This window comes from Eretmochelys imbricata, chromosome 2 (assembly GCF_965152235.1).
Source record: "Eretmochelys imbricata isolate rEreImb1 chromosome 2, rEreImb1.hap1, whole genome shotgun sequence".
Classification (NCBI taxonomy): domain Eukaryota; kingdom Metazoa; phylum Chordata; order Testudines; family Cheloniidae; genus Eretmochelys; species Eretmochelys imbricata.
In genome coordinates, this window is record NC_135573.1 from 192,158,321 (window position 1) to 192,281,931 (window position 123,611).

The 123,611-nt window shown below is 43.3% G+C and overlaps 2 protein-coding genes across 6 annotated transcripts; one reads left to right on the plus strand and one right to left on the minus strand.

Moving 5' to 3' along the window:
* Positions 1 to 10,218: 10,218 nt before the first annotated feature.
* Positions 10,219 to 59,136, plus strand: CAPN7 (calpain 7). Of its 5 annotated transcripts, none has more exons than XM_077811198.1 (21): positions 10,219 to 10,347; positions 14,854 to 14,962; positions 15,790 to 15,947; positions 17,964 to 18,031; positions 19,069 to 19,269; positions 21,550 to 21,636; positions 27,232 to 27,358; positions 30,307 to 30,392; positions 31,559 to 31,652; positions 33,798 to 33,944; positions 38,562 to 38,668; positions 40,100 to 40,220; positions 40,653 to 40,797; positions 42,804 to 42,903; positions 45,874 to 46,009; positions 46,630 to 46,705; positions 49,341 to 49,486; positions 51,452 to 51,514; positions 52,152 to 52,282; positions 53,942 to 54,034; positions 54,119 to 59,136. In XM_077811198.1, the coding sequence occupies exons 1-21, from the start codon at positions 10,246 to 10,248 to the stop codon at positions 54,261 to 54,263; spliced, it is 2,442 nt and encodes an 813-aa protein (XP_077667324.1). In that variant the 5' UTR covers positions 10,219 to 10,245; the 3' UTR covers positions 54,264 to 59,136. The 5 variants fall into 5 exon arrangements, with proteins under 5 accessions (XP_077667324.1, XP_077667325.1, XP_077667330.1 ...); XM_077811200.1 differs by having other exon boundaries at positions 10,233 to 10,347; positions 14,858 to 14,962; XM_077811199.1 differs by lacking the exon at positions 21,550 to 21,636.
* Positions 59,137 to 60,484: 1,348 nt separating this feature from the next.
* Positions 60,485 to 120,490, minus strand: SH3BP5 (SH3 domain binding protein 5). The gene is made up of 9 exons (XM_077811205.1): positions 120,283 to 120,490; positions 117,328 to 117,390; positions 107,276 to 107,404; positions 85,729 to 85,893; positions 76,925 to 77,055; positions 73,075 to 73,117; positions 69,940 to 70,159; positions 63,116 to 63,376; positions 60,485 to 61,922 (listed from the first exon to the last, which is right to left on the minus strand). The coding sequence occupies exons 1-9, from the start codon at positions 120,361 to 120,363 to the stop codon at positions 61,744 to 61,746; spliced, it is 1,272 nt and encodes a 423-aa protein (XP_077667331.1). The 5' UTR covers positions 120,364 to 120,490; the 3' UTR covers positions 60,485 to 61,743.
* Positions 120,491 to 123,611: the final 3,121 nt, after the last annotated feature.

The following is a 123,611-nucleotide window of genomic DNA, read 5'->3' on the forward strand; positions in this document are numbered from 1 at the left end:
TACTATTAATTTAGGCTTAAATAGAGACTGGGAGTGGCTAAGTCATTATGCAAGGTAGCCTATTTCCTCTTGTTTTTTCCTACCCCTCCCCCCCCCCCAGATGTTCTGGTTTAACTTGGATTTAAACTTGGAGAGTGGTCAGTTTGGATGAGCTATTACCAGTGTTAAGGAAAAGTTAGCACATGTGACTCCATTTTGGTTTGGGGCCCACCATTGTTTAAATGCCAGCACATCATACACCAGGAGGAGTAATCCTTAGATATTGAATCCCTGTGAAAATCCTCCTCCTTGTCTCCAGCCTGCCTTGACTCCCAGTATCTGGTTTTTGTCAGTCTCTAACTCCCTGTCTCTTGGCCTTGATGTGAGGCCTCCCATCCTGATAATAAAAGTTACTGATGCATGGCTTTAGGACCATGCTGTGAAATTAACATACTGGTATAGCACGAGGAATGCACCAAGCAGGGATAGGTGGTAGATAAGACAAGGGTTTGTTTATTGGCTAAGGTTTCCGATGCACGAGGGCAACATGCTTTGCTAAAAGGTATATAACCTTTGTATAATCTGCATTCAGGGTCCCCTCCTGGCTAGCAGGGGGGCACCACGCTCGAGCGTAATAAACTTAGTGTCTTTTGGGAACTCTGCAGTTGTGGACTTTGTTTCTGTGCCTCAGCCTAGATTCGAACTGTGCGTGACCTATCAGGTATAATTCGCAGCACTGGTGTGCGTGTCCTATCAGGTATAATTCGCAGCAATTGTGTGCGTGTCCTACAAGGTGTAATTCGTAGCACTTGTGTGCGTGTCCTACCAGGTGTAATTCGTAGCACTTGTGTGCGTGTCCTACAAGGTGTAATTCGTAGCACTTGTGTGCGTGTCCTACCAGGTGTAATTCGTAGCACTTGTGTGCGTGTCCTACAAGGTGTAATTCGTAGCACTTGTGTGCGTGTCCTACCAGGTGTAATTCGTAGCACTTGTGTGTGTGTCCTACCAGGTGTAATTCGTAGCACTTGTGTGCGTGTCCTACCAGGTGTAATTCGTAGCACTTGTGTGCGTGTCCTACAAGGTGTAATTCGTAACAGTTTTGGCGACCACGAAGGGACTCTAGGCTCGCCCCAATAAGCGAGACTACACTCCTCCTCTCGGACAGCTCCAGCCGGCACAGGGTGAGTTCACCTTTGAGAACTCCGAGGAGGGGGGGTGTGAGCCGTCGCTTAGGCGATAAGGTGGCACATTTTGTGTTCTTTTGGTAGCCCGTTATAGGTTCTGGGCAGAGTGTAAGTAAGGGGACCCCTTTGGCTGAAATTCTCAAGAATTGGGGGAATATTTCTGGCACCCATGGGTTAGGCAGAAAAAAAGCTGTTATTTTATGTAAGGTTGAGTGGCCAGCACTAACAACTCAAACATCTGTTGAATGGCCACCGGATGGGTCCTTTGCTGGGGATACATTAACAGTGCTTAAAAGGAGGCTGGAGGACAAAGCTGCAGCCCAGATGGATTATTGGTATGTATGGGACAACTGGGCTTATGCGCATGCAAAAGGACATCCTCTTTTCTCCTCCTTTTCTTATTCATCTCAGGGGTCTCCAGCCCCGCTCTGTGCTATGCCTGCTTCTGCCCCTCCTCCAGCTTACCCTCGGCTTTCTGACTTATGCCCGTCACCTCCTTGCTTGCCAATTAGCTGTGCTTTCTGTCCAGGTGACAAGCCTCATGTGGGGAGGACTCGGGTAGCCCTTGTAAGTAAAAATATTTTAAAAAAGAGACCAGGAGGGCTGGGGGCTAGTTAAGAAGCCCACCCTCCTTGTTAATTTGGTAGTGAAACAAAGCTGGTGCTCATGGAAGGGACAGTTCAGAGAAAAAAAAAAGGATCGGGCCCAAGCGGGCAGGCAACAGATAGAGAGATTGGAAAACAGGTTGAAAACTTAAAGGTCATAGTGAAAAAGAAAAGTAAATAATTACAGGAATGAAAAACGTAAATCCCGGAATAATACTTAAAATGGTAAAATCTAAGTAATTGGGTGTCGTTTTGAAAAATAAGCAAGTAATTTAAAAAAAAAAAAAAGTAAAAAGTTAACTCTTTAGTTGCTGGAAAGAATTAAACAGTTAAACTTTGTAAAATACTGAAAAGAAAAAAAAAATGCTTGGTTTCTTTGCAGCCATTTTGGAAAAAAAATGGGCCCTTTTCCAAAGAAATGCAATTATACAGTGCTACTTAATTAATATCGTATTAGGTTCCAAGAGACAGGGAGTTAGAGACTGACAAAAACCAGATACTGGGAGTCAAGGCAGGCTGGAGACAAGGAGGAGGATTTTCACAGGGATTCAATATCTAAGGATTACTCCTCCTGGTGTATGATGTGCTGGCATTTAAACAATGGTGGGCCCCAAACCAAAATGGAGTCACATGTGCTAACTTTTCCTTAACACCAGCAGGAGAGTGAGTCTGTGTGTGTATGGGGGTGGGTTTTTGGAGGGGGGTGAGGGAGTGAGAGAACCTGGATTTGTGCAGGAAATGGCCTAACTTCATTATCATGCACATTGTGTAAAGAGTTGTCACTTTGGATGGGCTATCACCAGCAGGAGAGTGAATTTGTGTGTGGGGGGGTGGAGGGTGAGAAAACCTGGATTTGTGCTGGAAATGGCCTAACCTGATGATTACTTTAGATAAGCTATTACCAGCAGGACAGTGGGGTGGGAGGAGGTATTGTTTCATATTCTCTGTGTATATATAAAGTCTGCTGCAGTTTCCACAGTATGCATCTGATGAAGTGAGCTGTAGCTCACGAAAGCTCATGCTCAAATAAATCGGTTAGTCTCTAAGGTGCCACAAGTACTCCTTTTCTTTTTGCGAATACAGACTAACACGGCTGTTACTCTGAAACCTGCTTTTAATAGGGAGATTCTACAGAAGCACCACACCCTTTGCTACAAACCTTGTGTTTTCTCCTCCAATAATCACTGTTTTGGTACAAAACGAGGAAAGGAAATTGGAACAAAATGATTTTTGCCCAGTTTCTGAAGATGGGGGATTTGCTCTGCTTGTTTATGTAAAACGTAATCTTTCCATTTGATTACCTTATAAAAATGAGACCAAAGCAAGAGCTTTGTGCGTATTTTAAAATCTCAGAATCCGTGTACGCCATTACTCGGCTTTTACCAATTGGTTTCCTTTTCATTTTTTATATCCCTTGCCACTTTCCACATCATACCAGCTCTTGTTCTCTTTTTCCATGCCATCGAGCGCCAAGGCTCCCAGTGATGTTTAAGGGCTTGCCTACACTTAAAATGCTGCAGCAGCACAGCTACACCCCTGTAGGGTGTCAGCGAAGACACTACCTACACCAATGAGAGTGGTTCTCCCATCAGTGTAAGTACTCCACCTCCCTGAGAGAGAGATAGCAGCTAGGTCAGTGGGAGAATTCTCCCAGCGACCTAGTGCTGTCTACACCAGGGGTTAGGTCAGTTTAACTGTGTCGCTTAGGGATGTGGATTTTTCACACCCCTGAGCAACATAGTTATGAATGAGATGACTCGTTTATTCAAAAGAATGTATCAAGCAAATGACCGTTCTCACAGCAAAAGCAGCAGATAAATTAAATTATTTTTATATCAAAAGAGCATTTGTTTTTTGTGATGGAGTTCAACGGCTTAGTGTGCCTGAGCTATTTTTCCATTTGCTCTAATTTCATGACTTTTTTCACCTAATGAAAATGAGAAATAGGGAACCAGGAATTAAAATGTAAATACGCTCAAGTCTATTCATTAAAATTAAGATCAGTGAATATTTTAAAGAATGAGGTACAGGTGCTAGCCCCATACATAGGGTCACAATTTCAAAGGGTCTTCAACTTGCTTCCTAACCTGTTGCTCCCTTCAGCGTTATCTGAAATAAATGTGTGCCTTCAATTCTTTATGCACAATCATTAGCATGCACACCTAGTAAAATTGCAGTGGCATGAATCTTGTAGTTCGATTGCAATATTTTGATAGTTGCACCCACAAACAAGAGCACATGCACAATCACAGGTGCACATTGGGAGGTCATTTTTAAAATTAAGCCCTTAACCAGCTTACTTGATAATATGCAATGCCCATGTCTAGCACTCATTCTTTATTGGGGTGATACACATCTTTTCCCTGTTTCAGATAAAGCAGAATGCAAGCCTTTTCTATTGTGAAGGAGACAATAAAGCTGTGGGTAATATTTTCAAAAGCAACTAAATCACTTAGGAGCTTAGATCCCATTTTCAAAAGAAACTGGGGCCTGGTCTACACTAGAAAATTAAGTTAGCTTAACTACGTCACGCAGGGATGTGAAAAATTCACACTGCTGAGTGGCATAGTTAAGCCGACCTAACCCCCAGTGTAACCAGCACTAGGTCAATGAAAGAATTCTTCCATTGACCTAGCTACTTTCCGTCGGGGAGGTGAATTACCTACACTGACAGGAGCACTCTTCCCATCGGTGTAGGTAGCGTCTACACTGAAGAACTACAATGGTGCAGCTCTGCCACTGTAGCATTTCAAGTGCAGGAGTATTTAGGCCCCTAACTCCCATTGATTTTAACGGAAATTAGGGGCTTAAATACCTTTGAGGATCTGGGCCTTAAGCACTTTTGAAAACGTGACTTAGGCACTTTTTAAAATTTAATCTACAGTAGCACTGCGATGCCCACTCTCAGCACTGGCATTACAGTCCTGCCATGCTTGCCTGAAACAGATAGCTTTGGAGAGTTGCAAAACTAAAATGAGTTTCAGAGTAGCAGCTGTGTTAGTCTGTATTCACAAAAAGAAAAGGAGTACTTGTGGCACCTTAGAGACCAACCAATTTATTTGAGCATAAGCTTTTGTGAGCTACAGCGTCTCTCTCCTGTGTGGAATGCCTGATGTTTAACAAGGTCTGACCTCCATATGAAACTTTTTCCACAGACTAAACACTTATGGGGTCTCTCTCCTGTGTGGAATGCATGATGTTTCAAAAGAGCTGACCTCCGACTGAAACTTTTCCCACAGTCCAAGCACTTGTGAGGTCTCTCTCCTGTGTGGATTCTCTGATGTTGAATAAGGTCTGACCTCTCTATGAAACTTTTCCCACAGTCGAAGCACTTATGGGGTCTCTCTCCTGTGTGGATTGCCTGATGATTAAAAAGATCTGACCTCTGTTTGAAACTTTTCCCACAGTCCAAGCACTTATGGGGTCTCTCTCCTGTGTGGCTTAGCTGATGTCTAATTAGTATGCATCCGATGAAGTTAGCTGTAGCTCACGAAAGCTTATGCTCAAATAAATTGGTTAGACTCTAAGGTGCCACAAGTACTCCTTTTCTTAAAACTAAAACGATTCCTAAGCCCCGCCCCTTTGACAGTTCTACACCCTTTTGTGACCACACCAGTAATAATCACACATTTAAGCTGTTTTCAATAGGTTATTCACAGCAACACTAGACCAAATGCTGCTTTCATTTATACCTGTGAAACCCTAATGAAATCAGCATGGCTGCATGGATATAATTGAGCACAATTTGGCTCACTGTCCATTAGTGATGAACAAGTGATGAATCTCAATTAAACTTGTACACAAGTATGACAGAAACTGTGTTTCCTCAATGGATACCGATTGAACTTATCTACAAATTTTCCCAATATGCTTATTATCACATGGAGTAATAGTAAAAGTTAGTATGTCTGAAACTACTGTAAGGTCATGGTGACAGGCATATACCAATATGTGTCCTTAAATTTGAGGCATCTTATTCTACACACACATACAAACTCTTTCAATACTAGCCCCAAATAAATTAGCTTACAATAGTTCTACAGTAGTTTTTTGAAGAATTGCTATCGGATTCTGAAGGGCTCTGTGGATATGTGTGACCCTGAAGCAACTGCAGGATCATATTATATGTAGCTGTTTGGCTGTAGGTTTTTGTTTTCTTCACCAGCTATCCATTGGCAATTCAGGTTTATCAGATAGGCTTTCTAGTAGTAATAATATTAAGGCGCCCTGAAACATTGGGGAATTATGTAAACGCTACAGGTAAATTTTACAAAGGACCAAGCAATTTGAATAGCGTACACCTTATCTTCACGAATTCATTGTCCATTTTGTTGTAGAAAACTACTGTCTGAACAATTATCTGAAATAACTGAGATACCAGAATTTATGTCCATGATATGTTGAGCTGTGCACTGTGAGGAAGGCAGAACGTTTCAGGAATATTTTTATTAATCATATGTCTGAATCAAGGTACCTACTTTTTACTGCTACCCATTATGAGGAAAGGGTTATTCTTCTCCCCAGGACAAGGGAGGTAAGAGCTAGGGGTTTGAGTCACTAAACTGTCTCACTTGGAACCAGACAGTTTAAAAAGAACTGGCTGAAATCTATGTACATGAATGAAAGACCCTGTGTTGACAATGGAAGAGCCAAGTTCCAGGCCATTCATACTTAACCACTAGGACAGCCAAGAGAAGAGCAGGCTACTTCCTCCAACGCTCTATAGGGAAGCAGAGTGAAAAGATCACAGCTAGAAATACTTCCTACGGCCTGGTCTACACTACACGGTTAGGTTGATGCAAGGCAGCTTTCATCGACCTAGTTGTGGATGTGTCTACACTTAAATTTCGTTCCCACAGACGAATCTCCCCCGCTACGTCCACTTAATACCACCTCCCCAAGTAGCATAGAGTCAAAAGGTTAATATAGGTAGGTTGACACTGTGTCAGTGTAGACACGGCACTACATACATCAACTGTTATTGGCCTCCAGGAACTGTCCCACAATGCCCCACCATGACCGATCTGGTCACTATTGTGAACTCTGCTGCCCAGAGGCCAGGTGGACAAGAAGCTGCCCCTTCCCCTTAAAATCCCACAAATTTTTGAAATTCCTTTTCCTTGGTTATCCGGGTCGGCAAGAACACCTCGCAGCTCTCCATTGTTGTGTGCACTGCCCAGCTGACCAGGACAGCTAAACACTGCAGACACACTCCTGCCTGGAGTACACAGGAGGTGTTGGATCTCCTGTGTCTGTGGGGAGAAGAGGCTGTGCAGGCATAGCTCCGATCCAGCTGTAGAAATGTCAACATCTACAAGCAGATGCGTGGGGTGTGCAGGAGAAGAGGTACAACAGGGACCAGTAGCAGTGCCGTGTGAAAGCCAAGGAGCTGCAGCAGGCATACCAGAAGGCAAGGGAGGCCAACAATAGATCTGGTGTGGAATCACAGACCTGCCACTGTTACAAAAACCTGCATGCCATCCTCGGTGGAGACCCCACAACCACTGTTCCCTCTAAGCTACGTGCACAAAAATTTGCACAGAAGAAATTTTTTGCGCACACAGCCTGTCAAAAATTAGAGGGAACATTGCCCATAATGCCTCCCCCCCGAGAGCCCTGTGGATACTTTGGAAGAGGCCAGTCTTAGGCCCCCACTGTGAACAGCGAAGAGGAGAAAGAGGTGGATGAGGAAAAGGAGGATTATGGGGACAGGTGACCAGGGGATCCAGGGGGAGAGTGAGCCAGAACATGTTTTTTACTCCAGTGCAGTCCAGCCAGTCACTGACAGTTGAGCACAGGTAAGCTTGATGCAGGGGAAGCATGGGCGGCAGCTATCATAGGCTGGGGGAGGCTGTACTTCCCCAAACAGCCAGGTATCGCCCCACCCACACTCCACCCCCAGGCTCTCCCCCCCCCCCCCGCCCCACCGTTTTCCACTCTGCAGCTTCCTCTGTGCTGTGGCCCCAGCTTGGGCCCTTCTAGTGCTCTGGGGCGGGGAAGGCTGGAGCCACACTGCCTGCCCTCCTGGTGCTCTGAAGCTGAGGGAACTGGGGCCGCACAGCCCACCCTCTTGGTGCTCCAGGGCTGGGGAGCCTGGGGCTGCACTATCCACCCTCATGGCACTCTGGGACTGGGGTGGGCTGGGGCCAGGCTGCCCACCCTCCCAGCATTCTGGGGCCGCACTGCCTGGCCTTCTGGCACTCTGGTGCTGGGGCCACACCGCCCACCCTCCCAGTGCTCTGGGGTTGGGGGGACTGGGGCTGCATCACCCGCCTTCCTGGTGCTCCAGGGCTAGGGGGGCTGGGGCTGCACTGCCGGCCCTCATGGCACTCTGGAGTGAGGCAGGCTGGGGCCATGCCACCTCCCTTTCCAGCACTCCAGGGCTGGGAACTTGTTAAAGAATTATGAAAACCTCACACCCCTTAACACTAGGTTAGCTTCCCCAGATGAATTATTAGGTTTTGAAAAGGGTCCATGAAGTTCACGGTCTTGGATTAGTTTAAATACAGTGACCATTTTAAGAAGGAATTGGGGGAGGGGAGCAAGTGTATCCTGATCAAAATCAGGACCAATGCTGTCCTTTCCAGATGAAGATGATTCAAAATGTTACGGAACATAGTTCAGAGAGGAACCAGATACTTGTAAAATCTCATACAGATGACCTTCTCCATTTTAAGGCATAAGCTTTCTCTGTTGGGACCTTATGAGACTGTAAAAGGAATGCTGAACATTCAGGGTAAAATGCTGGCACTGTTGAAGTCATTTGGATTTTTTATCACTGACTTTAGTAGGGCCAAGATTTCATCCTTAGTGTTGAGACCTAGGAGGTGTCACAATATAAGCAGCCAAGCAGAGGGACTCCAGGTCTGGGTAGAGGATCTGACCAACATTCTGAGGTTTAGAATCATTAAGTTCTCCACAGAACGAGTATATGAGCCCTGATGCAAAATTGCAGAAGGATATTTCAACTCTTAACTGTGTATCACGCCTAGATACCGATGATGGCGGCCACATCAAAATATGTAGATGTATGTAATTCCTAAAATAGTGCCTTCCACTTAGTACTTGTCTTGTCCAGTAACCAAATGCGTTAGCCAGATGACCACCTGAGGAGTAATCTACAGTTTGCAAAGCACACAGTTGTCAGCATTGTCTGATTAATACAAAGTTTATAATTTTAGACATTTTATTGTTACAGACCTTTCCTTTGACTTTTTCTTCTTTGATCATACTCTGTGTGGGCTTTCCCTTATTATTATGAGAACGTAAGACTGGCCCTACTGGGTCAGACCAAAAGTCCATTTAGCCCAGTATCCCGTCTTCTAACAGTGGCCAGTACCAGGTGCCCCAGAGGGAATGAACAGAACAGGTAATCATCAAGTGATCCATCCCCTGTCACTCATTCCCAGCTTCTGGCAAACAGAGGCTAAGAACACCATTCCTGCCCATCCTGGCTAATAGCCATTGACAGACCTATCCTCCATGAATTTATCTAGTTCTTTTTTGAACCCTGTTTTGTTATGCACAGACCTTCCAAACATCACCCATCATACATATTCAAATCATTTTTTACAGCAAATGTTGTATGAAAGATTAATTAAATGAACAGGGCAACACATAAAATTGCAATCCTAATGTTGATTAAAGTGGCTGTTTTATATGATTAACAACATGACAACAGCAATAAAATTCATATAGCAACCAAAAATGTCAGCACTAAATTTAGCTTTTTCAGCTGGAGCCTCTTGTAAAAACAGTGCTCTGCTTAGTGCATGATCACCCAACACAGTAGCATTTAACCTCCGAAATGGAAACTACACAAAAATAAGGAAGATAGTTAAACAGAAGTTAAAAGGGCCAGTCACAAGAGGGAAACGCCTGCAAGCTGCATGGAAACTTTTTAAGAACACCAAAAGAGAGATTATTAAATGTATTCCCCAAATTAAAAAACACAAGAGGACCCAAAAAGTGTGATGGTGGCTAAACAAGGAAGCAAAAGAAGTGATTAAAAGCAAAAAGGCATCCTCTTAACATTGGAAGCTGCATTCTACAGAGCAAAACAGAAAAGGGCATAAACTCGGGGGTCTCGCTAACGGCCGGGGCACCAAGGACGCCGCTTCGCGAGGACCGCTCCAGTCCAGCCGGTAACCTGCAGCCAGGGCTTTGCCGCCCTAGCCCCGCCGGCAGCTGACGGAGCGGCCCCAGCAGCAGGGCAACACCCGAGCCGCGCACGTGAACGGCAACCCGCCCACGAGACCGGCTCTGGCGGGGTGTGGGGGGAGGCGCGCGCGCCCGGCCTCCCTCCTCCCGGCACGCGCAGCCGTTACCCTCCTTCCGGAGAAACCGAAACCGCCTGTGGGCGCATGCGCAGGTTGCGCGCGAGCGAGGGCGGGGGCGTAGCAGCTGGGCCGAGGCGGGAGCTGGCGCAGGGAGGAAGCGGAAGAAGGGAGCGAACGTGGGTCGGGTCTGGCCTGGCCATGGACGCGGCGGCGCTAGAGCTGGACGCGGTGAAGTTCGCCCAGCTGGCGGTGCAGAGAGACCAGGGCGGGCGCTACCAGGAGGCGGCCTTTTACTACAAGGTGCCGGGACCCCTCCTCCCGCCGCTGCAGCCGGGTTCGCCCTCCCCCCCCCGGGACCCCCCCTCCCCGCCGCTGCAGCCGGGTTCGCCCCCCCCCCCCGGGACCCCCCCTCCCCGCCGCTGCAGCCGGGTTCGCCCTCCCCCCCCCCCCCGGGACCCCCCCTCCCCGCCGCTGCAGCCGGGTTCGCCCTCCCCCCCCCGGGACCCCCCTACCTCCCCGATTTCATATCTCTGCCCCGGGTGATCTCGTCTCCTAAATGGATGCCCCCCGCCTGCACACATTGTCCGCATCTGTGTCCCACACGCCGTGAGGGTCCTCGCCCACCCAGGGGGTTTGTCCTAGAACTGGACTGTGCGGGGACTGGAAGATCGCCTGGGCGTTTGACACTGACCAGTCACAGCTGCCAAGCGGGCATGGAAGGGGAGATGGGGGGCGCGGGAGGTTTGATAAGCGGAGTTCTCCTCCTTGAGTGAAGATATATTATCCCAGATCCCATGGTTGTTTGTCTCCTCTCCCTTCAGTCAGACAGTCTTCCTCAGAGCAGTGAGTATTAAATGCCTGCAGCCCATCTTCGAAGAAAAGGGACCTGAGTGGCTATGCGTGCAGTGGGTTTCCTTTTTGATCTCATCACTGCCCATTTTTCGTCCCTGTGTATTGGGGGGCTTTACCATTACTTTGAGACATTTGCCCCATCAGAGGTGATTTAGAAAAACACATTTGGCGTGAGAGAATGATGTTGCATCTGGCTAACCTGTGTCCTTAAATACAAGTTCAGAAATTCCCTAGGTTATTTTTAGACTGCGGAAACTAAAACTACCTGTGTGTTTTAAAACTGGTTGGACTTCCCATCAGGAAGCTACTTACAAATGGGAAAGGAGTACTTGTGGCACCTTAGAGATTAACAAATTTATTTGAGCACAAATGGGAGTGGATGGAGTTCCAGCACACAGAAACCTTAATGTGATCTCATTGCAAAAGAAAGAGAAATACAATGTTCTTCTTCCATTTTTGTGATGCGTTTCACTGCTAGTCCCTGGAGACATTTTTGCATTTGATCAATAGTGAAGTGGGAAAATTTATCTCTTTAACATCCGAGATCTAAGAACAAAGTATGCTAGAAAACTGCAAGTGAACAAATTTGGGCTCTTAAGTACTGTACACAGCAGCAATCAGCCTTAACTGTATCATTTATGCATACATAAATGCGAAGTCCCAATGCAAAAGGTTATTAATGGGATGATTTCAAACTACACACTACTTGTGTATTCCCATATAATGATTCTTGGCTTATACTTATGCAGCCGGGTTCGCCGCGCCCCTGTCCCGGGACCACCGCCCTCCCCTCATCGCTCAGCTGGGTTCGCCCCCTCCCTCCCCCCCCCCCCCCCCCCCCGTCCCGTCCCCGGGAGCTCCGTACCTCCCCGATTTCATGTATTTGCCCTGGGTGTTCCCATCTACTGCATGGATGCCCCCCCCGCCCGCACACATTGTCCACATCTGTGTCCCACATGCAGTGAGGATTCTCGCCCACCCAAGGGGTTAGTTAATCTAACAGCATTTTACATACCTAACTGCACTCTGAGGTCTCTGTTTTAATACCAGCTGTATAGCTGTGTGAGGTTAGCATGGAGAGGTTACATGACCTCACATTCTCACCTCACATTCGTGGCACTCAGAATAAAATCCTGACTTCCAGTCTCTGGCCACAGCTGCTGCACAACACTTCCTCTAAATTATTTTGATTATGTTGAGTTGGAAGTTCTAGTCCAGTTCAGATGTAATACATCAACTTTATGGTATCTGCAGAGTATCCACACTATTTTTTTTGTTTTGTTTGGTGCACTCTTGTCCTATCAGTAGGAAATAAACTTTTAAAGACTGACTGTGCAATACTGATTGTTTTCTGTCTAGATTTCTTATTGACTAGCAGTAGTAACTCTGACAGCATGACCCTTCTACAGTTATAGTAAAGTAGCTTTGGATGTTCATCTTTTGAACAGCTACCTTTGTGCTGTAATGGTGCTTATCAGTCTTATCTTTTGAAGACTTTTGCCTAATCAGAAGTGATGGTTTGATTATTATTAGCTAATTTTCTTGTACATTTATTTTGACCTTTGTTCCAAGTGGTGTTTTGTTTTTGTTTTTCGCTGTCCGGGACTACTGTCTTGTGGGAGAATTAGGTCCATGTACTTCAATCAGATCCACTGAGGCAGACTACAGTAACTCTTCGCTTAATGTTGTAATTATGTTTGTGAAAAGTGCGACTTTAAGTGAAACGATGTTAAGTGAATCCAATTTCCCCATAAGAATTAATGTAAATGTGGGGTTAGGTTCCAGAGAAATATTTTTCACCAGACAAAAGACTATATTTACACACACACAGTATAAGTTTTAAACAATTTAATACTGTACACAGCAATGATGATTATGAAGCTTGGTTGAGGTGTTGAAGTCAGAGGGTGGGATATTTCCCAGGGAATGCCTTACTGCTAAATGATGAACTAGCACTCGGCTGAGCCCTCAAGGGTTAACACATTGTTGTTAATGTAGCCTCATACTACAAGGCAGCACAAATTGAGGAGGGGAGACAGCATGGCAGAGAGAGACACCCTGTGTGTGTGTGAGAGAGAGAGAGAGCCGCATTGCCCCTTTAAGTACACTGAACCACTCTGAGTACATTACCTTTTTAAGTAGATCAGCAAGTTGAGACAGCAGCTGCTGCCAGCAAGCTCCCTCATCTGTGTCGCCCTCTCACCGCCTGCTCTGTGGAGATGGGGGGAGGGGGACACCCTGACATTAGCCCCCTTCTTTCCCCCTCCCTCTTCTCCCCCTCCCACCACACAGCAGGCAGGAGGCTCCGGGGAGGAACTCCAAGGCAGTGGGTAGAGGGACAGCTGAACTGCCAGCAATTGATAGTCTGCTGGGTGGCTGCCGCACAGGAAACTTCGGGGAGCTGATAGGGGGGCTGCCGGTCCGCCCTGGTTCCAAGCCCCCACCAGCTAGCTCCAACAGGCCACTCTTCCTGCAAGCAGTGGAGAAAGCAGGCAGCTGCCAAACGACGTTATAAGGGAGCATTGTGCAATTTTAAACGAGCATGTTCTCTAATTGATCAGCAATGAAACAACGTTAACCGGGACGACTTTAAGTGAGGAGTTACTGTACACTGTTTGGAGCCCTACTGTAATCATTCCATGTTAGTAGATCTTAATTTAAGCTCTATAGGCCTTAAGTTAGATATCGAGATTCTCTACAATTGGTGACAGTATAAGTATAATGAGGTTTGCACAAGGAGAACTTGCAAGATCAGGCCCCAAGACAGCTGTGCCTATGTGGAGCCCGGTTCATATCTGGTACAACTGCATGGAGCAGCTTGCAGAATTGAGGCCTGTGTTTGCTATGCTGCTAAATGAAAAGCATGGCTAACTTAAAGTGCGAATCTGTACTATATGCTTTGCAAATTCTTTACAAACTCTGCTAAATTCTGTGGTTTTTTTTCACAAAAACACGGTGAATGGATGTACAGCTTTCTTTAGCTGATAGCATTGTAAGTACACTTGAAATGAGACTGGTGTTGTAGGATATGAAAATCCTTAAGTACTGTGCATCCAGATTTAAGCTGTACAGTCCTTTCTTGTTCAAAACATCCATTGACACAAGTTCATGTTATGTGCATACAAAAACTGGAGGATGAGGCTCCAGGAGCATTCTAGAGTGGTGGACTGTTAATTTTATTGTACATGAAGATTTGGTAGTGTTATGCCAGCAAAATTAGTAGAGTCATGATTGAGATGTTTTGTTTTTATAATGTATGTCTTACTTTAAGATTCTTGTATATTTGATTTGCTTCTCTTTCAGACTGAAGTTCTTTGTTTTCCAGTCAGAAGTAAATTGATAAATATAGGAAAAAAACAACTTCAGTTATGCACCTGTCTTTTTTTTTTCCATTTTCTGAGTCTACAATTATATAAAGATATCTGAGTCATTAAATAATGAGTGCAGATAATTGAATATTGAATGGGCAACAAGCTCTTTTTAAAAATGCAGGGAGACTGACTTCAGTGGAAGTGAGGCACCTACATAACTTTTGAGGATCTGGGCTTTAGTGACTTGGGCTAAAGGTTTAACTGATTTAAGTGTGGCTACATTTGAGGTTTGCGCTGGTACAGTTAGGTTGATGATTTTTTTAAAATCTATTTAGTTAAGCCAGGGCACTGATCTAATATAGACAAGTTCTAAGAGATGGTTTTATACACTCTCAGGAAGCTCATTTTAATTTTGCAGGTCACTCCATGTGCTAAAATATTAAGTGGAAGGAAAAACAACAGAGGCCTCAGTTGTGACTTGAAACAAGTTCTGTGCAGGCAGATCCTCCTTGAAGTCATTGAGGCGCTTTGCAGGCCCAAGGGCTCACCTGCATGGCGCTCATAGCAAGTTCATAACCCAATATTGCAGGAAGGACTTCTTCCTACAGCAAGCAGATTTATTGCATGTTAACTTTTCCCTCAGGAAGCTGCCCAAGCCTTGATTTATGCTGGAATGGCAGGCTCAAACTTGGAAAATATTCAAGAGAAGATAAATGAGTACTTGGAGAGAGTTCAAGCTCTGTATTCAGCAGGTTGGTGAAGAGCTTTCTAATTATATGTGTTAGATTAAATTCACAGAGTGGGAAGAGGTATGGTCCTGTCAACCATAAAACTGAATTACCATATTTCATCCGATATCCAGAACCCCGCAACACATGAGTAAGCTGAGTGCTAAGATGCATCGCAAGTGAAGCTTATGTGGGGGCAATTATTTCATATTAACACGAATCGACTTTTCTTCTAAATATTCTTACATAAGGAAGTGGAGCACTTCTGTCATGGTAAATTTGAGAAAATCGTTTAGCCATAGCACGTGTGCATGCAAAAAAAAAAAAAAGTGCCAAGGACAAATAACACATGCATTTAGGCCCCATTTCTGTACTGAAATCTATGCAGGTGGATTCCTTGTCCTACGTGGAACGCTGCGTGGTCACGGATACACTTGTGATTTCATTGCAGTATTGGTGCTTGGGCCTACAACACACATAACCCCCACTGAGTCGTACCAAGTTCATTTATCTCAACAGGAGTTTTTTCCACCAGAAGTACAGGATCTCACCATATTTTATAGAAAACAATTATAGCATATATAGTATTAAAGTTAACTATATTCATATTTTTATTTCAAAATCACAGTACCCTGATGCACCATGTCTCTAGTTCCTGTGTTGTTCCTTTATTGTATTGTGTCTTTTTAGCTTAGAATCCGACAGGATGTTTAAAAGTGGTGTTGGTTTCTGGCCCGTGAGCAGACATAAGCTGTGTGACTGTTGTGTTCTTGGTTACCTATTGTAATAAAGATTTTTCCACCTAAACAACCATCACAGCTAGCTAAGTGCTGTATTTTTTAAAAATGTAGTTCAATCACAGAACACCGACCCTTTGAAGTCAAAACAGCAATTGGACCTGGAGCGTGCCCATTTCCTGGTTACACAGGCTTTCGATGAAGATGACAAAGGCAATGCAGAAGAAGCTGTAGAATTGTACTCCGAAGCAGTGGAACTCTGTTTGAAAACAGTATGTTATGCTACAAGTTAACTTGGTGGAATTATGTGTTGGTAAGAAATTCTTCCATTTACACAGGTGACTGATCTTTAGAGGCTGGCTTAAAAATGTAGTACCTGTGTTTTGATTTTTGTTTTGTTTTTTGGTGTTTTATTTGCCTTCTATTCTCTACATCCCATTGAAAAATACTTTGCATACATTGGCTACAATCACTTGATCCTGCACTGTTCTTCAACAGTGTAAAATTGATATGTGGGGTTTTTCTTCCTAAATTCTCTTTAAAATGTATATAAACCCTATAAATTTGCTGGAATATTCTTTTGGAATCTATAGTCTGTAGCCAGTAGAAAGCTAAAACAGTTTAAAGTGTAATTCTTCTCCCAAGAAGAAGGTCCTTTAATGTGTCATTGGAGACATTTTTTTTTAAATATATTAAAGGCAAATGCTTTTTTTTTTTTAAGTAACACTTAACATAATTTAAGTGTTCCTACAGATTTTCACTAATCTTCTTTTAAGACATTAACACTGCACGAATTAATCCCAGTTAAAATAGAAATAAATAATTGCCTAATTACTTTTAGTATTTAAGTGTAACTAAATAATATTACAGGTACTGCTTTTTTCATACTAAGTCCAGTAGCCAAAACTAATTCATTAGAGGAAGAGCTCACCATCATGATGTAACTCCACCAAGCCTGATTATCTTCTTCTGTCCATTTTTTGTGACGTGATATATTGGGAGGGTAACATTACTATTTCTCAAGGTAATATTTACATAAAACGTTTAAACGTTTTGGTCTGAATCCTGCAAATACTTATGCATATGCCTGACTTCACTTAGGTAAATAGTACCGCAGAAGTGAAAGGGACTGTACAAGCTATGAAGTTAAGCACTTGCGTTTGGTTTTGCAGCATCGGGGTCTAATCAAAGACTAAATGTTTTTTCCCTTTGATTTGTTGGCCCTGAGCTCTTTCTGCCTATGTGGGCATTCATCATATATCATTTTGTTGTCTCCTACTCTCTGTTGTTACCATGTGTTGCCACATATCTTTAGATTAAATATTGTGCATACAATTAATATCACTTTTTAACCATTCTTCTCACTTGGGTCCCTCATTAGATGCAGCTGGTGTCTGAGTTTCCCTTCATCTTGGGTAATCTGTTGCTTTAGCAAGGTGATAGTTTTATGCTTTTGGCACTGCAGGCAGTGCAAGAAGGTTCCTCTCCCCCTCCAAGGTAAAAGAAAGTCCAAACAAACCGTCCGTTCACACTCTTGGCTACAATGGTTCTATTTAGTTCCTTAGCTGTAGGGCTTTCTGCCTACCATATCCAGGTGGAGAGACCAGTCTGTTCTTCTACCCAGGTGGTATGCAGAGAGCAGTTATCTGTTCCAGCCTGAATATTCCATTTCTTACTTCTCCCATGGTCACTTCCCACCCTCAACCTCCACTGGCTCTGTTCCCAAGCCCCTTCCAGCCACAAAAAACTGGAAATGAGACTTTAACTTGTAAGCTGAAGAGTTTTTAAAAAATGGAAGAAAGTCTTCTGATTTCTTTAATCATAAGTTTCTCTGATTTGGGGGGGGGGGGGGGGGCGGGAAGTCAGTTGGAAACTTGAAGGGACATACTCAAGTTCAATGGTGTTTTAACGTAACATCTTTAATAGTTGCGTTTTTTCCCCTGTAGATTTTAACTTGATTTATTTTCCCCCAGCATTCTATGTGAATTTAGTGCTTCCCATGCTGAAAAATTTAAAACAGTACCTTGCATTCTAACAAATGGTGCACTCTGAGACAATAAGAGAAGCAGGTTTATTTATCTTAGTATGTGGAGTTTGCTTTTTTCTTTTTCTTTAATCTGTGTAGGAAGTATTTACTGATTTCCAAAAAGACAAATTTGGAGGATTTCTGAGGTTAAAATCTACAGGGGAAAAATAACTAGTGGGTATTTGGCAGTATGACTTGCACATCTGGAATTAAATTGACAGGTGTGGTTTACAATGCCTGCTATTTTATTTTTTCTCTTAAGGCTAATGAAACTTCAGATGCAATTCTTCAATCAAAACTCAAACAGCTGGCTAGACAAGCACTGGATAGGTGAGTACTTACAAAATACTCATGCAAACCATTGGTATTGGGTTACAGTGCATACTTTGAGCTGGATTCTCTGGTCCACTCTGTCCATTTTGTGTTGCTCAGGTAGCACAAAGGGGATGGATTCTAGCTTGAAACGGCCCATGGAGAGCTCTTCTTTTGGAGGAGAGCGCCCCACTGGCATAAAGCTGACAGAATCAGCTCCTGTGTCTACTAGGGTATGGTGATATGCTGGGGTAGGGAGAGGACAGGCTAAGAATGGAATGGAATTTCATAATGTCAGTTCTCGGCTGACACTAGGTCCCTTAGATCTCCCGCAGCGTAAATTAGAGCAGCCCCTTGGCTACTCTAACTAATGCTGGGGTCGAGCCAACACTGAGCCAACCCCTCCCCTGCACTGAGTGGAGCTTTAATGCAGGGGAAAATTGAACACTTTAGTTTAATCTGTACATATATTTGTGTGTGTGTATATATAGTAGATTTAGTGGGCTGGATTCCAGTCTCAGTAACACAGGTATAAATGCAGAGTAACTCCGCATAAATCAACAATTGAAATTAAAATATGGTCTGTAGTGTGTTGAGTTCTGGCAGATGTTATTTCAACACCCTTGTCCATCTCAACATGATAAATTAAATCTCTTCATATCCACATGAATAGTGAACATCCAAATGGATTTTTATTTTTGTGTTTAAATTCCAAAACATACGTACATTTTCACATAAATCCTCCAACTAGCATAATTTTAAAAGCGACAGAAACTTGAAAATGAATTATACCTAAATTGTTTTATATGCTAATTACTTTTGGTGTATTTTTGCCATTCTTACTACAGGAGAAAGTAGAGAGAGATGCTGGCATCAGGAACTTCCTGAGTATGCATTTCACATCTACATGAAGTGACTTCCTTAGCAAGAGCAAAATAGGTGGTTTTGTTTGTCTCTCTATCTGATGTTAATTATATGGAGGCATGAACGAGCAAATTAATAATTAAACCATACATTTTTCGTTGCTGTAAACAAACATAGAATATTTGTTTTAGAGCGGAGGCACTGAAAGAATCTACGTCAAAGTCGTCTCAGAAAGACAAACAAACGGCAGCTAAGCCGAATCAGCCAGTCAGAATGTTCTTTCCTTTGGGACCAGATTTTTCCTTGAATGATAAGCCACAGACAATCAGAACGGTGCAAGCTAGTGAACCTCAAGGTCAGAGATACACTGCAGAGGAGATTGAAGTGCTCAGGTAAGATAGTGTCCAATTTTCTCAAATTTTATTATTCATGTAAATCTAGTGCAAAGTGCTAGATAGAGACATGATTGGGTTTTGTGCGGGGAAGGAGGGCTGTGTGTTTCTGGTTTGGTTTTGTTGGTTGCTTTTTAAGGAGGTGGGAGAAATATTTCTGTAGCACTCATTACCACAGTACAGTAGAACTTCAAGAGTTATGAACGCCTCGGGAATGGAGATTGTTCGTAACTCTAAACAAAATGTTATAGTTCTTTCAAAAGTTTACAACTGAACATTGACTTAGTAAAGTTTCAAAGCTGTATTATGCAGAAGAAAAATGCTGCTTTCCCTTTATATTTTTAGTAATTGACGTTTTACACAGTACTGTACTGCTTGCGTTTTTTTTTCTTTTTTTTTTTGGTCTCTGCTGCTGCCTAATTGCATACTTCCAGTTTGAAATGAGGGGTGTGGTTGACTGGTCAGTTCATAACACTGAGATTCGACTGTATTGAAAGCTAACACGTTCCAAAAAATAATCTCTTTGTGAGTGAACGCAGATGGCTCCTTGTCAGGCAGCATTCTTTGTAAGATGTATTTGATAGAGAATTAAATTCTTCTAATTGGTGAAGTATTTTTTCTGTTCTCTGTGTATTCGTTATTTCTTTAGTGCAGTATGGAACATAGACGCCACACATTTCCTACCTGAATGAGTGTATAATCTAGGGGCCTGACCCTGTGAGCTGCAGAGATCCCTGTAATATTTACAGAGCTCTCTCGAGTAAAATTGACTTCAGCGGGAATTAAGGGTGCTTATTCTCTTGCAGGATTGGGCCTTTACTTAGGCCCACTCCTTCTTGCGTTAACTTTGATGGGAGTAAGATCAGACACATAAATTGTACATGCTTTGGTGTTCAACAATTAATATAGAATATCCTGAGTTGAAATTACAAGTATTGAAAACTCCATCAAATGCATCTTAGGTTACGTCTACAGTGACCCACAGTTTGGCCTGCAGGGGTGTGACTACAGTGCTGCACTGTAACTCGCTTGTGTGGGTGCTGCACGTGTAAACTAAAAGGTTCTTAATTTGTGTTTAATGTAGTCCTCTTCAAAGAGGACAACATTAATGTGAACCAGGAACTTTTTAGTTCACACCCGCAGCATCCTCGCAGGGGAATTACGGTGCAGCACTTTGGTGCATACTGCTATTCACATCCCCATAGTACAAACTGTGGGGCAGTGCAGTGTAGAAAAATCCTTCCAAAGGGCGCTGTCTGGACAGATGCACTCTGCTTTTATTTTCAAACAGATACCGGAATGTAAGATTTCAGTGGAGGTTAGTAGTGCCCAGCTCTGTGCCTAAAAACTTAACTCCTGATCCAAAGCCCACTGAAGTCAATGAGAGTCTTTCGATTGGCTTCGTTGGGCTTTGATCAGGCCCTAACAATATAAATATGTTTGCGCAGGAAAAGTTTGACAGTTGTATGAACCAGTTTCGTTTTAAAAACAGTTTGCTTTTTTTATCTTAACTGATATTTGTGAAATGTAAACCTTTCTAAAGCTTCAAAGAGAACTTTTTCATTGCTTTAAATCCTGTATTTCTTTTGTTTTTGAAAACGTTGTTGTTTTGACTACCTGTTGTTCAACAGTGGTTACAGAAACTTGTTACAGTCACATCTGACTTGTACATATTTCTTTATTCTTCCTGATCTAAAATAGCCCCTATCTATAGCCCTGTGTGCACTTGACTGTCTCTTTACAAATACACTAATAAATACATCCAGTGTTATCATTCGTACCTTTACTATTTGACTATTTTTTTCATATTCATCCACTTTTGATCAGTTAATCTCTTTAAAAAGTGCCATATCAGTTGTTAGTATATATTTCGATATAGTTATAACTTTGTGAAAAAAGAAATTTAAAGACATCGTTGAAAGTATATTTAAACAAATGTATTTTAAGGCCTTGGATCTCAATGGTACAGATTGATGTGCAGGCAGCAGACTGTTGTGCGTCTACAGAGGACCATTGGTCTGCTTTTGTGCATATCTTTGCAGGATTGATGCCCAGCCCAGCAGGTACTCCAGCTTTAGAAATGTGGAACTTGTAGTTATTGCCTATTTGAGGCAGAATGCCACAGTCCTCAAGTGCACCATTTCTTGGCTTCTGTTTTTCGTTCCTTCATTGTTATTTCCTGGGTGTTGTGCTCTGGAAGTTGGTAAAAACCAAATAGCTTTGAACATTATGGTTCCCACTTTGACACTTACAATCATGTTCTCCTTTTATGATGTGCAGAAAGACATCAAAGATAAATGGTGTTGAGTATGTCCCGTTCATGAGTGTTGACCTGAGGGAGCGTTTTGCCTTTCCAGTGCCATTTTCGTAAGTGAGCATCATTTACTCCAGTTATTTTTATTCTTGTTTTCTCTCAAATTTTTCCTGTCTTCATTGCATTTCCTTTCTCAAAAATCCAAATTGTTCAAGTACAGCTGTAGCTCAGCCTCAAACTGTTGCCAGCCCGTGGAATGTGCCATTCGCACCAAGTTAGTCTGACAGTAGAAGAGAGTGGTAACAGCGAAAACTGAGGCGTTGCATGCAAGTCCTGCTTAAAACTCAGCCATGATTTTCATAAGTGACTATGGATGTTGGGTGCCTCAAACTCTGGATGCCCCACTTGACACCTTAATGAAGCCTGACTTCAAGAAAGTGCTGAACTCCCAGCTTCTGAAAATCAGGCCCCATTAAACAAATTGTCTCAAAGTGAAAACCCAAAACCACCCGCTAATGGAAAATCCCGGCCCTCCTTTGTACTCTCTGAACCCGGTGTTGCTCAATGCATGCTGATCCTACTGTGCTGTGTTTTTTCGCCTTGTCTTATTCAGTTGCACTTCCAATTTGTTAGAAATCTTTGGACTTCGGGGGTGTGGGTGGGGGGGGGAGTATAAGCCTGACACCTTCACCACATAATTTCAGAGGGCAGCTTTAGTTTCTCTTCAGAGTGGAAATGGAAGTGTGGTTTAGTGGAGTGGTTCTCAACCAGGGCCCCCGGGGCCCCCAAGGGGCCGTAAGTAGGTTTCAGGGGTTCCACCAAGCAGTTCCAGCATTAGACTCATTTGGGCCCAAGGCAGAAAGCCGAAGCCCCATTGCATGGGGCTGTGGCATGGGGCCACAGGCAATTGCCCTGCTTGCTTTGCCCCAGTGCCAGCCCTGGCTTTTATATGCACAGCTTATTGTGGCACAGGTAGGCCGTGGAGATTTTATAGCATGTTGGGGTGGAGGGGGGCCTCAGAAAGAAAAAGGTTGAGAACCCCTGGATTAGTGGATAGAGCACTGAACTGGGACGTGGGAGGCCTGGCTTCTGTTCTTGGTTCTGCAGCTAGCATTCTGGATGACGCTGGGCAAGTCACTTCACCTCTCTATGTCTCTGTTTCTCCACCTGTAAAATGGGGATAGTGATACTGACCTATTTGTAAAGCACTTTGGGATCTACTGATGAAGTTGGTTGTATAAGAGCTAGGTGATATTAGGAGAGCAGCAACCTGGGACTCAGGTGACTTCCTTGGAAGAGGGGACTGCACTGGGGACAGACACTACTTTTAGTTCAGTTATGTGAAACTATTGGGAAGATTTATAAATGTAAAGTTCAATGACAATATGGGGGAGATGGGAAATTGAGTTACAGTCCAGTGTCTTGAGACCTGCCAGGCCCTGAGTGGAATAGCTCAGCACTTTCCAGCATTGAGTAAACTTCTCCAAGTGCTGATCCAACACCTATGATTTAAAAAAAAAATTGATCTTTGTTGTTAAAGATGGCTACTGGAATTCCCCTCTCCTATTTAGTTGCATATGGGAGGGAAATGTCAACATTTAGTATTTTATGTTTTACTTATGATATGTCCCAAATAATTATTAGCTTTGCAAAGCTATTAACTTAAACTACTTTATAGTTGTATTTACGTATGTCATAGAATTATAGAAGTGTAGGACTGGAAGGAACCTCAGTAGATCATCTAGTCCAGACTCCTACACTCAAGTCAGGACTACATAATAACTAGACCATTCCTGACAGGAGTAACCTTTTCTTAAAAATCTCCAACGATGGAGTCTCCAGAACCTCCCTAGGCAATTTGTTCCAGTGCTTAACTACCCTTACAGGTAGGAAGTTTTTCCTAACTTCCAACCTAAACCTTCCTTTCTGCAGTTTAAGCCCATTGATGCTGCTTCTGTCCTCAGGTGAAGGAGAACAATTTTTCACCCTCCGCCTTTTAACAACTTTTTATGTACTTGAAAACTGTTATCATGTCCCACCTCAGTCTTCTCTTCTCCAGGCTAAACAAACCCAGTTATTTCAGTATTTCCTAACAGGTGATGTTTTCTAGAATTTTAATGATTTTTTTGTTGCTTTCCTCTGGATTTTCTCCAATTTATCCACATCTTTCCTGAAATGTGATGCCCAGAACAGAACACACTATTCCAGGTGGGGCCTTATCAGCTTGGAGTAGAATGGAAGAATTACTTCTCCTGTCTTGCTCACAGGTTTCAGAGTAGCAGCCGTGTTAGTCTGTATTTGCAAAAAGAAAAGGAGTACTTGTGGCACCTTAGAGACTAACCAGTTTATTTGAGCATAAGCTTTCGTGAGCTACAGCTCACTTCATTGGATGCATTCAGTGGAAAATACAGTGAGGAGATTTATATACACACAGACAATGCAAAAATGGATGTTAGCATACACATTGTAAGGAGAAAAGGAGTACTTGTGGCACCTTAGAGACTAACCAATTTATTTGAGCATAAGGAGAGTGATCACTTAAGATGAGCTATTACCAGCAAGAGAGTGGGGTGGGGGGAGAGAAAACCTTTTGAAGTGATAATCAAGGTGGGCCATTTCCAGCACATTTCCAGGAGTTAACAAGAATGTCTGAGGAACAGTGGGGGGAGGGGGAGGAATAAACAAGGGGAAATAGTTTTACTTTGTATAATGACTCAACCACTCCCAGTCTCTATTCAAGCCTAAATTAACTGTATCCAATTTGCAAATTAATTCCAATTCAGCAGTCTCTCCTTGGAGTCTGTTTTCGAAGTTTTTTTGTTGAAGAATAGTCACTTTTAGATCAGAAATAGTGTGACCGGAGAGATTGAAGTGTTCTCCGACTGGTTTATGAATGTTATAATTCTTGACATCTGATTTGTGTCCATTTATTCTTTTACGTAGAGACTGTCCAGTGTGACCAATGTACATGGCAGAGGGGCATTGCTGGCACATGATGGCATATATCCCATTGGTAGATGTGCAGGTGAACGAGCCTCTGATAGTGTGGCTGATGTGATTAGGCCCTATGATGGTGTCCCCTGAATAGATATGTGGACACAGTTGGCAATGGGCTTTGTTGCAAGGATAGGTTCCTGGGTTAGTGGTTCTGTTGTGTGGTATGTGGTTGCTGGTGAGTATTTGCTTCAGGCTGGGGGGCTGTCTGTAAGCAAGGACTGGCCAGTCTCCCAAGATCTGTGAGAGTGATGGGTCATCCTTTAGGATAGGTTGTAGATCCTTGATGATGCATTGGAGAGGTTTTAGTTGGGGGCTGAAGGTGATGGCTAGTGGCGTTCTGTTGTTTTCTTTGTTGGGCCTGTCCTTAGTAAGTGACTTCTGGGTACTCTTCTGGCTCTGTCAGTCTGTTTCTTCACTTCGGCAGGTGGGTATTGTACTTGTAAGAATGCTTGGTAGAGATCTTGTAGGTGTTTGTCTCTGTCTGAGGGGTTGGAGGAAATGCGGTTGTATCGCAGAGCTTGGCTGTAGACAATGGATCTTGTGGTGTGGTCAGGGTGAAAGCTGGAGGCATGTAGGTAGGAATAGCGGTCAGTAGGTTTCCGGTATAGGGTGGTGTTTATGTGACCATCACTTATTAGTACTGTAGTGTCCAGGAAGTGGATCTCTTGTGTGGACTGGTCCAGGCTGAGGTTGATGGTGGTATGGAAATTGTTGAAATCATGGTGGAATTCCTCAAGGGCTTCTTTTCCATGGGTCCAGATGATGAAGATGTCATCCGTATAGCGCAAGTAGAGTAGGGGCATTAGGGGACGAGAGCTTAGGAAGCGTTGTTCTAAGTCCACCATAAAAATGTTGGCATACTGTGGGGCCATGCGGGTACCCATAGCAGTGCCGCTGATTTGAAGGTATACATTGTCCCCAGATGTGAAATAGTTATGGGTGAGGACAAAGTCACAAAGTTCAGCCACCAGGTTAGCCGTGACATTATCGGGGATACTGTTCCTGACGGCTTGTAGTCCATCTTTGTGTGGAATGTTGGTGTAGAGGGCTTCTACATCCATAGTGGCCAGGATGGTGTTTTCAGGAAGATCACCGATGGATTGTAGTTTCCACAGCAAGTCAGTGGTGTCTCGAAGATAGCTGGGAGTGCTGGTAGTGTAGGGCCTGAGGAGGGAGTCTACATAGCCAGACAATCCTGCTGTCAGGGTGCCAATGCCTGAGATGATGGGGCACCCAGGCTTATGGATCTTGGGTAGCAGATAGAATACCCAGGTCGGGATTCTAGGGGTGTGTCTGTGCGGATTTGATCTTGTGCTTTTTCAGGGAATTTCTTGAGCAAATGCTGTAGTTTCTTTTGGTAACCCTCAGTGGGATCAGAGGGTAATGACTTGTAGAAACTGGTGCTGGAGAGCTGCCGAGCAGCCTCTTGTTCATATTCCGACCTATTCATGATGACAACAGCACCTCCTTTGTCAGCCCTTTTGATTATGATGTCAGAGTTGTTTCTGAGGCTGTGGATGGCATTGTGTTCTGCACGGCGGAGGTTATGGGGCAAGTGATGCTGCTTTTCCACAATTTCAGCCTGTGCACGTCGGCGGAAGCACTCTATGTAGAAGTCCAGTCTGTTGTTTCGACCTTCAGGAGGGGTCCACCTAGAATCCTCCTTTTTGTAGCGCTGGTAGGAAGGTCTGTATGGATTAGTATGTTGTTCAGAGGTGTGTTGGAAATATGCACGGGCTGAAATTGTGGAAAAGCTCCCTGGCTCTCATCAGCACAGCAGTCTCTCCCACCCCTCGGCAGCAGCAGCCTGCTCTGCCTGCCTTCCTATGGTTCTGTGATTCCCTCAGAGTTCTCCCACAGCCACCTCAGCTGCAGGGAACAGCATCCTAAGCAGCTCTCTGAGCTCTCCGTGCTGAGGAATGTCAAAGCAGCACAACAGTAGTCCCCCTCACTCCCATCTGCCTTCCCCTGTGTTCTTTGTGCAGGGGCATTCCACATTAACTCTTTGTTGCTGGAGCATAGTAGCATGCTCAGCTGTCAGATACTTCTGGGAGCTTTGAAAGGGGAGGGGCGCTTACCTGCAGGGCAGCAGAGATCAAAACACTGAGCAGAGCAGTCATGGCGGGCATTGCAGGATGCTGATGGAAACCAGTTATGTCGACAAAACAAACAGCAATGTCTATGCTGACACTTTGATGCTTTAACTTTGCCACAAAAGCTTTATGCCTCTCTTTGAGGTGGTTTTATTTTGCAGGCAAAACAGAAGAGTTTTGCTGCCAAAAGTAACTTTGCAGTGTGTACACCTCCCCTGTTTTGTTCGGCAAAAGGCAGCTTTTGCCGGAAAAACTTTGTAGTGTAGACAAGGCCTTAGAGATATGTCATTAGGCCCTGCTGACTTGAAAACTTTTAACTTGTCTAAGTAATTTTGAACTTGTTCTTTCCCTATTTTAGCCTCAGATCCTACTTTCAATGGCATTCACTATGTTAGATGTCCAATCACTACTCATCTTTTTGGTGAAAACTGAAACAAAAAAGGCATTTAGCATTTCCACATTTTCTGTCTCTCTTCTTCCCCCCGCCCCCACAATTGAGTAATGGACCTCGTTGAGTAATGTCTGTGACTGCTGTAAAATGGGATAAACCATGGAAAGTTGTTTCTGATTCTGTCTTTGGTTGATTTTAATTATTTTTTTTATTATTTTTAAATCCAGAGATAAATGTGGCAAGTTACCATTGTCACCCAAACAAAAGGCAATGTTTTCCAAGTGGGTGCGGCCAGATGACCTAACAAATAACCCTACAATGATCTATACTGTGTCAAGTTTCAGCATAAAGCAGGTAAGTTGTTTCTAAAATGAAATTTACACCAGCTATTCTGATAATTGCAGAATGAGTTCGGGGTCTTTTAAAGTAATAGGGTGCTCATTAAAACCTAGCAAGTAGGAGAACTTTGCTTTGCCCTCTTCTAAGACCTACATTTGTTTTCACTGTGGATCATTTGACTTTGTTACGGCTGTCAATTAATTACAATTAATGCATGCGCTTAATGGAAAACAAATTAACTAGATAAAAAAAATTAGTCATTAATTGCACTGTTAAACAATAATAGAATATCAATTTAAAATTATAAGTATTTTTGGATGTTTTTTCTACATTCTCAAAAATGTTGATTTCAGTTGCAACACAATACAAAGTGTACAGTACTCACTTTGTTATTTTGATTACAAATATTTGCACTGTAAAAAAGATAAAAGAAATAGTATTTTTCATTCACCTCATACAAGTCCACTCAGTCCTATTTCTCATTCAACCAATCGCTAAGACAAATAAGTTTTACATTTGCAGGAGATAGTGCTGCCCACTTCCTATTTACAATGTCACCTGAAAGTGAGAACAGATGTTCACATGGCACTATTGTAGCCGGCGTTGCAAGGCATTCGTATGCCCCTTCATGCTTCGATTTGTAGGCTCTAAAGTTTTACATTGTTTTGTTTTTGAGAGCTGTTATAGAAAAAAAATCTACATTTGTTATTGCACTTTCACGGTAGAGATGGCACTATAGTACTCATATGAGGTGAACTGAACAATGCTGATTGACTGAAATGATGATTGATTAAGACTGTTTTTGTATCTCATGATTAATTGTAATTTTTTAAAATTGTTTGACAGCCTTACTTTATTTACTTATGAGTGTAAGAATAAACAGAGGGAAAATATAGGTAGGAATGGACTACCTATTGTACACCTCAGATCTCCATATCCAAAGGAATCTAGTTTAAACTACATTGGGCAGCCATGTATTATGAGCAGCCCATTATAGACACACATGGTATCTGCCTTCTTCAGACCTCTAAGAATCAGGAGTCACTGATCTGTTAGCTGTGGGATGCACGAGGTAAAACTGGACAAGGGGCAGAGCACTCTAGCTTCTGACATGTTAACAGTGAAAATAAAAATCTGTGTTTGGCACCATCCACGAGGGGGGGCACATACAATGGGTTTTTTGAGCAGCAGTAAGATGAATTTCAGAGCTTGCACTGTCTAGCCTGACCTAAACTGTTCTATCCTGCAACCAGCCACAAGATGGCAGGGCCCACCATTCAGCTAGCTTTAATCTCTTTCCATCTCCACTTGCTTCCATGGGTTTAAGACTAGTAGGAGTAAGGTTTGCCCTTTTGTTTCCTAACAGTAGCATATTACACACTTGCTTATTAAAACATATGTAATATTAAACCGTGTGTTTAATTTGATGTCTGTTTGGTTTTTTTTAACCCTTGCTAGGAAAATTAGTGGCAATTTAAGTTATTTTTCTTGTCTACCAAAGATATAACTTTACACTGAGGTTGGTGGAGTTTCGTAATTCGCAATTTTTGCTCTACCAATCCAAATAGCTGTGTCATTGCTCCATTTGCAATCTGAAGTCAGACAAAACTAATTGGTCCTGACAAATGATTAACCAGATTCTGTGCACGTAAATTTAAATTTAGGCCACTTAAATGGAAACAGAAGTCAGACCACCGAGAATGGTGGAGGGTTTCTGTGGCAAAACTATATAAAATCTGTCCCAATATTAAGCCACATAGGGCCTGATCCAGAGTCCTCTGAAATCAGTGAGAGATTTTCGCATTGTTCACACTGGACATTTAGGAATCATCTGTCTCTGGTCCTCATTCAGTTAATTCCTTACTTCTGTCTCAGTTTATCAGGTTTTAGTTTTGAGGAAACTTAGGTTTCCCAACCCTTTGGGAGTACCTTTGTTATACCAATAAAATAAAAACCAGCAGGATCTTATTAAAGAGGAAAAGGCAAAATACCACATTTATTGTGAATACAGAAAGAATCATAGTAAGCAGTTAGGTATAGCTATAACATTCCATTCAATCTCATATTTATTCACACATTCATTCCTACAAACACACACACACACAGGTTCTGCAAGGTTGTTATCATAGTTACCAGCCTTAGAGTTGCTCATGCCAACCCACTGGCCAGGTGGCCTGGACATGAGGAGGGAGCAGGGCCTTGTCAGATGCTCATCTGATGCTCCTGGAAGTTGGTTTGCAGAATCAGACCCCAAAGTTCTCACTTTTTAGAGTCCATTTTTATAGGAATTTCTTCCTATGCCAGTCTATGGGAATTGTTTCATCATGCTGTTGCTGAATCAATCAGCAGATGGCACATTCCTGAGGGCTCCGTGCTGCTAGATGTTATCTTGTTCTTTGGTTCTCCCATTCTTGAGGCTGTTGGATGGATTCCAGTCTGCCCTCCGGGGGTCCTCTGGTTATTTCCACTTGACGCCTTCTTCAGCTAATGGACACTGGATTCTTAGGCTGGCACCTCCCTGATCATTCATTTATTATCCACACCAAGCATCCATCCACATATCCTCTATCTCTATTTTAATCACAACTGTTAATACAACAAAAGGGCGGGGAGTCTCTGGGTGCTGTTTCTGTTGTTACAGAGTATTGCTTTGAGTCTCTCTCTGTGCGAATTGCTTTGAGAACAGACTCTGTCTTAGAATGTACTAAGGCAATTAGCAGCTTGCAAGTTTCACGCACAGAGGGAGAGAAACAGTACCAAAAACCAAGAGACCTCTTAATTAGTAATACCCTGGAATTTAAACTATGGGGAATCAAACTCATTTGTGATTTTAATACAGAACTTCTTTAATATGATCCAACGCCTCTGCCTCTCTTGGTTCAGAAATCCTTTTATTTGTTGGAAGCGCTTCTAATTGAACTTTTAACTGTTTAACCTTCACTAGTGTCTTTTTTTGCTCCTAGACAATAGTATCGGATTGTTCTTTTGTGGCATCACTAGCTATCAGCGCAGCATACGAGAGACGGTACAACAAGAAGTTGATTACAAGGTAAATGGCTATTCCTGTCTAAAATCTTGTCAGTTATGCAACATGTTTAAAGCCTGTCTCTTTTTAACATTGGCTATAACAGATAGAAGGCTATATTATGGATGTGATGATTTAACATAGGTTTATGTTAAGCTTGCTTATAAACATACATAAACCTGAGATATTACATTTTGTAGAAAGTCAAAATGTAGACATTTGGTTCAAAATGTTCAAGCTTACCTGCCTAAGTTAGGGACATTTTTGTTCGGGTGCCCAAATATGAATTTAGGAGCCTATTTTCAAAGGTGCAGAGCACCTGCTGTTCCTGTTGATGTCACTGGAATTTTTGCTGCTCAGCACTTCTGAAAATAAACCACCTTTTTGTACATGCTGAATATGGTTTTTGGATCTTAACTTTAGACACCCACGCTTGGAAAATTTGGCCATTTGGGAGGATTTTTTATTTCACTTTTATCTTCCTTAATCATACTTCGTTCGCTTGTTTTCACTCTTTACTATGCCAACTGCTGTACAATACATGCCACAGTTTTACCTCTTGCTTCAGCATTGATGTTAAGTAGAATTGAGATGTTATCAACTAAAGTCCCGATCCCATGATGAACTCCACATGGGCTTAGCAGTCTGTCACATGGAGCCCATTGTGGGATCAGGACCCAAGAGGTTTTTTTGAAATTTTGATTTAATCAAAATTAGTTTTTTAGCAGTTTTTTTCCCAAACTACTGTCATTTGTCTTTTTATTGCCTTATCCTTTGGGCAATGGTTTCTTAAAACCTTAACTTCTTCACTCATGGTCTTTGATTTGCAATGCATACAAATATTGTATGTATTCAGAAAGATGTATAACATTGCTTGAATGGTAAAGTATACAGTTGCATGCATTTATTTTATTCGATTATCAATGAATGACTAGCTGACTGAGTGAGTGACTGCAGAAAGAATGAGGTATACAGATCTTGTTCAAAATATAAATTAAACCAAGAAAATTTAGTTAAATTTCTCATGCTGTGATTTACACAGAAATTCTAGTAACTTGAGATGGTGGCATGCATTTTTAAATTCCAAAAATAGATCAAATTGATGTAATGCTTTTTTAAACATCATACAGTATGTATACATACAACACATTGTTCACAGATACTTCATAATTTTTTTCTTTTTCTAATAGCATAATTTACCCTCAGAATAAAAAAGGAGAACCAGAGTATAATCCATGTGGAAAGTACATGGTGAAACTTCATATCAATGGTGTCCCTAGAAAGGTAATTAGCGTTAAAGAGTGTAGTATGATTATTGGATAAGCTAACTACCTTGAAAGTTCATTCTGTTTCATTGTGAAGGTGTGTTTTATTTCTTAGTAAGAATTCTAGATATACATTTGTCAGAAAGCATATGCAATTATAACACCTTGCTATATTTCATTCTGGTTACATAATAATGTGTAATGTCGTATAGGTGCTTGACCCTCTAAAGATGCTGTGACACTCTGGGGTTCAACGCAGAGCAGTAAGGGGTTTTGCCACCGCCTGCCTTTTAACCCTGGGTGCTGCTGGTGTGTGCTTTGTAGCACAGTAGCCTTACCCTGAGTTTCACCAGCCTGGTTATTCCTTGGAGGGTGACATCAACACCCTTGCAAATCCAGGTTCTCCCCAAAAACATCTTTCTCTGTAGTGCTCAGCCCCTCTTACTGTGGCACCACAAGACATTATCACATTTGCTGCTCCTTTAAAGAGACAGTACTCAGCAGCTTATTCACTGGGGTTGACAAACTCTCCACTTCACTTCAGTCAAAGCACTGAGTTGGTCTGTGGTACAAGTAAAACAAGTTTATTCCTATCTCCATTTGTTTTAAATTATGCCAAGTATAAGCAATAAGGATAGAAATAGTTTCAAACAAACAAGTAAAAATACACCTCAGACTGAAACTCAACAAACTAGAATCTTTGGTTCAAAGAAGTTTTGTCTCACCACTGTTCTTCCAGCATGCCTGGCCTGTCCTTTAGCCAGGATCCAGCATATGGAGCTCAGATTACTTGGTTTCTTTGCCTCCTTAGATGAAGGATAAATTATGGGTTCAGTAAACCTTTGAAATGTATTCTTAAGTGTATCCCCAGGTAAAGTTGCTTTCCCTTGCTGAGTGTAGACGCCATGCTTTCTGGCATAGACACCGTGCTGACTTCACCCTCTGCTTGTGATTTTTACAGTGCAAATGATCTTTCTGCAATCTCCAATACAAATGAATAGCCCATTGTCCTTGGCCACACCTGGCTTGAGGTGGCATCTCCTTTCCTTTGTCGGAAAAAACTGCTTATCATCTTTCCATGGCGTGCCTGGTTTAAACACATTTTAGTTACGCATTTCCAGCACTTCGGTATATGTGTTTGTAGGTTAACCATCCATCACGCAAGAATATTAAGGGTCAGTGAGTTATTAGTTTTCCAGTGATATATTACATGATACTTCTTAAATAAATATCATGCCAACTATAGTGTGTCAGCTGTGTTGAGCAAGCTAAGCCAGCTGAGTTTTACATAGCAGGGAGCCTCTTGCCAGTTAGCATTGGGTGCTCCTAGGGTAACACATGCATGTAAGTATCCTTATTCACATGAATGAGTCCCATTGAAGTCACTAGGGCCACTCAGGAGAGTAAGGTTATGCACGTGCAAGTTTGTGGGGTTGGGCCATAAGTATGTGCTTCATTAATGGTCTATACCAATGACAGATTAGTGTCATGGTGAAGCTGAGATATTTTCTTTGTGAAGCAATTACAGACCCTTTTTGGAGTAAAAACTCACACACCGTTCTGCCTAATTTAAAACAAGAGATTTTAATCATTTCAAAACCACCACCATGTGGCTTCTTCTTTCAAGAAAAGGCAAAACTACAGACAATCGGGAATGAAGGAACTGGAGATAACAGATGTGATGAAGTCTGAGGACCTCTTCCCTTTGGACAAATAACTATTCATATTTCTGATTGACTGGGTGAGGGGGTTTTGTTAGACTTTTCTATACATTTAATAATAATACCTAGCTCATGTATAGACCTTTTCATCAGTAGATCTCAAAGTGCTTTTCAAAGTTGGTCAATACTAGTATCCGCATTTTACAGATAGAGAAATTGAGGCACAGAGTGAAGTGCCTTGTCCACGGTCACCCAGCCTGCTAGTGGCAGAGCTCAGACTAGGATCCAGGTCTCGCGAGTCCCAGTTCAGTGCTTTATCCACTAGGCTACACTGCTGTTATGAATTAATTGTTGTGTTTTTAAGTCAGGGAATGATGTTTAGTTTCCTCAGTCTGAAAGCAGCTATATGAAATAGAATGAGCTTCTGAGGATTTTCGTCTGTTAAGAAAAGTTTGTTTGAATTATCACCTTTATGATAATTTCTGTTCGCTTCTTTTGCTCAGGTGATAATAGATGACCAGTTACCTGTAGATCACAGTGGAGAACTCCTCTGCTCTTATTCCAACAATAGAAGTGAATTGTGGGTGTCCCTGATAGAAAAAGCTTACATGAAAGTTATGGGTGGATATGATTTTCCTGGATCCAATTCTGTGAGTACCAGATTATTCTTTGCAAGAGGCAAAAATGTGCATGAGGATCATCCCATAGCACATAGCTTTCCTTTGAATGAATAGTGAAGAGATCTAAATGAATTGTTTGAGGAAAGGAATGACTTTTCTTTTTGTATGCTGCTGTCTGGGTTTATTTTTATATATCGATTTTAAAAGTTATTTTGATGATTTTAGTAAATATAAATTAAGTTGTTTTTAGCATCTCCCAGATCGCATACATTAGAGACCATGGGCCCGATGTTGCAAATGCTTACACACGTACTTAACTGTACTCAGGAGGAATAGTCCCATCAAAAAGGGGGAACTGGATTTCAGTGAGACTGCTTGTGGGTACAGTTACACAGGGATAAGTCTTTTCAAAAATAGGCCCCACACCTGCAAAGTACATGTGTTTATTTTGAGAAGTTTCATTAGGGCTCTTGTATGTTTCATAAAACTATAGTTTTATGCCTTACACTAATAACCCTTTTGGTCTCTAATGCCATTTGTATAATAAGTAAAGGAGACATTCTCCCTTATTAAGTTGAGAGATTGGCTAGGGGAGGAGCACATCAATCCTTTTATGGCTCTTATGCACATGGTGGGAATGGGCACATGTATAAGTTAGTATTATTCTATCAAATAATACTAACATACATAGTTATGTAACTTGATATTCATATAGTAGTTTCTTTAGCAACCGCAACATTTATATAATGCTCAAGTTTAATCTGAGAAGCAAAACACTTGCAATGAGAACTGGACCTATTTTGCTGAGCCAACCAGACTGGTCTCTAATCACATGAAGAAATGCTTCACAACATTTGAACTCTCACAGCATATTTCTCAAGGTTCACAGCTTGATGATGTCGTGAAAACCAGACTTCATTGCTTTTTATTTTGGTTGCTCATCTTCTTTTGATCTTTTGGGTTGGTTATCGGGGAATTTCTCGTTGAGTTTGGTCTTGTGTAGAGAGTAACAATAGTGTAGATTTTTCTAAGTTTGTTCAAGTCACTACCATGACACACAATTTCAGAGAATAGGGAAGTTGTCCATGACCAGGAACAACTTGACTTCTAGCATTTGTTTCAATTAAACATAGAAACTCCAGCTCTTGACAATATGTCTCCTCCTTTGCATAATCAGAGAAGCATTTCCCAATGCCTGCACCGGATGTGTTGCTCTCCAAGGCCTATCTGTCAGTACTGTCCTTAGACAAGTTGGGAGGCATTTCTTTGCGCTTTCATAGTCCTACTTATTTGGGAGGGAATAGGAAAAAATACCTTTTTGTTTTAAGTATTTTTTTGGGGAGTGAAGCCCTGTATTATGCTTGTAAAGTGCACTACTGCTAGTTAAATTGAAATTGCTTTTATTGTGCAGGCCTTTTCACCATGTAAAGCTAGTTGTGTCTTGGAGACTGTGACGGGTTGGGTCATAGAAACCCCTTTGGGACTGCCACCTGATGTGCTGAGACTACCTCTGAGCCCATCTTACCTGGCAGCCTGGGACATCAGAACCCTGCCTTGTTGAGCCAGACACACCAGTCTGCTCCACCACAGACTCAGAGTCTGAACCACGCTCCCCAAAGCTGCAGACTTAACTGAAAACAGCTTAAGTGCTCCTGACTCTAGCACCCAGACACCTAGCTCCCAGTGGGATCCAAACTCCAAATAAATCAGTTTTACTCTGTATAAAGCTTATACAGTGTAAACTCATAAATTGTCCGTTCTCTATAATACTGAGAGATATGCACAGCTGTTTGCTCCCCCAGGAATTAAGTGCTTACTCTGGGTTAATTAATAAACAGAAGTGATTTTATTAAGTATAACAAGTAGGATTTAAGTGCTTTCAAGTAATAACAAACAAAAAGTAAGTTACCAAGCAAAATAAAACAAAAACATGCAAGTCTAAGCCTAATATATTTAAGAAACTGAATACAGGTAAATCTCATCCTCAGAGATGTTCCAATAAGCTTGTTTGACAGACTAGACTCCTTTCCAGTCTGGGCCTAATCCTTTCCCCGGTACAGTCCTTGTTCCAGCTCAGGTGGCAGGTAGGGGATTTCTCATGACTGCAGCACCCTTTATCTGTTCCACCCACTTTTATAGCTTTGGCACAGGGGGGAATCTTGTCTCTCTGGGTCCCCACCCCTCCTTCTGAATGTAAAAGCACCAGGTTTAAGATGAAAAGGAGTACTTGTGGCACCTTAGAGACTAACCAATTTATTTGAGCATGAGCTTTCGTGAGCTACAGCTCACTTCATCGGATGCATACCGTGGAAACTGCAGCAGACTTTATATATACACAGAGAATATGAAACAATACCTCCTCCCACCCCACTGTCCTGCTGGTAATACCTTATCTAAAGTGATCATCAGGTTAGGCCATTTCCAGCACAAATCCAGGTTTTCTCACCCTCCACCCCCCCACACAAATTCACTCTCCTGCTGGTGATAGCCCATCCAAAGTGACAACTCTTTACACAATGTGCATGATAATCAAGTTGGGCCATTTCCTGCACAAATCCAGGTTCTCTCACTCCCTCACCCCCCTCCAAAAACCCACCCCCATACACACACAGACTCACTCTCCTGCTGGTAATAGCTCATCCAAACTGACCACTCTCCAAGTTTAAATCCAAGTTTAACCAGAACATCTGGGGGGGGGTAGGAAAAAACAAGAGGAAATAGGCTGCCTTGCATAATGACTTAGCCACTCCCAGTCTCTATTTAAGCCTAAATTAATAGTATCCAATTTGCAAATGAATTCCAATTCAGCAGTTTATCGCTGGAGTCTGGATTTGAAGTTTTTTTGTTGTAAGATAGCGACCTTCATGTCTGTGATTGCGTGACCAGAGAGATTGAAGTGTTCTCCGACTGGTTTATGAATGTTCTTGACATCTGATTTGTGTCCATTTATTCTTTTACGTAGAGACTGTCCAGTTTGACCAATGTACATGGCAGAGGGGCAAGGCCAGCAATGCCCCTCTGCCATGTACATCTGTCCAGTTTGACCAATGTACATGGCAGAGGGGCATTGCTGGCCTTGCCCCTCTGCCATGTACATTGGTCAAACTGGACAGTCTCTACGTAAAAGAATAAATGGACACAAATCAGATGTCAAGAACATTCATAAACCAGTCGGAGAACACTTCAATCTCTCTGGTCACGCAATCACAGACATGAAGGTCGCTATCTTACAACAAAAAAACTTCAAATCCAGACTCCAGCGAGAAACTGCTGAATTGGAATTCATTTGCAAATTGGATACTATTAATTTAGGCTTAAATAGAGACTGGGAGTGGCTAAGTCATTATGCAAGGCAGCCTATTTCCTCTTGTTTTTTCCTACCCCCCCCCAGATGTTCTGGTTAAACTTGGAGAGTGGTCAGTTTGGATGAGCTATTACCAGCAGGAGAGTGAGTCTGTGTGTGTATGGGGGTGGGTTTTTGGAGGGGGTGAGGGAGTGAGAGAACCTGGATTTGTGCAGGAAACGGCCCAACTTGATTATCATGCACATTGTGTAAAGAGTTGTCACTTTGGATGGGCTATCACCAGCAGGAGAGTGAATTTGTGTGGGGGGGTGGAGGGTGAGAGAACCTGGATTTGTGCTGGAAATGGCCTAACCTGATGATCACTTTAGATAAGGTATTACCAGCAGGACAGTGGGGTGGGAGGAGGTATTGTTTCATATTCTTTGTGTATATATAAAGTCTGCTGCAGTTTCCACGGTATGCATCCGATGAAGTGAGCTGTAGCTCACGAAAGCTCATGCTCAAATAAATTGGTTAATCTCTAAGGTGCCACAAGTACTCCTTTTCTTTTTGCGAATACAGACTAACACGGCTGTTACTCTGAAACAGGTTTAAGATGGATTCCAGTATCAACTGAGGTGGTCACATGTCCAGTGAGACCCCAAGCCTTCATTCTTCCCGGCCTTACTCATAGGAAGGCTTGCAAGTAAACAGAGCCATCTATAGTCAATTGTCCTGGTTAATGGGAGCCATCAAGATTCAAAACCACCATTAGTGGCCCACACTTTGCATAATTACAATAGGACCTTAGAGTTATATTTTATATTTGTAGTTTCAGATACAAGAATGATACCTTTATACAAATAGGATGACCCAGTAGATTGTAAGCTTTGTAATGATACCTTACAAGAGACCTTTTGCATGAGTATATTCCAGTTACATTATATTCACAATCATTAGCATATTTTCATAAAAGCATATAGAGTGCAATGTCATAGAGACAAGCTAGAGTAAAAGCTAAACTATTGAGTCTTACCACAAAGTGCACCTTTGACAGAGGCTTGTTTTGGGAGCTCACTCTGAGAGTGCTGGGCATTTGAAACCATGAGCTTGAAACACTAATAATTGTACTTTTAAAAGATACCAGTGAACAATTCTGGATTATCAAGCCACTTGTTCGAGAGAATCATTTTTTATGCTTAAGCACAGCCTAGTCTAATGAAAAATTGCTCTCATAAGTGTTATGAGGCTGGTGCAAAATAACTCTGTGTGTACAATGTACACTAATTTTATATAAGGCATTTTAAAATACACTTAAAGGTAGCTTAATGTGTCTCTTATGACCAAATATGCTTGCATTTCAGAACATTGATCTCCATGCACTGACTGGCTGGATACCAGAGAGGATTGCTATGCACTCAGACAATCAGGCTTTCAATAAGGACAGTTCTTTCAGAATGCTCTATCAGAGGTAGACGTTTATTCTTCCTTGGTGACAGAAGATGCTTTCAGTGAAACAGATGTGTTAATGATATGAAAGTGACTAAAAATGTGATGGTCTTTGTCACTGGCTCTCAACACAAGCATTATAGTCCTACCACATATGATCCTCGTAGCCCCTGTCTGTGCTCTCCTTTGAAATCTGCTAGAGGAATAGAGTTATTAATGGCTTTGACATCAGAGGCTAATGGAGAAACAAGGGGGCTCTGTTAATAGATGGAGAACGGGATCCCCATCTCTAGCAGAACTATAACTTTAAAAAAAGAATAGTCCCTCTTCCCTGCCAATGGTGCGGTGGGAGGGAGGAGGCAGATCTGGAGAAATGGGGAGTGGAAGTTAGAATCTTCCCATAGGCTAGATTCAGGAGGAAGCAGGAGCCAGAGAAAGGAGGATGGATTTCCCAGCTATGCAGCATGAAGCTGACTTCAAAGTGGAAACAGGTGTGGTGAGGTTGCTCTAACGGTGCCACCAGAGTCCTTACTAACTGTGCCCAAGCAATAGATCTCCTGTGGAGGAGCACAGAGGTGCTCTGTACCTGTCAGGACCATGATACTAACCCGGGACTTAGTGTATCAATCCTACTGTTGTGATAAGTGTGGCCTAGTTATGTTTTCCAGCTGCAGGCGTTGTTCCTTTTTCCCCCTCCCCAAATTGAGAAAATTTAGCCAACCACTTTCTCCTCATTGTCAAGAAAGGCAGAGCACCAACATGATGGGAAAGGATCTCAGCTTGGCCAAAGCATTAAAACAAGCAAACACTGTACACCTGACACAAAACCTCACATTTTCTTCAGTAGATTTGTGACCTCCCAGTACATTGACAGTCACTCTTACGATCTGTTTCTCTGTATTTAGGCATTGGGGGCTAAATTCTCAGACACTACAGACCTACACTGACATTAAACCAGCATTTGTGCACACAAACTGATGTAGGAATATGGAAGCATGTACTTTTCACCCTCTGGTTCTTAGAAAATTTGCCCCCAAGATCATAAGTGCAGAGACGTACGAATTTCAGTTTGAAGTATATAGCAATTGACTAGCATCAAAGGATCGTACAATGTGTTAAGTAGAAGATTTATTTCACTGAGTATCTTTAATAAGTGACATTGTCAGTGTAAGACTGAATCTGACATGTTGTTTTTATGACAACAGTAATTTTCCTACTAGAGCCTGATCTTAAATATTGAAAAGTAACGATTATACCTTCTTTTATTGAGCTTGTACAAATAATTTGTCTCCTTCAGAAAAGATTACTTACACTCCAGGTTTGCAAAGTTGGGTCTTAACAATACAGCAATTTGGAAGAAGAGAGTTTAGTGTTCAATAAATATAATATTGTTACACTGGTCATTTTACATGTGCTAATAACCTAAACTAAGCTTCCTTAATTTCCCCCTCAGATTTCACAAAGGCGATGTCCTTATCACAACAGCAACCGGAGTGATGTCTGAAGAAGAAGGAGAGAAATGGGGTTTAGTTCCAACCCATGCATATGCTGTTTTGGATATTAGAGAATATAAGGTATCCAGTAAAACAAGAAGCTTTGTACTGGGTGCTTTTTACTTACCTGTCATCAATTGTAATAGATGGTGGATTTAAACATGACTGTCCAGTGACAGTGGAGTTTTGCTCAAAGAAGGGGCTTGAAATCTTTATCTTGCTCAAGAGCTTTATCAAGTTATTCCAAAAAACTTAATAACACTGTATTTTCTTAAGTGTTTAGTTTGTGTACCTAGTAGGTAAGATGCATCCGATGAAGTGAGCTGTAGCTCACGAAAGCTCATGCTCAAATAAATTGGTTAGTCTCTAAAGTGCCACAAGTACTCCTTTTCTTTTTGCGAATACAGACTAACACGGCTGTTACTCTGAAACTAGTAGGTAAGATTAACAATATGTTCACTCTTATCTTGACAAGATAACCAGATGATTTTTTTTAATCTACTGTTTCTCTAGGGGCTTCGATTCCTCCAGTTGAAAAATCCCTGGAGTCACTTGCGCTGGAAAGGAAGATACAGTGAAAATGATGTGAAAAATTGGACCCCAGGCCTACAAAAATACTTAAACTTTGATCCAAGAACAGCTCAAAAAATAGACAATGGTAAAATGAATTAAAAGGATGGTGTCAAGTCAAAAAGAATCATACTTCTCTTTGACTGGGTTTTTTTTGTGTTTACTTTTGTTACAAGTAACATTTGAAGATACTATCACTAGAAGATTAGGAAAAAAGATCTTATGTCAATTTGAGTAATTGAGAGCAAGTATGTGGAGGGGGGTCAGTTTCCTTGTTTTTGTGGGTCATTCACACAGCAATAGGGGGAGGACAGTAAACAAGACTAAAGTAACAAAAAAATGGCAAAGGCAGGGAAGAAGTACCTGATATTACTTTAAACTTATGTTTCAAAATTGACTAGATTTCAGGTAGAGTGGGTCATTTCATATATTTTAAATTTAAGAGGTTATTTCTTAGTATTCGCTTCTATTTTCCTTTTTTTAATCATGTGGTTTTTGTCATCCTTAATACTTCAGAACACATACTGAGAAACCTCATAATACCGTTTACTAGTACATGAGTGGACTCTTCAGTACTTCATTAGCTGTTTTCCTTGCATTCAGAAATACACATTCATATGCTCCTTGTAAGGAATGTTTTATTTCCTTACACCGAAGAGATCCATGATGTCTGTACTGGAGACTTCAAAATTTTCTCCCTGTGCTACACTTTAATGTACACGAGTCTTTAGTTGCATGCACTTGTTGACTGGATGACTATAAGTGGCTGAGATATTTCTTTGAGCCCAAGAGGATTACTACATAATTATGTAGAGAGATTGGTTGAGCAATACCAGGCCTGTCTTGTTGCTCCATCATCCCCCAGGAAGAACTAATGTACTGTATCAGGGAAATCAGCATGGGCTTCCCATGTGGCAAGGCAAAATGCTGCCATTCGATCAGCCAGTTTCCAAATACTACAATAGCTGCTCCACTTTGGAAATACAATGTAGTTTTTTTTTTCCTTTATGCTAACAGTTGTCTCTTGTCTCCCCACTGTAATTAATTAACCTTTTTTTAGTCTGGTGTCATATTGTTTACAAAATGATGGACACAGAGGCACTGAGATTCCATGTTGATGAGTGTGGTGTAAATAGCTAGGTGGAAAAACGTTATTTATTAGCAGAAAGTAATTCCGTCCTGACTCTGGCTTCACTTGACAGTACTTGGATTTAAATCCCTTGGTTCTGAAGTACATTTGTAAAGATGTTACTTTTTATGATTGGATTGGTATCTGACTAGTCTTGGTATCAAAATGTACAGTTCCAATGGCTGGATGTTCTTTGTACTGTAAGTCTGAAATACATCTGTGTTAGCAGCTTGTGTTACAGTGCTGTGATCATATGGAGAGTTCAAGGAGCAGGATTTTAGTAGTAGTAGCTTTGGCTGTGGTTGCAGTTGGGTACGCTGGGGAGAGGATAATTATTGCAAGTGACTATTGTAAAGATAAAGCAAATTCCAGTGTGCTAGAGCGCACCCAAATGAATGTTAAGTGGAATGCTAGGGAAAGATCTCAAACAATGCCATGCGTACTTTCCTTTCAGAGTAAGAGCTTGTTCTGCTGGACAAGTGATGTCCCCTCTCTGATGGACTTTCAGTTAAATAGGTAGAAAACAGTGAGCTAGATGGCCTAAACTGGAGGTTACCTATTAATTGTATCTAATTTTTCAGAATCCTAAGAAAGTAGGGGACAGCACAGAAGTGATTAACATTGCCACTCTTAGGAGGGCACAAGGATTACAGCTTTTGCTCATCACTTAAAAATACAAAATATTCTTTCTGCTGAGGAAAAGCAAAGGCAGCCTAACCGATCAGCAGAGACAGTGACCAGATGGTGACTCAGAGGTCAACTTCAGTCTCTCTTGGTTTACCAAACTGGCCTGTTTTGGAGGTTGTTTTTAGATAGGGAAGGTGAACAGCATGGACATTTGTATTCAGGTTTACGAGAATTAATTTTATACAAACCTTGGAGCTTGTGTTTAATTAGGGTCCTGCAAAATGCGTATAGCAAAGATATTTTACAAGCAAACAATGAAAAATTTGTTTCCTTTATAGGGATTTTCTGGATTGCCTGGGAGGATCTTTGCCAGTATTATGATGTTATTTATTTGAGCTGGAACCCAAGTCTTTTTAAAGAATCAACATGTATTCACAGGTTGGTCCAACAGAAAAGATTGAAATGTTAAGATCTACAACATAGTCAAATATATGTATATATTTTAGTAAATATTAATTTGAAGTTTAAAACAACAATATTGATGTGGCATTTTCCTTCTCTCCATTCTCCTCATCAGTGTCCAATTTATGAGCATTGGCTGGAGACCAGTCTCTTCATTCAGAGCCTGACATCCCACTTTAAAAACCATGGTCCAGATTCTGTTCTTCATTGCACTCACATAAATGCAGTGTAACTCCACTGATCTCAGTACCAACTGCTGAGCGGTTGGACTTGCTGTAGCCTTCTGCATCTTCCATCCACGTTTTCCCTGAATACAGTAACCCCTCACTTAATGTCATCCCAGTTAATGTTGTTTTGTTGTTACGTTGCTGATCAATTAGAGAACATGCTCGTTTAAAGTTGTGCAATGCTCCATTATAACGTTTCAGAGTAACAGCCGTGTTAGTCTGTATTCGCAAAAAGAAAAGGAGTACTTGTGGCACCTTAGAGACTAACCAATTTATTTGAGCATGAGCTTTCATGAGCTACAGCTCACTTCGGATGAAGTGAGCTGTAGCTCACGAAAGCTCATGCTCAAATAAATTGGTTAGTCTCTAAGGTGCCACAAGTATTCATTATAACGTTGTGTGGCAGCCGCCTGCTTTGTCCACAGCTTGCAAAAATAGCAGCCCGTTGCAGCTAGCTGGTGGGGGCTTGGAACCAGGGTGGACCGGCAGCCCCCCTATCAGTTCCCCTAAGTTCTCTGTGCAGCAGCTGCCCATCAGGCTATCAATTGCCGGCAGTTCAGCTGTCCCTCCCCCCCACTGCCATGGCCTGCGCCTGTCCTCTGCCTTGGAGCTGCTCCTGGGAGCCTCCTGCTTGCTGTGCAGGGGGCGGAAAGAGGGGTGCTAATGTCAGGGTGTCCCCCTCCCCCGACCCCATCTCCGCAGAGTGTTGGGGGGGGGCGGGCGGGCGGCAAAACATGACAGGGCTCAGGACGGAGGGAGCTTGCTGGCAGCAGCTGCTGTTTCAACTTGCTAATCTACTTAAAAAGGCAGTGTACTTAGAGTGGCATCAGCATCCTTAAAGGGAAAACACACATCTGTCTGTCCACACTCACACACTCTCTTTTTTCTCCCCCCCCCCATGCTGTCTCCCCTCCCTCCGTTCATGCTGCCTTGTAGAGCGTGAGGCCAAATTAACAACAATGTGTTAACCCTTGAGGGCTCAGCCGAGTGCTAGTTCATCATTTAGCAGTAAGGCATTCCCTGGGAAATATCCCACCCTCTGACTTCACCACCTCAACCAAGCTTCACAATCATCCTTGCTGTGTAGGGTATTAAATTGTTTAAAACTTACAGTGTGTATATCTTTTGTCCAGCTAAAAAAATTTGCCTGGAACTTACCCACCCCATTTACATTAACTCTTATGGAGAAATTGGATTCACTTCACATCATTTCGATTAAAGTAGCATTTTTCAAGAACATAAATAGAACATTAAGCGAGGAGTTAATGTAGTTTGCTGAGGGTGCTTGAAGAATAGGGCAGTTACTTTTACTTATCCCATGTTCCTGGGATGTTAGTATGTAGCTTGTGCAATGAATGCAGTCTCTCCCAGATAAATTAAGAATATTTGCACTTTTAAAAAATCACTGAAATTATTAACTTGGGATGGAGTCATCCCATGACCCTAGCCATAACTCTGCATTTCAGCATTCACTGTCATAAGTCATCTTCCTTGTCCATTGATTTGATCACCTCACCCCCCGTCTAAATCCCTCCGGTGGCTCCCCATCCTCTGTCACATCAAATTCTGGCTTCCTGTCACTCCCGTCTAAGCTGTGTGTAACTCTGTCACTCCTCACTGCTCTGAACTCCTCTCACTTTGTGTTGCCACCTCCCCTTTTGCCAGTGTTCTCACCCTGTTGTCCCATGTATCAGATTTACACAAACCTCTTCATGCCGCCTTCTGTGCCACTCGCTGTGCATGGTACAACTTTTGCAAAGGCTCTTGCTGTATCCACATTTAATTCAGTCTTGAAGACCCACTTCTACTATGCTGCCTACAGCAAGACTCTTTAATGTGTATATTAAGTAAAAAAGAGAGGAAAAACATTGTTTCCAATTTCCCAAGTGTCTGGCTGTCCTTCTATTGTTGGGGACTGTCCTCCTCTGTCAGGAAAGCACCTGGCACATAGTGGCCATTACCATAAAGGTATAACAGTAATAATTGGGACTTGCTAGTTCATAATGCAGCATTCCATGGATCACATCTGAGTAAAATGGAAAATTCTACACAAGAAAAGAGCCTGTATCCCCATGTTCATCCGTACAGTGTTCTAGGCTTTTTAGTGAAGCATTAATCCCCTTCTGTTGTTTTTCACATCAAGCATCCTCCTCCAGGCAACACACAAAGTGGTGTGAAAGCTTTGAAATTATGATTCAAACTGCTGCTGGTCCAAAGGTGGAGCTGCTAATTAAAACTAAAAAGCCCCCTCTGTGTATAAAAGGGGAAGAGACCAATGTGTGTAGGTTTTGGATCTAACCATATTTTAATAGCTTTTAAACAGTCCTACAATTACAGAAAGTACAGGTTCCCTTCCACATGCCAGCTTTTATGCCATACATGGCAATAACTCATTACCCCGTGGGTGTGAATAAATCATGGTTTTAGCTTTTATAGTGTGTTGTGCATGGTTGTCTTATTCACAGCGCTGTTCCGATTCAGCGTTTGTACTGCAGTACAGCCATCTGTAAAAGAAAGTGTTAGGGATGGTGTTTCTCACACAGCTGTGCTTTGTAACCATTGTCATGCTTATGGCTAGAAGTTATGCAGGTTTCAGTGGGAAATCATTTAGTTTTTGTTACTTACTACTCAAGGAAAACTATCACTTCTGTGCAGGATTTGCAGTTACTTGTAGAAATATGAATTAGTATCTTATTCATCAACTTGTTATTACTTTTAGTACTTGGGATGCAAAACAAGGCCCAGTGAAAGATGCTTACAGCCTGGCTAATAATCCACAGTACAGACTGGAAGTACAATGTCCACAAGGTGGAGCTGCTGTCTGGGTTCTGCTCAGCAGACACATTACAGACAAGGTATTAAATTATTCTTCTGATTGATATAATACTATTTTTCCTGCAGATTTATTATAATTGAGAATATAGTCAGATCTGGGTACAAGATTGTCTGTCTGATTCTCTAGATCCTAGTGAACCTCACTGTCTTTTTCAACTGCAGAAGTAGTGGGGAATTCAGATCATGGAACATAAGTGTATGTCATACAGCTTCTGTTCTGCCCTAATCATGGTGTTTAATTAGTTCATTATGGTAAGATGTATGTAATCTCTCTAACAGTTTTTTTATTCATATATTTTAAATAAACTTGTCGTGAAATTACTTCTCCTCCTCCAAGCTGTCACGCTGTAGTGTAGACATGTGTTACAGCTATAGAAGGATTTTTTCCATCATTAGTAAATCCATCCCTAATCAGGCCTAAGAGCAATATGCTAGAGGCCTGATCTGTTCTCAATGAAGTCCTTGGCAAATTCTTTACTGGCTTCCGTGGGAGCTGGAATAGGCACCTCAGTAAATATAAATGCCAAATCAAGCTACGTTGTTAATAAAAAAGCAGCAATGGAATATGAATTTGAATTACACAATGCATTAGTAGTAGTTTTGGATCTGTGTTCTACTCATTTTAATAATATCTTTTTAGGATGACTTCGCGCGCAATCGGGAATTCATCACAATGGTCGTGTACAAGACTGATGGGAAAAAAGTTTACTATCCAAGTACGTGTGTTTTTTAGATGTCAAACTGATGCTCACGAGTGGATGAAGACTTGCTAATTTTTTTAAGAAGCTGGTTAGAGTCATTCATGAATGGGAAACCCCAAGTCTGAAGGGGGGAGGGAGGACTCAGACTTCAGTGTGGTCAGTTGCAGCTTTGATTGACCAACCAATAAAGTCTCAATGTATACTTTGGCCTACTTCCATTGTGGAGAGACCTAAGGGGCTCAGTCCTGCCCTCAGATATACAGAAATCCATTGCCACTTAAACAGGCACTGTTTTTATATCTATTTCTCTTGTAAAACCAGCTGCTGTGCCTGCACAGACAGAGGGTAGTGAATGTTAAAAGGGAGGTGACAATGTGCTCCTGATTATCTAAAGGCACAATCATTTCCTACTTTTGTGGAATAAAAAACTGCAAAAAGTAGAACTTTTTTTTATGGCTATTTGCATTGAGTGGAAGCTGTGGGTGCTCAGCACCGGCTGATAAATGCCTTTTATTTAAAGATCCAGTTCAGCAAAGCACTTAAATCTATACCTAAGGATGTACTTAGAGATAGGCATATGTTTCAGTGCTTTACTGAGTTAAGGGTGAAGTGTTTAACTATCGATTTTCATTGTCTAATTTACCCCCCCAAAATTGAATGCCTTGGCCCTGGTCACTATGGGCTAAATCCTGCTTGCGTTGAAGTCAATGGGACTGTAAGCCTTTGTCTTCATTGCAGTAATAGGTGAGGTTTCTGTATCAAGATAGCTAACTAAAATCCTAGAGCCCATGATATGGCAAGTCAAGGTCAAACCCAGGTGGGAGGGTATAAAGTTGATCTTGATTTGCTTCTTCAAGGTAGAAACTACCTGTGCCTCATCTCCACTGACCTCAAGCTAGTGATCTCAATGTACAAACCTCACCTCTTGTTGCAGTGAAAACAATCCAAGCAATCAGGACTAAGCCCATTGTTGGTTACAGCCAGGCAGCTCCCTGCGAAAAACTGGGTTTGAGGTTGGGTTGCTGGTGGCTCTTCATGCCCTTTAGGGGAAAGGTTAATTATACTTATACACTACCTTTTTGGTTTTATTGCAGCAGTTGTTAATAAGGGCTGAGCCCATCATCTGCCAGCTTGTTCAGTGAACTCTGCCAATGAGTTCCTCTTTGATTCCAGGCTGTGTTTCTGCAGTGAAGGCCCTTTGGGACCTAGGCAGATAGTCATCCATTTTTGCAAGAGCTGATCTCATTAAAACTGTTTGTGTTCCTTCCTGCTGTATCAGAGACATGCTTCTGGTGTGACTAGCAGCAGCACTTGCATGGCGCGTTAGACCAAAAATACTCTCACCGAGTGTCAGTGCATTTGTACAGTGGAGGAACTGAAGGTTTCATCTGTGTCTGAAAGATCATGAGCGATCTTCCAAAGAGGCTGTTTGACCTCTTACTTTCATCACATGATCTATCCAGTTTTTGTTTTATGGCCCAGTTTTTTTAATGGAGCTTTCAAACTGACAGATTTATCAAACTGCTTTAAAACACTCTTTCCGCTGAAACTGGGAATTGCAACAGATTTGTAAAGCTGCAATATTATTTCACCCATCTGTTAAAATACAGTTTAATCCTTTGGCATGGAGAGGTGGATTTCCCAATGCTAAGCTTCAATTTGTTTTCTATTAATCCCTTCCCCACCCCCCACCCGTTAAAAAGAACAGAGTCCCTTGTCAAGAGAATGAAGGGCCTGATCCTGGACCTATTGAAGTCAGTGACTAGATTCCCAGTGATTTCAGTGGAACAGAAACAATCCTGAAAAGAACCAAGGTCCCTGTAAGAGGCTGAATATTCCTGAAAGGTTCTTAAGCATTATCTGTCAGATTATGTCACTGTATTATGTAGCTATAGTAAAGCAAACATTTAGACTGCAGCTATGTGGGTTGATAGTAGAATGCAGTCTACAGTTGCAAAGTTAGAAATGTACTGTGTCCTCTCTTCTAGGAGAGTGGGGCTAGGGAGAAAAGGGGAATTGAAAAAGAGAAAATATAGCATGTTAGGAAGCTTCACCCTTAAAACCTTTGGACTCTTCCACAGCCCAGATCCTGTCTTTTTATTCCTGAACTTGTCTTGCCAGCCCAGCAGGGAACCTCCATAAGGAATTCATCACAGGAAAAAGTTTGAGAGGGTCTCTTCCCCTCAAATATATTTTAATTTAAGATTCTGGGTCTTATTTAAAATGTCTACTTAAAATCACTGTAGAACTCTCTCTAGAGTAGAGATATTGGGCCTGATCCACTCCCATTGAAGTCACTGGAAGTTGGATGAGGCCTATGATGCAAGAAAAGGGCATTAGGTTGCATTTCCCAGTGCATCCTGAAAAGGCATCTATGGCACAATGAGTGGATGCCATATCATACCCAATTCCCAAACACTGGTTGGAGTTGCTCTTGAAAGCCTTTTGAGTGTTTCATTAGTGAAAGTTGAAGATATTATTTTTACCATTAGCTAGTCTGAATGTAGCTTGTATTCTTGTGTCACCAGCTTGGTGCCAGCAGAATGACTTTCCTAGCATAAAGCCCAGTGATGAGACAGAATGGATAGAGATTTTCACCAGTGCTGGGGTTTTTTTGGTGGTGAGGAAACATGCATCTCTTTCTTTCCAGCTGATCCTGCCCCATATATTGATGGGATTCGTATCAACAGTCCCCACTATCTGACCAAGATAGCACTGACATCTCCAGGGTCCCATACGTTTACACTGGTGGTGTCCCAGTATGAGAAACAGAACACGATCCACTATACTCTCAGGGTATGTACTATAGAGAAACTACAATCATATTATAAGTGGAGTATTTCAATTCATTGGGAAAACATAGCAAAGAGAAAATCCTCCCCATTGGTAAGAGTGATGGGAAGTGTCTGTTGATCCTGGGGACCATTTTTAAGTTGATTGCCCTATATTTCAAAGTATTTCTTTTTAGATGAATATAGTTGTGTTTTTGGAAGGGCTCGGGGGAAGATGTGAATCATGGCTGGGACGCACTGGAGAAAGGGAAGCACTGTGTAGGTAAGTGCTTTGGTGCATGTCTGTAGAGCAGCTAGGAGGTGAGATTCCCAGCTCAGACAGACACACTAGCTCAGCTTGAGGTAAGGTGCTAAAAGTAGCAGAGTGGCCATGATGGCACAGGCAGCAACTCAGGCTAGCTGCCCACGAACATACCCAGGGGTCAGGTAGGACTATATGCAGGTGGCTAACCTGGGCCACTGCCAACCCTTCTGGCCACACTGCTATTTTTAACATGTTAGCTGAGCTATAGTGTGTATGTCTTCCTGAGCTGGGAATCATACCTCCAGCTGCTGTGTAGACATACCCATATATGGATCTCCATCTAGTGAGGGCAATATAGAGTCAGTTCTTGCATGCAGTGCTTTGTTACATTACCACAGTCCAGAACCTCTCTCGATCATAATTTTATAATAGGACTAGGTTAAAAAGATGAAAGTATTTGTTTTATTTCCCTCAGCTAAAATTGAACATCTGTTTCCAGGTGCTCTAGCACTAGCTCATCATTGCACTACCCAGCCTTCATCCACTTCATATTTCAGTAAAGATGGTTTAAAGTATTTTCTTCCCTAAATCCTCACATACATAGTAATCAGAATGAAAGGTCATCGTGTAACTGACAAATCCCATGCTAATGTGTTCGCATTTCCTTTGCCACTACAGAAAATAAGACCATTCATACCCTCTCCCCCTACATTCTTTACACTATAGAAACGTGACACGGCATTGGATGCAGTTCAATCGTGCTTGCCCCAGTGCACCTTTGGCCTACTGGACTTCACTGCAGGCCGCTTTGACAAGCACTGGTGGAAACAGAGGACTCCACTGCTGCTGTTTTGCACCTGTGTTGAGCTCTGCATTTAAAATGACTTGACTGCTCACAAACAATGAGAAATGAGCTGCGTTCTCAACAAAAGAATTGTGAGAAGGACATAGTTCAGAGCAAACAACTGCCCCTTATTTCACTACTCAAATATTAATCTCAGTCCCCACCCAAAAGCATTCTGGGGGAAGGGAGGGCAGTGGAGGATAATAGTTGGAGCCCAAGCACTGTAGCCCAGGTCACCCTATGGTGACTTTACATTTCAAATACACAAACTTTGACAGGCATGGTATTCTGGGTGGTATCTGCTGCTTCCCAGTACTCACTGGGCAGAAAGTGTTTCTGGTTCTCATTTAATGTCACCAGCCTTTTCCTGTCCATACATGATCTGCTTGGTGTCCCTCTGCTCTGCACACTAAACACATTGAGTGACTAGCTGGAGCTTTAGGGGAGCATGCACTGTGCTATACTGTGTTAAGTATCAGAGAGCATATTAAAGCACCGCTGTAGGTGTTCACAGTTTGCTTTGGTGAAGGGACTAGGGCTTAATAGTTGAAAGGGAAGGAGTACGGGTGCCCATTATTCCGGTTATACTCTGTGCCCTCCAACCATTAGTAAGGTTCGAAGGGTCTGGTTTTTTCCCCAGTACAAGGAAGAGGAATAGGGAATGTTCTCTATATTTGTGTAGACCACTATATATTGACCGCTATAGCTGATGTCTGATGTCCGTCTGCATGTTTTACCTATCAGAGACAGATGGGGACTCGAAATCTCCAAAGTTGCTGTGCACATAAAGCCACTTATTCCCCATAATGATATTCGGTCATGGCTTCATACTGTACGTGCTTGGTTGGTTTGTGTAACTGAATTAGTCTTCCACAATCTAGGTGTATTCAGTGTGCAAGTTTACCTTTACCAAGATCCCTACCCCATACACCATCTCCAGACGGGTAAGAAATTGGATTTTCTTCCATAAATCAGTGCTTGTTGTTAATCTGCTATGGGTGTGTGGAATTCTGTCTCTGGGGTTGTTTTATATAATTTTGTATTAGTTAATTTCAAATTATTTTGTTTGGTATTTTCCATGCAAAATGAGCCTCTTGATGAAACACAAATGTATGCTTTGACTTAGAATGTCTGTATTGTGAATCCTCTACAGTAGTGTGATTGGAATAACTTGAGCTTCATTTTTTATCTATCTCCAGAAACTCTTGCTCTTTTTGGGTTGTTAGGACTAGAAGGTAGTGGCCTGAATATAATCAAGGAAAATATAGATACTGAATTGTTTAATCCAAATGAGAAGGGGTCTGAGGCTTTGATCTAAATAGCTTTAATATTTGTTGAAGTGGAAGGCACTATTTAAAAAAAAAATCAATTTTTTTTTTCTAAACACTGAAAATAATTCTGATCTTATCTATGCTGCTATAAATCAGGAGTAACTATTGAAATTAATGGAGTTACACAAGTAGTCAACTGAAGTGAGAAGAATCCAGGACTTCACTTTTTTATTTCTCTGTATTGAAACTAGAGAGAGAAAGCAAGATCTGCCTGAAATAAAAAGGCACCATCTGTTTTGTTTCTTGTCAGGTTAATGGTCAGTGGAAAGGTCATAGTGCTGGAGGCTGTGGAAACTTCAGAGATTCCTACAAAAACAACCCCATTTACCAATTTCAGCTGGAGAAGACTGGGCCACTGCTAATTGAACTAAGAGGACCAAGGTTTGTGAAGAATAAATGCTGTGTATCAGTACAGTTAGAACATGAGATATAGATCAAGTGTAAGCTTTTTTTTTTTTTACTTAACCTGTCAGAACAAACTTTAGCTTTAAAGGCCACTTAATTTCCAGCTGAACCAATCCTTATTACTGGGTTTCCCCCTCATTCTATTTCTCAAGCAGCTTCCACTCTCCACCTAGCTGTTAAACAGTGAATCATTTTTTCTCTTGAAAATCTTTCCCTCTTGAATTCTCCCTATATGCTAGAATCCCCTTTCTATCTGCTGGTTAGGGGTCAGACCACAGCTGGGCCTTGCATGGCACAGGGGGCCTTCCTTGCCCTGGCATGGCCCTTAGGATGGCTAGCCATGCCTGTGGCCCTTTCACCCCTGCAGTAGTCAACATGCAGGAGGACTTCCTCTTACCCTTGCAGGTGTGACAGAAGACGTGCTGTCTCGGGATGGCAGGCTACAGCTCACGTTCTGTTTGTGCTCTAAGGCTGTGCCAGTCCACACTGTCACCACCATTGAGCTGCATGCATTGAGGGAGGCATGTATGGAGCACTAGAGCACCATTCAACCTGAAAGCTGCACGGAGCGTTTGCCCATCACTGAAATGCACTCCGCTCTGAGGTAGCACGTGGTAATTGTGCATCCCCCGTATTGCATCTACTTCCTAAGAACAACTTCTGCTGTTAAAACTGTAGGAGGAATTTGGGAAGGCAGATTATAATATAGACACTGAGGCTACAACCCTTACAACCAATGCAATTCCAGTGACTCTTCATGGTCATGTTAGGACCTCTCCCATCAGAAGGCCAGTGTTCATGTCTTCACTCAGTAACAGGTGAAGCAGTGAGTGGCAAGCCTCCTGGCCCCCACTGTCACTTTCTAGCAGAGCCCCAGTAGCGGGCACCTATGCATGCTTCCTAACTGACACTAGGGGGTCCGTGTCTGGTCACTGAACAGTATTATAAGGAGGAGGCAGGTAGGTAGGTGTTAGTTTTGGCAAAGCACTCATTTCATGTTGCTTCAAGGTACATAAGCAACACTTGTCTCTCCAAAAATGAGGATCTGTAGAAGCAGTTTCATGTAGGCAAGACTAGGTTAGTTACCTGTCACAAGCCTGCTGCAGCAGTAACTTGGCACTTTCCTTATGGCGCCCCTGCTCCTTGAGATTTGGATTCCAGGTTGAAGGGGAAGAGGCATGCACCTCCTCTGATGAGTAGAGCCAACTTGTCCTCAGTTACAGAGATGCAACTTGGGGAAAATTCCATGGAAGTCAATGAAATCTGGACACATGTAACTTAATTTGTTCTGTGGTCTCGGCTATTCATTCAGCACATGCACTGATCTATACAACCACAAGCATAACCCCCTTCGTGTAGTGGATGTGTGCAGCCCAACTGGCATCTCCCACCTATTTCAGTTCTTGGACGGAAAGCTTTTTTGCAGCCAAATATTAAATTTGTGTCTGAGTTTCTGAATGCAAGTGCTGACAAGTGTTCTTAAGTGGCAAAAATAATGCTCTAATTAAGAACAGAAATAACTTGCAGATGTGCTAGTTGCTTGCAGTTGTCTTCCAGTTATAGCTCAACTTTAATTTGGTAAATCTTCTATTTGACATTTAAAGTAAGGGTAATGAAACCTGTCTTTACATGTAGGCAGTACAGTGTGGGATTTGAACTTGTCACAGTCTCTACAGTAGGAGATCCTGGTCCCTCTGGCTTTCAGAAGAAGAGCAGTGGTGACTACAGGTAATGCTCATTTGATTATCGATACACTTTTCCTTTCTCCCTTAAATACACCTTATTAAGCTGGCATTGTATTTTTTTAATCAGATGTGGATTTTGCTACATGGAGGTGGAGAATGTACCAGCTGGAGTTTACAATATTATTCCCAGCACGTTCCTGCCTCAGCAAGAGGGTCCTTTCTTCTTGGACTTTAATAGCGCTACCCCTCTTAAGACATCACAACTGCACTGAGGTGGCAAGTCTCTACATTACTCTCTAGGGAAGAAGTCAAGAGCTAGAGCAATGCCATCTCCTGAAAACACTGGGGAAATATATCCCCCAACCATTGACACAAGATGCATAAAACTGCACTCTACCTGGAAAAAGTAATAGCCCAAGGCTTGGGCCACCAATCTCACTGCATTAGCCACTTCAGCGTTTACTCATGCTTTTTGCTGTGCAGCCATTAGGGTGAGAGAATGCTTCAGAACCATTGATGGTAAATTTTTGTGTGAAATGTTTGAATGTAAATCTTATTAATCAATAGCAGGCCTTAGCTTACTGCAGTTTGGCACCTTATACCTCATCAAGTTTTGAAATCTTTCCTCTCCCCCCACACAGGGTAGCTTAGTTCTAACAATCATTGCTTAACTTTTACAGTAAACATTGTAGAGAAAAAGGAAGGGGTCTGTGTGCGTCTAGAGCAGGGGTTCTCAAACTGGGGGTTGGGACCCCTTGGGGGGCATGAGGCTATTACATGGGGGGTCATGAGCTGTCAGCCTCCACCCCAAACCCTGCTTTGCCTCCAGCATTTATAATGGTGTTAAAGTGTTTTTACTTTAAGGGGGGGAGGGTGTCACACACAGAGGCTTGCTATGTGAAAGAGGGCACTAGTACAAACGTTTGAGAACCACTGATTTAGAGCCCACAGAAATAATGAAGTAAAAGGCAGCGGGTGCTGTTCTGGATGTGTAAAAAGCACAGTTGTTTATACTGCCCCTTACTCGGATGGTTTTAGGGGGAGAAAGTCAAGTTGTACTCTGATAAGAGCCACTAACAGGGAGCACATTGTACAAGCAATACAACACTCCCGTATTCTACTTCAGCGGTTGAATAGGTTAGCTAGAGGAGCTGTTGATCAGCTTTAACAAGAAGTTGTCATTTAAATACTAGCTATTTAACTATCCTTTCTGCATGAGCAGGGCTGTGTGGAGTTAGGATGGGAGAGATAAGAGGCTACTCCCTTTTCTATAATAAACCACACATCTGCAGCACTGGCTTTACACCACCACAGACAGAAGACTGCTTAAGACAGCCTTCAGTTAAAGAAGGAACCTTCTTAAGCTGTAACCAGCCAGGAGACCCTATATCTGCAGCTAGGGGTACCAACTGTCCAGGAATTAATTTTTAATTAAAGGTTGTCATGTGATGAAACCTCCAGAAATACATCCAGCTGAAATTGGCAATCCTAGCTACAGCCTTTGACCGTACTTCCACTGGAATCAATGGTAAAACATTGACATTTTGGGGAGCAAGACTCAAAACAACCAATCAAACCCACCAGCAACTTTGGGTTGTTTTTCCCCAAGACAGTACCAGTGCATGAGTTTGGAGAGATTAAGCATAAGATTCTCCCCTATTAAAGTTTGCTGCTGCAAATGCATCTAGCACCTTAATAGGCCAGGGATACTTTGCTTGTTTGGTCTCCTCTGGTTAGACAGCAGCTTTGAGGAGAAAGTAGTTTGGGAAAAAAACATTAAGATGTGCCTTTTAATTGCAGTTTTCTGAAAGACTATCTGGGTTAGGCATTACATCACACTGCATCCATGCCAGTAACTAAGTCACTGCTTATCTTCTTGGCAAGGAAGTTGTAAGATAAAAAGTTGTACTGTAGGACAGAACCATTGATTTAAGAGCTGTCCAGTTGCAGATGGTGGGGAGAGGAGGGAGAGAGTGTGAGGAAGTAGCCTAAATTATGTTCAACTGCAGGAAGTTGATCTTTATGGGCTCTGCAAGATGGGCTCTGCCAGCTTGAAGGATGGCTCTTTAGATGCAAAGCTGAATGTCCCATTTAAAACATGTTGTAGGGTAAGGTTTCAGCCCTTCTTGTGCACATACAACTTTGTATGTGCAAAGGACTGCAGCTACAGTTTAGGTCACTTACTCCATTTACAGCAGAGGCAGGCAAACTGCAGCCCCGGGGGCCACATCCAGCCATTCAGACATTTTAATCTGGCCCTCATGCTCCTGCTGGGGAGCAGGGTCTGGGGCTTGCGCAGCTCCTGGAAGCAATGGCTTTGCATGTTGCCCCTGCCCCAAGTGCTGCCCCTACAGCTTCCAGTGGCCGGGAACCACAGGGGCAGTGCGCAGACCCACCTGGCCGTCCCTCAGGGTAGGAGCTGGAGGGAGGACATGCTGCTGCTTCTGGGAGCTGTTTGAGGTAAGCGCTGCCCAGAGCCTGCACCCCCGACCTCCCTCTGAACTGCTTGGTCCTAGCCACACCCCCTTGCAACTTAACCCCCTTCCCCAGTCCAGAGCCCCTTCCCGCACCAACCCTCAATTTCATGAGCATTCATAGCCTGCCCTACAATTTCCATACCCAGATGTGGCCCTCAGGCCAAAATGTTTGCACCCCCTTGATTTACAGGCCAGGAACAGTTAAGGGGCCTGAATTGTGGGTGTTGCTCCACCTGCTGCTGTTTGCACTTTAAAAAACAAATGTTGGCCAATATTTTTTTAAATTACTAGTCCTACCCCTTCAAAACTCTGGGCCAGGCCTGCAGGCAGGTTGTGAATTTTTTCTTAATTCCCTGTCAGCAAAATAGTAAATTGATTTGCCCAAATCACCTGTTACATCGTCCTCTTTTGGTTGATACGATACAGGCAGTCCATTTTTCCCTCTGATCACCATCAAGCTAATTCAACGGCTTTTACATCAGTAATTTGACATGAACAAGCTTGAGTTTCAGCTTCCATGTGCTAGTTCACCAAATTTAGTATAGATTAAATAAAGGAACAAAATCTTCAATCTCTACCTGGATTACAAGCTGATAACTGTCCCTGATGCCAGGGCAATATATGCTACCCAGAGAATACAAAAGGGTAGATAGGCTGTAAATGCCTGCAGTGGGCCAGTGCTACAAAAACAAAGCATTACAATTTGACTGTCCAGATCCCCATTAATATTTAAGGCTAGGTATGCAGAATATGAAAGTCAGTTATATTCTAAAAGCCTCTCAAAATATTGCAGTCTTGGGGCTCTGACCATTTAGAACCATTTTACATCACGCTACTTCTCTAGGGCACAGAGCACCTTAGCACCAAGGAATTTTCAGTCACAGAACCTCAGACAGTAGCATAGATGCATGCGCTGGCTTTGTGTATGCTAGCCTTAGCTTTACACTTCATTTAAGGAGTCTCTTCAAAAGAGGAAAAGCAGATTACCCAACTACTAATAAAAGCAATCAGCCTATTGCATCTTTTAATCTAGTTCTAGAGAGATTTATCAGATTTAAACAGGTTATTGGGAAATGACTTTATTGCACAGCCAGGAAAAAAAACAAACTGCTCAGCTAAATCTCCCCCCTGTCATTCAGAGATTCTGATCATTAATATTAAAAATATTTGTAGATGTTGAGGTAATCCTTCTGGAATGCTCCATTCTAGCACTTATAGAAGGGATGGGAGACTGACTTAAAGGGATATACAGATGTCTGTAAAAAGTTGCTTGCAGTCAGTTTCTTACTACACAATGATGGATCAGACAGTCTGGGCTGGAATTTGCACATTGTAATTCGCTATTTTGCTATATTTCCAACAGTCAACTACGAGACTCCTACTTTCTTTCTGTATGCAACTGTATCAACTCAAACTTGTTTTAAAGCATAGAACTATAAAGATTCACATTAGTATGTACTGCACTTAGCTAGCTGGTGATTGAAACTACTCTAGTACAGTGTTTCTCAAGCTATCTGATGTGGGGGACAGCAATTTTTTTTTCCAATGTGTGCGCAGACTGGCAGCCGCTGGCTCACGGACCGGCACCGGTCTGCAGACCACCACTTTGAGTAGCACTGCTCTAGTACATGACAAAGGTGCTACAGCTAAGGAATTGTGTGTACAAGGAGCGTAAGTCACCAGATGCAAACCGAATGCCCTAGAAATGTCTTTTTAAAGAAAAGGAATGATCCTCTAAGAGGAGGAATAACTGTTTACTGGGTTGCACACAGTAGGAGGAAGGATACTTTATAAAGAGCTGTTTTCAGTATCCTTCAAAAGGATTTTTGGCATGTTGTACACTTTCCCCTTCAATTTAGACACTGTCTAGACTCTACATAGTTTGCTAGTGAATCCTACCTCAGAGCTGCTGAGGACATCATGCTTTACCTCCGTAGGGTCCAGAATTGGGCCTTCTGTTTTTAAACAGCTATTAGGTTAATCATCCTTGCTTAATCCGTCTGAGTTCAGAAAGACGGACTTAATGCATGTAGCTACCTTTCAGGGACCGTACTAGCAGCATCCATGTGGTTCTAAAACACAGTAAAGCTGAGAGGCTCCATTAGAAGTTAGACCTCTCCTGCACATAGCAAAATGTTTGAAATTAACATTTTTACACAGTCTGAGATTGTGTATATGCATATTTTGTACAGCAGAAATACCTAAGGCTTCTGTACCTGAAGGTGAACATGCTGCATACAGAAGAGTTTCAGAAACACATTAGAACAGCCTCTGAAAAATGTTAAGATTAAAAAAAAAAAAAAAAATACACTGAGTACCAGTTTTCAGTGCATATTACCGAAAGTATGAAGAAGCTTAAAAGGTGAGAAGCCATCAATTCACCACTCTTTGGTAAAGCTGTTTACATTGCATCTCACTTCAAGGCTGCTAACTTGTTACCACACATGCTTTAAATGTCAAAGGCTTATTTTTATACTTTCAACACCACACTGCCAGCTAGTGTAATATTAAAGGATGTTTTGAGCAGTCTAACAAAACGTAACTTGACAGAACTTGCGCCTTTGGTATTCCATGGTAATGTTCTGTTCATATCCATTTGTCGTTATGTATTTGATATACAGAATTGGCATTTATAAAAACTTTAAAAATAAAATGGTCAGAGCAATTATTTATGAAACTGCATTTTCATTTCTACTAATGTCTGTGCTCCCCAAAACCTGCCTGAACACAGCAAAGCAAGCTATGCACACACACTTCAATTGTAGAGTTAGCTGCTGAATGCCGAGGTGTCCAGAGGAAGAGGCCTTTCCACATATTTACTCTTTAAAACTTAGTTTGCCCTTCTGCTGTAGGTTTGCAGGGTACGAGCTGCTAATTTCTTGGGCCACATCACCCCCCAACATACTTTCTGCTAGTAATGTCTCACCCTACTGGAATCTGCCTAGAAGTTTCATGAAGGTACACTGGGTAATAAGGAAAACTTTCTCTTTTGGTGTCCTGTGCAGCACAAATGAGAAACTTTCCAAGAGTGCAGGTGTTTTGGATCTTTAATTAGTAACTTACCTTTTAATAGTAGGAAGGATTTGATGCCAAGGGAAGAAGGAAACAAGGAAGTGCATTTGAGAGTTGGCATGTCTGCAAAAGTAGGTACTCAGCACTTAATTGCTTGGTTGTTTACCTAATAGAGGCAGAATAGACAATTGGTTTAGCTACAAAGATTAGGTGACAACATGAAAATTATGCAGTTTTATTGAGACACTTCCGTATTTTATTTAAGCTACAGTCTATCCATGTTTCCCAAAGTATTTGTTACTTCGTAAACTGGAGATATAAACATGTCTTCCTAAGTATTTGTCTAGCTCAAAGAGGCTAGTGATCTAAGGGTTAAACCTTTGTTCTGCAAGTTCCAGATCATTGAGCCCCTCTCTGCAAATGATCAGTAGGTGTAACACACTGAATCTCCATTAATTCTGAGGACAGGCTCCCTTCTCCATGACTTTGCCTTGCTTTGTTACAGCTTTCCATAGTGAAATGAAGCACAGAACTATTAGTATGCAGCGGGGGAAGGACTTATACATCGTATAAGTAATCTTTCAAAAAAGGGCAACACTGTATACAAAGTTGGCTAATCTTTGGTCATAGGAAATTCATAATACCAAATGAGTCATGCATATAAATCTAGTTACAAAGCTGTAATGAGACAATACCTGTCCACATACTGCAGGGTATTCCTAGTGTTAGGTCTTGTTTGAAAATGTACTGTCCTGATTTGGGTATTCTCCAATACACTGATTCTGGAACTGCATTAAGCCTCTGTTTTCATTTCACTAATTGCCAGTGCATTTAGCATTGGAATCGCGAGAGATGATGATGATGATTTCATTGAGTGAATGTGGACCACGTGCACATTTTAGTCAGAGGTTTAAATATCAGATTCTGGTTTTACTATGGAACTACGTTTAGAACAGCTACTGAAATATTTAGTACTTAATACACTGAAACTGTACAACACAAAATAAAATGTGGAAAACCAAAATGTTTACTGTAGTGTGAAGAATTTTACATTTACTTTGAGAATAGATACACAAGCCAAGGGGCTGGGACAAAATACACGAGGACTACAAAACAAGGAATAGAAAATATTTTGGGTGATGCTAAATTCCCATCCAATTAACAACAAAAAACTGAATACTTTAGATATAGTAGGATACTTTCAGAAATGTTCAGCCACCAAAACTGAATTGTCCTAGGATTTTTGCTACCACTTATTAGCATAACTACTAGACACCACTACTGCCTAACAGCTGCTGCCAAAACATGCCCCCATTCTCTTTCTATTTTTAGTGAACAGTTTCTCTAGGGGATACTAAAATTATAAGTCCCTTAAACAATTCTAAAACCCCACATTACAACCTACAGAGAAATTAACACGTCATCAATCCACATTAGCAACTCCTTTTCTTCATGCGTATCTTAAGGACAAGCTTCTACTATTCGGTAGGTCGAGATCTAATACGACTTCTCGCTGGCACACATTAATTCATCTCATTTTACAGTAACAACACTTCAGGTGCTGAAAAATGATACTCAAATTCTTAGAAACAAGTTAAATCTGTCATTTTGGCACTGAATTCACCCTCAAAGTCACCCCGCTCCCCACCTGAAAAGTAGGGGGTTAGAAGGAGCACGCAACTATTGAGTAATAATGCCACCCTCTCGGGCCAATACTTTAGGTCATGACTAGCTTCCTCATGAGCACTGGAGGCAGACCGAAGACTTCTAGACCCACACATGCAACAGCTTCCTTGTATACAAAATACTTCTACAGTTTCAGAATAATACAGACAAATACGGTTGTTTAAAGGATATGCCAATTACACTTCAGAGATCCACTGTATCTAAAGTGCATCTCATTCTACAAGACAAGCCAAACTGCTCACCACAAGTGTTTGGCTTGGATTTCACACCCTTACTGGCATGTGTTTATACAGGAATAATGCTAGTTATTGCTTCAGCCAGGCTGCTACAAAACAATTTACAAAGGCTGTGAAATACAGCAAGCACAACTTACACATTTGACAACTTGTCTGTCCTACAAAGATTTTACTGAAAAAAACTTCAGCCCTCAACATCAAACTTCTTTAGTGCAGTTTTAAATTTGTAGAGTAAACGCTTAAGATTTGGCATATATTAAATAGTTATTGGCACAATGTTCTTCAGACATTTTGAAGTTCATGTATATTTATACTCCCATTAACCAGAGCAGCAGGAGGACTCAGCCAATTTGTACAGCTTTTCTGTCTGCAATGATCCCCTCTTTGACTTTCATGCACCGGAGCGAAAGCTGCTTCATTCGGTTATCCAAAGCCAGACCTTCAGTGGAGTTGCCACTGCTGCTCCTATTCTTGTTCACTTTGTTGCTGATCTTGTTCTCAGCCCCTTCTGCCCTTTCCCCTGCAAAGACACAATTAAAATGTTATTAAACCTTAAGTCTTAGAATGCTATATGGGTCAAGTGGGCACTCGTACAACTTCCTTCACCAAAGTATCTAAGAACCTAGGACAGGGCTTCTCAAACTGGGGCTCAGGACCCCTCAAGGGGTCACAAGGCTATTACATGGGGGGTCGCAAGCTGTCAACCTCCACCCCAAATCCCACTTTGCCTCCAGCATTTATAATGGTGTTAAATATATCAAAAAGTGTTTATACCGGGGGGGGGAATGGGTCGCACTCAGAGATTTGCTATGTGAAAGGGGTCACCAGTAAAAGAAGTTTGAGCGCCACTGACCTAGGACAAAGTGTAATATACTTAGGGCTCGTCTACACTTACTGGAGGATTGACGCTGCAGCAATCGATGCATTGGCAATCGTTTTAGCGGGTCTAGTGAAGACCTGCTAAATCGACCGCTGATCGCTCTCCCTTTGACTCCTGATCAAGAAGAGTATAGGGAAATAGACAGGAGAGCATCTCCCATCGACGTCGCCTAGTGTGGACCCTGCGGTAAGTAAATCTAAGATACGTCGATTTGAGTTACGCTGTTCACGTAACTCAAATTGCATAGCTTAGATTGACTTTTCCCTTTAGTGTAGACAAAGGCCTTAAATAATGGATGTTGGCCTTCCAAGCTGAGTTTTGTCTTGTGCCCTGAATCACCAAATGCAATGACTGACAGACTTCAGTAGGAGAGCAATTAATCCTCTAAGCGCCGTTTCTCCTTTGGCACCTTATTTGATCAGAACTGGGCAGCAGGATTACATCATTACTTCCCCCCACCTCCAAAAAAAAAAAAACAAAAAAAAAACAGCTCAGCGCTTATCCTTCAAATAATGTAATATCAGAATCCAAATAGTGGAAGGCAACAACTGATGGATCAGTTAATTACTGCTACGCCGCTAACATCGTTGCTGTATAGAACATGGGGTCAGGCAGGAGTGAAACTGGGGAACCTCTCATTTTCGGGAATAAATAACAACGTTTTTAAAGAGCAGTAATACTGTGGGATGAAAGTAGCTCTGGCCCCGCCCAGAGACCAGACCGTGTGCCTGAGCCCAATCAGCACAGCATCCCTGCAGGAGTTGAGCACGTTCTTCTGCTCCTTTATAAAGCTGCATAATAAATTGGTCCTGGGCTAACCTAGCTCTACTTACCTCTTTCAACTTCACATTCAGGCGATGATGCCCCACTGCATTCACTTCGAGGGCCTAGAACAGGAAACATCATCCCAAATTCGGACAGGGAGACAGGACTGGGCAGGTCCAGGCTTCCAGGTCGCGTTGCTGGAGGAAACTGAGTGGGCATCTCATAGGGACTTGTAGGACCAGAACTGAAACTGGACACTGACTGGGCCTCAGAATCTTCTTCAGACACAAAGCTGCTGCAGTTGTCATCCTCAAACACTTCAGAAGCCACTGTAATGTTTGGGGGGGAATTCCAGTTAGCCTTCCCCTTTCCACAAAGCAGCTTGTTCATCAGCAGGATGTACATTGCTATCTTAAGGGCTGCACTTACACGTAGAGTTTAACTATTTCTCTGCAGTATATTAACATTGCATCTCATTAGCAGGCCTTGGGTGAGGGGAGAAAGATTCCCATTTCTTGAGAAGCTTTTGGGAGAAACAAGCTAACATGATGTATCATCCAATACTGTAGCGACAACTCCTCCTCCTCCTCCTCACTGTGTTGAGATAAAAAACAAGCCTATTTGTACTATGCCTCCCACTTGTATGTCTTGTCCACCTATTATAGTCTGTTGTAAGCCAGACAAAGCAGTTTGGGACAGTGACTCTCTCTGTAATAAGTGTACTGTACCCATCACAATGGGATACCTGACTGGAGCCTGTCAATATTTATCTGTAGTAATATTTTAAAGCCAGATGTGGCAGAAGGTGGGAGCTCAGCTACTGCATATTATCTTACTGCTTATGCAGCTAAAATCCAACAGGACTCACTAGAACAGCGGTTCTCAACCCGCAGCCCAATCAGCACACAGCTGCGGCCCATGTGACATCCTCAGGGCAATACAGGTAGTATTGGTTGCCCACAATGGTAAATACATTGGGAACCACTGCACTAGAATCTCCCTCGGCCCAGGGATCACTAAGCAACACAAAATCTGTCTCCTCGCTCATTTTGTGTGCAAAATTACAATTAGCATTAACCATGTCAAGAGCACAGGATGGAGTAAGCCACAGACTCCTCGTTGAGTGTGGGGGTGGGGGAAGAATAAATCAGTAATGTTCCATTTTGTGCACTGTAGGTGCAGTAGGTCTTGTTAAAGCTAAAGTTTCCAGTCTTTGGTCACTGCAGGATTAGGACCCATGTTGCCAAAGGCTTATGCACACACAAGAATAGCCATACTGGATCAGATCAAAGGTCCATCTAGCCCAGTATCCTGTCTTCTGACGGTGGCCAATGCCAGGTGTCCCAGAGAGAATGAACAGAACAGGTAATCACCAAGTGATCCATCCCCTGTCGCCCATTCTCAGCTTCTGGCAAACAGAGGTTAGGGACACCACCCCTGCCCATCCTGGCTAATGGCCATTGATGGACCTATCCTCCATGAATTTATTTAGTTATTTTTTGAACCCTATAGTCTTGGCCTTCACAACATCCTCTGGCAAGGAGTTCCACAGGTTGACTGTGCATTTTGTGAAAATAATACTTCCTTTTGTTTGTTTTAAACCTGCTGCCTATTAATTTCATTTGGTGACCCCTAGTTCTTGTGTTAGGAGGAGGAGTAAATAACACTTCCCTATCTACTTTCTCTACACCGGTCATGATTTTATAGTCCTCAATCATATCCCCCTTAGTCATCTCTTTTCCAAGCTGTCCCAGACACAAGTAGTCCCATTGCGATTAAAGGGGTCATTCATGTGCATAAGCCTTGGCAGGACTGATGCCTCTGACAGAACCATGCAGGGCTGAACAAGCCACACAACACGGAATTTATAATGACTGGAAGTTATCTTCAGTTACACTTCCTTGCAGTTCTTGCTATTGAAAGCAAAGTTCACTCAGAACCCAGTTAAAAGAACACAAAGCACAATAACAGTGTTAACAAGGAAAAAATTCAAAGAAAAAATTCAAGGCGTCTTTTCTATTTTCTTATAAACCTCTGGCTCTTGCTCATTATTTATAAACATAAAGGGTACAAAAAAAGAAACACCCACCAGCTTTGTTGTTTCAAGGATCTCCAGCCTCCATGTACTAGATGTTACAGAACTGACCTAAGAATACTTCAGCAGATGATAGATGGATAATTACAGCAGCCACCTCCTGATATTTTTAAACATTAAGTCCAAGACTGCACGGCAGAGTTCCGTCTCCTCCAGACATAAAACTGGTATGTAACTGGTTCTTCCCACTCCCCATGTTTTATCAATACATGTGGGGCAGTGCCATATAATTTTGCAGGGGATGAGCAACAGTGGCTACACAAAGTCGTTCCTATTTGCAGAAATGATCTGCTTCGTAAGTAGCACTAATCTGCTAGTCTATGACAAATACAACTAAAGAAAATTACAGTTCATATTTAATTACCAAAGACAAGCTGTACCAAGTAAGAAACTGAACAGTATCTACTATTGCCAACAAAGATCAGTGTATGCTGCTTACAAGTTTCACCTAAGCCCAGCAGACAGAATTTTGTTCTATATTCAAGAAATAAACAGTCTTGGGTAGAAAGGTATCACCCATTATGATGGGCAATAAATTAAATTTTCTGGGTGTAATGTTCTTATTGGACTGGCAGGTCTTTAATCCACAGTCAGGCCCTGATTCTGAATTCTCTCTCTCCAGTGAGAGTCAGGAGTAACTCCACTGAAGTGGAACTATTTGGTCCAGGGTGGACTGATTTAAGTCAAAGCAATTTAAATCGCTGATTTTAAATCACCAAGCAGAAAACCCGAATTTAAATCTTGTTTTGCATTTGTTCTTCATAGTGGTCTTCCTAAAGAAAAGCTGATACTCATTAGTTAAAACATGTTGATTTGCAACTAAATATAGCCTTTATGCTAAATTTGGTACTTAGTCTATCCTCCTGGTGAGCAAAATGTCTATGCACATTTAGATATGCAATTATATAGCTTAATATACATTTATTCAGAGTTATCAGCTACGGAATAAGTGCATCATTCACCATTTTAGTGTGTTAGAAAGTAAAGTATTAATTTTCTTTCCTTGTGATTTGTGTCAATGTCTATCTGGATGGAAATTGGAATTCAATGTATAAAACAGCATTTTAATTGTTTATGTTAGTTAATTTTATTTGTGTACTGGATACATAAGAAGTTTATTAAAACATTATTTGCATTTAAAATGGATGTATTAAACAAAGGCAGTATGATCTGTAGTCAGAGAACTGAAGTGATGGTTGCTGTTCACCATGTCCTTCAAGATTTTAGAATTAGTAGATCTCATTCTTTCACACCTACTTTTTATTCATAGATTGGCAGAGGGAAACACGCTTTCCCGCTTTTTCAAATCCCAATTGGTTTCTGTACTAGTCACTGAACTGAACTAGTTGAATAAATTGAACTAAATAAAAAAAATAAAAAAAAACATCCTCTGCACCTGCAGAAGAGACTACTGCACTGTCAAAAACTGGCTTAGCACTTCAACAAACTCTGGTTCCATGTGCTTAGCCAGTGGCTTCCACCAGTTCAGTTGTTTGATTTTCTTTAAAACTTGGCAGCAAACTGCATAATATTATTGTTTATATTTAATTTAAACGATTTTAACATATTATAAGTATAGGCCTTAACACAGATTGCCATACTTTCACATAAAAACAAAAAAATTTTAAAAATCTGACTTTTTAATTTAAATCGGGGGAAGGGTTTAATCATCAATATGTATTCACCATTATATGGTAATAAGATTGGTGTGAGATCAGAACCAGGCCCGATATATCCCTCTACACAGAATGAGTTGTGGAGTAGTTGTCCTAATGCATCTGATCTTGGGAAGTGTGGGCAGCAAATTGGACACTGCATGCATTTTTAGCTCCTTTACATCCCTGGCCACCAGAAGCGTGCACTCCATGAATGAGATGTAAGCATCAACTAACAGACAATGCAATATTGAAGAAAACTAAATCTAATAATGCCAAGGTGGTGGGTGGTATGGCATATACCAGCTTGTACTTATATACAGGGAGGACAGACTGTCTAAAGAAACAAGCCCAGTAATACTTTTGGGAGACCTGCCTCAAAATTTCAAGAAGCCCTAATGGCTGGCTTATATCCATGACGGCAGCGTATTAGGGCTGCAGGGAGGAGATGTGACTTGGTTATGTAGTTATGAACAAGTCCTGTGATCAGCAGCACTTTGACAGGGTTTTTTCCTCCAGACAAAAGCGGAGATACAGAAAGAAGGGAGCTGTGGGATTGGATTTACAGAAGGGATCATTTTTGGAGCAGAAAACTATAACTGGGGGCGACAGAAAAGGAAGCCTCTTTTCAGTCTCAAGCTATTTTAGTCTTTCCTCTTTAGCAGCTCATTCTTCCTAGTAGAGAGGGGCTTGAATCAGAAACCCAGATCCAAGGCTACACAGAACTTGGGGAATGTTCCAATCTTTGCAGCTCAATATCATCTCCACTAAACAGTGTGACTATCTGGGACTGCTGCACAATCTTACTGCTGTTTGTCTCTCAAAGAAGATGCATCTCCAGACCTGACATGCAGCACACTGAGCTAATATGTTCCTATTTCTTTGCTTCCCTTATTCAAAGTACCAAATAAAAGGAAGTTCTTCTTCACACAGCACACAGTCAACCTGTGGAACTCCTGACCTGAAGAGGTTGTGAAGGCTAGGACTATAACAGGGTTTAAAAGAGAACTAGATAAATTCATGGAGGTTAAGTCCATTAATGGCTGTTAGCCAGGATGGGTAAGGAATGGTGTCCCTAGCCTCTGTTTGTCAGAGGGTGAAGATGAATGGCAGGAGAGAGATCACTTGATCATTGCCTGTGAGGTTCGCTCCCTCTGGGGCACCTGGCATTGACCACTGTCGGCAGACAGGATACTGGGCTGGATGGACCTTTGGTCTGACCCAGTATGGCTGTTCTTATGGCTGCACTATTCACATGGCAACATATCAAAGGAGCCCACATAATGAAAGCAGCTTGTGTAGACAAGGCCTAAAGACAAGAGTTGTACTGCTTTAACTATACCACAATAGTTTACTATATAGATGTACCAGTGATGTTAAAGCAGCACAGTGCCCCCCAGTATGGATGCATTGGTATCAGTAACCCAGAATACTGGCATAACTGCATCCAAAGAGGGGTTGTACTGGTATATTTCAGTAAAATAAATAAATAAATAAAAAATAAAAATACCACACCAACAGAAACAGTTCTGCACATCATTTTGTAATGGTATATCAGGCCCTAGAGTTACGGCATAAACGTTGTCAGTTGTGCCCCTTTATTTATATGCTTTGAAGTGTATTCATTCTGCTTCTTGCATGCATCACCGTGGTTTGCAACAGCTGTAATGCTAGGAGAAAATAGAGAGTTTCCATTCTTCTCCATTTCCCCTGAGAAGGGAATTCTCAAGTGCATGGTAAATTGTGGGGTTAACAGAAGGTGCAACTGAGTTAATTGAAGTTGTAAAGTATCTGACTAATCACCAGCTGATCAGGGGCGGGGAGTTATATCTCCATGTGGTGCCTTGGCACCAGCAATATTTAGAGCCCAGGGGCCCGGCCCCACCAATATTTGGGGTCGGGTGTCCCCCCAGCCCACTTGCCACCACCTCCCCCAGCTGTCCCCCAGCCCCCACTTGCTGCCCCCATGCATCTCCCCAGCCCCGGAGCAGAGCATCCCTGGCTGCCTCTTCCGAGCAGCTCCATGCTGCCTCTCTGCAGCAACTGCTGCCGCAGGGTCCTAGTGCCCCCCATCTCGACTGCCAGGGCAGACTAACTGAGCTTGCCCTTCCACCTCAGACCCTTCCCTTTTCCGGTGGGACCCTCCACCAGCACAGGGCTCCCACCCCGCCCCCAGTCACCGCTCCTGCCCCATGCTGGGCAAAGAGAAAGCCCCATCCCTCACCCCCAGTGAGGCTACAGTGAGGGGCAGCAGGAGGGGAGGAGGCGCTCGCAGCACCCTCAGGCACCCACTACGGGGAGGCGAGAGAGATTCCTGGACCTGAGAGGGGCCCTAGGAGCACGTGCAGTGACAGTGGTGGGGGTGAGTGTGCTGCTCGGGGGGGCGGGAAAGGTAGGCTCCTCCCCCAGAGCTCGCTGCTGCTGGCAGGGAAAGGGCTGGGGGGAGTCCTCCTCTCTGGCCCCTGTCCCAAAGCAGCCTGCCTGCACCCCAATCTCCTCTTCTCCAGCCCTGCCCCACCCCAGAGCCCACACCGTCAGCCAGAGCTTTCACCCCCCCACACACACCCTCAACCCTAGCCCTGAGCCCCTCATATACCCCAAACACCTTATCCCCGTCCCAGCCAGAGCCCTCATCCCCCTGCACTCCAACCCCCTGCCTTAGCCCTGAGCCTCTCCAACACCACAACCCCCCAGCCCCAGACAGAGCCCTCATCCCCCACACTCCTACTCTCACCTTGAGCCCCTCCCACACCCCAAACCCCTCATTCCCAGCCCCAGACAGAGCCCTCACCCCCTATACCCCTACTCTCACCCTGAGCCCCTCCCACACCCCACAGCTCTCACCCCACATCCCACAGCCCTTACCCCTGCACCCCTCCCATCCCCAAACTCCCTCCCAGAACCTGCATCCTGCACCCCAATCCCCTGCCCCAGCCTAAGGCCTGCACCCCAGACCTCCTCCCCCACCCAAACTTCCTCCCAGAGCCTTGGGCAGGGGCAGGTTCTGGGCACCACCAAAAATTATACAAACCTGCCGCCCCTGCCAGCTGTAGGATACAAACAAGGTCCTTCATTTCAACCCTCCACTGCCACATACGACACTTACCCATAGGAATTTCTGAACACACAACTTTATACTTACTAGAGATGGAGTCTGACTCCAGTTTACATGCTGAAAGATCTTCCAACGAGGTGTTACTGCCTTCCGCACCCACACCACACCCCCGGGGTCCCATGGCAGAAGACCGTCTTCTCTCGTGGATCTCGTCTGAGATCATCTCCAGGTTTTTCAAGGCTGTTTTGTACTCTCCCTTGGCTAGGGCCAGCTTTGCCTGCAGGTCATCCACAGTCTTCTTGAATTGCTAAGGAGGAAGGCAGATGGGGTTTCTTTAAACTATTGCGGATTTCAAACAAATTCTCATTATATAAGGAGAGACAAGGGGGCTTCATTTCCCCAGCTAAGCAGGCAACACGGCCTAGTTGATAGAGAACTGGACTGGGATGCAGGCGACTTCTATTCCTGGCTTAGCCACTGCCTGCTGGGTGACCTTGGAAAATTCATGTCACTGCTCTGTGCCTCAGTTCCTCATCTGTAAAATGGACACAGTGGGGATCCTTTGTAAAGTGCTTTGAGATCTACCAATGAAAAGTGGTATATTAGAGCTAGGTATTAAATAATGAGTAGATAGGTTAAAATGTAACTAATAATTTTGGTGCACAGATGATGAGAGGGGTTTTTTAATTGAAAAGTACCCCAATTATGCAAAAAGCTAGGGAAGTTGTGAGGGGATACATGGGGAAAAAGCAAACAGTTGTGGTGTTCCAGTTTGAATGAATACTCCAGTGCATTGGAAAGGATTCTGTGTGTGTCACATAGCCAAGAACGGCGTATAAACCTCTATTAGCTGAGGACAGGGTGATCCATGTTAAGATGAAGAGCTAATGAAAGTGCTTAATAATAGACTATGTTTATTTTGACCATTTATTGACGTGAATGGACATGCACAACTAGCAGAAAACTACTTGGGACAGTTCTCCAGTTCCTGATTATCTAGACTGGACTCTGGAGCAATTTGAGGCATTATTGCCACATGTTGGAATAAATGCCTAAATCTGAATGTGCCTGAGCAGAGCTATCGCATAGCCCCTCAGCAATTCACTAGCTGACAGCATGAATGCTAACAGTCCTTGCCTCTCCCCCTACAGGATCGGGGAATAGGAAAGGCTGAACTGCTCACTTGGCTCCAAACAGATGCAGGAAGTTTTCCGGGCAGAAACAAAACTAACCCATCACTTCCTGGTCATTAAAACTGCACACATGCGTTCAGACCCAGGTTGCAGCAAGCTTCAAAGCCTTGAATATTGTAGTGTGCAGCTTTAACTGCCCCCTTTTCCCCCCTTCAGGCACAATCCCCACTCCACAGCTAGGAGAGAAGACTGTTGTTAAGGAGTACAACAAAGAGCAAACATGAAATAAATCTTGTGACAGGATGGGATATGACAGTATCAATTTATGAACTCCATTTTGTATTGTATGTTGAACACAAGACAACTTGCCTGAGGGCAACCTACTGTACTGCAGTTTCGACAACTGCCCGGTGGCATTTCAAAACCTGGGTAAAAATTACTAAGCTGTCACTTTAATTTTCAGGGGGTTCCTGCTCCTGCTTGCAGGCTAGAGGGCTCTGTAGAAAAGCATGCAATTGGTCTGTGAATAGACAGCCTAGAGGAGCGGTTGGCAAACTACGGCCCGCGGGACTGTCCTACCCAACCCTTAAGCTCCCGGCCCCAGCCCCTCCCCTGCTTTCCCCCCTCCCCAGTAGTAGCTTGCGCCTGCCCACCTCCCAGGGTTTCCAATGAGCCTGTCCTGCCACTCCGTGCAGCCTGGTAAGGGTAAGGGGACGGGGGGAGGGCAGGAGGTCCAGGGGGGCAGTCAGGGGACAGGGGGCAGTTGGACGGGGCGGAGGGTCAGGAGACAGGGAGCAGGGGGGATTGGATAGGGAGCGTTGGATCGGGGGTGACCATCACTCCACATAAGGACGATGTGCAGGAGAGAGGGGACAGCAGGGATTCTGCCCAGCCTGAACTGCTGACGAGCCACAGGCTTACGGGAAGGGTGAGCTCAGACTAGGGGAGGAAGAGCGCTCCAGTACTGCAAGAGTCAAGTCTCTACGGTTAACAAAAACTCCTTTACTGAGCCGGTGTCCCTTGCTTTCCTGTCACCCTGTCCCAGAAGGGGTTACATTCGGGCTCACTGCCTAGATGGAGCTCTGGGTGAGCATGTGTAAGTGATGAGGAGGCAAGGGAGTGGGCACCTCGGAGAGCTCAGATGCTGATTTCAGGGTTTAGAGGAGCTGGATGGGCCCCAAAGAAGGGCCCCAGATGAGGTCTGAGTCTGGGTCTGCTCAAGGGTCCCAGAGGTAGAAAACAGAGACTAGACTCTACCAGACTCAGTTGGCTTAGAAACACATGGGATCCAGTGGTCCATTTACAGACTGGTGCCTGCACAGCTGGTTGCTACGCCAGGTAGAAATATTGCTAATGTAGCTGTTTCCCTCCCCTGCGTGCCCCACAGGTACTCAGCAATCCCTCCACCGTCCTCCATTGCCTCCATGCACGCACATGACGCACTTCTGTCCTTCTTACTACCATCAGCAGAAATAAACTGCTACTCTAGCCACAGATCACAGCTCCCAGGACACTTCCTGGAGAACAGTGAATACTGCCCACCTTTTTCTGTGAATATTCTACTTTTCCCAACCAATTCACTGTGTATGTGTTTGCACCCTCTTTAGCTCATTATCCTAGCACAAATTTTAAGCTCGTATCTGAGCCCTGATAGAAAGCTTACTTAAGTTTGCTTTCTGCATATTTGCTACTGGAAACTTGATTGTAAGAACTCTCATCCGATCACGGAGGAGAAATAGTATTGTGTGACTTCAAACACTTAAACAACTTGAACTGTAAACCAGAGAGTAAATGAAATTCACACACTTCAGATTCTGCCGAAAGAGGCAAAATTGGTTAAGTTATTCGCTCAGTTCCAGCAATAAACAGCAGGGCTCTAATGGGGTTTTGGGGCCCGCCTACTTCACAAGTGGAAACAGTCTTTTTTGGCCTTTTATTTTTAAAATAGGCTTAGTGTATTCCTCAGCATGAAGCGTTTGGAATGGAATGTACTTTGTACAGAAATGCAGAGTGATTATAGCAGCCCGTTGCATTGTATTTAAAATTTTTACTGCAAGCAGTCATTACTAGATCTGAATTAGATACATACCTCTAGCTGTACATAGTACTTCGCCTTCAGTTCAAAATAAGGCCTGTGGAAAAACAAAGAATAATTTGTTACAATTGCTGGGATAACACCAGGGGATTGGAGTATGAGAGAGGCTCTGGCCCAAAGCATTAAAGCAGTTATGTCTTATGCCAGCAATTTAATCCTCAGGGGTTGCCTATCTAAAATGTAAACATCTATGTTTGCACGCTGCAATTTTTTTTTTAACAAGACCCCTGTTCTAAAAGTTATACTCTTGAACAATACAGATTACTTGAGCTGACAGAATACAAATCTTTTAGGCTTTGGTTCTGCTAAGTACTTAAGCACATGCCCAACTGTAAGCACAAATAGTCCCACTGTAGCAGTGTGCTTTCAAGTTAGGTAAATGCTTAAGCACCTTCTAGAATCAGGGTCTTAACCTTCTAAAAATGGGTAGAATGCCCCCCCTTTTAAAAAACACAATTCTTGGAGCATATACACAGATCTTTGGTGTGTGTTTTTTTAGAATGCTGGAAGTAAAATGCCAGTCTCTCTCCAGACTACAGGAAGGATTCAGATGAACATCTGCACATTTTTCCCTCCAGCTGCACGACACTCCAAGGTTTTGTCCTTGCTCAGTCACAAAACAGAAAGATTCTACACTTGAGCTGTTTCCTGCTTTATTTATAGCATCATCAGATATCAAGTATACAAAAGGCACAGTTTAGAGCCAAGAATCCAAGTTCTATTCCAAAGCTTTGAAGACAGTCATCAATTTGATGCTACACGGGGCAATAATAAAATTATCTTATTCAACTGAGATAGACTTTTCAAGTACTTGCACATTTCAGGAGCTGTCCCAATCACGGCCAGGCAGTTGAACAGTCAGAGAAGTCCTCACATACAATGAAGACTTCAACCACTACCCTGTATTTCCATACTATGAGCTAGATTCTGACATGCCAAATACCACTGAGTGGCACCTCACTCTGCAAACAGTCCCACTGAAGTTTCTTGGGGAGCAACATGTCACTGAATATAAGGGTGCCAGAATCCAGCTTTCAAATACCAGACACAGAGATTGTTAACCCTGACCCATAATTTGAGCTCATCTAATAAAACCTGACCTGCACATAACAGCCAAATTCTAGATTTGTCACCAATTCTTTGTTTAGCTGCATCGCACACTCTTTGGGTCCCGTACAGCCCACTGTGCACTACAGCTATCTGTAACTCAACAGCCCTTGCTCCATTACTGTAACATGTGAAACACGCATCTGTTTACTGCATTAACAAAAACATCTAGGGCTGCACCACAACTCTACACCCTCAGGTAAGTCACTACTCCACTGGTGGGCCCATTAAGGACTATTCATATGGCAGTAACTGCCCACCATTGGAAGGAGAGATTCACAATCTGGCTCTAAAAATTAAGAATTCATTATCCTCTTTCCATTTAGCCTCCCCACGTAACTTATCCTTACAAAAGGCGATTAACCTACTCTGAAATTCAAACACATTATATGGGATCTATACACAACTCTGGTTCAATGTGAAGGTTTCTCCTGAGGCCCTGGGTTCCACCCTAGTTTTAGGCTAAACCATGAAAGCCAGTCAAGTCCCACTGCCCTCTCTACTGCATGGGAGCAGAGCAACAAAGCTTGGCTCCTGATCTCATTCCTTGTGGCATCTCACCATCTCTTAGCGTGTGTGAGAAAATCAGTCCCTTATAATTAAGGCTGTGAGTTTGTCACGGAGGTCACGGACTCATGACTTCTGCACGGGCTCAGGGGCAGCCCCTGCGCCAGGTGCACCGGCTGCTGCTGGGGCAGCCTCCCCCCTCCCCCCACCCCCCCCCACAAGCATTCCCAGCAAATGGGAGCTGCGAAGCCAGCGCTCTGGGCGGAGGCAGTGCTCAGAGCTGCCTGGCCACACCTCCGCCTAGCAGCTGAGCAAGGGGGGTGTTGCCGCTTCTCGGGAGGCCCCAGGTAAGCGCCGCCCACAGCCCGCTTCACCCAGTCCCGTGCCCCAACCTCCTGCTAGGGGGAGGAGGGGAGGTGCAGAGCCAGGTAGGGAGCCTGCCAGCCAGCCCCACCAAGCCCCCCTGCCCCAGCAGGGGTCCCAGGCCATGCGCCGCCACCTGTCCAAGAAGCCAGGCCGCCCTCCCCCAGCACCCACGGGGCCCCCAGGCAGCGCTCCCCCCCCCCCCCCCGCATAAGTTTTATTCACTGATATTTTTAGTAAAAGTCATGGACCGGCCAGGGGCCATGAATTTTTGTTGACTGCTCATGACCTGTCCCTGACTTTTACTAAAAATACCCATGACTAAAACATAGCCTTACTTATAAGATTTTATATGTAGGGGGTTTTTTGGTGTTTACCATCTGAGCACTTTGAAGAGTCATTAGCGCAGCCTCAACATCCCTGAGATGTAGGAATTTTTGTTTCCATTTTTCAGATAAAGAATATTAATATGTTCTTGGGGAAGCAGTTTGTTTTTTACATCCCCTCTACCTGAACTCATGGGAAGAGACTAGACAATAGACTCCTATTCCCCATAAAAATTGGTGGGATTGTCTTCTGTTTACATTACGAAGCTCACATGAGAAAATGAAAAGTTTGATGTTCTGAAAAATTTTGCAGTGTTAACTAATTCAGCCTTAAGAAAAGGAGGACTTGGGGCACCTTAGAGACTAACCAATTTATTTGAGCATAAGCTTTGGAACTGCTTTGTAAAGTGGCAAGGCATGTAGTATGGTCATTCCACTCACCACTGGCACAGAAAGCTCTGAAGTGAAGTGTTACAGGACACAGCGTCCTTACACAGTTTGGGGCAGGAAGTGAGGAAGCTATATCCATTTGACACTGCAAGGTGAATCGAGGGTAGCAGAATGTACCCAAGGTAACAGCTGGTCAGGAGCCAGAATGAACACCCTTATTCTTATGAAAAGGTCCATAAGACCTGAATGGTAAGTTGTCAGGACCTTCGTTTTCTATCCCATTCAAATAAAGGCTCTTTTGGTAACTTAATGCCCCCACCAGCACTCTGATCAAGAGGAAAGAGTGCCATCTACTGAACTGCAGAATATTTATTTCAGCACCTATGGAGGTTTCCCATCCAATACTGGCACCCTGCTTATCTTATCTTATTACAGAAACGCACAGCACAAGGTGGAATGGCTGCAGGCTACACTGTGGCAACAACATGTGAGATAGAACCCGTGAGATAGAGTTTCCTGGGAAAGCACTAATACTTCTATATGTATCAAGCAAAATAGTAACAGACATTGATAAAGTAATTTTTAGACTGAGGGATTAAACACTAAATAAATGATCATTGTTTAGTCAAGCTGCAGAAAATGGAAATTAATTATTAAAATTAAAAGTATTAGTTGGAGATTACCTAAAGCTTTTTCACAGACAGTGAGCAAGTATTACAAAAGGCAGCTTTTCTTGACGACCACCACATTTGCATAGACTTCTATGCAGCAGAGGAGAACCACACACCAAACACATTTTATCATTTATCACATACGCTTCTTAGCTATACCCTCTGAAGCATGTGCCTTTCCATGAGAATAGCTCTCACATAGCTTGCCAAGAAGGCTCCGGAAAGCAAACAAATCTAATCTATGATAAGCAGCTCTGAGGTAGTCTCACACCTTTGAAGTTTTTAGTCAATAGCCTTGCTGCTTTCTTAGCCAGTGTAAAGTTCTGTTACCGCATGGGCTGGACTGCAAATCAGACAGTTACAATATCTGTGCAGCCCCCTGGCAGGTTCAGCACGGACGGAGTCCTGGAAGCCACGTGTGTGAAGCACCCCATGCAAGTAGGCTTAGCATGTAAACACACCACCAGCTAAAACACATACTTGGATTTATTGATGGCTCTTTTCAGTTTCTTCTCTAGCTGTTTCATCCGGCCCATGGCAGCATTGTATTTGGCTGCCGTTTCCTTGTGCACCAGCTCACTTCTTGTTTTCGTCTGCTCCGCCTCCATGACCTGCAAGAGAGGAAACAAATGCTTTAAGTTGTAGTAGGCATGTCACATGCTCATCAGTTTCATATAATTTTAATTAACAGCATTTCCATAACCTCTCTGAAACTCTCAGAGTGTAGCCGGGTGGAGGGGAGAAACAGAAGAGAAGAGACATCTTCTTTCAATTAACCTACTTAGAAAAATCTTTCTTGGAAGAAACAGCAGCATGTCTGGTTGGCAAATAAAATATTAATGATACAAGGAGCATACTGCTGCTTCGTGCATTCTGGGGGAGCTTTGGTATAAGCAGCCTCAAACGTGAGAGCTCAGTACCCCCGCAACCCCCGTGAGATGTTCAAGATCCACTAGCACAGCTCCATTCTGAGCTACCATATCATCCCTGTTATTTCCCCATTCTCTTCCACAAGTGAGCTATTTCCTTTACAGAACATTCTTCTTCTGGCTGGGAGGATGAGCCATCACAAATGCTGCCACATGGACTAGGCAGGCAGAGATGCATATATATGACTGGCCCAAAGGCTAAGTGTATCATGCTTTCCATGAACACTTCCAGTCCAACACACACAGCTTCATGGCTCGGGCACAAGTCAAGCAAACATTTGAACATTCATAAATAATGCTCACTGCCTCAGTACTTTGTGTAAATTTTGTTTTAATTGCTGTAAATATCCTCCTCATCTGCTCCAGTGAGTGTCCTGCTTCGTTTACGATGCCAGAAATGCTATCAGCAATATTTTTGCTTTGCAAATTTGAAGAACCACCTGGCAAATTAGGACATCCATTTTTCTGTAATAACAGGCAGAAAACATAAGAGTGGAGTGAACCGCATAACAGGGTCCAGCCAGAGGATAAACTAATCATTACTCTCTGTCTCCCCCAACATTTTGACAAGACATGAAGGTTTCCATTGCATAGGTGATATATACAGGCTCTCTCACGGGCCAGCATTGTTACAGAAAGTGATGGGACCCTGTTTTCTGTGATATTCCTTTTCCAAGAATTCAGAATGCAAACCAATTTACCCCCCAACTCCCATGTAAATAGCTCAAAGTATATTCCATTATTTGAGCTATTCCAACACATGCCAGAAGGGGCAGTCTACCTCAGACCAAAGTAGCAGGCTCTTATTTCAGAAAAGACAACCAATTGCAAATAATTTTGTTTTCAAATAATATTAATCTCATTGGCATTGCTGTGTTCTCCTGCAATCAAATGAGCAGTAACTCTTGGAGGCCAAACCAAACAGTTAGTGATATTCAACACACGCAAAGGGATGGTGCTAACTTGAAGAACACAACTGACCTTTGCTTTCCATTGCGTTCAGAGTAAACCTGCGCTTTCCCCCTTTCAATGCTTACATGAAAGACTGAACAATGATTAAATTAAACTTTGGTGTCTACCAATTTCAATTATTGTAATAGTGAGAAGTTTCATTTAAGGCCACATTCCCCTTATCGGCACTACATATTTTGCAACAAAAAAAATATGCATTTTATTATAGAACCCTCTAACCCAGAAAGAATAGTTTTCATAGGCTCTGACTAGATCCAAGAATGTATATTCAGCTCCAGTGCCCCTCAGCTGCCTACATATATAAATAAGACTCTTTCCTTTGGAGGAAAGGTCAAAATTATAAAATATTCAAGATAGATTCTGCTCTACATCCAACACGTTAGTTGATCTCTTTGCTGCTACTCAGCTTGTGCAGCAGTTAGAAAGCTAGAATGATGCTTTGACCTTTCCTAGAGGACTGCATTAGACCAATGGTTATAAACCTTTTTTCATTTGTGGACCACTACAAAATTTCACATGGAGGTGCAGACTCCTTTGAAAAATCTTAGACAGCCAGCAGACCCCCAGGGGTCCGTGGACTACAGGATGAAAACCACTGAGTTAGACAAGCCTGGCTTTGGCAAGGAAGTGTCAGATTTAAGATCGGCAAGGAAGTGGGTTTGCCCTCCTTGGGCATGGCAAAGAAATTTAGCCATAGGTGCAGACTCTGGGGGTGCTCCAAAAAAAAAAAAAAAATAGTAGTGCTTAGCACCCACCAGCAGCCCCCCTATCAGCGCCTCCCCCCTCCAGTACCTCCTGCCCATTGGCAGCCCCGATCAGTGCCTCCCCCTCCAGTGCATCCTGCACGCCGCAATACGTGGCATGCAGGAGGCCCTGGGGGGAAGGAGCAACGGCCAGGCACGATCAGGTGAGGGGGTGGAATATGGTGGGAAGAGGCAAGACAGGGGAAGGGTGTTGGAGAACGGGGTGGAATGAAGGCCAGGCCTGGAACAGCATATTAGAAACTTGGCACGTATGAATTTAACCCTGCTGGAAGCTCTGCAGAGATGGAGCTGCTCGTTTCCGGTTATTGTCACTTCTCAGTTGAATGCCAAAATGATTCTTTCCAGGAAGAGTTTTGGGTTGATACCGCTGCTGGCTTAGACATCTTGAATCACACATCCTGATTCATGGCATGATGAATGCTGCAAACACCAACATACTAGATCGCCTAGACCTCTTCAAAATACAAAAGCCTTTTGTGAGGTGAGCAGATAAACTAAATTATGAACAACCAAAAACATTCAACCAAAATGGTGAAACCTGTCTTACTGGAGACCTTTTTCTTTTTTTTAAACACTTTGTAAAAGAGGCCAATTGTGAGAGCGGTTGTTTATTTAATCCTTTAATATTATTTATTTAATATTATTATTTCGGATATCAAAAAAACCCAACCTTCCTTACTTCCCTAATTCCCACATTGCACAACTAAATAAACAAAGACAATGTGCCAGACTGACAGCCCGGAAAACGTAAGTCCTTTCTCTCCCCCCAAAAAACAGGTACAGGACCGTGGCTCCGAAATCTTCCCCCCATAGCCCAGCTAAGGAACAACTCTATGAGCAATAGGATAGCTAAATCCGTGACATCTCCAGAACAGCCAACTAACATTCGCTTAGGCATTTGATGTAGAAATGATACAGCCAACTCTTTTCACATCGACCACTAACCAGCCTGTAACCCAGTTATTTAAGAGTCTATTACCAGTCTCCCCACACCTCCACCTCTATGCCCAGGCATTAAGAATGCTGCTCGAGAGGGTTCACATAGGGCATGGTTAAGAATGCTGGTCAGATGAGAGCTTTCTGGAGGTGATCACAGCCTCTCATTATTGTGTTATAGCCTCTCTTTTGGTCTTTTATGAAAGAAGTTGATGCTATTAAAAGTTAAAAACGTATTCATAGAGCAACTTGGCACAAAAAGATCAGCTTTATATTGGCTAGCCCACCTGCTTGTTCCTTGGTGAGGTCTAGACTATCCCATTAATGTAGTTAGTTACTAGATCATCAACAATGTCAGGTAGAATTCATCACAGCATGGACAGCAGCCAGTAAGCTGCTAGATTAAAGACAAAATCCAAGACCATCAGCCAGGTATTCTATCGAAGGGGACATAATATAAAATATATGTTCTTGGAGAGCAGGTTTGTACGAATTGCTTTGTTTTCTTCCAAGTAATCAGGACAAGCCTAAGTGAAGAATGTACCCTGGTCAGAACCTCAAGAGAGAAACAAATGATGCAGTCAAAAGAGAAAATGCAGGGAACTCCAATGAATCTGTATGGACACCAACAGTTGTCATAGAAATTAGTCAGGTGCCACGTTTATTCTCTTTCTTCAAAAGCAATCAGTGAGTGTATTGGTTGGAGGGAAATGTTAGAAACAAGGTGGTAAGAGAGGCAATGCAAGATGACTAAAACATTTTTTCTGAATGCCCCATATATTTCTGAGCAACTGAAGGGTGAGATGAAAAGGAATTAGGGGATAAACCAAAGCCATGTTGCATGTCATTTGTTTTTTGAAAGATAAATTGCATACATGAAGGAAATGTGTGTAGGACATTCCTTTTTAATGCAACTAATCTCAGACTCCAGATATCACCCTTACGCATATATATTTGTGCATCACACTGATCTTCTGCCAAAGCATTAATGCCATTATTCCCCCTTCATCCCTCTAAAACCATTTATCTTTCAGCCCCTATGGAAGCCTCTTTGTACACACCTGTGTATCTAAAATTGGAAAATAGTGAAGTTGGTTTCTTAAGCTCTGCTATAGAAGGAGACAAACTCACACCCGTCCTCTTCCCAGAAACCTCCCTAAACAGAGGCCAAAACATTGGGTCTACCTCATTAACTAAGAATAGCTACATCACCATTAAGATGAAGCACATTTCAGCACTTTTCAGAGGAAAGAGTGTCATTATCCCCATTTTACAGGTGGGGAAATGGAGGCACGAAGATTAAATGACTCACCCAAAGTCACACAGCAGATTGGGGCCAGGAATGGGACCCTAAATTTGACTCCCTGCTTCCTAGTCACTTGATCATGCTGCATACGAGTGTCCCGGACACCATATGTGTATGTTTGATGGAGTTCTAAAGCATGAAGGTATAGGGGATTATACAGACAAAGTGAGGCAGCCTCTATTTAAATTCAATGGAATTTAGGTGCCTAATTCCTTTAGGCACCTATGAAAATAGGAGTCAAAGTTCAAGGCACAGCCCTCTTCAACCCTCCCTGTAGCTGTTCATACTAGTCCTGGTTGCTCCCCTGAATAAAAATACCTGCCATATTTTATTCTTCCATCCCTTTAGGATAGGCAATATCGTTTCAGTGGTCCTCCAGGTTTTATTAGTTTAATTTTCTATATTGTTGGTTCTAAAGGTCTTGTGTATACCCTGTTATAGACTGACCTGTTAAAAATATGGACATTAGCAGCTTTTCAATCCCTGAACAAATCAGGGGCAGTCACAACTGCCCAGACCCATCACCATTTCTTCCCAGAGAGAATCTGCAAATTACAAGCCCAGTTTGATATTCTGAAGCCTCAGACCCTGTCCACACCCATCAACCCAAAAGCAGCTGGGGTAATCTTGCAGCATTTCCACAGCACCTGTGTATAACAGAGCCACTTATCCTACACCAGTTCTTTCATCTATCTGTTTGCTTCATAATCTTTGCTTCTATCGCCCTTCAGTTACCTAGTTATTTTTGGGCTCAGTTTTGTACCACGTCAGACAAATTTTAGCCAGTCCAAAAATACCTGCCCTCCCTGTATATGAAGAAAGAGTATGACCTGCATTGTGCAGGCAGTCAGACTAGATGATCATAATGGTCCCTTCTGACCTTAATATCTACGAGTCCTTACTTTACCCTTGCCGGGCGATTTCAAACAAACGAGTTTGTAGCCCACTTTGACATTTATAGATAGGCGCTATTCTGCATGTGATCCATTGCTGCGCCAATAACTGTGGAAGTCTACTTTGTATCCCACATTTGTCATTTACTAACAAAGAGTGCGCAGTGCAATTGAAGTGCTGTAATTTTCCATCAGAGGAGTTCTGCATATGAAGCAGCCATCACAGGTGAACTAGTTCATTTGAAGCCTATTTTTGTTGTTGGCTTCCTACTCCAACCCCAGATTCATAAACTTTGTAGTTTGTTCCCCCTCTCCCCAGCCACAAAAATTCATACGTTCCCAAACTCCTCATGGCATCACCTAGCTGGGTCTGGTACCAGGGAAGAAGGAGAAATCATCCCACATCCAAATGACAGTGACCATTGAGCCCAATGATTGAAGTAGCCCTCCATGCCTCTTATGTGTACAAGCCCTTACATGCCCCTGTGCAGAGATGCATTGGAAGACCTCCTGTAGGGCTCTGTGACATGTAGGGGGTGCCCACCTCAGCACACACCATTCAAATCCTGCCTTCCCCTTGCACAGTAGAACCAGTTCCATTGCTGAAGGGGAGACTCCCTGCAGCACTAGCCCCTAAACACAGACTAACTGATATGGTTTGAAGAGCCTTGAAACACCCTATAAAAAAAATCAGTGGAAGTCATGTGACTAAAATCCTATTGCAGAAGCAGTTGCAATTCTGGTGTCAATATGATGCAGACTACGAGTGGAAATAGTAAGGTGTATATTCCATGAATCAGCATTGATTACACCACCACTTCTAAGATACTGATATTTAGTTTCTTTTAGAAACTATTTGAGAATGAACTTTACCCAGACTGTTCGGTCAACAGCCAGAAGGGATGAGTAAGATGGGATTCTTTCCAATAAGGAAGTTCTCCATTAATGTATATGTTCCTATAGGAAGTTTTCTCACTAGATGTTTTAACATCACAGCCAACACACTAGGGTCTATTTCCTATTCTACTCTAGTCATTGGAGAGGTTTCATTATAAGTAAGTCATTCTGACAGGTCCAGATATCATGCAAAAAGTCATGCAATGAGGCGTCACGACAGAATGGCATTGCTCCCAAGATTGTTTTACTGAAGAATGCTGGGCTCAGCTACAGAACAGCCACCATCTCACGCACTAAGTCTCTGGGCTTCCATTGCTCAATTGTATTTTCATCCCTAGATTCTCTCTGAGGCAGCATTAAGGGTTTAGAGAAAATTTTTCATAGAGATTTAGGAGAGAGATTTCAAAAAGATTCTCAATGTAAATAATGGTGCATCTTCCCCCACCCAGCCCACAACAACCCTAAGCATCCTTTCTAATTTAGTATTAGTCATCATCTCTCTAGACTTCGTCAGCATTAACTGAAGGTCATTCTCTGGAAAACAAAACACGCATCACTCTCCCACACGGAGCTTCTAAACAAAAATGCTCATGTCCCATCTCTTTTTGGAGCTTTCCCTTCGCATTCTTTTGACGAACAAGACACACTTCTCCCCCATCCAGAAAGTTGTGCTTGTGGAAGGCGTCAGACTGCCCGCCCTGGAGATGGAAGTTTTCTGGTTTTCCACAGCAAAGGCAGCAGCCGACTTTTCCCCGTACTGACTCACCAGAGCACCTCAACCCTGACTTAGAGTGACCCCCTGCAGAGCTAAGACAGTAGTTCAGTCTGAATATTCATTCATTGCTTGGTATTCCACAGGGAAACAACCAGCAAGGGTGCCCATTGTAGCACTCTCTGTTTGGGAGGTAACCTGCACAGCTCACACTAGTAACTGGTCACTACCAAGCTTAACTGGACTTTAAGTGGCAGATTAGCAGTGAAATGTTGTATAGCAAACCTGCAGAGTTTTCATCCTCATAACTCAAGGAAGAAAAATGTTAGTGTGTTAGTAGACTTTTCTCACTTCAAATAAGGGCTACAGCTGATTGCTTTGGGTAATCACAATGAAGGGGTGGAGCTAGTCTCGTCATGCAATTTTGAAGTATAGAAACCTTAAACACACGACAGTGGTGACAACGACATCAGCAGTTTCAGTTTTCATATACTAGGTTTCCCATTTCACACAGCACACCTGCTGCCCTTTTGGTACCATGCACCATCTGGCAGCACTGTTGTATACAATTTATACATGAAGACTATGTTGTCTTATAATCAAATACAGTTTCCACAAAGGGATTAGGATTTCAGCACTAAGATAATGTTACACTATTGCTTCAGCCAGCTTGGAATAGTGGGTTAAGTTTTCCTGGAACATCTGGAGAGGCTTGGAAAGAGAGGTTTTAAGTTTGGTTTGGTTCTTCTATGTTCTTTTTAAAAAAAAAAAAAAAAAAAAAAAGCCAAAGCCATTTTTGCATTGTTTTAGGAAAGAAAGTGGGAAGAAACCATAAAAAAAGTTAGTAAGAATTTCTCTAACACAAGTGTTTAATGTTACTGCCACCACCTAGCTTTTATGCAACAGTTGCCGTCTCTAGATTTCAAAGCACTTTACAAAGGAGGTCAGTGTCATGATCCCTATTTTACAGATGGAGGAAGCAGAGGCCTGGAGAAGTGAATTGACATGGCCAGGTCACTCAGCCGGCCAGCAGCAGAGCCAGGGAGAGAACTCAGGTCTATTGAATGGAATCCAGGACCCTACTCCCACATGCAGGCTTTTGATGTCTCAGTGCAGTTCTACCCTGCACCCTTTACATTTGGGGGGCTCACGGCACTTAAAACAGCAGCCTTGGTCCTCAAAATACTAGTCTTATTTTATTCTCCATTTCCCCATGGATGCCTCAGTGGAAGGGGCCTTCCTTGGGCACTGACTCTCCTGCTGTCTCTGCAGCCCAGTCAGTTGGCATGGGCCAGCCTTGGGTCTTTATTTGCAGTGCAGACATACCTTAAGAGGCCTCTGGATCTTGAGACCTGCTGGAGTTGCTTCCTCCCCCCCTTCCTTTGCAGAGGCTCCCCATTCTGGTTCCCTCCCACTCAAATTCACCTGCATGTCTGACTCAGCATTCGCATTCCTATTCCTCTTCCTCACCATACAATCGGGTAAGGGAGCTGCTGGCCCAGGGGCTCACATACCATAGTGACAGGCATGGTAAAAAGAATAACCTATGCAGACTCCACTGTGTTCATCCTCTCCATGCACTCCAATCACGGTGGAGCAGCTCTTAGCTTATCCAAAGTGGCTCCCCTTAACCCTTCCTGGAAATGGACAAGCTGCCTTCTTCATCGTCTCACAGGAAGCCCTGTCCTATTTCATCTTTAATAGTGCCCCAAGTACCTGATTCACAATCTATTTCTATTCATTTGCCTGTGGAATTACCGCCCTTCTGCATCATCCCTCACGCAAAGCAAAAAGAATTTAGGCCTTGTGGCATGCAACAAAGCTAACTCAAACTGAGCAAGGGACTTGAAGCAAGCAGCTCCTTATTGATCTCACCCTTTGGGTGGCATGATTGAGCATCTCTTGCCAGGCAGAGTCAAACTGACGCTTGTCATCCTCCAGCAGCCTCTGTTCAGCGAGTGAAATGGTCTCCTTGGCAGCACGCAGCACCTCAGTAGCTCTCTGGAAATCCTGGGTCGCTTTCTGAGCTTCCAGTTGTGCCTAGAAAACAGACACTGCAATTAGGCATCAACGAACTCTTAAGTGTGACAGTACTTAAAAATAGCTAAGACCAGGATTTTAAGGACAAAAACACTTCGGTGTTTTGATTTCCCACCCTTTTGTTTGGCAGCACATACATATTTCCTTGCCTGGGTCACTGCTAGTTCATATCACACATGTCCTCTGTAAAGCATTACCATGCTGTTCACATCCAATAAATCCAAAATGCAGGAGATCAGAGTTCTGCATAATAAGCATCTGGATGACAGATGGAGAAATACTGTGTGAAACAGCTTTAATCCATCAGGAAGAAACAGGAGGCAGCAAGACAAAAACTCCTAATATCTCTGCTCTCCATAGCCAACTTGGTGTTGCATTTCACAAGAATGCAATGGGGAACAACATTTTGTGAGTGCAGAATCTAAGTCAATACCAATTTTTTAGTCACTGCAGTATTTACCAAGCAGAAGAGCATTTCTGAGCGGTTACGTTATTACACAGCACGATGCACAGATTTCCAGGGAAGAGAGCTGTAACCCAGTTCTACATATTCTCTTCTACTCTGTTCTGACAGGGGTAGAGAAGGCACTGCAGGTCCCAGGTCTGACGCATAGGGGAGAGGGAAGAATGGAGGTAGCCAAACAGTTAAGTGCAGTACTTTATACTGTGTAGACCAATGTTCAGTGGATATGCTGATTTGGTTCAGTCTCCAGTCCTGGGTCAGTCGTTCAAACCTAGGGATCCTCTTATCAACAGCTGTGTTTGAAGTAGTAGTATTTAAAAGTCTGGATGAGAGCTATGAAATAACTGGTTTTATAATGACCTAAATTCTAGCTCCATGAGCAAGTATCCTACCAAGATATTAAGTTATAATACTTCCAACCAATGAAAATACAAGTTAATACAATAAATTTGTCCTGTGATACCTTTATCTGACTTTTGAGGGTTGGACATTTACTTAGATATTTCAAAAAGCTGCTGGTTTTACAAATTAATCTTTTTAAAAGAACGGGGCTCAAGTGACCATATTGTATTCCCAGTCAAAATTGTCTTTAGACTGGGGAGTGTTCAAATCCAGGTTCTCAGTGTTGAACCATCTGGTTTTCATGGCTGAAACACACTACACATCAGTCTTCCAAAAACCCGCAGCCAATGTGGTATCAGCAACCATTTGCCCATGCGGCTGGACCAGGAAGAAAAATTGGGTGGCACAGCAACCAATAAAATATAAATACAGCCACGATCGCTGCATATTCCTATGAACTGCAGTTACCAGACAACAGGGATTATAAAGTCTAATGTTCATCAGCCTGTACTATTATATTTTGGCACCAATGACTTGTGTTAAATGTTTGTTGAAGAGAGATGGTTGGTTTTAAGAAGATAAATTATAGGAAACAATCGTTTTAAAAAACCTAGTTTCAAGTTACTGGAAATTTCCATATTTTTAAAATGAATACTCCTCATTTTTTTATGGTTATTCCTGAATCAACTCAGCTATCTGGGGTTTTTTGATCTTTAGGTTGTTTTTAAGATTAGAGGTGTTTGTCAGAAGCTCATACACTACTTTCAATATCATACCACTTACCTATGAACATCCATTTAGTATACCACATTAGAAGCCCTTTTTAGGGTGTGAGTTTTGTTGTTTAACTGAAGGTCATAGCCTTTTATATTCTAAATTTGTTTTGTTTTTTAAATGAAAAAAGGGTTTCCAGCTCTTCTGCCTGGGAAGAAAACCTTTCAATTATAAGCAACTGCATTAGATTCCTTTAGCATACAGCACTGGGGAAGATGAAATTTTCAGTTACACTTCAATAGTTTTTAAATCAAATTAACCAATCTACTGAATGTCAGCTTTGACCAGTGTGACAGGGTTGGGCTAGATGGCTATAGGAGAGTAACAGAAGGCAGATATATTAGCCCCAGGCTAAGTAGGTCCCTTTTCCCTGGGTAAGGTAACAGGGAAGGGTTTTTTGTTTGTTTTTTTTTGAAACAGAAAAGAATTTTATTGTGTTACACTTGCAAAGAATTACCAAAGAAAACAAAACAAACTATGCAACAAAACAATGCACACAGAAGATATAACACAGCAGCTTTCAGGAGGGAGAAGTATTTAGGCTAGCCTGGGCCCAGAGCAGGGGGGCTTCCTCGACACTCGTGGTCTTCCACCCTCCTGAGTTACCTGGTGGCCTAGAGCGAGGGGGCTTCCTCGACACTTGTGGTCTTCCACCCCCTCAAGTTACCTAGTGCCGCGCCCAGTGTCACCGATTATCCCTCTCCTGAGAGTGCCCGGCAAGATGGGCACGGCTGCGGGGTAGGCGGTTTGGGGGTGGGGGGTAGACACCCATGTATTATAGGACCCCTCCTAGATGACAGTAATGATAGTATCCACAGAGGCAAAGGCTGGGGCTGGCATCTCTCGCTCTTCCCCTCAATCAAAGGGTCAGACAGAGGGAACCGGACGGGGTCACCGAGCAGAGAACCCCGGACAGCGCCCACCGCTCCTTGAAGGCGTCAAGGGAGTCGGTGGATGCCGCCCAGAGGAACTCCGCCCGGATACGTGAATGTACGAGGATCGGAAAAAGGCCCTACAATCGCCGGACGCTTCATGGGCCAACCTCCCCTCTCTGGTTTTATAGATGGCTGTTTTAGCCAAGGCTAGGAGGAGGTTAACCAGGAGATCTCGCGATTTTGTGGGGCCACGGATGGGGAGTGTATAGATAAAAAGGTGAGGGGAGAAATGAAGCCAAAAGCACAATAGAATATTTGTGAGGAGCCGGAAAAGGGGCTGCAATCTGGCACACTCTAGATATACGTGTGCCAGGGTTTGCCTCACATTACAAAAAGGGCAAGTATCCAGGATGGGGGTAAACCGTGTCAGAAATACGCCCGTGCTCACAGCTCCGTGAAGGAGCCGCCAACTGATGTCCCCGATGGGCCTCGGGACCAAGGTGGAATATAGGCTGGCCCATCGAGGTTGCTCACCCTCCAAAGGTGGCAGGAGGTCCCGCCACTTTGTATCAGGGCGGGACACCAGGGTGTGGGCGTGAAGGGTGTGAAGCGTGAGTGTGTATAAATATTTCCGTGGTGCGATTTGAAAACTGACCGGCTGTAGTTCATGCAGCCGGCTTGCAGTGAAAGGGTGAGGGGTTTGTTGGGATCGGCAGGGTAGGGGCCCAATGGAAAGGTCCGGCGGGCCTGGGGTGGAGGATGGGCGGGGTGCGCCCTCGCGCAAGGCTCGGTTGACATAAGCCCGAGCAGCAGGGGTCAAGGCGGCCTCACCTCCTGAAGTACGCGCCAGGGGGTACGGGGGCTGGAGAGCCCCATGCACCGAGCGAGCATCAGGGGATCCAGCCAGTCTCTCCGGTCGTAGTGCAGGAGGTCTCCGACCCTCGAGACTTCCGCGAGGACCAACTTCTGGCGCACCGAGCGAGATTCCGCCACCTGCACACGGAGTTGGGGATTGAGTAGCAGGGGCTCCGTGAGGAGATCTGCTCCCACGGTGGCCGCCACGGACCTGGTCGTTAGAAACAGTTTCCAGGTCCGGAGGAGATCCTGGTAGAAGACCGGCAGCCCGGAGAGGTCTCGCGGAAAACCTCTTGGACAAAGACAAAAGAGCTGCCGGTCGTATCGGAGCCCTTGGAAGCGGTGCAGGAAGGCGTGCGCCAGTATGCTCCACGTCGAACTACCTATACTATAAAGGAGCCTCTGCAGGGCCTGGAGGCGGAAAACGCGGACCTGAGTGTACAGACACTTCAGGCCCTGCCCTCCTTCCTTCAGGGGTAAGTGAAGAACTCCAACAGGGGCCCAGTGCATTCCTGACCACAAGAACTCTAGAATCAATCTCTGGAGGTGGGTCAGGAAACCCGGGGCTGGGGCCAGGGTGTTGAGCCAGTACCAGAGCGTGGACAGGACTAGTTGGTTAAGCACCAGTGCTCTCCATCGGAGGGAGAGACATCGGAGTAGCCTCATCCATTTCCGGATCCGCTCTATCACCCCGCCCTCTAAATTTTGCCAGTTCTCCGGCGGGGAAGGGTGCGTGGCGGAAAGGTAAATGCCAAGAGAGAACAGTGGACCCGCACTCCACTGGATGGTCTGAACCGCGGGTGGGAGGGAGCTTACTTGCCGCCAGTCCCCCACTGCCAAGCCAGAGCTCTTGACCCAGTTGACTCGGGCGGAGGAGGCTGCCGAATAGATGGCCTGGCATGCCTCCGCTCGCGCCAAGTTGCCCAGGTCCTGGACCACGAGTACGTCATCGGCGTATGCCGACAGGACCAGCTGCAGCTCCGGCTCCCGCAGCACCAACCCTGTCAATCTCCTGCGGAGGAGACAGAGGAAAGGCTCGACTGCCAGAGCGTACAGCTGGCCCGAGAGGGGGCACCCCTGCCGCACTCCTCGCCCGAAGCTGACCGGATCAGTCAGGGTCCAGTTGAGCCTAACCAAACACTCCGCGGAGGCATACAGCACCCGGAGAAAACTCACAAACTGAGGTCCGAAACCAAACGCCTGCAGAGTGCTCAGGAGGTACCCATGGTCCACTCTATCGAACGCCTTTTCCTGATCAAGAGACAGGAGGGCGAACGACAGACCATCTCTACGCCCGAGTTCCAAAAGGTCTCGGACTAGAAATAGGTTGTCAAAAATGCTGCGACCCGGGACAGCATAGGTCTGGTCTGGGTGGATCACGTCCGCCATCACGGACCCTAGCCACAGTGAGATTGCTTTTGCTACGATTTTGTAATCCGTGCTAAGGAGTGAAACGGGAAGCCAGTTTCGTAAATCGCGGAGGTCCCCCTTCTTCGGCAACCAGGCGAGCACTGCTCGCCTGCATGACAGAGGGAGGACCCCGCTCTGCAAGGACTCAGCCCAGACAATGACTAGGTCTGGGCCGAGGATGTCCCAGAACGCGCGGTAAAACTCCACGGTCAGCCCGTCCATGCCCGGAGATTTATTGGTGGGCATACGACGGAGGGCTTCCGACAACTCGGCCAGGGTGAGAGGCAGCTCTAGCCGGTCTCTGTCACCCACGCTGACTGTGGGGAGTTCCTCCCAGAGCACCCTGCAAGCGCCAGGATCGGTCGGATCCGAGGAGAAAAGGCTTGTGTAGAAGTCACGGGCCCTCCCACACATCTGCTCCTGGGAGCAAGAGGTGCTAGGAGCTGAGAGTGAGAACGCGGACTGTTGGAGGACTGAGGAGTACAAGCATTATCAGACACCAGGAGGAAGGTCCTATGGTGAGAATAAAGAAGGGGTTGGGAGGAGGCCATGGGGAAGTAGCCCAGGTAGTTGTAGCTGTCGCACAGCTGTTCCAGGAGGCACTCTAGACAGCTGCATTCCACAGGGCCCTGGGCTGGAACCCGGAGTAGAGGGCGGGCCTGGGTTCCCCTCAAATCCTCCCAACTCCTGGTCAGACACAGGAGTCGTCAACCTGGACTGTGGGTTCAGAAAAACGGCCAAGCTGAGGGCTGCCGTGAAGCTCCAAGGCGAGCAAATCCGCCAATAAGCGCAAGACCCACCAAGGTAGAGCAGGAACTTTGTCACACCAGATATGACAGAACACCCTAAAAACCACGAGTTTACATTTTCACAGACCTGAGGAAGAGCTCTGTGTAAGCTCAAAAGCTTGCTCTCTCACCAACAGAAGTTGGTCCAATAAAATATATTACCTCACTCACCGTGTCAGGGCCGTCCTCAGCTATTCTGGGGCCCTACGCAGCCCCCCCAAGGGGGGGGTGCCCAGGCCTCTTTTTTGGGGGGGGGGCTGGCTTGAGAGGCAGGGGGGAACCTCCCCCCAGCACTCACTGGTGGTGCAGCTGGGGCCAGGTCGCTACACTTCCCACCGCCGGTGAGTACAGGCCCAGCCCTGCTGCAGTCCTCAGGGGAGCAGGGGCGGGGCTGGGGCAGAGCAGGGGCAGAGCAGGGGCCATGGGGAAGGGGCAGGGCAGGGGCTGGAGCAGCACACAACTGCGCAGGGCACCAGGAAATGTGGTGCCCCAAATTTCCTGGTGCCCTACGCAGCTGCATACTTTGCGTATGGGTAGGGACGGCCCTGCACCTTGTCTCTCTAACATTTGGAAAGGGGTTTGGACCTGAAACAGTGCAAAGGATTCTGGAATATACGGTCACGTGGGGGGGAAATAGATGGTTTTGGTGTTGCAGGCGGAAAAAGGTGGTCACTTGGGAAAAGGCTGCTAATCTCTGCTTTAGAATATGAAATAAGCAGAACAGCAATTTTTTGAAAGAGCTGTTTGCAGCTTGTTCTCAGCACCAGATGTATCAGACTTCACGCTTGTTTGTTTTTGTAGTTACAGAAACAAGGCCTCCCAAGGGGAAAAAAGTATCACCTAACTTAAACAAGAGTTTCAAAAGGCAAAAACCACATTCAGTTCCCCTCAAAAGCTTCTGAAATGCTAGCAAGCTCTTTCGACTTCTTCCCTGTTCTATCATACTTCAGAAATGTGTTTTACCGCACACTGATGGTGGATAAATATATTCATGCTGGAGCTTCTCTATTAGCCTAGAAAAATCAGAAGCCATAACAGTAAGGATGTGTTTTTACCCTCACCACTACCAGCCCTGAGCATACTTGGCACACTGCCATGCACACAGATCTATCCAACCAACCCCCTTGCTGCTTTCAGTCAGCTTACAACCTACGGTCCTTTAACAGGTCTTCTTAGCTGCCAGAGCCCTAAAACATTAGAGAGCATTTAATTTCTGGTAAAACTGCACATCATGAACACATTGTGCTTTGTACCAAGATTAGTGGATAAGCGATGTTTTTGCCAGCCCAGTGCCAGTTCACTGTTAAGGCAGTCTGACAGGCAGGCTCACGACAGCTAAAAAACTCCAGCTGCTCACTCCAAGTGAATAAATGCATTTTATAAATCCTAAACCCCTGTGGGAATGTAATATTTTAAATTAAGCAACTAGCTCTCTGCCTTTGCCTTTGGTATCTAGTGGATATAGAAAAATCTTCAGATGATCTTTAAACAAGGTTTGGTCTGTGCCTTTGATAAAACACATTAGAGGAGCATAAATCTCAGTCCCAAAAATATCCTCTGTGGCTTACTGGGAAGTCATAACTACTTGTTCTTCCAATAAGTTTGGTCTGTCCTGGTAAAGAGGTCACTGCAACTGAAGGTCAGAAGTTCTCCATAAAGAGTTGGCTGACAGCCGACCCTGGGTGCTGGGAAAAAAGGTTTTCACTTTCAAGAAGGCCATGTGCGAGATAAAGGGCTCTAAGAATTTCACCTGGCTAATCCAATAAAGTAATGTTATGGAATAAGCTTTCTGAAGCCCAGAATCAAGGGTTTTAGCTGCACAATTCTCCCACTGACTTTAAAAGAAGTTGAGCTCCTAAAGCCCTGTGCAACACATTTAACGTTTAATGGTCCTGCAATCATTCATACCTCCTTTCATTATATGTTTAAAATAAAATTGGCTCAGCACTGAGAAAATGCTCTATCTGTGCAGATCTCCATTCATCACAGGTGCATTTTAGGGCCAATGAAATCATCTAGTCCTTCCCCAAGCAAAAGGACAGGTTGCTCTATCTATTTCTTTCAGTACGAAATACAATTCTCTCTTGAAGCCATCTAGCTTTTATGCCTCACAGCTTCGCCTGGAAGCCACTGCCAAACCGCAATGGAGAATTTTCTTCACTCTATCACCATACCTTGAATGTTCAAGATGGAGGTCGAGGTCATTATTTGTAGTCTTGTCCTTTTGTGTATGTTAGTAAATTCTTCCCCCAATACCATCCCACTTTTTTTTTTTTTACACTTCTCCTCCTGTATTAAAGGTCTGTGTGTTGTGCCCTCCCCCTTTGCCAATTCTCTTCCAAATTAAAGGCATCTCCAAAATGTTTATACTGGAGGATGCAGTTGTTGGACCGTGTTCATCCCACTTGCTAAGTGGCTTCTCTACCACTGGAGCCAAATGCCCCATTAGTGTCACAAAAGGCAGCTGATCTAATTCATACAATGATGCTGATATGGCATCAACTCCTACCAACACAAAAAACAGAGATTAAGAATATTAAAACAAAGCCAGCATATTCATTCTTCTTTCTTTCCTTTCATACACACTTTTTTTTTTTTTTTTTTTTTGGTCTACCAAGTTACACAAGCAGGCGAACCAATTCGTTTATACAAAGCCATAATGCAGCCCAGCTTCAGCATTCCTTCAAGGTTAACTGACAACTAAGGGTACACTGCGACAGCTATGATCTCCAACTATATGTGGGTAATAGCAGAACTCAAGAACAGGCACAGAAAGGGCTGCGAGTGGGATAAATCTGCTTGTATCGCAACAGAATTTCTCCTCCTTGGCCCATTTTATTCACCAAGGACCTGAACCTGTGCACACTTACACATATTGTAACTGTAAGGGGACTCATTCAAGTAACTTGTGTGCATAAGTGCTTGCAGGACTAGAACCTAATATAGCAACAGGCAAGGGTTCCATTACGGTCAATGCAGAGCAGTTATTTTAAAATGCTTTTAAAGCAGCTTCCAGTAAGGAGGATGCAAGTTTGGGTATCAGTGAGGAAAAATCAATCTGCAAATTCAGATGCTGCAGAGAACTTAATATGTGTATTAAAATTAAGAAAAAGTACAAAGGTACAGTGTAGTCAACCTGTACACTGCGTAGGTCCTTATAGCACTATCTGCCAAACAGTCATTTTACTTTGGACCTTACAGTGTATCCCAAGTACAGCAGAACCTCAGAGTTTTGAACACCAGAGCTACAAACTGACCAGTCAACCACACTCCTCATTTGGAACCAGAAGTACATAATCAGGCAGCAGTAGAGACAAAAGAAACCAAATAGAGCACATTACTGTGTTAAATGTACACTACTAAAAAAAAATATAAAGGGAAAGCAAAATTTTTCTTCTGCATAGTAAAGTTTCAGAGCTATACTAAGTCAATGTTCAACTGTAAACTTTTGAAAGAACAACCATAACGTTTTGTTCAGAGTTACGAGCATTTCAGAGTTATGAACAACCTCCATTCCCAAGGTGTTTGTAACTCTGAGGTTCCACTGTAAATGGCATACACAATTCCTTTTTATAAAAATCCCTTGACTGAAACAAAGAGAATGTAACTATTTATTTAAGTAAGGAACTGGGAAACCACATGTTATAGCCCAAGGTCACTGCTCTAAGCTATTTGGTTTATTAACGTGAAACCCATGTATTTCAGGCCTGCTAATCTTTAAACAAGTGTTTAAAATTTGTCTTGCTACTAGCCAGTACTTGCTTACTACTCAAAAATAATTAACTGGCTCCCAGCTAGATTTCTGAGAGACAAATAGAAAGTTTCATATACTTCCATTTAGGCTATCTCCTCTTACGTAAGTAATTACTCATTTGGTTAAGATACTAAGTACAAGAAAGAACATTAGGTACTCTGTTATATCATCACCAGAGTTGCCATATTTAATTATTTGCAACATGGGGCAAGATCACTCCCAAACTGTTTTTGAACTATTTTTAGCACTATCCAAGGCTTTTAGCCCTTGTGCACACTCATTGACCAGTGAAAGCCGTCGTTACATCTTCACCATGGTGAGCCCTTCTTAATTATTACTGGGGTGGGTTTACCTATTTGACAGCCAATGAGTCCTGAGCAAACAAGCGCTCTTTCTAGCTACCAGAATTATTGACTGAATATAGCAGCCAATCAATGTCTGTTATTTTGGACCTGGTTTCCCCACTCTTGACTTTACTGTAGCTGAATATAAGAAGTGTTCGATTTTACTAGATAGTCATTCTCCAGTCTAAAGACGGTTTCCACATGGATGTGTTGTCATACTTCACACTGAAGTCAAATGTTGTTCAAATAAGATGGTAATGTTACTTTTCTACAGCCTCCTTCATACACTCAAACATTCCAGAGAGCACAAGAAACAACTAAAAGGAAAAGAAAGGATTATATAGTCCCAGACATCATAGTTTCCAACCATCTAAATATGGGCCTAAGCACAACTCCAGATCTACAGAATCTTTTGGGTTATCGAATTTGCTGGGAAGCCGTGGAGAAACCTTTGCACAGCAAGAAAGGAAAGTTGCATCTGATGAGTATGCCAAGACATCCTTAACCCCGGGAAAATTAAACAATAGAAATAATAGTTAATTTGAGAGAAGGGGAGATATTTATTTTACCCTTTGTTGAAAGGATCCATGGTCTACTGAGCAGAGGGGATCTGAAGATACTGAACCGCTACCTAGAAATTTGAGAGTCTCCAGAAACATGTGACTCTTCAAACTTGTCGTCTCTGCCACAGGGCTCTAAGATAGGCTCCAATGGAAGAAAAGTGAAACTGTCCAGGGAACTATGGGGATTATGGAATGCCTGGAGGGCAAGATCAATACCTTTATAGAGGAAAGGGCTGCAAAGAGGAATCCACTTGAGTGTTTGGGGAGAGCCACAGAATGTGGGAGAACTGGGCCCAATTTCATCCCCTAAATTCAATGCTTAGCAGAAAAATAAAATCAAGAAATGAATGGGTTAATGCTTTAAAAAGGACACTGTTCCCTAGATTTCAAAGACCTACACAGGATTTAGCCACACCGTTTTCATGAGTCTCATTCACCTCTTTGAAAAAAACAATGTGTGCTTAAAAAAATAAATAAATAAAATTTAAAAAAAACCTCTCTCCTCAATTATCCTCTCCCCCTCAAAAATAAAAACAAAAAAACAAAAACAAAAACGAAAAAAGGAGTCAGATTAGAGGGACTGGGATGAGTCATCTCAAACGTAGAACGACCCAGCTCCACACACACGCAAATCAATCGCTTATAAAATTCAAAGCCTGTCCCCTAATGGCAGATTTACGAGAATCTCTACTGAGCTACATAAAAGTCTACAATTATTCTCTGCATTACTGTCAGAACATCCAATTTCTCTACTGTTTCTATCAAGAGCTTGAAACATCTCAGTATCTTTGAAGCTGACATAAGGAGCTATTACACTGCACAGAGGTTAAACTTGACATTTCAAAGACAGGTTTAAGGACTTTTTTAAAAAGTCATTTCAGTCCAACCATAAGACGTCCAACATCTTGGGCACAAACTATTTCCTCCCTGCACCATAAATAATGGAAATGCCTGTGGAATACAATGACCAGGTGTCCCTACTTTGTTATCGGACTCCTGCTTTTGATTAAATATCTTGTTTTTTTCCTTCTTCTGGAGGCTGAATTGTTACAGCTCATCACCTAGCCCAAATCTGAAGCTACATTTCCAGAAATAACAAGGCTCACACATTAACCCAGTGTGGCATCTAATTCAGCCTACCGCCTCTGCTCACATCACGTATGCAGTTGCTTTCCTGCATTCAAGAGATACGATCTTCCATGGCCTCTTAAAGAAAAAAAAATTTTAATCTGGACAAAAACTGAGTATTTAAAGAATTCAGTCAAGTTACAGAGGAGGCCTGCATCAATCATATGGCACTGCAATACGACTGACAAGAAGGGGACTCTATAAACTGGAGGCCCCTTCTCCTATGACAGCATCTATGCACAGACATCACTGGAAGCTCTCTAATTTCAGATGTTCCCATGAAGGCTTTAAGTTCTCCAGTCCTACTCTGGTGGGTGATAAGCCATCAAGCCTATTCCCCTCCATCATGCTCTTAGCCATTCAAAAGCTATTAGAGATTGCTTGATAAAACTGAGGTTTCATTCTCCCCACTCCATTGTCTAGTAAATTATGCTCTTTGTGATGCATTTGAATAAGGCATATATGGAGACCCCAGAAAACGCATCACACATCCAGTCCTCGCTTGTTAGAGAGGTTGTCCCAGGTTGCAAGTCAGACTGCAGTTACTCCCCTTATTTAGCACGTCTATGGCATCAAAGGCTGCCATGCTGTACTCACTAATACTGTACAAACAGCCTTCTTGTGCAGCCAGCACCATCTGTTAGTGGTGTATTTCAGCATGGCCAAAAATAAAACATAGAAACTACCCATCCCTCCCTCCCTCCCTCCTAAAGATGGGTTTACAATAACTTGGCCAGTTGTATAAGTAATCCTTGTTGTCAAGAAGAGAGCTAGAATGCCAGGATGAAATATGGAGTTCTTCATCTAGATTATAAGACCCTGCACAACAAAATCTCTATGGCACATACTGTAAGTCTAAAGTTATATTTTGCAATTGGTTGTAAAGTTCACAGGAGCCTGCCTACATGTTTCTTTGCATCTGACAGCAGCCTTCCCTACTGAAGTCCTAAAAACAGATGCTGCAAGATTTAAGTGGACTGCCATTGTACATTTCTCTTTATAATTACTTGAAATAATAAGTGTTCAGCGAACCAGGCTGCACACTATAATCACATCTTATTTAATCATCAAAGCAGCAGCAGGTTCTCAGAGGGTTGACATTAAGGATCTGTAAACACTTCCCTACCAGAGATACTAGCATAAGCAAAAAGAAAATGTATGAAACATGAAGACTTTGGGTTTCCAGTCTCAACTACAATGGGCTGTTGAGGACATGTGCTCAGTCCTTGGAAAGCCTCACACCAACCAGCAGTGACCCAATTCTTTGGTTGGGTAAGGAGCAGCAAGGGTGTGCTCTGAAGGCAAAGCTCAGCCAATTCTACTCCACTACAAAGAAGGTGGTTGGTACTTACAGAGCATAAAAGATGCTTAAGGGGGCCAAAAGTGGTCAGGAATACAAGCAGACCTGCCAGTAGTAAAGAGCCTGGATAGCAGCAGTTGCGAGAAGCTTATGTAAGGATGGATTTTAAATTGTTTGCAGCAACAAATCTTCAAAAAAAAAAAAAAAAAAAAAAAAGTAGCTGCAATTGACTACCCCCCTATATTCCACCCTACACGCTATTGTAGTGATCCTTGTACAAAATATGCCTTGTGAGGTATCATTTGAAAACTAAAAACTGACTGGTCAATAATATGGTGAAATGTATGGACACAATGCATATTAAGAGTTATGAACATAAACTGAAATTATGACTGAAGTGTTCTTACCAGACAAGTCTGGGGAGGAGGGCACACCTGTTTCTCAAAGACAAAAGACAACCTGATGCCTCTAGTGAGGTGTCAAAGGTGGTTGGCCATCACTAGTCGAGCAGCCATTCTTTGTTAAAATGCTAATTGATCTGCAAACATCAACATGGAACCTCTTTCACCGTGAGTCTCCATGCCTCCATCCTCTCAGTGGGAAGGAATTTTATCTAAGGGTAACTCACCCACCCTCAGGTGACTGGACTATAAAAGTGAGGGGCAAACACACCCCCAGAAATTTTTTTTCTTTCTCTCCCTAGCTCTCTCTCACTCTCTTTTACCTAAGATGACAAAGGAACCAGCCCTTTGAACACCGATCCTGACTGGAGAATTTGGTCAGCCATGTTGCTGGGAACCTAGGGTAAGATTTCAACCTTGAACCAAGTCTAGTTTGTTATGTTTTAGTTACTAGAAAGTGTTTTATCTTTATTTCTCTTGTAACCATTTCTGACTAGAATACCTTGTACCTGTACTCATTTAAAACCTCTCTCTTTGTAGTTAAATTAGCTTGTTTTATTCTTTAATCAAAACTAATCCAGTATTGTGTCTAAAGTGAACTGTTGGGTAACTCCAATAAAAACAGCAAACTGTTGGATACTAACCCCCTTAACAGTGGCAATGGACCTTTAAATTCCAAACTGTCCAGGAGAGGGCTAGGCAGCACAGAACACATGTTTGGGGGGAAAATCCAGGCCTGGGAGCATGTGGGGGGTCACCCTGCTGTGAGTGTGGCTGCTATGCAGCTGACAGGCTGCTGGAGCCAGAGTTGCTGGACCAGGACTGGAGCAATACACAGACCCTCAGAGCGTGACCTGCATGCTATCTGGTTGTTTGTGAGAGGCCCAGGCTGGGAGTAACATCAGCTAGGCATTGTGAGACACCCAAGATTGCAGACAGGTGGTGACACAGCCTGTCACTGGTCTGGACTGCAACCCAGAGTGTCATAGCAGCCCAGAACACTCTTTACCTAATCAAAACTTAAGCAAAGATGAGATAGGGAGGGAGGGAAGAAGTACGGACAGGTCTTCCACAGTCCTGCCAGTGACATTTATCTTCTTTCTCATGATGTTATGGCAAGTTACCTTCCTTGAAATAGGGGTTCTTTTATTTCTGCAGCTAAACTACTCAAATATCCAAATCTCAACCCTTCCTGATCCACCAAACGTATAGGGCACAAACTAGCCTCTGCCACCTCTTTCTATCCTGGGCCACTCTTTGCATGGCCTCTATGTTAAGAATAAATAAAACCCACACTCGCTTGTCAGAGCAGCCTCCTACTCACTATTAACAGCCTAATGGGAAGAGGAATATATTCAGGATCTTTAATTCACCAATCTGATCTCCAGTGGTGACTTTTCAAGTCTCACTGGGAAGCATCCATTGTCTTCCCGCTGGTTTAGAACAGGTTGTCCAAAACACCCAGTATTCCTCTACTCAGCCAGCTGACAAACCCAATGAATAAATGTTAAATCAAGGCCTAAAGAAAAATAAAGTCAGTCACCCAAAGCCTAATTGTCTGACCAAATAAAGTCTCCATGACCTCCCTTTTCCCTGGTCACACATATATCTGTGCCCTGAGGCAGCAGCAAAACAGAACGTTATCCAGGAATGATCAGACCAAAGACTGTGATGTGTCTTGCCTGATGTACTTGAAAGCAGGATGGGAACTATCACACAAACTTGACTGGTTCCTGTGTTCAGAGTACACTATATAGTGATTTACTGATGTTGATCTGATAGCTCTATGGCAGCACAAAAGGCACTCCATCAAATTTAGAGTGTGGCAAAAGATTTCCTTTCCCTAACCCAGAAGGCATCCTGCTTTGGAAATAAACGCTGCTTCTCTAGTTACTCTATTCCTTAGTGGAAAAGCAAGGAGTGACTTCCCTCCCTAAATAGTGCTATCATGTCAAACTCCCCTTCTTGCCATAATTCATCCTGGGCTTTGAGCTGAATTGGTGCCTGGTCACACAGCCAGAGTACACACCGCACTGAGTCTCACAAACATGAAGGAAGACAAATCTGTGCTGAAGGTTCCTTCACGGTCGTGCCAAGGGAACTCCGTGTTTCACAGGAAGACTGACGTCACCCTGCCCTTGATTCCCCATGGGGGTGGCAGGAGGTGAGCATCAAGATTTAATGACGTGCTTCATAATGAACATGAAGTAGTCAAGAGAGAAAAACATTGCCCTTCAGAGCAGGTCCACAGGGAATAAAATACAGGGAGGGTGTGGGAGAGAAAGAGCTGAAATAAAGGCCCAATTTAAGAATCAGTCACAACCCACACTAACTCCAGAAACCTTGATGCTATACGCAGATCCAGCTGAGCAGTTCTCCGTGCACTCTTCACATGGATTTCCCCTCACTAGCAACTCCCTTAGGTTGCCAGACTCCCCTTCATTCCCAGATAGGACAGAGAGGCTTGGAAGTAGGCTATGAGGTAAGCCTCCTTCTTCAGAGATGTTTCAGCCACCACTTTCTGGGATGGTTCTGTTCTGCCTCAAGAATTGCTCCAATTGCCCTTCACAGCTGCCAAGTGTGGTGGGGTTCTTTTAACCTGACCCTAAGTCCGATTTCTCTCTCCCTCTCAATATGGGCTCCCAGGTTACAGGAAGCCAGCATTTTAGAAAGGACTCTCCACTTTGCAGGACCTCTTTAAAAAGGAACATATACTACTATTACCCCTGTCACAATGCACTTCTGAGATCCACTTTAGATCTAAGCCACTTCTTAGCCAAGTGGCTCCTCTGCACAGGTGATGAGGAAATAGCTTTTCAAACCATTATGCCTGCCTTCCTATAGCAGTCGTCTACAGCAGACTTAAGCTATTTATTTCCACTTCTTAGCAGGAAAGTCTGTAGCATTCAATACAGGTCTGCAAGAGCAGCTCCCACTCTACAGTCTCCCTTCAAGTGTTCGCTCCTATATGAAACCCTTATTACAGCCACACTATAGACCAGGCGACCCAGTACACAGGTTGTGGATTGTTCTCATAGCTTGTCAAAAAACAAAAAAGGTCACAGAGTCGCTTTTACTGAACAGAACATTTACAAAGAATATCCAAGGAAGTGCTCTCAAGCTCTTCACAATCATTTCACAAGCGTTAGGCTTTAGTCATCCTCGTTAGAGGAGGTGCTGTTAATTCTGTTCCAATGTTAGTTCTCACAGGCCTTGTCATACTATTTGCACTCATTTTATTTATGAGCTAAATAGTTGTGAATATAAGCAGAACTGCAGTTTGCTAGCAGCAATATTGCATCTAAGATGAATGCAGTTATCCCCCATTTAAGAAGTTACAGTAATTATCCAAACACACTATATCTTACAATGATACTGCTGCATCATAGGTTTTGGCTGTAGAAAGCTGTGGGTCATTTTTTTTTTTAATTGAAAGGATTTGCAAAAATTCAAGACATTTAAAGATTCACTGTATCCAATTTCCTTCTTTTGCAGATGCTAAATGGTTAAACACACACTCTTTCAACCAGAAGAGGTCAGTTAGTTTGTCTACTGCACCTGTGCCAGTAGTTTTGCATTTCACTAACTCCATGGCAGGCTGCCAAATACAAATACAAGCTTGTCACAGTTTTGCTGACACGTAATTTTTGCTTCTCAAATTCCTCTCCCTCCACCTTTAACCAAGAAAAGTTTGCTAGTCAATATGAATGGCCCGTAGCTCTTTGCCTTCTAAACAGACAAAAGCAACAAGATTTTACATTCCAAATACGGTTGCATTTTGTGGTGAAGTGATCCCTGTATATATGGTTTCTAATGCACATAGGGTCTAGTTTGCAACAAAGAGATGTTACATAAGAACATAAGCCAAAAATATTACAAGAAAATTGGTTGTAGAGCCGGGCCAGGGAAGAAGTGCAAGACCTAAGAGGAAACAAACATGCATTCCTTTCAATGAATCTTTCTCCCAACATTTCTGAAACGTACCGTAGTGAGAGAGATACATAGATATGACTTGGCACACATCTTTCACCTCTTTTTGCCAGCAACAAGTTTTCTGATGGTCCTCCGTGGAAGCTGCGCAGAGAACAAACTGCAACCTGGCACAAAAAAAAATGCTTCTCCAGACCAAGCTCAATGCTAGACCTGCACAGCGTTCACCTCTTCCCCCACCCTGAATCTGAAGAATCAGGGAATGAGGAGGTATCAAGAGTACTGTACTGTAGCTCCCATTACCATCAGGGGTGACATTACCAGGGGTTATAGTCTCCATTATTCTGGTTAGTTTCACTAAGTCAGCTTGCTTTTTTTTAACATTTTTTTCCAGTCAGAAGTGGAGCAGCCCATTATTGCCTTCTCGAGTCACTGGTTCCTAGCTTGGCAATCAGTGAGGATCTCATGAAGAAGAATTCTTTACTCTTCTATAGCATCTTCCAGCCAAGGGCATCAAAGCACTTCTACATACATTAATAAATTAAGCTTTAGCAACCCACTGAAGCTGGGATCACCATTTTAATGTGCTCAAGGCCACATAACAGTTGGAAATCAAACCTCTCTCTGATTCACAGCCTGTGCTTCACAGTGATTCACGCTTGCTTTTGCACAGCTTGTTGTTCCCCAGTGACTGACAGCACATCTATGGTGGCAACACACCATTCCCAAATTCCCAGCCAGCTGATGAATCAAGACTCGCAGAAAATCCTCGTACAGTGGACCACTCTGGGCCCAATCTTGAGAGGTGCTAAGCAGCTTCAACTCTTCCTAAACTCTCTACAGCATCAGGCCCTGTCCCAGTGATTTCACCATTAATGTATTCTTGTGATTTCCTCTCCTCCGTTCCATTTGCAATTAGAAGCAGTCTCATTCTCAGACCAATTATCTATGGCAGCAGGCTAGGAACAACAGATTTCACACAAACAAGAAGCACTCATAGGAAAAAAAAGTGTGATGAGTTGCAAGGACAATGCTGACTTGCTAGCCCATGATGTAGCTAAATCATCTAATCTCGGTGCTCCTGGTTAAGGCAGGGCAAATGCTGGGCTGCTATTTTAGCCAACCTCTCATCTGAAGCCAGAAGAAAAGTGCTAAACCCTTTTATATGCTCAGCTTCCCAGGCAGTACATCTTCCTCCCCAAAGACACCTCACTAAGATATACTGTAGTAGTAGCCTGTAGGACAATATACAAAATAGCAAATCATCCCTGCCACAGACCTTCAAATTCCCCCCAAGGTTTTCAGGTCCTCAGTTTGCAGGATCACTTTGGCCCCATCACAAATTTAACGTTAATGCTTGGGTGTCAATAATCTGTGTCCCAGTTCCACGCAATGGATTGGAAGTGCAGAAAACCCAACTCCTAGCCCCAAGTGATCATCATTACACTGTACTAGTGCTTTGTCTCAGACAGCCAAAGCTGACTTTCTCCTGAAATATACCAGACAGACAAAACATTACAGGATTCTTACTTAGGAGATTCATTAGTCTTCAGTTCTTGACATTTTCCTGTCAGTGCAGAATTGCACAAGATAGGGTAGGGACAGGAGGTCTCAGGGTTCTCAGGCTGCCGTGAGGAACAGTAAATTCATCCTTAATTGGAAGCCTGATTTCATTTGTGTTTTTATGCTTCATGTCAGAACCCTTGACTTACTCCATTGTGATTGGCTTCGCCTTAATAAAGGCACTACCAATGTTTTCACAGGAGAATCATGTCAGTGCACTACCGAAGCCAACCATCTCATTATGACTCAACACAGCTTGCGTCAGACAACTCAGATGAGGGGGTGGCAATCATGTAGCATTCCGAATCCAAATTACTTGGGACAATTGGGCATTTCAGCCAATCGGAATGTCAACAGAAAGTCAGATCTTTGTTCCCAGAAGACACGAATTTATAGATCCGATTTTTACTTGCCTTCAAGAATTAAAAAACCACTTCCCTCTCTCCACGCCCACTCTGAAGAGGGAGCAAGTATTTTCAACTTAACTATTTCAGCTGTGGACAGCCTTGTGCTCAAGTTGGGAGGGAACTATATGATTCTATGGTGTTTGGATGAATGAAGATAATTCATATGTTATATAGTTATTAAGGTATAAAGGTAATTAGACAAGTAAGGGGGAGGTGCTCTGGAAAGGAATCGTTTTGTTACTTTAGTTCTCATCACTCCTCTACCCTCTGGGAATCAAAGTTTAAAAAGATTCCTGGATGACTGAAATGGATCAATATCCCGGTGCGAAGGAAATCACCCAATGTTTCATGATATCTTCCCCCAGTCTGAATCATTTTCCCTATAGCCTTTTTTAAAATTATATTCTGTTACACAAACTTAATAAAATTCAGATCATAAACTGCCTGGGGCAGAGAATGATTTCTGATAACATGCTTTGTAATCTTATGGCTCTCTCTGTTTTATTACATTTCTTGAACAGTATTCCCCTGGACCCTAAAGCTGTTAGGTTACAAAACCTTAGCATGCAAATAATCATAAGTTTTTTTGTTGGGAAGCAGGCTATAAATAGCTAGAAGATAAGCCTCCAAAAAGGAGACCATATCAAAGAATCTAAATAACATAGAACAGTATTAGTCTGAGTGAGCAGGCAAGTCTGAAGAGGATAGCATTTTACTTAAGCCTAACAGAATGAACTGAATAAATATGGTAATCTCTACTGATGAATCTGTCATTACTGGAGTATTAATATTGCAAGCCTATAAAAAATTTTCAGTGTTATCCACATTTTTTTAAATGCAATGGTTACATGTGTGTTTTGGAAATAAGATCTTTAACAGAGCGCAAACCTCTCCTTTCATAAGATGCTCTAGCTAGCATAACTAAAGGGCTTTTACAGACAGCGAATAGGTAGAGCAGTGTTTCCTAAATGGTGGGTCTCAACCCACCACAGGTTGCGGGAAGGTTCTAGATGAGTCACCATTTCCAGGGCCGGATCAACACATCACCTGGTGTAAGTAACATATACTCCTGGCCTGGTGCAGACAGGAGGCCAGGGTGGGGCAGGGGGAGTGGTTTGGAGGGCGAGAATGTCTTACACTCACCCTGTCCTGTGGGATGGGGCCCAGCTCCCCACTCCAGACACCGCAACCTGGCACATGGGATCACAATGCCTAGAGCTGGCAGCCAGGCCAGCCCTACAGGACAGATGCAGCCGCCACAGGGTGAATTCACTCTCCAAACCCCTGCACCACCATCATGTCTCCCCTCTGCATTGGGCCAGGATTAGGATTGCAGTGCTGGGGCAGAGAGCGCATGTATATAATGACGGATCACAAAAAGAGACAAAATCCAGGGGGTGGGTCGCCTTAGTAAAAAGTTTGGGAACCAATGACGTAGAGATAAAAAGTCATTTGCAGGGACTCAGCAGTAGCTGCCAAGTTCCGGTCACAGTGGACATTTTTGTAACCTGGTGCCTGAAGTTACGTACCTAACAAAGTGGTCCAATTTTCAGTAGTACAAAGCACCCACATCTATCATCGACTTCTAAGGGAGTAACTTACAAAGTCTTAAGTCCCTTGGTTTTACGCAGTCATTTTGCGTAGAACTATAAAAACATGCTTGATATAAAAATATATGTATTGCACAAATATTGCACATGCATTTCCTATCTTCAGAAAAAATCACCTCTGTGCTTCCAGGAGCTCTCACTCCCTTTACAGCCAGCAGCTCCAGCCACCCTGCTCCGCAGTCCAACTCAGCCCACTCACCTGCCCCAGGCAACTGGGCTTTTCCAATCAGTTAACAGATTCAGGTGCCTAACTTTGAACACCCAAGTTTGGATGATATTGCCCACAGCTGTCACACAAGTGCCATAATTCATGTCAGACAGGAGAGTTCAGACATCCCTGAATATTCACCCATTTCAGAGTAATATTGTGTGTTTATACTTACCAGGGAAAATCAGAGCAGAATTCTCTTGGTTGTGGGAGAGGAGGAGTGGGGTTGAATTCCAATACCCTTCAATTTTAGTACTTAGCATTAAGCTTTGAGAGAGAGAATCAAGAGACAGAAATTCAAGCTCTATAACTGGTTTTAGAGCAATTATAACTGCTGAAAGGAAGAAAGCTGAGTAAGTCTTTTACTGTCTGAAATGCCACTATTAGTTCTATTCTCTAGCACAAGCCTTTTACTATTGATAGCGTATGCCTGTGTGGTTGTTTTCGGTCTAGAGTGCATACACAGTTATTATGGGGGGTGAGAACAGATTTCCCCATCAATTCATATGGCAAGCATGCAACCCCAGACTTCTATCAAAGCATCAGCCAAATGCCTACACTTAGGGTGCTATTAATAGTACCATGTGATGCATCCAGTGTGCACTTTCCAGTGTGTGTCTTACCATGATCCAATTACCAGCATAAACTTAAAAGAGAGAGTTCTCACCTGTCTGGCTACCCTCCGGGCTTCCCAGTAAGGTTTAGAGTCTTCCACAGCTTTTCCAATCTTCTTTACTAGTTCATCTAGTTTCACTGTAGCTTCCACCAGCACAGAGCGGAATTTTTGGCGTGCATCCTACAAGAGGGGAAGAAAAGACAGAAGAAAAATTAGAGCGTTTGTATAATTTTACTTTTCTTGGTCTGTTGTTCCTAGTGTGGAGATGTTGATTAGGAGTCAAAGAACAGCCAAGAACATTAGGATAGTGGCTGTCATTAGTATTAAGCTAGAACTGTTCTGTCATAAGAATATCCAGTACCCAAGAATGCTCCTAAAAGCTAATATTTCCATTCTGGATGTGAGAACATATCTTCAGAAAGTAGCATATATAAAAACGTCAGGACAGCATAAGCCAGAAAGGATTTCTTAATAGGCCAGTGGTTGAGAAATGTCAAGGAGGGGAGAGGAAGAGCAGCAGTGCACCAAGCTCAGAGGGAGGTAAAGGACAAAGATACACCTGGCCTGTTGTGTGATTTTCTAATACGATGATACTCAGACTGAGGCTCGCGAGCAGCAAGTGTCTCTTTAATGCGTCTCCTGAGGCTCTCTGCAGCACAAGATATTAAAATACTGAGTGATTTAATTATTAACCAATCAGGATGCTTTTACTATGTTATTAACCAATTGTAGTTGCTAAAATAATAATATTCGGTCGGTCATTTTGCTATGAGAATAATTATGTATACACATATGTAAGTAAGTAAATGAAACGAAGTCACACTACTGTGGCTCTTTTGGGTAATGATGATCGCTAATTTGGCTCCTGAACCACTGAGGTCTGAGTATCACTGTTCTAATACTGGTTTCAGAGTAACAGCCTACTCTTTTCTTTTTGTTCTAATACTAGAGAGCAATTCACGTTACTGCACTAGATCAGAGAGATTTGGATTTTTCCTTTTGAAGTGTCCTCTGGAAAGAATACAGACATCTCTTGGAAATAATTATGATAACTTAGACAGCTACATGTTTACTAAGGAATTTAAAGAGACTGTCAAAGCAGTTTTCAGAATTCTGGTCCCTTCTTTGAGCATCTCTGCTCTGTAAGTTGGAACTGGGTCACAGTGGGTTCTGCCATCTCATGGCCCAGTCCCAGGTTGTGCTGAGATCTCTCAACTGTCATTAACTGCAGCAGAAACTGAAGGCCCTTCATGGTATTTCACAGTAGGGGCACCATTTTACAATGGAAACTAGGATTCCAAGGACCTGCTTTCTCCAGGAGAGAGCACCAGAAACATTTAAAGAGCCTATATGCTAATTTTCAGACAAAAAAAAGTTGATTTAAAACACACCCTCCTGGAAACATCTCTGTAGAGTTTTCAATTCAGTTTTCTGTCATGAAAGCCAACCTTTTCAGTTCTATTGCATCAGTTAGCGAAGATGGTTTCTTCCTATTTGACGGTTATTCTTTTATATTTAAGAAAGCCAGAACTTCTCCTGTCATTTCCAAACTGATTTAGCCCTCTTTATAATTAGATAAGTGGAACAGAAGAATGATTCTAATGACCTCTTATTTTTTTTATTTTTTAAACGGAATGGATCCGATTCTGATTTCAGCATCCAGCATAACTCTGAGTTATTCCAGAGTGACAGATGTAACTGAGATTGGAATCTGGCTCTATATTTAAAGGGACCAAGAGCAAGGACCATGTGAGCTCATGACAAAACCTTGCAATTCTAATTAGAAAGAAGGATTTAGGCACACTGCTGGAGTGACATTTTGATTAACTGAGAGCAGCTGGCTTGGAGCTCTGTCTAATTCAGATCCTGTTTCCTTTTTTTCTAAGATTTCTAGAATACAAAGTTATATATTCATTGCCAAGATTTAAAAAAAAAAAAAGATAGCAGGCTAACACTTGACATTTAGAGAGGCAGAAGGGAAAGATTCAAAACAAACTATTAAAATGCATCTTTAGTACACCCAATTATGGTTGATTTTCAGTGTTATCTAAAATCCTAACAGGATCAATAGCATAATTTTTTGTCCCCATGTTAATAGTTTTGGCATCTTAAAGTATTCTGATCTACTTTAAAATAATATTTATATGACTCATGTGGCAGCAGCCAATGTTAATTTAGTATTTTAACAGTTCCATTCTATTTTATAACTCTGATCTAGCTTAAGTCTCTTTTCTAGGGGAAAAGTGTTAGTATCAAACTGCATCATGAGATAATGGTCAGACAATATGTGTATGAAATAAGCAAGCTTCTGAATCAGAAGAGTTAAACAAATTACAGCATTTCTAATTAGACTAATGGATTTTATATGGTTCACTACTCAAAATGTGAGCTTCACAAATGGGGGAAATTAAATTGCTTTAGCAGATATGATGAATTCATTGCACAAAAATTACTCTTAAATAGCAAAGCATATTTAGAGGGGGTGGGGGGAGAGAATGTTCTTGCCCTGCTGGGAAACCTACCATTAAAAACTCATTTCTAAGTGACAGTTAGTTGGGTTTATTTTCACTTTCCCCAGATTTTCAGATGGGGGCGGGGAAAGCTGTGTGTTAAAATGTGAGAAGTCCTTAAAGCATGTGAAGAGAACCTCACAGCATCTAGTTCAAACAGCCTCATTCTTAGGTCCATAAAAAACACTCTTGGAAGGAAGAAAACTGTCAACAGCAACTTCTTATAATGACTAATTTGTGCATTGAGACCTTCCCCACTTTTATTCATGTTCTAATTATATGTACTCTCATCCCTTAGGGAAGGGAATGTGACTATCGCCACATAGAATAAAAAACAGCATGGAACTGTCAAACCAAGAGCAAATCTGGTGAGAAGCCACAGATCTGTAACCAACGAAGCACCTCCTAATTACTGTGCTGTAACAAGAGCATCTCTAATTGGCACCTTAGACATAGATCTTGCAAACACTTAAACACATGCTTAGCTTAACCCCTGTGAATAGTCCCATTCAAGTCAATAGGTAAAATACACACATGATCACGTATTCTGAGGATTGGGGTCTTGTTTTAAAAAGAAAAGGAGTACTTGTGGCACCTTAGAGACTAACCAATTTATTTGAGCATAAGCTTTCGTGAGCTACAGCTCACTTCATCGATGAAACTACAATAGATATCTGACAAAAAAATGTTCATACAGAAGGCTCCCCACTTGATCCCTCCCCAAAATAAAATACTATTTTGCACTTACGTAGCAGCTGTTAAGAGGATCAAGTATGCTTTTGTTCCTTTCTGATGCAAATGCCAACAAGCGAGGTTTGGAGTTAGATTCCGGAAGACAGACAAACTTCGGTTCCTGCCCTTCAGGCAGAGTGTATTTTTAAATGCTGTGTTTAAAAGCAGTTTAAAATTCAAAGCTCTGTGGAATGCAATTTGCTACAGCTTTGCAGTTGAGGGAGAGGAAGGGGCTCAGCTCACTCACTCATTGCTCAGAGTTTCATCTGGACTTCAAATGCTGAGGCTACAATATCCTCTTCACAACTCCTGCAGAAACTAGTATCCTCTTGACAACCCATTATCCAGTAGGAAGGAATTTGTTACACGGCTGTAAAGTAACCCTAACCCTGAACATATCTTGCAGTCAGTAAGTTTCCAAGGGCCAGGGGAAATATTCATTCTGTTTTCCCATGCTACAGATATCTAATGCTGCTATGATATTTAAGATTATCCCTTCAAGGTTAGGGACATACAAATATCTACCTAACTTATGCCCACAAATTCCAGGTGTACCCAATTTGCATGCCCACCTGGTATCTGCACATCTTCATTAGACGCACAAACATTTGTGCATTCTTAACACTGAAAATCTGGCCTTTGAAAACTCAGAACATCAAATTGTTTATCAAGGTCCTCGCTGTCTGGTTTGTATTTTACTAGATCATGTGGAGAGAATACAACTGCCAGCCTTTCAAAAGAAAAACAATCAACCCTTAATACTTAATTTTTTAAATGAGATGAAGATGTCACCTGACTCACCCAGTGATCTATTCTTTTGCCAGCTAGGAAATAGGGATTTGGGGCATCCCGTGTAGCCTCCAGCCCCACAAAGTGTTGCAGGCAGGGTCCACTGCCAAGCTGAAGTTTAGTTTTATAAAAAAGGAGAAATTGGGTGGTCTTTCTAAGCACTCTTTTTTTATTAACTCTCCATGCCAGCAGCCCACTTCTGCTTCAGCGGGGGTGGGTCAGGCTGAAAAACCATCTGGCTCTCTTGGGCAGTGGTTCTTTCCAGAAGGGGTAGTCAGAAAGAAATCACTCTTTACTTGTGCAGTCAGAAATGGAAGGCAAAGAGAAGTCCATGTGCAGATGCCTGTTAGCATTTCCACTGCTAACAAATGGAATATCAGAAAGAGCTTGAGGGGGCTGAAGTTAGAAGGTGCACGCACACCCCTCCCCATTTCCATCTACTCCATATTTTTGAACAGGTGAACTTTTCACAAATTCTATTCTGCAGCTATCTCACCACACCTCATGCTCACCAAAGAGCTAGCAAACAGGGGATACAAGTCACAGACACTGCGCTCTCAACTGGGCCATTTTCTAGGTTCTTGTGAAAATGCTGCATATAAGCACTGACAAAAATGATACTGTCTCAGAAGATATGAGCTCTTACAGCAGGCACATACATGCTCTGCACATTACTCAAACCAGCCACAGCTGATAAGCAATTTTTCTAAAATTTGGAGGGGGTACAGTGATCCTAGCCTAAAATCTTGTACAGCAAGTTCCCACCTGAAGAATCGAAACCCTTACCCCAAAAACAAGTTGACAAATGAGGAGAAAAAGAATTTTATAATAAAATTGCTGACAAAAGATTTTTCCTCCAAGGCACAGAGCGTTTAGCGCATTAGCCTTTCATCTTTGCCGAGGAGTTCAAATGCACAAGTGAAAAGCAATTTTGATGATGTGCATCCTAGCTCTCTAACTGTGACCAGCACAAAGGCAACCTACAATTCAGGGTGATTGGCAGTCTCTCTAGAGAAGCCCAGGACTAAGCAAGGGGTCTTGCAGGCCAGGAAGGATTAGAGGACATTGGCAATCTTGGGTAGAAGAGCCTGCACAGTGCCTGCTTGTAGTGTGCATGGCTGAATGCAGCACTATTAATCCCACATTTTCATGAAGCATTAATCCCCTACACAGAATTTAAGAGAAGCTGGCAAGGCTTTAGCTACCGCAGTGCAGGAGATCATGCTACAAACGCAAGACACAATTCAGATTGTTGGGATCCGGTGGTGGTTTGTTGTATTTAGGTCACGGTGCTGGTGCAGTGACGCCTGTGGGTCAGCTGCGTCTTTCACATCGGCATCGTACTTTTCAGAGTTTATCAAGGGCATCCTTTTACGTAGTGAATGTGTTCCATACTACGGAATACACGCATTCATTAAAATAGTTTATGATTCTGATTTTGGGGACAGGAGGACACCGGGTTTCTAAGACCCAGGAAGAAAGCCGCCAAAGTAATAAAGCGGTGCTCTAACTTGTCTTTGTCTGATTTATATTCCTATCACCACTTTCAGATATTTACAGCAGGCTCCCCTGCCTCTTCACGGAGGTTTCAAATATTAACAAGAATATTAGAGAAGCCAAGTGTTAAATCGCTTTCAGGATCCCCATAATCCTTTGCTACATCAGTAACATTCAGCGTTCCACTGTGTGAGAGCAGAGGTATAGATTTTAAAACAAGCCTAATCACAGATTCATTAATAGGCGGTACATTAATTAATCCAGCATGTAACTATCAGCAGCCTGGTGCCCTTTATTAGGCTAAAAAAAAAAATCCTGAATGCACTTTATCAGGAGCCATGATCAGGTCAAGGTATTTCCCCAGGGTTTAAATGGGAGTGGTTCAGAGGGCAAATGGTATACTTATTCACCATCTCACAGAACTGATAAAGCCACTGAAAATGACTTCACAGCATTTACACCCACACCCTTCTAAATTCTATCCCTTGCTTGCTTTGTTTGTTATGTAATTACTTTATTGGATAAGAACCGAAGTGGGGCTCAGCTGCTAAAATAATAGACAGGCTGTTCCTCTTACTGGCTCTCTGGAAGGAACAGCACTGTCTCCACAACAAGCAGCTGAGTACTTGTGGGTCCATCCCTTCCATCAACATTGTTTCTCAGCACCTTACAAACATCAGCGAGTTTACCCCCAGAACACTCCTGTGAGGTAGAGGAGAAGTATTATTGCCATTTTACAGATAAGGACCAGAGGCACAAAGATTAATGCCTGATTTTAAGAGGTAGTCAGCATCCGTAACCTCCTTTACAGTCCATGAGAACTGGATGCGTTCGCTACACTTGGAGGGAGAGGGAGATAATCAGGGCTTAACTTATTTGCTCAAGGTCACACAGAAAGTCTGTGGCAGAACCAGTTATAGAACCCAGAATTCATAAGATCCCAACCACTGACTCACCCACAAAGCCATCCTTCCTGCACATCAATAGCGAATCAAGCCACACAACACATACCACCACATTTTTCTGTAGGCCTTTAAAAAAAGGCATGTTCTAGCAAATTGCTTTTCCTGATTATTTCTGGAATACTTAACACTGAGAATTATGCGACTTACAAGACTCACTTCACTTCCTTGATGTAAGTTAAGTAACCCATCAGCAATGACTGGACTAACAAGAACTAACCTACACAGTCCAAAATGATATGCCTCAAATAAGGATCCAGTCTCCCCACACAGTCACTTTGATACTCGTCTTGCAGCCTGTTCTCTGAAGGCGATCCCTTAAACCTGTGGAGTCCCATCAACATCAGTGCAGCTCTGCATTGGCATGTGGGTCCACCTACATAGGCCCACTTACAGGATCAGGATTTAAATATACCAAAGGAAACTGATATGAAAGTAAATACATAAAACAAAATGGTCAGAAAGAACGTCAAGTGGGCATCCAGTCAGTTAATATTTCAGCGTGAAATTCCCTTCATCCTGAGGTTTGCCTTAGATGCTTAGGGCTCAATCTTTTCTGCATATATGAAGTCGTACACTGTTGCACATTTTAAGTCAAAACCAGTCAAAACCACTATTTCCATAATAGCTGATTTTACAAGATACAGAACAGTGCAGATCTTATCAGTAAGAGCACCAGGACCATAAAGATGTTTCAGTGACCTGGGACGGGAGCAATATTCATAAATCAACACTCAATGTCATAATAGTGGGTTAGTGCCAAGAGTAAGTTTCTTTGGGTCTCCATCCCCCTCCCCTCTGCAAAACAGCTCAGGAAAGGGGGAGCATTCCCAAGTACAGCAATAGCTGTGGAAAAACCTGTTGCCCCTTGGAAACTGCAAGTATATTTAAGTATGCCCCTTCTTTTGGCTGATAGTCTGGGAAAGGTCAGTGCTGCAAGGGTTGAATACTGAAGGAAACATGCAAGACTCCAGCTAGTAAGGAGAACAAACTAAGGCTCCAAACCTGCAGTGAGATCTGCTTGCACAGACTCCTGCATCTGTGCTGAGACCCATTGTTTTCAATGGAGATAAGGGTCTATGTTCACTTCCACTGAAGTTGTTAGGGCAATAGCTGGCAAATTTGAAAAATGAAAGGAGGACTAGGATAAATATAATTCCACTGTCTGTTTAAGCAGAAACATTCTGTCATCTTTCTCTTGTCATCTAAATATTTAACCAGGCCATTTCTACAACAGCAGCTATCCCAAGCTAGGAAGAGGCAGCGACAGATACCTTTTGAATGGGTGTTCTCTCCCCCTCAGGTAACAAACAAAAGCTCCAAATGCATTTCCACCCTCTCTTGAAGGGTCCTTGAAACAGAATGACACTCTCAAATTTCGGACTGAGATCATCTCTCTTCCCCAGAGTTCACCGCAGATTTATACCTACGAGGCAACTCTGTAGATATTTTTTTTCCTGTTGTTTAGTGTGGATATTAGGATTTTCTAAGTATAATTTTTAGGAGTTCTAAATAATATAAATATATCTTACATGGATCAATTTTGTCATCGTGCACATAAAATGTCAGCGATTACTTGCTTGTGACAGTCAACTGTCAAGTTTAAACAGCTCAAGAAAAATGAAAATTCTGGAATCAAAGATTACTTGATTGCCTAATATTACATATACTGGCCTCAATGTAAGAAGGTTTTTTGTTGAAGGAGAAACTTTCACAGAGACATGATGTCAATAAGAATGCAATCAAACACTACTTGCAAAAAGCATTACAGACAACCCCTAGCGAGTGTCTACTCAAGGCAGAAAGCCTATGACAACTGTTTCCTATGATGTTTGAAATTGAATATGTCTTATAATAAATAAGGGGAAGGGGCAGAAATTGTGTTAACCCTTATGTTAAAATGTCTCTCTTATTTAACTCCAACAGTGTCAATAGACCAGGGATGAATTTAAGCTTTAGAGTTCAGCAAGTCTGCTACAAGCATAGCTCAACCAGACTAAGCACAGTAGCAGCAAGTTTCTAGGTTGTGAATACGCTTACGCGCATGAATAACTTAGCCAGGTGAGTAGTCCCACTGAGGTCAGTGGGACTATCACACGTATAAGCATTTACAGGTTGTGGTTCAATACTACTATTCCACCTGTGGTATAATATGGTGTCAGCACAGGGTACCACATATCTAATGAAATCAAACCACCATTCACAGTAATGTTGTCACTCAATTTCAGTGCCTCAGCATGAAATAAGGAGACTGCAAAAATTTGCTAATAGCCAGTACTACTCGAGACCATTTAACTGGTGGCTGTTCGGGTGAACTGACTATTTATATATTGGATTAAAAGCTTACTTGTGAAATTTAAAATCAAGCGGCAGAGCTACTTAAAAGTATATTTCAACTGCAGAATTAATCACTCTGCATGACATATGTAGCTCTCTGTACCACTGATAACCAATACATTCTTCATGATTTACAGACTTAATAGCCACCGACAGAAAATGAAAGCCTGAAAAATGTAAGATAGTTGTGCAGATAGAGGACAAAAGCATAAGTGTTTGATGTGAAAGGATCACTTATTTACTACAGAACTTTGCAAGTCGACTCAACACTGAATGTTACATTTCACTGTAATCTTGTATTTTAAAATTCAAATGACAACTAGAGGTACCCATAGAGTGCTCTGGACACCTATCCCATAAATTAAGAAGAAGTCACAACAGAAAGCAAAAGATATACCCCAAAATATATTTGTCTCGGCCCACACCTTTGATGGCTGAAAGAGACATATTTGGGGGCAGTCCTTTTTTTTAATGTTACGATTTTTAATTTACAGGATAGGTACTTAAAGTTGTATTTTTAAAATGTAATAATCATTTACAAAATTAAAGTGAAAAGTAACATCCAGAATTAAACAAATTTACATAATATAGTGAAATATAATTAAGTGATCCTTTTGCATCACTTATTTTATGTTGATTTTCTTCCATCTGCACAGCCATCTTATGCTGTTGCAGGCTTTCATTTTCATCTGTGGCTAATAAAAGAAAGTGGCAGGTAGTTTAGGTACAAAAATTAAATTCTAGTTTTTAAAAAGTTGTACAGAACCTAGTACTAGGGATTTAAAAATCCATTAAGATGTTTTATTTGGATTTAAAGCCTTTTTTTTTTTTTTGCAATATTTGCAACCCAAACACAGAAACTTTCTCCCACTTGAGAGCCAGAAAGTGAGGACATACGTGAAATTGACTACTGAAAAAAAATGGAGAGACTTTCACTATGAAGGGCTAACTAGTGAGTGTATTTTCACTGACTAACATTAATGAAAAACAAAAAGTAAAATATAGAAAACAGTGAAATTATTTTTAAACCATGCTCAACTTCAATCATCTAAACTAAGAAATTCTCTTTTTAAATGTATTTTTTAATCTCACAGCATCCCATTACAATTGACCCACTTCAGCTCAAACTCAGATATCTACTGTTTCAGAGTCATTCATCAGGTACCTGGTGTCAAATTATCACCGAGCATTGGACAATCCCGTACCCATTAAAATAAAGATGTTTGTCACAGAAGCCTGTTTACACAAAAGGACAGTATGAGAAGTAGCGCTGTACCTCAAGTTCAGTTTCTCTTCGATTGATGTCATCTGTGGATTGGTTTAACTTTTCCAGTTCCCCCTAGAAAAGAGCAAAAACACAGGCATGCACTGAGAAATCAGACACCAACATGACGGAGAAGGAAAGGTTCTATTACGTGTCATCTGGCATCCCCCAAAGCAAGCACATTAGGGCTCTGGCTGGAATGTTAAATGAAAACAGAGATTTGAGACATTTGGAGGAACGCAGCCAGAGGTTATGGGTCTATTATAGGAGTGGGTGGGTGAGATTCTGTGGTTTGCAATGTGCCTGATGTCAGACTAGATTATCACAATGGTCCCTTCTTGGCCTTAAAAGTCTGTGAGTTTACCACCTAGTCTCAGCATTCAGCTACTCAGGAAAGAGAAAAACAGGCGGAGAAATTTTGCTCATATTCTAGTTTTAATGAAGTACAGTTCTTGCTTTGGGTTATTCTTATTTAGTATTAATAAATATGACATATAATCTGTATCTTAAAAGAACGTGGCTAATGTCAGCTAGTTCCTAGTAAGACAGTTTTTAAGACAAGGCCATTTGTCTTCACGGAGGTAGGGAAGGAGGTATAAACACAGACAAAGGCACAAAGACAAGTATTAGAAGACAGTGTTAATACTGTAACAAAAACAGGCACATGCAAAGACAGTAAGTATAAAAAGGGACTCCTCTTGCAATACATTAGAAGCAGTTACACCAATACCCTCTTTCTGCAACAGAAGTATCAGAATTTGGCCCTCAATGTTGAATTGTACAAAAAGACCCCCTTCATGAATTGATCAACTATTGAGTGACTGTCCACCAAATTACATTAATTAATCTGGTCACAATGAAAAGATGACAGGTTTCAGAGTAGCAGCCGTGTTAGTCTGTATTCACAAAAAGAAAAGGAGTACTTGTGGCACCTTAGAGACTAACAAATTTATTTGAGCATAAGCTTTTGTGAGCTACAGCTCGTGAGCTACAGAAAGCTTATGCTCAAATAAATTTGTTAGTCTCTAAGGTGCCACAAGTACTCCTTTTCTTTTAACGAAAAGATATTAGTTCCAACAATATAGCTTTGTTACCCACAGAAGTCAGATTTGATTTCAGACTTTTAGGATTTTAAAGACAATTTTTTAATTTTTTTTCTAATAGCTAGTTTTCATACATATTTCAAATTACTGTTTTGTTATCTAGATAAGAAGGTTTTGCCCCACAAATGTTAAAGCAACAGACATTTATTTAACCAGATGACCACAAAAAAAAAAAAACCACCACCACAATTTCATTAACAGCATGCAATCAACGTCCCAGTATTGTTTAGCTAAATAGAGCCATATTCCAAATAAAAAAGAACCCAAGGACAAAATTTTAGTCATTGGGAGCTAGTGCACCTCAGTCTCTGAAAAATCAGGCCACTTAAACATTGCTTAAGTGTTTGCAGGATCTGACTTATCTTTAGGCACCCACATCTGAAAATGTTGCCACAAATCTGTACAGCTCTGGCAAAGAGATACAGAAGACAAGAGTTACGACAGGTAGAGGCCCGATCCTGCAAAGATTTCTACATGTGCTTAACTTTATACACAGCCAGTAATCCCAAGGGAATACTCAGTGCATAAAATTAAGCCTGTGTGTAGGTCTTTGCAGGATTATGGCCACACTGATCTTTCCACCAAGCAGTTGGTCAGGGCATGAATTTGAAGTGGGACGGGAGGAAGATGGGGAACTTTGTTCAAAAAAAAAAAAAAAAAAGATCCAGGAGCATTTTAAAAACACAGGTAAAAGGAAAGTAACATTTTGTATTTCAAGCCTGTGTTTTCCTTTTTAATTAAAATCCCACCTTTATTATTAAGAGTTTTATACCCTCACTCTAGGTTTAAAAAAAAATCAATCCTTTCTTGTAATCACAACAAAAAATGCAAAAGTCAGAATTTTAATTTAAAAGAAGAGAAGAGAGTCATGACAGAGAACATTTTAATAGAATAATCTTAAACAACTAGCATGAACAGCTTAAATCATACTAATTCAACTTCACAAATGTCCTTGCTCAGCTGCAGGCACCAAGCTAAGAGAGACCATGACCCCCTCCAACAACCTTATTTCAGGTCTCAGCTTCAAACATGTTTCTTTCCCACCTCCAAGCCCAATCTTGCCGAACAGCCAAGCCACAAATGATTCAGCTCTGGTCTTCTAACTATTGCACAGCGCTTTGAAAAACACCCTGTACGAAAGGTACTGAAAAAATCACAGTCGCATTGTCTTGTCTGTGTGCGCACACACACACACACACACACACACTGCAGAAACCGCTCTTCAGGTATTCTTGCAGCCTGTGCTCAATATCACAGGAGGTTTCCCCTTGGGTTTGCAAAGGGGGCACGTTGCTTTAAGTCCCAGAAGGCTCAGAAACGCCCCCCCCCCCCACCACCACCACCACCACCCCCCACCCACCCACACGCACCCCCCTCCGATGCTGCCTATCCAGGGTGGGGTGGCTGGCTTGTTTCCAGCGCACACAAAAGGGGGGATAACGGGGATCTTTTAAAGGGGAAGGGGAGCAGGCAGGCAGCCGGTGCTCCAGCAGCCTCTCCACCCATCCGCAGAAATACCCCAGCAGAAACCTAATGAGCTCAGCGGGCAGATGCGGAGCGGCTGCACGCCCCATCGGGGCGGGAAGGGGGGCGGAGTAGCAAGGGGGTAACACGGAGGAGATCTAGGGGACACCTGTGCAGGGCTGGGGAGCAAACGCAGGGACCTCCTCCCCCCAAAACCAGAATCCCCTCCCCGGATCGCAGCTCCGTGCAGGACCGTTCCACCCCAACGACGAGGCCCATGGCTCCGGGCGCAGGGGCTAGGCACCGTCGGCCCAAAGCGTGCGGGCTCGGGGCTGAGCCAGCCCCCGGCACCGGCTGCCGCCGCCCCGCAGCATCCCCGGGGCTCGCTCTCCTGCCTCACCTGGATCCTGGGGTCCACCTCTTCCTCCTCCTCGGGGAAATCCGCCTCCTCGGGCCGGCTCCTCCGGCCCGCGGACTCCATGGGGCCGGGCTCGGACCTGCCTCCGCCGCCTGCAGCTGCCCGCGGCCGCGCGGGGAAAGGAGCCCCGGGGAGGTGTCGCCGGCCGCGCGGAGGAAATCCGCCCCCCCACGCCCCCTGCCTGCCGCTAGCTCGCTCGCTGTCAGCCGGGTACCGCCTCTCTCCCGCCGGCCTCGGCCCATCCCCCCGGCCGGGCTGCCAAATCAGCGGGCGAAAGCAGCCTGCCCACCCCCACGGTGACAAGCGCCGCCCCCCCCGAAAAGCCCGGCCCCGCGTGTTCTTGCCCGCCCCGGGCAGCCGCCTGCTGCGTTCTCGCTTCTGCTTTGTGCGGCTGCTTCTCACGTGGGGAACGGGGGCAAGCGGCCGGGGTGTTCTGCAAAGCGCCGGGCTGCTGGCTCGGCAGGGAAGGCTGCCAGAGGGCCGCTGTCCTCGCCACAGGGGCCTGGCTCTGCCCAGCGTCGATAAGAGAGCCAGCCCCTGGCAGGTGTCACCGGGAGGGAGCGAGCGGGGACGAGCAGCCTCCCCCGCAGGAGCCAGTCCAAAAGAAGCCGCGACTCATTCTCCCCCACTCCTGCCCCTGGCCTAAAGGGCAGCTGCTGCCTTGTGGAAAACTTTGAAAACCAGGCTCCTGAGAAACAGTGGTGCCTGCCTCGTTTGGCCCTCGGGGTTTTGGTTTTGGTTTTTAATTGAGGAAACCCCCTGGGAAAACAGGACCTTGATTGTTTCGCCATGCCTCGCTTGCAAATGGACCTTTGTGACATCACAATCAGCGCCCCACAACTGCGGTACCGCAAACAACGCTTAGGGGCTTCAGGTGCAGGGCCGGGCTAGCTCGTCACAGGGCTTTCCCCCCCGGTGTTTGCTGGTGAGGTTCCACGGGTTGAAATGGTTTTGCAAAGCACTGTTAGAAGCCTTGAAAATTCAGTTCAAACGAGGTTTCTGGCATGCGTCAGCTGAGCCAGCAAATTTTGGATCTAGTGCATGCAACAAACAAATAAACTCCGCCCAAAAAACAAACCAATGCTTGTCTTCATTATAGCAGCAAAAAGGAACGTCGTCCGAGAACCCTGGGTGGTGTGTTTAAAAAAAAAAGGCTACTGGCTAATGTAGCAAAAGCAAAGCATACATAGCGTAGAGTTCTGTTTGACATTTGATTTAGTACTCTATGAGTCCTGGGTTTATTACAGGATACCTCAACCCCAGTGAGAAGGTAGTAGAGTTAACCCCTCTCTCCTTAGAACAGGAACAGTAATGGGAGGCTGCAGTAGGAATGCTGGCTCTTGTTCCTCTTGTCATCAAAAACTGAAGATAGGAGAAGTAAAATCAAAGCTCCCACGCCCATTTTGCCTTCTGTCCACACAAGGGATATTCTTGGTCTCTGCTTAAGGTTACCAATTTTCTAATTGCAGAAAAGGGAACACCCTTGCCCTGCCCCTTCTCCAAAGCCCCCCCACACCCACACACTTGCTCATCTTCACCAGGATGGGGATGAGGGATTTGGGGTGCAGGAGCAGGCTCTGGGCTAGAGCAGAGGGTTCGGAGTATGGGAGCAGGCTGAGGAAGGGGTGCAAGCTCCTCAAGGGAGTTTTGGGTGCAGGAGGCGGTTCTGAGCTGGGGCAGAGGCACGGGAGGGGTGCGGGGTCTAGGTAGCACTGACCTCAGGCAGCTCCTGGGAAGTGGGAACATGTCCCTCTGGCTCCTAAGTGGAGGGGAGGGCCAGGGGGTTCTACACACTGCCCCAGGCTGCAGAGTCATAGGCGCTGACTCCATGGGTGCTCCAGGGCTGGAGCACACAGGGGGAAAAATTGGTGGGTGTTCTGCACTCATTGCAGCTCCCCACCCTCTCACCTCCTCCCCTGAGCACACTTTCCCCCACTTCTTCTCCCATTGCTTGCCACCACAAAACAGCTGTTTTGTAGCATAACAAGCTGTGGGGGGGGAAAGGAGTCCAATAGGGGCAGGGAGGGGGCGGAGTTGGGGCGGGGACATTGGGGAGGGGGTTGGAATGGGGATGGGGCGGGGCGGGGCCGGGGTGGAGTTGGGGCAGGGACGGGGGGCGCGAGCACCCACCGGTGCCAGGAAAAGTTGGCGCCTATGGCTGCAGGCACCACCCCCGCAGCTCCCATAGGCCAGGAGCCATGGCCCATGGGAACTGCGGAGCAAGCACTTGGGGCAGCACCTGTAGACAGGGACAGCACGTAGAGCCTAGGAGCCAGAGGGACATGATAGCCACTTCCCGGGAGCCGCACGGAGCCTGCCTGCTCCGCTGGCACTACGGCCAACTGGACTTTTAGCAGCCCAGGCAGTTGTGCTGACCGGAACCACCCGGGTCCCTTTTCAACCAGGCGTTCTGCTCGAAAACTGGACACCTGGCAACCCCATCTCTGATCATTTAAGGTGATGTGGTACAGAAAAAGGTTTGTTGTGCCCTTTTCCCTTGTTTTGTGATAGATTTTAAAAAAACAGCCCTCCTTTAGATGAGCAAGGAGGTTCTCCCTGGGGACCACCCACCCTCTGGCTAGAAGTATTAGCTTTGGAGTTAACCCCTTTTTTCCCTGGAGGAATGAATTTAAAACCATCTGCCGTCATCCCTATCAATCAGAGATCTTCTTTTTAGAAATTTCCCCTTATCTCAGTAGTTATTCTTTGAGCCAGACATCCTCCCTACACTATTCCTTCTGGCCCTATAACTTAGGCCAGGTCTACACAACAGACCTATATTGGTATAACTACATAGCTCGGGGTGTGAAAAATCCACACTCCTGAGTGATGGAGCTATACTGACCTAGCCGCCCCCCCATAGATAGTACTGTGTTGACAGGAAAGCTTCTGCCGCCAACATCACTACTGCCTCTCTGGGAGGTGGATTAACTAACAAAAGCTCTCAGGCAAGCATAGTAGCATCTTCACTAAAGCACTGCAGTAGTGCAGCTGTGACCCTATAGCGCTGTATGTGACCCTTATTATTTTCAAGGCCTTCCTTCTGCTTGCTAATAAGGACCTTTCTTTACACACGCATACATATTTCCTTAACCAAACTAAAGGTAAATAATTATTTAATTTCCTATTTGTCTTACAACCTGCAAGAGACTTTTCAAAAACGGGTGGCCCTTTGTGAAAGCACTTTCTTTGCCAGAGATTCACCATTCCTACAACTGAGGGCTGAGGAAGCTCCCGCTCCTGTTCTCTGCTCTTCCACCAAATCAAGGAAAGATAAAAGATAATATTCCAGAGATTTATAAGGTGAAAAA

Excerpts from the sequence above, each read along its gene's own strand:
- CAPN7 (XM_077811198.1), top strand. The coding sequence starts at position 10,246 with ATGGACGCGGCGGCGCTAGAGCTGGACGCGGTGAAGTTCGCCCAGCTG. Across the intron at positions 38,669-40,099 it reads TTCAGAATGCTCTATCAGAG|ATTTCACAAAGGCGATGTCC; the intron begins GTAGACGTTTAT and ends TTTCCCCCTCAG. Across the intron at positions 51,515-52,151 it reads CATACACCATCTCCAGACGG|GTTAATGGTCAGTGGAAAGG; the intron begins GTAAGAAATTGG and ends GTTTCTTGTCAG.
- SH3BP5 (XM_077811205.1), bottom strand. The coding sequence starts at position 120,363 with ATGGAGTCCGCGGGCCGGAGGAGCCGGCCCGAGGAGGCGGATTTCCCC. Across the intron at positions 117,391-120,282 it reads AGGTGGACCCCAGGATCCAG|GGGGAACTGGAAAAGTTAAA; the intron begins GTGAGGCAGGAG and ends GCTCTTTTCTAG. Across the intron at positions 70,160-73,074 it reads AGTACTATGTACAGCTAGAG|CAATTCAAGAAGACTGTGGA; the intron begins GTATGTATCTAA and ends CTTCCTCCTTAG.